Below are 144,179 nucleotides of genomic sequence, written 5' to 3'. Positions count from 1 at the left end.
CTCAAGCTTTTCATTCCACTGTAAGTCATCCTTACAATCACCAAGATCCTTTTCCGTAGTGAATACTAAAGCAAAGTATTCATTAAGTACCTCCGCTATTTCCTCCGGTTCCATACACACTTTTCCACTGTCACACTTGATTGATCCTATTCTCTCACATCTTATCCTCTTGCTCTTCACATATTTGTAGAATGCCTTGGGATTTTCCTTAATTCTGTCCACCAAGGCCTTCTCATAGCGGCTAGTGGCTCTCTTAATTTCTTTCTTAAACTCCTTCCTGTTAACCTTGTAATCTTCTAGACCTCTATCATTACCTAGTTTTTTGAACCTTACAAAAGCTCTTCTTTTCTTCTTAACTAGATTCACAACAGTCTTTGTACACCATGGTTCCTGTACCCTACCATCCTTTCCCTGTCTCATTGGAACGTACCTATGCAGAGTTCCACGCAAATATCTCAACATTTGCTACATTTCTTCTGTACGTTTCCATGAGAACATCCGTTTTATGCTTCCAAGTCCCTGCTTGATAGTCTCATATTTCCCCTTACTCCAATTAAATGCTTTCCTAACTTGCCTTTTCCTATCCCTCTCCAATGTTATGGTAAAGGAGATAGAATTGTGATCACTATCTCCAAAATGCTCTCCCACTGAGAGATCTGACACCTGACCAGGTTCATTTCCCAATATCAGATCAAGTACAACCTCGCCTCTGGAGGCTTATCTACATATTGTGTCAAGAAACCTTCCTGAACACACCTAACAAACTCCATCCCATCTAAACCCCTTGCTCTAGGGAGATGCCAATTGATACTTGGGAAATTAAAATCTCCCACCATGACAACCCTGTTTTTATTACACCTTTCCAGAATCTGTCTCCCTATCTGCTCCTCAATGTCCCTGTTACTATTGGGTGGTCTACAAAAAACACCCAGTAAAGTTAGTGACCCCTTCCTGTTCCTAACTTCCACCCTCAGAAACTCCATAAACAATCCCTCCATAACTTCCTCCTTTTCTGCAGACGTGACACTAGCTCTGATCAACAGTGCCATGCCCCCACCTCTTTTGCCTCCCTCCCTATCCTTTCTGAAACATCTAAAGCCTGACACTCTAAGTAACCATTCCTGTCCCTGAGCCATCCAAGTCTCTGTAATGGCCACAACATCATAGCTCCAAATACTGATCCATGCTCTAAGCTCATCCGCTTCGTTCATAATACTCTTTGCATTAAAATAGACACATCTCAAACCATCGGTCTGAGTGCGTCCTTTTTCTATCATCTGCCTATCCTCCCTCTCGCACTGTCTCCAAGCTTTCACTATTTGTGAGCCGACCGCCGCTTCCTCCATCTCTTCAGTTTGGTTCCCACCGCCCCAGCAGTTCTAGTTTAAACTCTCCCTAATAGCCTTTGCAAACCTCCCCGCCAGGATATTGGTCCCCCTCAGATTCAAGTGCAAACCGTCCTTTTTGTACAGGTCCCTTCTGCCCCAAAAGTAGTTCCAACGATCCAGAAATCTGAATCCCTGCCTTCTGCTCCAATCCCTCAGCCATGCATTTATCCTCCATCTCATTCTATTCCTATATTCACTGTCTCATGGCACAGGCAGTAATGCTGAGATTGCTACCTTTGTAGTCCTGCTTCTCAACTTCCTTCCTAACTCCCTGTGGTCTGTTTTCCGAAACACCTCCCTTTTCCTACCTATGTCATTGATACCAATATGTACCAGGACTTCAGGCTGTCATCCTTCCCACTTCAGGATATCGTGGCCACAATCAGAAACATCCCAGACCCTGGCACCTGGGAGGCAAACTACCATCTGTGTTTCTTTCCTGCATCCACAGAATCACCTGTCTGACTCCCTAACTGTAGAGTCCCCTATCACTGCTGCCATGTTCTTCCTTTCCCTACCCTTCTGAGCCACAGGGCCGGACTCTGTGCCAGAGGCGCAACTACTGTTGCTTCCCCCAGGTAAGCCGTCCCCCCCAACCGTACTCAAACAGGAGTACTTATTGTTAAGGGGGACAGCCACTGGGGAACTCTCTAGTATCTGCCTCTTGCCCTTCCCTCTCCTGACTGTTAGCCACTTATCTAAATATAATTCCTCTAATCGTACGCAGTGTACTGTCTGTTACTTTGTGGCACTAATTTGTAACAGGGTCGCAAATTACACAGCATCCACACAAACTGGGGTTTGGAATGGAATTGCACCTCAATCTCACAAGTTTGGCGAGGCCGGAGATTGTTTTCCCTGGACTTACACAGCTGAGGAAGCCAGGGTGTTTCCAGCCATAAAGTACCAGGCATTCTTGAAATAAAGGAGCACACAAAGATGGCAAAACAAGCTCAGAATGTGATTACATTCAACTACTGACGTGCATTGTTTGATTACAATAATCTAGTTCATATTACAAGTTATAATATGAGAATGTAATGAATGTATATTGCAATGTATAAATAACTTTATTCAAGTATCTATTTTTGCCATTCCTCAACCCAAAAATATTTTTTTTCACTTATTACTCTTTCAAAATTATATGGCTCAAAATAGCTTCATATTTGACTTTGACTAAGTAAGCTGGATTCAGAACATTTTAAATATTGAACAGTGAAGTAGAATTTTTTTTAAGTCATGAGCTAATTCCATGGGATATCATGCAATGATTCAAAGGTCATGTTATTATATTAGGGAAAGTGCTTGAATGGAAAAATGTAGAACCGAGAGTTATACATCTCCATCAAAAGGGGTCAGAAGGAAATTTTAAAACATTTCTCCAGAGATGGTAAACTAAGTGTTTTTTTTTATTGTTGTTTACCAGTTTGTGTGTTGACTCATAAATGAAGCTGTTTTTACAGCATACAAGTCTGCTAAAAGATCTTATACCGCTCTCATCCCATGAAGTAAACACATTTACTTTAGACTGGCTTCAACTGTGCTAAAGGTGATGATGATTTTTATCAGTTATGTCAGTATTGTTAGACAAAAAACAGCACCTAAATTATTGCACCCTCCCTCTTTTTTTTCCTGCTCAGCACCCTCCTAGAAAATAATGATTCATGCTAAGAGTTGGTTACAAGTCAGGGGGAGGTAGTTATAACCACAATCAATTCTTGCTTCATTAGCACACGCAAAGACGCAGGGTAGATTAGGGATCTTGGAAAATGCTAACCCAAGATCACTGATCTGTCTTGTCACTTGCTAACAAAAATGAAAGTCAACCTAGTGCTGAACAGCAGTTCGATCATCCTGATGATTTCTTTCCCGCATGTGCAGTCTTGCGGAAAAAGGGTCATTTTATTTTCTAAGTCATATGACTTGAACACACTTCCTCTTAATCCTCACTGTTGACATTTGGTTTTGAGTCCCCTCACTTTCACTTTAGATACAAACAAATACAGAAATCAGAAACGGGGTAGCCACTCAGCCAGCTCTGCCATTAATAAAACCATGTCTGATGTGATTGTGACCCCTGCCCACCAGAACTTCTCACCCTTCTTTATCAAGAATCTATCTATCTCTGTCTTAGAATTACACAAAACTCAGCTTACACTGCTCTTTGAAAAAGCGAGTTCCAAAGTTTTGCAAATCTCTGAGAGAAAATTTGCCTTATTTCCGTCTTTAAATACATGGTTGGCCCCTTATTTATGATTGTATCCCCACTATTCCTTGATGATTGTATGAACAGATGAATTATTTTAAGAAATTCACCTAGTCAGCCCCCACCCGATAAAAGAAAAAATCTCTCCAACTTCTACTATCTCCAGATTACTCCAAATCTTTTGATTCATTTATGTTTCTCTCATTCTTCTAAGTACCACTGATCTTTGCTCAAAAAGGTAATCTAAATATTCCAAATATTAGTTTAATAAATACTTCTCTCAACCACTACTAATACATTAATATTCTTACTTACAGAAAGATACATGTACTCTACATCGCATTCCACATATAATATCATACTGTTAGGGAGTATTCTGGAATTATGTGAATATAGCAGATATTAATTCAAACAAGAACCAGGCATTAGTCCTTATTGTAAATGTGAACACGTTCAGGAAGTTTGTACTTAGCCTTCAGTTTTTTTTGTAAATTGCAAGCATTATACTACATTTGCAAATCTTTTCACCGCTACTTAACTATATATATCTTGTTACAGCTTCCTTATGTCCTCTTGACAAGTTACTTTCCTACTGCTCGTTGTGTCAGCAAGTTTAGCAACCACATTTTTGGTGCCGTCATCATTTACACAGATTGTTAGATGTTGAGGAACAGCGCCAGTCCCTGGGCCACAGCACTCATCACATCGAAACAGAAAACTGTTTCCTGTAAGCCAGCCAGTCGTCTACCTGCACAAGTAGGAGCAGTCTGCTATGAAAACAGGTGAAAGCTATGTTCTGACCAACGTAACGCTAACGGCGTTGTGCCTAGAAACAGGGTTTACTGCCTATCATCTTATATTTTTTGTGCAGTTTGCCACAAAATCTGTTTTATGCAGATTAGATCATGCTTACATTCTTATAGTAATGATTTCATGACAGAATCAGAATCAGAATCAATTTAATATCACCAGCATATGTTGTGAAATTTGGTGTCTTTCAACAGCAGTACATTCAAATACATTGTAATAGAAAACTATAAGTTACAATAAGAAGTATATACTAAAAAATAAATTAAATAAGTAATGGAAAAAGAGAATGGGAATAAAATACTGAGGAAGTGTTCATGGTTTCATTGTCCATTCAGGAATCTGATGGCAGAGGAAAGAAGCTGATCCTAAAACAATGAGTGCGTGTCTTCATGCTCCTGCATCTTCTCCTTGATGGCAACAATGAGAAGAGGGGCTGTCCGGGGTGATGGTGGTCCTTAATGATGGATCCTGGGGAGTCTAGTGCACATGATGGAGCTGGCTAAATTCACAGCATTCAGCAGTTTTGTTCTGACCCTATGCATTGGGCCCTCCATAACAGCCGGTGATTCAACCAGTTTGAATGCTGTCCGTGGTACACCTGTAGAATTTTGCAAGTGTTTTTGGTGACGCACCAATTCTCCTCAAACTCCTAATGAAATATAAACGTACTTTCTATGTTATTGTATCAATATGTTGGGCCTAGGATGAATCCTCAGATATGTTGACACTATGGAATTTGAAACTGCTCACCCTTTGTGCATCAATCCCTTGAGGATTGATGTGTGTTCCCCTGAATTACCCTTCCTGAGGTCCACAATCAATACCTTGGTCTTACTGATGTTGAGGGCAAGATTGTTCCTGTGATGCCACTCAACCAGATGATCTATCTTGCTCCTGTATGCCTCCTCATCACCAGCTGAAATTCTGCCAACAGTACTGTTATAGATGCTGATGGAGCTGTGCCTAGCCACACAGTTGTGGGTGCAGAAAGACTAGAGCAGTGAGCTAAACATACACCCTTGAGGTGCACCGGTGTTGATTGTCAGCGATGGGGAGATGTTATTTCCGATCCACACAGACTGTGTTCTAGCAGTCAAGCATCCAGTTGCAGAGGGAGGTTCAGACGCCCAGACTTTAGAGCTTTTTGATTAGAACTGAGGGAATGATTGTGTTGGAACACTGAGCTGTAATCAGCAAACAGCAGCCTGACGTGTATTACTATTGCCCATGTGATCTAAGGCTGAGCAGGAAGCCAGTGAGATCGCATCCGCTGTGCACCTATTGTGATGATAGGCAAATTATAGCAGGTCCAGGCCCCTTGCTTAGGCAAGAGGTTCTAGCCATGAGCAACCTCTCAAAGCACTTCTTCAGAGAAGATGTGATTGCCATTGGCTGATCGTTGTTAAGCCAGCTCACCGTGCTTTTCTTGGGCACTGGTATTATTGTCACCTTTTTGAAATAGGTGGGAACCTTCGACTGCTGCAAATGCCTTTGAAGAATCCTATCAGTTGGTTGGTGTTGTGTATTTAATATTTCAGTTTTATTTGGTAATATTGTAAATATATTGTTCAATTAAACATTATTTGCTATTTACATAATACTTTTGTGGGTTATATGTAAAAGTTCGTGAATGGCATTCATCATCACACCACTGCATCATATGCACACACCTCAAATGAAACCAAGTCATATTTTACTGGGCTCCCTTTTTTTTCTTGCAATTAGTTTTATGTTTTGGAGTTACCAAACACAACAGAGGTGATGAGAAAATGCTAAACAAACCTGAGATGACTACCTACCTGTTGAGGCACAGCAAGATGAGTGATTTTTTAAAATGCACAGCAAGACATTTGAGTTTTTAAAAATCGCAGTACTTTTTCTTTCTTCACAAGAGTAGAACTTTGTTTGAGTTTTTTAAAAAGGACAGAAAATGGACAAATTCAGGGGTTTATAAACATATCAACCCTAACCCTAACCCTAGTGCATGAGTACTGGCTTATAATAATCATAAATAAATAGAAAGAGCTGAAATGGCTGGCATTTGATTGCACAAAAGATAACTCGATATTGGGGAGTGACCAAATTGAGCAGTATTTTGAAGCAAAAGAAATGGCCAATGAAAAGTAAGTGCCAATTTTGCTGAGTGCATTGGGTTCAAAGGCATACAGTCTGCATGGATGTTTCAATCGTCCAACCAAATCAGTCAAATTAAGCTTTGCTAATATTGTGAAAATAATGCAGGACTGTTCTGAACCAATCCATTGCTGATTGCACAAACTTTAAGTTTCATAAGCGGAATAAAAAGGAAGGGGAGCTCATTTCAGTGTATATGGCCGAATTGAAGAGATTCTCTGATCATTGTCAGTTCAGTGACGGGCTTAATGATGTACTAAAAAATAATTTAGTTTGTGGAATCTTCCCAGAATGCTTGCAGAAATGGCTCCTAACTGAAACACAACTTACAACAATTTTAATTGCTCTTTTAAATGTATCAATGGAAACAACAAAGAGAGACACAAATGACTTACATATTGAAAGACAATACTTACAGAAAATGCAATGAAGTAGGGTGCCTAGAAAGAGCATTCAGACAGACAAAGTAAATGGACTACACAGGGAAGAGAAAAAGATAAAAAGTGAAGTCGCAGCTTCAAAAGACCATTAATCTGCATAATATTGATGAGAAAAATCTGATAATGATGCGAGTAACACAGAACCGGGCAGCCTTGAGATTTGCAATTGTGAAAACTAACAAGCAATCTGGTTTACATCGGAAGTGACGGAAAATTAATTAAAATGGAATTGGACACTGGGTTGGACATCTCAGTCATTTCACAAAATGACATTTCAAAGATAGTGAACTGAGCCTGCAGGCATCCAACTAAGAACTTATACTGGAGAAAAGATAACTTATGTCGGAAAACATTTGTAAGAGTGAGATTCAATAACCAACAAGTCACATTGGCCTTGAATGTGGATAAAAACAGGAGGGCCATCATTATGGGGACGTGAATGGTGAGACAACTACAACTTTTATTCGAAATCCATCCACTATTTGCATACCACATCCTTGGTAATAAAATCAACTAAAAGTAAATTAAGAAAGGTACTGGATGATGCCACTGCAGTGTTTAAGGACAACATTGGAAAACTCATTGGAAAACTCCAACATAGCAATGATAAAATAATGTTAACTAAAAATGCTTCACCCAAGTTTTACAAAGCCCATCCGGTTCCTTATACTGTTCCTGATAAGGTAGCCAGTGAGTTAGATTGCATGAAGGCTGAAGGAATTCTTTCCAAGTTTGAGTGGAGCCCATGGGCAATGCCAGTGGTCCCAGCAGCCAAGAAGAATGGGTCTGTTGGGATCTACGGTGATTTTAAGGTTACCATGAACCCAATAGTGAAAGCAGAGCAAGATAGTAAACCAGGATAGTAAATTTCTTCACAATCTTTTTGGGAGGGGAACCCTTCAACAAAGTGCACCTAGTTGAGGCCTACCTGCAGATAGAGTTGGAAGAAGAGTCCAAAGTGTTTCTCATCAAGAAACACTCACAAAGGGCTTTATTGCTGTAATAGAATTATTTCTGCAGTCAACTTCTACAGCCTGAGAACCTGAGGTTGCTTCATAGCCACAAGTCTCATCTGCCAAGCAGAGTGAGCCCCCTTGTCAGGAAGGACATTATCATTATCCCAGAGTAAGAAATCCTCCACATCAATTAAATCTTTAGGCCTGAATTAAAATCCACTATGCTGTGAATATCTATATGGTAGTTATATAGCATACAGCAAATATGTGTGTATGTATTTATATAAAAGTATGTATATATGCAAAAGTATGTGAATAGCATATGTCATCACACCACTACATCATACATGCGCCTCGCTTATAGTAAAAATTAAACTAAGACCTGTTCTCCTCGGCTCCCATCTTTTTCTTGCAATTAGCTTTATGTTTTGTAGTTACCTATCATAAGAGTTGGCACAGGTTTTCAGAGCCCTACCAGATATATATGATCAGGACCTGACATCTTGCAAGGGTTCATCCTTTTGAAAGATGTTCTGACATTGGCCTCTGAGACAAAGATCACAGGGTCATTGGATACTGCAGGGATTCACATAGATGTAGTTTTATTCTCCTTTTCAAAGTATGTATAAAAAGCATTGAACTCAGCAGACTACGAATCTCCTGGTTCGCCCATGGCTTTTGATTTGGGTATGTTCAGTAGGTTCTCATCCTCACAGGTATTAATGGAGTCGGTGACAACTGTGGCATACTCATTCAGACTCTAATATGAATTCCTGAACATTGTCCAGTTCAGTGACTCAAAGCAGTTCCATAGGTGCTCCTTCTCCTCCCTTGAACTTCGGTTAAGGTGGCATTACCGAACATGTGCAACAGCTTCTGGTAGTCTAAGGAATCGGACTCAAAACGTCAATAAAAATACCTTTACTGAGGTAAATTAGAAACATCAAGATCCTGTCCCGAGCCTTTGTGGCTCATCAGGCCAGTGCTTCTGCCGGTTTCTGTGGCGTGAAGCGACTGAAAGTACGAGACTACCCCCCACCCCGGATAGGATGCCAGTCTATCGCAAGATTGACCCCCAGCATTTTTTTTGCTGGTACCCATTTTTCAGCTGGGTAGACTGGAGCATTGTGTGGTTAAGTGCTTGCTCAAGGACACACACACTGCCTTGGCTGGGCTCGAACTCATGACTTTCAGGTCGCTAGTCGAACTTGGCCATGTGCCACACAATATTAGAAACATAGAAAACCAACAGCACAATACAGGCCCTTCAGCCCACAAAGCTGTGCTGAACATGTCCTTACCTTAAAAATTACCTAGGGTTACTCATAACCCTCTATTTTTCTAAGTTCCACGTACCCATCCAGGAGTCTCCTAAAAGACCCTATTGTATCCGCTTCCACCGCCGCCACTGGCAGTCCATTCCACACACTCACCACTCTCTGCGTAAAAATACTTACCCCTGACATCTCCTCTGTACCTACTTCCAAGCACCTTAAAACTGTGCCCTCTTGTGCTAGCCATTTCAGCCCCGGGAAAAGCCTCAACTGGCCCTTGGTTGGGTGCTTGGTTGGATTGCTCTGGGTGTGGGCTGGGTGGTGACATCTGGGCCCAAAGCAAGTCGCTGGGTAGCGTGATCTATGCCCCGAGTCCTTTGCAGTAGCCAGGTCCGAGTGCAAGGTGTTTAGACAATTTAAATGCCACCCCAGATCGGAAGCGAGATTTGATTTCACGCACTCTCTGTGATCTTCACTCCTCTTTTCGGGGCATGGAGCCTTTTGCTGTTCTGTTGTTAGATGAAGTTACACGCCGGCCCTGATAAACTGAAAAGACAGTGTGTTGGTCAGGCGAGAGCTGATTTCACTCATTCACCACGATGGTCATCTCCACGGCGCTGACGCCATGAAGATTGCACCGGCTGCTGTGCTCCATGCCACCTAATATGATGAACTGAGAAGTGAGGCTTTGGGCCTCCTCCGGCTGTTCCGGGGTTCAGATCTGGGGACTCAATGTTGGCTCAGAATGCTGTTGTTGTTCACTTAAAATTGAAAAAGAATGATATTCAGTTTTTTTCTTTCTCTTGCACATTGGGTGTTGGTCTTTGATTTTTATTTTTATTCTTTTTTTATTTGGGATCTTTTGGGTTTCTTGTTCTGTGGCTATCTGTGAGCAAGCAAATCTCAAGGTTGTATAATTTATACATTCTTTGATAATAAACGTACTTGGATCTTAAGTACCTTCTTGGTCTTCACCACTGGTACTGTGATCTTGAGTCTTTGCCTATAGTAGAAGTATAGCTTGGTGATTGGACTTTACAAATTGTGCACAATTAAGCATTCTTGTTGATAGTGTAACAGTGGTCAAGAGTGTTGGCTCCTCTGGTTCCACAGGTGATATGTTGGTGTTAGTTATTCAGAGACTTCTTCAAGCTGGCCTGGTTGAATATGGAAAATATCAGGGTGCTCAGCTTCATGTCTGCCTGTTAGGTTACTCAGCTCCTCTCATGTTGTCCTGTATTTGCAGTGAATGATGAAGCCATCGAGCTACAGTACTGCATCTGAAATGGCAGGTGTCAGCCATGTTTTTGTGAGACAAAGTACACAATAGTGCCTGATGTGTCAATCTTGCTCTGAGGTCTTCAGTTGTATTTTCCAGAAACTGTAGTATAGCAGGATAGTCGGGAATAGACGTCTAAAGCCTCCAGATTTCAATTGAGCTTGTCGTCTGGGATGGTGTCCCCACTTCCACTTTCTTAAAGGGGATATGCACTTGTGACTCAAGCCTGTCATCCGAGGTTCATCAGTTTCTCTGGTCATTGACCCAGGGAGGCGCCTAAGCATAACCAAGGATGATTGACCCAAACACGTCAGATATTTTCCCAGAATCATTAAAGAAACAAATTAGTAACTGTGCTGATGCAAAGAAAATTAGTAGAATCATAGGTATCAAAGAACTTTGCTGAAGATGCATAGGGGTGTAGATCAGATGGAAAGATAGGTAGAGCAATGATAGTTGGAACTTAATCCAGTCAAGAGTGAGGTGTGAGGCATTTGGCAGGACATATACTATAAATGGCAGGGACCTTTGAAGTACTGATCTGCAGAGACATCTTGGGTGCATATTCAAAGTTCCCTGAAAATGGCAACACTGTTGGATGGTATAGTGGAAAAAGGATCTGACATGCTCGATTTGATAAGTTAAAATGGGATACAATAAGAATTGAGGCATCATGTTGCAATTGTACAAAATATTTGCAAGGCTGCACTTGCAGTACTGGGCATGGCTCCGGTTGCCACATTCCAGGAAGGATGTGGTAGCAATAAGAAGAGTGCTGACAAGTTTCACCAGGATGTTTGACTGGAATGGAGGGCATTAGTTACAAGGAGAATTTGAATAAGCCTGATTTGTTCTCATGGGAGTCAGGGAGGCTGAGCAGTGGAATTATTGAGGTTTATAAGATTAGGAGTGGCACAGATAGGTTAGATATTCAGAACATTTTTTTCCCTACAGTAGAAGATTCTAAATCTAGAGATCATTTCTTTATAGTGCGAGGGGAAAATCTTGAAGAAAAATCAGAGGGGCAGGTTTCTCAGAAAGCAAGTGGGTGGCTATCTAGAATGAGCTGCCAAAGGGGTGGTAGCAGCAGATAGAATTACAACATTTCAGAGGCATTTCAACAGACAGTTGGTTGGAAAAGGAGAGATACTATATGGGCCTAATGCATGCAGATAGGATTGGCATAGATTGGTATCATCGCCAGCAGGAAGGAGTTGGACTGAAGGGCACATATCTGGACTGAACAGCTCCATGACTCCATAAACCTAAATGGTCTGTGCAGGCCACAAGCCGTGTGCCTCATGGGCATCACAGACAATGATCTCAGCATCTCCACATTCTACTTTCAAGAAAAAAAATGAAACTTGCAGCATGATAGCAAGTGGAATTTAACAAGTGTGAGATGTTGCACTTTGGAAGGTTTAACCAAGACTTACACAGTGAATGGATAGGGTACTGAGCTGCACAGAAGAACAACAGGATGTGGGAATACAGATCCAAAATTCTTAGAAGCTGGTGTCACAGGTAGATAGGGTCATAAAAAGCTTTATAGCAAATTGCCTATTGAGTACAGAGTTGGGATGTTATGTTGAAGTTAGTTAAGCTATTGGTGAGGCCAAATTTGAAATACTGTGTGCAGTTCTGGTCACCTACCAACAGGAAAGATATCAATAAGCTTGAAAGAGTGCAGAAAAAAAAAATCGAAGATATTACTGGGACTTGAGGACCTGAGGCACAGGGAAAGGTTGAATAGGTTTGGACTTTATTCCTCAGAGTGCTGTAGAATGAAGGATAATCTTATAGGGGTGTACAGAATTATGAGGGTGCCTGATAGTTATTTTTTCAAATTTTTTTATTGATTTAAAAGAATAAGAATAAATACAAATCAGAGGAGAGGTTATCTCAAATACGCATTTCAATAATAGTGCAAACAAAGAAAGGAATATACACTGTCAAAATCATATATAGTATTAAGCTAATAAAAAAGAGAAAAAAAGAACCACATCTCCTCTTAATTAATTCATTCATTTAAAAAAAGACTCAAAATTTCTGTTATTGAGAGAAAAAAACCCACTAAACTAACCTAAACACGAAAAAAGGGCAGTGGACTGGGCAGTCCATTTTGAGGATACAGTTAATAAAAAAGGAAAAATCCTTCTGGTCGAACCTAAAACTTCACGGAGAAGAAAAAAAATTAACTGAAAAACTAAAAAGAATTAGATCATATGAAAATATTGAATAAAAGGTCGCCAAGTTTGCTCAAGTTTAAAAGATGTATCAAACGTCGGACTAATTTTCTCCAAAGTTAAACACGACATAATGGGGGAGAGCCAGAAAAAAAGGACTGATAGGTTCAATACACATAGGCTTTTCCCCTAAAATTGGATGAGAGGAGAACTAGAGGACATAGGTTTAGGGTGAAAGGTGAAGTATTTAAGAGAAGCCTGAGGGAAAACTTCTTCACTCAGAGGATGGTGTGAGTGCAGAATGAGCTGCCAGCAGGAATGGTAAGTCCTTAGGATAGAATTCACTCTGCAGTTTGAGAGGGAGGAGGTAAAGTCAGATATTACAGTGCAATAAAGGGAATTACAGAAGCACAAGAGAGATGCGGGCCAAAAATGATTGGAATGGGACACTAGCAGGGATGACGACAGTAAAGTAATGGCTGGAGTTTGTGGAAGTAATTCGGAAGGCACAAGATAGTTGTATACCAAAGATGACGTATTCTAAAGGGAGGATTACACAACCATGACTGAGGCAACATATAATCAAAAAAAAAAATTAGTGGGAATCTGTAGGATTGGGAAGCTTTTCAAAGTCAACAGAGGACAACTAAACAAGCTATAAGGAGAAAAAAAAGATGAAATATGTAGGTAAGCTAGCCAATAATATAAAAGGAGGATGCCAGATGTTTTTTTCCAGATACATAAAGAATAAAGGAGAGACAAGAGGACAAGAGTGGATATCAGACTGCTGGAAGATGGTGCTGGACAGGTAGTAATGGGACAGGGAAATGGTGGATGAACAGAATAAGCATTTTGGATCAGACTTCACTGTCAAAAACACTAGCAGAATGCCGGAAATCGAGAGTGTTAGGGGCAGAAGTGAGTGTCATTGCTATTACTAAGGAGAAATACTACAAATCCTGAGATTCATTTTCGTTTGGACGATCACAATAAATACAAAAAAAAACAAAACAGAAACATTGAAAGACCACACCAAACAGGGCAGACAACAACAAATATGCAAAAAAAACAACAAACTGTACAAATATAACAAGAAAGAGGAAAAGAAGGAATAATGACAGTAATAAATAATAAGCAATTAATATCAAGAACACAAAGTGAAGAGTCCAGTTCAGTGATAGTAATCCCCTGTGGTGCGGGCCCTAAGTCTCCTGAACCTTCTTCCTGATGGCAGCAGTGAAAAAAGACCATGGCCCGGTTGGTGGGGGTCCTTGATGATGGATGCTGCTTCCCTGCAGCAACGCTCCATACAAGTGTGCTCATTGGTGGGGAGAGCTTCATTCATAATGGACTGGGTCATTTCAACTACTTTTTGGAGGTTTTTCCATACAAGCATTGGTGTTTCCAACCAGGCCATGATGCAACCTGAAATGAGTCTGTAAGTCACAGAATTAGTTCAAAGTAATGGTAACTATAGCTATGACTGCTGGTTCAGGGTGATATCTGTTCCCGAACCTGGTGATGTGGGTCCAAAGGCTTCTGTACCTTTGATTCTTTGCACCTTTGGAGAGAGTAACAGAATTAGCATTTCGGGTCAATGAACTGTCAACAGAAGATAATATTTAAATCAACTGAAAAGAGGCTTTTCTTTAGGAAGTACACCAGATGTTACCTGAGGTAGTAATTTACTAAAGCTATTGACATCAGAAAACACTTCTTTCAACTTTATTTAAATAGGATTCTAAATTCAAGCAAACTTTGTCAGTGTTGCATTCTGCAAGCTTGTTAATGCTCTAACCTTGTTCTCAATAGACAATAGACAATAGGTGCAGAAGTAGACCATTCAGCCCTTCGAGCCTGCACCGCCATTTTGAGATCATGGCTGATCAATTACTATCAATACCCGGTTCCTGCCTTGTCCCCATATCCCTTGATTCCCCTATCCATAAGATACCTATCTAGCTCCTTCTTTAAAGCATCCAGAGAATTGGCCTCCACTACCTTCCGAGGCAGTGCATTCCAGACCCCCACAACTCTCTGGGAGAAGAAGTTTCTCCTTAACTCTGTCCTAAATTACCTACCCCTTATTCTCAAACCATGCCCTCTGGTACTGGACTCTCCCAGCATCTGGAACATATTTCCTGCCTCTATCTTGTCCAATCCCTTAATAATCTTATATGTTTCAATCAGATCCCCTCTCAATTTCCTTAATTCTAGCGTGTACAAGCCCAGTCTCTCTAACCTCTCTGCGTAAGACAGTCCAGACATCCCAGGAATTAACTTTGTGAATCTACGCTGCACTTCCTCTACAGCCAAGATGTCCTTCCTTAACCCTGGAGACCAAAACTGTACACAATACTCCAGGTGTGGTCTCACCAGGGCTCTGTACAAATGCAAGAGGATTTCCTTGCTCTTGTACTCAATTCCCTTTGTAATAAAGGCCAACATTCCATTAACCTTCTTCACTGCCTGCTGCACTTGCTCATTCACCTTCAGTGACTGATGAACAAGGACTCTGAGATCTCTTTGTATTTCTCCCTTACCCAACTCTACACCGTTCAGATAATAATCTGTCTTCCTGTTCTTACTCCCAAAGTGGATAACCTCACACTTATTCACATTAAACGCCATCTGCCAAGTATCTGCCCACTCACCCAGCCTATCCAAGTCACCCTGAATTCTCCTAACATCCTCATCACATGTCACACTGCCACCCAGCTTAGTATCATCAGCAAATTTGCTGATGTTACTTTCTATGCCTTCATCCAAATTGTTAACATAAATGGTAAACAGCTGTGGTCCCAATACTGAGCCCTGTGGCACCCCACTAGTCACCACCTGCCATTCCGAGAAACACCCATTCACCGCTACCCTTTGCTTTCTATCTGCCAACCAGTTTTCTATCCATGTCAATGCCTTCCCCCCGATGCCCTGAGCTTTGATTTTACCCACCAATCTTCTATGTGGGACCTTATCAAATGCCTTCTGAAAATCGAGGTACACTACATCCACTGGATCTCCCCCGTCTAACTTCCTGGTTACATCCTCGAAAAGCTCCAACAGATTAGTCAAGCAATCTGTTCTCGGAGTCTCATTTGTGATCAAGTTTGGTGCTTAGTTCCTAAGTTTCAGTTCTTGCCTGGACACAACACAACACCATGTGTACCTTACTATGGCTACAGCTGACACTCAGTTTTCCAAGTGGAAGAGACTGCCAGGACCTCAATATATTGTCTGTGGAACAAGGGAGAAGGTAAGCTACTTTTTAAAAAGAATTAATTTGCTACAATTTACAAATTTGTATTATTTTGAAGTGGATTTATTTTTAATTGACTTTTTTTGGCCCTTTCAGGAAATTGATTACATGGCCCTTTTTTGGCATTGTAATGTCCTGTTAAGCAGGAAGGGTAGTGACACTAATGGAAGAGAGGTGGCTGGGTTTTATTTCTGGACCTTATATGTTTAGTAGGACCCATACAATTGCTGCCACTCGTTTCTCAAACAGACAGATAGGAAACAATCAGGGTTAAATAGAGGCAAGGAAATATCAGAAGACTGGGATGGTCAGTTGGAAAATTGATAATCAAAGGATGGAGGTAGTAGGAAGTTTCCTGGAACTGAGGAGAAAGATTTGAAGCAAGGGAGAGAGAAAAGCAACAGGGTGAAGGCCAGAAAGACCGGTGTCTGAGGTGCTGTAGGGGAATGCTGATGTTGCTTGGTAATGTTGGAGAAAAAAATTAGGAAGATCAGAGGATATCGACAGAGACATCAAAGGATACTGGAGTCTTGATAGGAGCGTATAAAGGAGCGAAGAGAAGTTTGGAAAGATAGGATTTGTGGACCATGGCCTGGGGAGTAGAATGTGGAGGAGGGATCCAAATTTTTGGCAGCTGCAGTAAATGAAATACCAGTAGGTAGGGTGATGAAAGGAGTAGCCTAAAGGTAAGATGATGAAACAATCGAAGTATGGAGGTACTTCATGTCCGGCTCAACGTGATGTTCTGAGAAGATCTTTACCAGCTGAATTCAGCTGTCCTCAAGCCCTGTCACTATTGAGAACATAAACAGTTAAGTCATGTAGCCTCATTAAAAGTTTTAAATGAGCGGCTAACTCCTGGGACCCTGCAACACCGATTTAAATTGGAGGTGAGCAGAATTGAGGCAAAATAGATTTGTGTTTGAAATAGTTAATCTGATAACTTCCAAACCAAACAAATCCAGCCGGTAAGTTTCCACCAATTCAGAAAGATGACAAATATTTCAGCCGCAAGCAGTGCTAAAAATAACCAAAGAATAAAGGGTTTTTAATGTTTTCAAGCAGCTATATGTAAACCCAAACAAAAGAAAATCATACCAGACAGTGATGCTGGAAATTGAAGTAATACACACAAAATGCTGGAGGAACTCAGCAGGCCGGGCAGCATCTATGAAAAAGAGTAAACAATCAACATTTTAGGACAAGACCCTTCATCAGGATGAAAAAACAGAGATTAGAAGTCAGAGTATGTCTACCGTTTACTCTTTTCCATAGATGTTGTTTGGCCAGCTGAGTTCCTCCAGCATTTTGTGTGTATTACCTAGCCATATGTAAAGACCTTTGCAGAGCATTCAGAGAATGAGAAGCCAAAAGTACGTTGCAGCTACATTCACGCTGGGAATGCACAAGGAACTCAGGGTAAATCAATTAGAGCATATCTAATACCTCCCTGTGAAACAATTAGTCTTCCTTGCTGAGTTGGGTCTGTTTGAATCAACCAATGTCATGTCTGTATAATACTATATAAGGAATAATTTTAAATATAAAGAACAATAATTAGAAATAAATATTGTCATATATTCATTTTTTGGTCCATAAGCCAGTAAAATACCTATATTTTCAGTTTCTGTAATTTCAGAATCAGAATTAGAATCAGGTTTAATTTTAATCAGGTGAAATTTGTTAGCAGCAGCAGTACAATGCACTAAGTGATAAATACAGGAAAATAAATAAACAAATTACAGAAAGTATATATGTGTATATTAAATGATTATATTGAAGATAGTAGTGCAAAAACAGAAATAAAGAAAAAGTGAGGTCGTGTTCATGAGTTCATGTCCATTATGAATCGTGGCAGATGGGAAGAAGCTGTTCTTGAATCGCTGAGTGTGTGCCTTCAGGCTTCTGTACCTCCTACCTGACGGTAACAATGAGACGAGGGCATGTTCTGGGTGAGGGGAGTCCTTAATAATGGACGCTGCCTTCCTGAGGCACTGCTCCTTGAAGATGACTAATTTTACAACTTTCTGTAGCTTCTTTCGATCATGTGCAGTAGCCCACCTGCAAACAACCCCCCCCCCCCCCCCCCCACCACCACCACCATACCAGGAGGTGATGCAGCCTGTCAGAACGCTCTCCACAGGTCACCTGTAGGAGTTTTTGAGTGTTTTAGGTGACAGACCAAATCTCCTCAAACCCCTAATGAAATATAGCCGCTGTCTTGCCTCCTTTATAGGTGCATTGATATGTTGGGACCAGGTTGGATCCACAGAGATCTCGACACCCAGGAACATGAAACTGCTCACTCTCTCCACTTCTGATCCCTCTATGAGGATTGGTTTGTGTTCCCTTGTCCTACCCTTTCTGAAGTCCACAATCAGCTCTTCGGTCTTACTGACGTTGAGTGCCAGGTTGTTGCTGCAACACCACTCCACTAGCTGGTATATCTCGCTCCTGTACGCTTCATTTCCAACTGAGATTTTGCCAACAATGGTGGTATCGTCAGCAAGTTTATAGATGGCATTTGAGCGAAGCCTAGCCACACGATCTTTAGATTAAATTCAGAGTAAGCCCCCTGAAATAAAAAAAATGACATTCTGTCATTAAATAATTTTCTTTGTCTTTGTATTTGTCTTAGTTATTACCACACTTTGTCTCTTCTAGCTGTCTGTCAACTTGGTAACAAATCCTGTTCCATTATGCAGGCCAACAGCACCCTCTATATTCACCAGCTTGAATTTCTTGAACAGATGTAGCCTTTTCATTATTTATCAATGTTGGCACTGTTTTGTGAATTCCCAGCACTCACATTTGCCTCATAAGACTCCACCAAAAGAGCACAAATAAACTAGGCTACAGCACTAGTGTGATGCAGAGCTGGCTCCATCAAAAATGGCAATGATTTCAAAGTTGCAGAGTAGAAAAATAGACAAAAAAGCCTCACACACATAAGGCCTTTGTATCTGTGAAAAATAGAAGAATTATTTATATATGTTTAGCTTTATTTAGACAATATCAATTTAGTAGAAAAACTAAATACAACCCTGAATTAATATTCGGATAGAAGAGGCTTTGTTTAATTGGCTTCAAAGTACAAAGCATCATTTTGTATGTTAAAACAGGTTTAAAGCACATCTGTTTTTCCCAGAAAAAGAGATGAAGTGCAGCAAATGTGATAATTTAGAAAGCTCTAAACTAATCATTAACATCGTTTGCAAGAGGAAAAAGATGATTTAATATCAGTCCATTGCCATTCAGAAATGCATTTGTTTATTATAAACAATGATGCATTTGGAACAATGTCATACAGTATGTCGATAAACAAATCATTAAATACTCCTATGTGTAAAGGTTAAAAAGAGAGGTTCTATATGTTTACTGATTATCAGATCTATAATTAAAGGCAATAAAGATTACTTGGATTTGAAATGGATATTGTCCTTACAGCATACAATAAGTAGTTACAGGAATCACCCTTGGTATTAGTCTCAGATAGCCATGGATTTTCATGTATTCTTGATTCAATTGGAATTTGATATCATTCATCATGGCAAGTACTAATTAACTAGCTGTTGAAATGGAATAGTTCTTACATACAGTTTATACAGTTTAACTATTTCAACCTTGGTCCATTTTCAAAGGAGGCATATCAAACTAATAATAATGAGCTAATATGTAAATTTATGGCTAATACGTGTAATTTACAACAAGGCAAAATCACAGGCCCAGATTTTGCTTACATGTGCCCACAACTGATGACCATTCCTGACACAATTTACCTGATCGTGATACAGAGGTCTGCTTAAAGTGCCCTAGAGTCCCAAAACCAGATCCTGAGCACTGGGAAAGTAGGACAGACTCCTGTAGGAGTGCAATGCTGGGCCAGACACAGTGGAAAATCCCGAACCCTGAAAATGTATTGACAACAGGAAAAAAGATTCAGAAGTCTCAAATGTTCATTTATTATCGAAGTATGTATCCATATACAACTTTGAGACTCACCTTCTCCAGATAACCACAAAAAAAAGAAAGAACACGAAAGTCATTCAGAGAAAAACATCAAACTCCTGAACCAACACAAAAAAAGAATGGTTTCCTGATCATCAACCCCAAAAAGGAGTTAGGGGTTAAACATTTCTCAAAGGCTCTAAAGAATGTATTTGAGGTGAACTACATATACCTGTCTGGACACGCCCCCCCGCTGACCGCTCCTGTGGCTCCTCCCACAGACCCCTGTATAAAGGCACTGCTCCTCCCTCAGTCTCCAGGATGTTGTGTGATGGTCTCTTGCTGCTGACGGTGCTTTCTTCCAGCTAATAAAAGCCTATCTCGACTCACGTCTCCGAGAGTTATTGATGGTGCATCAGTATTAAAAATAAAAGTTATTTTAAGAGTTATATAAAATGTAAAGCAAAGTAGATTTAAGTACAAATAATGTTAAACATTGAACAAAACAAATAATTAAAACGAAAGAGCTGATCTTCTTCTTTGCAGCCCTATAATCCACACTGAAACCAATGGGATCAAGGATCCTTTGCCTGGGCCATCCTATCAGAACATCTAAGAGACAATGCCACTGTGTAAATTTTGGAGAGTATCAGTAAGAACTCCACCATTGGTGGTGAGGGTGTGGGGAATCTCAACAACAGAACAGATCTCCCCACCTCAACAACACAAACAAAATGTTAGAGGAACTCCGCGGGCCAGGCAGCATCTGTGGAAAGGAGTAAACAGTTGACATTTTGAGCCAAGACCCTGAGTCCTGCTGTACGGTCTTGGCCCAAAACATCAACTATTTACTCTTTTCCATCAATGCTGCCTGGACTGCTGCGTTCCTGCAGCATTTTGTGTGTGCTGCTTGGATTTCCAGCTTCTGCGAATTTTCTCATGTTTGTGATACCTCCCATCTCATGGCTTAAATTTACAACTTCCACTAACTCCAAAAATGGGCAACACTCTTTCAGTCAAGACTGAATCATTTTAGCCCTGATGTTGGCACTGATAAGCCTGTGACCTCAAACAGCCATTGGAGGACAGATGTTCAAACTAGCCATTTGGATGCATTGTTCATGTGACATTACTGACATTCTACAAGGGGATTCAGCTCACTGAAGTTAAGCCTTCTCCATTTAATATTTTAAGACAATATTGAGTCTTGTTTTTTTCCCTACTTTGAATTTCATGCTAGCTTTCTTCCAAATGCCTCCCGCTGTGAATATTGGAATTTCTTTCCCTAGAGCAACCTACAGCATTGCTTCCTGGTTTCTTGGGTTGGAATTGCAGGTTCTGTGGTGTACTTTACAGAAATTCATTCACATTTTTCCAACACCAGTCTGAAATCCCCATTACCACTATACTGTAGTTCTTGTAATTTTCTCAGATTTGCAAACTTATTCCAAGATTTAACCATTTCATTATGTTCTTTTGCAATGATTAATGTTACTGTCTGAACCATATTTTCCTTTCCATACTTTTATAGAATTATTGAATAACCGTAGCCAGGAGAGGTGCCCTATCCTCACTTTCTTTCAGCTCAAACATTATTACTGCCCATCCCATCTGCAATTTGGGCAGCTCACCCATCTTACTTACCCTCTTATGATATGCATTTCAAAACTACTGTACCTTAGAAGGCCTTACATCTGTCTTGTCAGATCCTGAGTGTTTAAGAACCTATCTTTACTTTAAGGCTTTTGGTTTCTTCTAGTCTTTGATGTAGCCTCTTACCAGTTTTACCATTTTCACTCTAGCACCTATCTGCCTGCCAAATGAATTCAAATAATTTTCTACAACAAGTTCACTTTCCTGAAAGGATAAAATATAGATGAGCACATTATTTCCAATGGAATGAATATAATCTATTTCACCAAAGGACGAAGTTGTGCTGAATGTAATGGGTAAATGTGAATAACAACAGGGCATAAACTGGAAACTTAAAGTCCCACACCACCAGGTACACCAACAACTACTTTCCTACAACCATTAGGTTCTTGAACTTACCTGCATTACTCAAACCGTACCTTCACAAAAAAACACTACAAACACCTTGTCTTAGATTGTATCTTTCTTGTTTTTTGCACAAAGGTTTTGTATTTGAACAGTCATTCTTTTTTTTCCTCTCTTTTCACTGTGTAGTATAAGTTCAAGTATCATCTATAGTCCCTGTGTTATCTGTACCTACATGTCTGAGGTGCTGCTGCAAGCAAGCTTTCATTGTACTGTGGTCCCTCACTGTGCTTGTGCACATGCAAATAAACTCGACTTGACGTGACTTGAGAATTAGGAATTTTTTAAGGCAGATGGAAAATAAAATGTAAAAAAGTTCAGTGTAACTCAGTTTACCTCACATTAGTTTTTTTTTGTCTCCACCAACCTGCTCCAGGGAAGCAATTTGTACATTTAAATACTTTAATGAAACAATAGCCTATAATTTTATTTATGTTTCAGACAACATTGAGTGGCAAGGGCAGGAGTATTGTAAGTGCTTCTCTTCAGTTAAACAAACGAACCTGTACACGGGAGATTCTGCAGATGCTGGAAATCCAGAGCAACACACACAAAACGCAGGAGGAACTCAGCATATCAGGCAAGGGTTTCCAGTCTGGGGTCCACAGAGCCCTTGGTTAATGGTAGGGGTCCATGGCATTAAAACTTTTGAGAACCTCTGTTCTATGAAGACAAATAAACAGTTGAAGATCTCACCTGAGACCCTTATCAGCAACCTTTCTAATATAGCAACCTTTCTAATATCTGAGCACGCCGTACATCCACCCAGGCCACCACTTCTCTGTGGCCTGCCTGTTCACTAACCAAACTTCTTCAGTCTCTGCAAGACCTTGTCTCATCTCCATTCCCTCTGCAGCCTTGTCATCTCTGTCATCAACTTATCTCTAACCTCCTGCGATACTCTTCCGTTTCCCCGACCAACCCACAGTATATGTAACTATCCGTTCTGTCCAGATGCATCCCAGCTTTGTGTGGAAACTGCTCTACCCAGGTTGTGAACACAGCCCAATCTACAATGAAAACCAGGCTCTTCTCCATTAGCTCTCACTACAATTCTTGCCACTTTAGGAAAGCCCCACCCAGCCGTTGTCTCTTCTGCCTTTCAACAAGCGAGAGATACAAAACATGTACCACTGGTTTCAACACCAGTTACTATCCTGTTTTTATAAGACTCATGAACAGAACACTTGATGAACTTTGGATCTCACGGTCTACTTCATTATGACTCTTACACCTGATCTATCCACCAGCACCGAACTTTCGCTGCGTCTGTAACACCATATTCTGCACTCTGTTATTGCCTTTCCTTTAGTGCTCGTGTTTGGAACAACCTGTCTGAATAGTGTGCAATTTTCACCGTACATGTGACATTCATCACTAATGACCAATTATCTAGTTATGTTTGTCTTGATACTTCTAGGCCATATATGTCAAACTCAAGGCCCGCGGGCCAAATCCGGCCCGCGGTGGAATTATCTTTGGCCCGCGAGATAATATCTAATTACTATTAAAGCTGGCCCCAGTAATCAAAGTGCCTATGGCGTATGATATGGCTAATGCTGAGTTTATTCAGGTACCAGGTTTTCAGGGTTTTTTAGTGTTTATTCGGTAGTCTTGCTCGGCAGTCTTCTTCATAAGAAACGGAATTTGTAAAGTGAAACACTTTGTAGTTATAGCAGAGACTGAGACACATGAGAGCAGGCTGAAAAAACGGAGGCAACGAAAGCTGCGTTCGCACGCGTCCGACTGATCCGGCCCGCATGAAGCTGCATTTTGCTCAATCCGGCCCGTGACCTAAAATGAGTTTGACACCCCTGCTCTAGGCCAAATAGTACAAACATACCTTTTCATGGCCAGCAACCACTTTGGTACTATGACTCACCAGGGAGTCAGCCTGAAAAACAGGCTATCTTCTTGGAAGGAGATAGAGTCCTGCTTACAAACAGCAAGGCCACGGTATTCTATGGCAAAAAGATGCTGGTTTGGCTCATAGTGCCTGCTCCACTTCTTTGAAAGAAAAGTCCCCCAACCATTCTGATACATCCTGAAGAACACTTCAGGATCTGAATTAATATTGTACATTGCCTCACCACCTTTATGGACAATATATTCCAGGGCGTAACTCACAGCATGAAAAAAAATCCTTCTTATCTCTGGCTCCTCTATCAGATGGAAATTTTTTCTTTATTTATTTTCCCAAGATTACTAATACCTCTACTAAAGTTCCCTGCAACCTCAAAGCTCCGAGGAGAAAAAGTGCAAATTTCTCTACTCTTTCCACAGTACGCGGGGCACCGATCCCAGGTATCATTGATAGTGAATCTCTTCTGTGTTTTCCCCAAGCTCCTGACATTCTTCCTAAATTCATAATTGTGGTGAACTACATATACCTGTCTGGACTGCTCCTGTGGCTCCTCCCACAGACCCCTGTATAAAGGCGATTGAGGCCTGATGCCCGGCCTCATTCTCCAGGATGTAGTGTTGTTCATTCTTCCAGTCAATAAAAGCCGATACCTCGCTTCTTACGTCTCAGAGTGAGTTATTGATGGTGCATCAATAATACTCCACGCTGAGTTCAACCATTGATGTAGAAAGATCTTGCAATGTTTATTTGCTTCTGTACTCACTGCTTCCATTCGTAAAATCAAGGATCACACGTGTTTTAAATTAAACAGCATTATCAACTTGACTAGCCACATATAAAATATGCAGATGTGAACCACACATCTTTGCTCATCCAATGCGACTAAATTCTGAAAAAAGGGCTTCAACCTGAAACATCGACTGTTTATTTCCCTCTCTAGATGCTATCTGACCTGCTAAGTTCCTCCAGCATTTTGTGTTCGTTGCAAAGAGATGTTTATGATGAGCACCTGTTGACTTGAATCTGAAGGGAAGTGGAAGCAGTTTGTATCAGTCCTGAAGAGGGGCCTCGGCCCGAAATGTTGACTGTTTACTGTTTGCCATAGAAACTGCCTGATCTGCTGAGTTCCTCCAGCATTTCGTGTGTGTTGCTTTAGATTTCCAGCATCTGCAGGCTTTCTTATGTATATATATTTAACAAGCCTGGTCAAATAGAAATCCAATTAAGTGCCAGTTATAAACCAAGTGGTCTGAAAGGAAAAACTGTAAAAAGACAGAGTCATGAATGCAACACAGTACCTATACAATCTAAGGTGGGAACAGTGAATTAGGAGAATGAGTGCTGAGGTAACATTTGCACAATTAGCGGGTTGGCTAAGTATAGTTGGTTAAGTATAATTAATGTTAGAATTGACCATAATGCACCATTGATAATATTAAAAAATACAAATCTTTCTGCATGCCTTTCTCACCTACCCTACACAGCCTCTCCACACAGTAACATACAACATTGTCAATCATTAATTTTTTTTAAATTTTTGATTTCTTTTAACATTTTTATTTACTGTAAAACAGTTGCAAGGAACATTTTGGATTTGCCAGCTGTGCAAGGTATTTGTTTTTGATGTTTGTTCAGTTTATATTTATTTTACGCTTCTTTGGGTGATCACACTTTTGTGCCCATGTTAGAATCTCTTTGATATGGTTGGCTAACTCGTTCCAGGGTTCTAGATAAGTACATAAGACACACAGTCAGACAATCCCAATTTAGCAACAGCTGGGGTGCAAAGCTGTTGCTACAAAAGAGAAATAGCTCAAGTATGTTGTTATTGAATGATCTCTTCCAGAATGAGCACATATGTACCTTGGACGAAGACAAAATTCAACACTGCACAATAGTTACAACTTATTGCCTTGAAAAGATTCAGATGTGAGGAACGTCCTCTGGTGTACTAAAAGCTACTACACAAATGTAAGCTAGCAAAAGTCAGTCCCTAAGGGAAAAGTTTGGTTATTTAGATAGATAGATAGATAGATAGATAGATAGATAGATAGATAGATAGATAGATAGATAGATAGATACCTTATTCATCCCCATGGGGAAATTCAACTTTTTTCCAATGTCCCATACACTTGTTGTAGCAAAACTAATTACATACAATACTTAACTCAGTAAAAAAATATGATATGCATCTAAATCACCATCTCAAAAAGCATTAATAATAGCTTTAAAAAGTTCTTAAGTCCTGGTGGTAGAATTGTAAAGCCTAATGGCATTGGGGAGTATTGACCTCTTCATCCTGTCTGAGGAGCATTGCATCGATAGTAACCTGTCGCTGAAACTGCTTCTCTGTCTCTGGATGGTGCTATGTAGAGGATGTTCAGAGTTATCCATAATTGACCGTAGCCTACTCAGCGCCCTTCGCTCAGCTACCGATGTTAAACTCTCCAGTACTTTGCCCACGACAGAGCCCGCCTTCCTTACCAGCTTATTAAGACGTGAGGCGTCCCTCTTCTTAATGCTTCCTCCCCAACATGCCACCACAAAGAAGAGGGCGCTCTCCACAACTGACCTATAGAACATCTTCAGCATCTCACTACAGACATTGAATGACGCCAACCTGATTTATACACATCAGCTGAACTTATATGCTCTACTAATTTTGTGACTCATTCATCAGTTTAAAATCATAATTCTAAATGCAACACTAATTTGCATTCTTCTGTCCAATTTAGCAGGATCGTTACTGATGCACCATCAATAACTCACGCTGAGACTTAGGAAACGAGATATCGGCTTTTATTGACTGGAAGAATAAACAGCACTACATCCTGGGGAAAATGAGGGAGAGCAGCAGCCCACAGTCGCCTTTATACAGGGGTCTGTGGGAGGAGCCACAGGAGCAGTCAGCAGGGTCTGTGGGAGGAGCCACAGGAGCAGTCAGACAGGTATATCTAGTTCACCACAGTTACCGAACAATTCAATGTGCTAATTGAAATATTGTATCACGAATCTTTGGTTCTGTGGTGAACTACATATACCTGTCTGGACACGCCCCTCTGCTGACTGCTCCTGTGGCTCCTCCCACAGACCCCCGTATAAAGGTAATTGAGGTCTGAGCCCAGCCTCTCTGTCTCCAGGAGGTAGTATGGTGGTCAATCACTGCTTCTTCCTTCTTCCAGTCAATAAAAGCCAATATCTCGCCTTTACGTCTCAGAGAGAGTTATTGATGGTGCATCAGGTTCAATCATTAATGGCTGGCTTGTGCCTGGAAACTCAGCATTAGACATTCAAACCATTGTTTGGGGAGGATCCCAGCCTTTATTTGCCTTGAACAATGAAGGACATGTCTCATATTCACACAACTACAGTGGAAGGCATTTGCTCATTTTTAAAGCTGGGTGAGCAACACACGTGCAAAGGTGGGCCTAAGTCCTCCTGGTCCTCTAACAGCCTTTGATTAAAGTTTTCAAACCCTGCTTCAATGAGCGACAAACTGAGACTGATACTTCTCAAAATAGCACAAAGAAAATTCTGTGCTTAAAAGTTTAATCCATTTTTATTTTTCTCCCTGACTGCTGCTTAACAGTGTCAGACTTCCACATAACAAAAGCTAGACTAGGAGAGAACAGCATAATTTTCCAATCTTTCTTTAAAAATTTACTGACGGAAATGCCTAAAAAAACATCATTAATGTAGGTACGCAAAGTTCCAGTGTCACAATTACAAGGATGCAACAGCCTTTTAAATTATGATAGAAACACTGACATTGTGGAAAAGCTAATAAAGAGGTAAAAAAATGCAAAAGAAAAAATAAGAAAGAGTCTGTTTTTCATAATACTAATTTCAGAAAATGTAATAAGCACCAAATGCTTTTGGTCACTTGTTAATATTTAGTAGTGCATCGTCATTATATGCACAACAGTTCCCCGGGGATGTTTCAAGTTCAGCATGTGAAAATTAGTGTTTAATAGTGATACCAAGTAAACACCCGAATTTATCAAACTGTTCTCATTATTAAGCATCACACACATCTTTAAGAAAGTATTTCTTTCAACAGTATTTCCGTTGCATATACTAAGTTCAATATATGCCATTTTGGAGACTGATTACTTCTTCTCCTTTTTATGGCTTCCATGATACGCTGCAGTTAAAGCTCTCAAAATGCTATGAAATGGCGGATTGTGCTGAAAGCCAGGAAATGAAACCCGAGCCAGTGCAGTTGAAAGGTTAGACCCAAAACACGGATTTTAGAGAAGTGTGCCGGAATTCAACTTCTTTGGAATGGAGTTACATTGTTTTATCTGTTACTCTACTATTATAGTATAGTTTCATGTTATATTAGCTGTCAACTTATTGATTAAAAAATAATTCAGTTTGTTTACTGCATAAAAGCTGGGAAAATTAAAATAAATCAGCAAGATGTAATTTGCAGAGTTGATTCAAACAACAAAATAGAATTATAATTTAACCAGGATAAAAAAAATTTTTAAAAATGAGGTTTGACTATTTAAATACATTATTAATATTAATTGAAATATAGAATCCTACACTAGATTAAATTTTATTATGAATTCTTTATTTAATTTGGAACAAATCTGCAACATTGTCCTGTACAGAAGTACCCCACTTAGAGCTGATTCTCAACAGCGCTCTTGGTTCTAAGTCAAAGCACACACAGGTAAAAAGCCAACCTGAAGCTTCCATGCCAATGAGGAGCAGAGGAGGGGGAGGAAAAGTGCCCATTACAGGTTCCGAGTACAGCAGCTATGTCAGTAATAACAGGAGCACTTGGTCGTCATGTGGAGGGAGAACATCACATCCTAAACTACCTATCCAGCTGGTCAAGTACTACTTACTCTACGTCTGGCAGTTTTGATAATTGCAGCTAACACAAGATCTGGAATGGAATGTCGTCATCCATGACCACGAGGGACTGCCTAAAATGAATGCTCTTTTCTATTTCCTCTGTTTACACATACTCCCACTTACTGCCTGCTACTCTGCTGGTATTTGGGGCAATAATGAAGGTCCTCCCTTTGTGGTGGTGTTCAGGGCTTCTGCCATCGTGTCAGCAGCTTCTTCTCGGTTTTCACTACTGCCAGTTGCTGCCACGTGATTGATATTTGCATTAACGATATACATGCATTAACAAGCAAGTGTACAGGTGTATCTAATAAAGTGGCCAGTCTTAGATTAATCTTTTGAATATTACACTGCTTACATATCATGTCACTTACACTCAGTGGCCGCTAACTGAGTTTGACCGTACAATGATTGTTGGTGCCAGATAGGGTGGTTTGAGTATCTCAGAAACTACAGATCTCCTGGGATTTTCACACAGGACAATATCTAGAGTTTACAGAGATTGGTGCAAAAAACAAAAACAAAATCCAGTTAGTGGCAGATAAAAGCCAAATGAAATGCAGTTAGCATCGAAATAGAAATGCAAAGAATGGTGTTATTTACAAAATAACTACAAATAAAAAGTAAGTGCTACAGCACACAAATATAAAAGTACTGAGACAGTACAATATGGGTGCAATACTGCTTAGCGCTGTGATGTGAGGTTCAGCAGTGTCACAGCCTTGGAAGAAGTCCTTCCTGTGCCTGCTGGTACGGGAGTGGAGGCTCCTGTAGCGCCTACTGGATGGGAGGAGAGTCAAAAGTCCATGGTTAGGGTGAGATGCATCCTTGATAATATTTTTCGTCCTGCCCAGGCAGCGTTTATGGCAGATGTTCTCAATGGTGGGCAATTGAATGCCAATAATCCACTGGGCAGTTTTCACCACACACTGGAGTGCTTTGCGGTCCGACACAGGGCAATTGCCATACCACACTGAGATGCAGTTGGTGAGTATGCTCTCAGTGGTACAGCGGTAAAAGTCCATCAGTATTCTGGGACAGAGGTGAGCTTTCTTGATGCTCTGCAGGAAATAAAGGCGCAGTTGTGCCTTTTTGATCAGGATGGAGGAGTTCAGGGACCAGGTGAGATCTCGGAAATGTGGACACCAAGGAATTTGAAGCTTGATACACACTCCACTACAGCTCCGTTGATGTAGATGGGGACGAGATTGTGGCTCCTAGCATGCCTGAAGTCCACAATGATCTCCTTGGTCTTCTGGGTGTTAAGGGCCTGGTTCTTGTCGGCACCCCGTGCGGCCAGCTATATATACAGCTGTGGTAACTAACCTTGTCTCCCTTCAAAAACAAATGTTTTTGTACATAATAGTGCAGAGCTACAAATAAAGCTTCAAAATTTTCTCATATGAGTCAAAAGGCATTTAACACTTGCAGAATTTCCTAATTATTTAAGCATTTAGTGTTCTTGCAAACATTTGTAACCCTCCCTTCTTAAATCTAAATTTTCCACTTGCTTTAAGAAGACTACTATCAGCCCAGAACCAAAAACAAAACGAGGTGCCATGCCTTAATGTCTACCACCCAGTGGCTCTGACATTCACCATCATGAAGGTTTTTAAGAGGTGGAGACTGGTCACTGCATGCATTACCTCCAGCTTCCCAAACAACCTTGACCCACTGCAATTCACTTACCACTGAAATAAGTCTACAGTGGATGTCTTCTCCCTGGCCCTACACTCATCTCTGAACCTCTGGATAGTAAAGACACCTACATTAGACTATTGATAATTGCCTGTACAATTCCACTTTCAATACTACAATTCCAAGGAAATTTACCACCAAACTCCAAGACCTGGGAGTAAACACATCCCTCTGCAACTGAATCCTCATCTTCCTGACCAAAACATTATAATCAGTAGGGATTGGCAACAACACCTCCACTATTATTCTAATTAGTCATGAAAGCAACCTCAATGTCAGTAAAACAAAGGAAGTGGTCATTGACTTCAGGAAGGGAGGTGGTGCACAAGCTCTGGTCAATATCAACGGTGTTAAGCTTGACACCTTCAGTTTCTATGATTGAACATCATGAATAGCCTGCCCTGGTCCAACCACATAGACATCACAAATATGAAGGCTCACCAATGCCTCAAAGAAATTTGGTATGTCTCCAGTGACCTTAACCCAGTGTGATTGATGCACCATAGAATGCATCCTATTTGGATGCATCACAGCCAAGTATAGCAACTGCTCTGTCTCCGACCACAAGGAACTACTTACAGATGTGGACACAGTTCAGTGCCTCATGGAAACTATCCTTCCTTCCATAGACTCTGCCTAAACTTCTCACCGCTTCAGTAAAGCAGCCAGCATTATCAAAGACCCCACCCACCACAGAGATTCTCTCTTCTCCCCTCTCCCACTAGGCAGAAGATACAAAAGCCTGAAAGCATGTACCACAAGGCTCAAGGACAGCTTCCACACTGCTGGTATAAGACTATTCAATCGTTTCCAATACAGTAATATAGACCTCACATCTACTTCGATGGGATCTTGTGCCTTTTTGTCTACCTGCAATGCTCTTCCTTTGCAGCTGTAGCACTCTATTCTGGATTCTGGTTTTTTTTTTTTAACTTGTGCTACCCAATAGACAGTGTGCAAGACTGTAGACCTTGTCAGTGAAGTATACAAGAGGATGAATCATGCACTCAATATTGACAAGATACAGGACATCTACCAAACTTCCCATGCTGCACCACACTGCCCTCAGCCAACAAGCCTCATTTGCCGTACATCGAGAGCTATCTCACAATGAAGATAGACATTGATGGAGAAATTCATCATGATCTTCAACCTGCCACATAGAGCTTTTGATTGATAGAGGAAAGGAGTATAAAAATCAAGGCCGCAGACCAGGTACAAAGCTCATGGTTTACCAGCAGCAATGATCCCTACCCTCATATATGGAGACATGGACTACCTACATCACTGGAAAAATACCCAATGCCACTCCACAAAATCCCCCAAATCCTTTGCAAGGAGATGTGAATCTCAGTATTACCCCCTCTCCCCAACAAACCAGCCCACACAGCACCCCAATGCCAACATTCCAATATGAAGGTCCAACATACACTCATTCAATTATGTTGGGCAGGAGATTTTTACATGCAAATCTGACAAAATATTCCCAAAGTCCTGATGAAAGGCCTTAGCCCAAAACATTGACCGTTTATTCTCCTTCATGGACGCTGCATGATTTGCTGAGTTCCTTCAGCATTTTGTGTGTGTTGCTCAAGATTTTCAGCAGAATCTCTTTTGTGTATTCCCAAATTAAATTCTCTCTATCATAAGAAAAGATTATCAGGCAGAACGGGATGCTTACTCAAGGAATGCAATATCCCATTGAAGGGAATTTCTGGCCAATGACAACTTAAGGTGGGAAAGGAGTATTTGGGATTGTATTGAGAGTCACAAGGCATTGCACTGGATGCACACAGGGCTGTGCCTTCAATCTCAGCCCGATGTACAGGATAATTGGAGGGGCTAAATTGTTACCCATCCACTAATAGGGCCATAAATAGTCATATCATCATCTAATGAACTATCAATCATTGTTTTTGTTTTAATCTAGGTAATATACAACATATCTAAAGACTAGAGAGATTCTCATTAGAACCCACTAGGCCAGTTTTGATTGAGTAAAGGAACATTACATCTACGGATTTGGGCTCAGTACAGCATTTTAATCCACAACAGTTAGAAATAACTAGTAGACATGGAAACATCTATGGCCAAAGTCAATTCAAAGTGAAGAAGGAACAGAATTATTGTTTCAGGTAAGTAACCCCACATCAAAATTGTAGTCAGTCTATGCAGGCAATGTCGCAAAACTTGTTATAAGGTGAATAATTTTACTGGGATCGGTTAGGAGAGAATGTTGTGCTACAGGTTCCCTGCCTAACGTTTATTACTGCTACAGCAACATTAACATCTGCCTGAATCTGACTTCAGTTTAAATTTCGTAATTGAACTAATGAGTGTACTTCTGGCAGTGTATGGCACACTCAACAGCACATTGGAGTCAACTTGAAACAGAATTTGAACATAAAACTTTCCGTCAATCAAAAGAATCTAAGAACATGGTGAAGTTACATTTCCTAGTATATCATACAAAGAAAGGTTCATTGGGTGATAGCCCTATCAAGCAACATAACATTCAGATCAATTGCACACAAAATAACTTGATAACCAATTGCTATAAGTAGACAATTCTAAAATGTCATCATTCTTTCATCTCTACCTTAAAATGAAAAAAATATTTTGAAACTGTGTCTGATAATTCTAGATATGTTCATCAGGGGAAACATCTTCTCAGCATCCACCATGTCAATCCCCTCAGATTATTATCACTTTTAATAAAATGACTCTTCATCATTTATGCTCCACTGAATATTAGCCCAACCTGACACCCCTTCTTCATATGTCAAGCCCTTCATTCCAAGAATCTGAATTGCCTCCAAAATAACAACATCCTTCCTTAAATATGAAGACCAAAACTGTATACAGAACAGACATCATGGTCTATCTAGTGCCCTATAGATGACATTAAACTTTTTCTATGATTATCTTCCTCACTCTCCCAATAACTGCCAATGTTCTATTTGCCTGTTCTGTGTTATTTTTATGTTTTACGTACTAGAACCTCAGATCACTTTGTACCACAAAATGTAATAGACTGACTTCATCAAACTAATACTTTGCTTTCTCATTCTTGTTTCCAAAGTGGATAACCTCGTATCCTCTTGCATAATAATCCAGTTGTTAACTCCTTTACTACTCACTTAATTTATGTGCTTACAGTATACCCCTTTGCAGTCTCTTTGAGTCCAGCCCAAAACTTTCTAACCTACCTTTCAATAACCCATCAATCATAAAATTGGCTTGGTATCTCCACAAGTCATCAATATAGACAATAAATATTTGAGACCATTTGGCCCTCAAATGATTATTGATAATCAATCCAAAAATGTGATTTAACCATTTTCCTATCCAAGCCAAAAGATTTATATCCTGAACAATGTAACACCATTCTCCATCTCCATCATCCAATTGCCATTTAATGCAAAACTTGATCCAAAACAACCTTGCAACTTGAAGCAGCTTTAAGACTGCAAACTATGTAGTCCAAAGATTAACCTTAGAAGTCTCAGAATTTATAATTCTAATGTGTGCAATGAGTTGTACTTTGTATGTGTTGGAATAATTTTCTTTCTTGTCCTCATATGAATCTAGTGTAGTTCTCTCAGACAGCATTGTTTTAACAAGTGTCTTGTTATAAGCAATATTGAGGCCATTATGAGTTTTTTTTTATGAAATTCACAGAAAATGGGCAACAGATTCAGCTGCCTCACACTTGTCAGTGACACAAAGACCAAAGTTTTAAGTTTTTCTATTTTCGGTTAAGTTTCCTTTCAGACTTTTACCATTTCACACATATTCTCCAGACAAAGGAATAATCAGGAGTTACTGAATATTTAGAGTCTCATTGGTTGATCACTAACTCCAGGAAAAACTGTGCTAGGTGGATTGAGAAAAGAGGAAGTTATGTTCTGCCAACTGCTAAAATAGTATTTTTTCTGGCAATTATTATTTTTAAAGTAACCATAATTTGATCAATTACCTTCCTAATGGTCTCCTCTTGGTGATCATAAAACCAAGGAGTCATCAGTATGCACGGCGAAACAACATAGAGATAAATTATTTGCTGAGGATTAGTTTATGTGCCACCAAAAAATTGTCCAAAGCACCATCACAGCTTTGATTGGAGCATAAATGGAAAACTAGGTTGCTGGAGAAGAAGGAACAATAAGCCCGAGAAAAGGATTTGATCAAAATTGGAACAAAGGAACCCTAGAAAATATGAGACCAATGAGAATTAGAGGGGGCTACTGAATGGCTGTCGTCACATTTGATGTCGAGGACTGTGGTTGTCGGAACCCAATTAGTACATGGTCAGGATAACACCACTGTGGTCATTTGTTAAAGCATCCCTTCAATGAATATTCCTAGACTTCAGAGATATGCTTTGATTGGGTTAGTCTGGAGTAGGGCTGTATGTTAGCAATTCAACAGTGCTCAGTTCCATTCACAGCTCCTCTAATAGTGGAGGTTTTGTGCTGGTCTAGCACATTGGTACAGTGGTGTAACAATTAGTATCGCTGCTTCACAACTCTAGGGATCTGGGTTGATCCAGAACTCATGTGCTGCCCATATGTGAAGTTTGCATGTTCTCCCTGTGACCATCTGAGTGTTTCAATTTCTGCACATAACCCAAAGGTGTTTCAATAAATAAATTGCATATTGTAAATCAACTCTTAATGAAAGTGATTGCCAGTTTAAAAAAAAGAAAAGGAGTGTTGATGGGTATGTGAGAGAGTAAGTTGCAGAGTTTCAGGGAACAGAAGAGTGGGAATGACAGTTATAGGATAACTGTTGGAAGCTGGCATGAACCCAATGGCCTGAAATGTTTCCTTCAGTGTACTAACAAGTAACTGATAAGATCCAAATTCGGCTGACAACAGAAACACCACAAAATAGCAATATTCAACAATAAATTGCCAACACTATTACCAGGCTTTCCTGTTGAAGGAGACACCATTCAATAGAAGCCGAACTGAACTAGCCTTTGCTAGGTAAGATAGAAAATGCCGGAGATACACAACCAGAGAGGGAAACAAAATTAATTTCTCAGATTAATGAACATCAGAACCCGGAAAAGTTAGAAATCAAACATGCTTCAATTTAAAGAGAAGAAGGGGGGGTGAAGAGAAAAAAAGGAATGTCTACTGTAGGGCGGAAACCAACGTAGTGGTGATGCCAGTTAAGAAAGGGAGGTGAATGCATGTTAACCACAGTTGAGCTGTTAAGACAAGATGTGAGTCGGAGATGACTGATAAAACAAGAGACGGAACAACATTTTAAGATATAAAGTACTGTGGGTGCTGGGAATCTGAAATAAAAAAAGAATGTTGACAATATTCAATGGATCAAGCACAATCCCTGCTGAGATGAAAACAGACTTCTCATTACAGGGACAGGCCTGTTTTGATATAAACTGGTTAGCTGAATTCAAAGTCAGTACATTTCCAAGACCTGTAATATATCGAGTTAGAAGATAAGATGCTGTTTCTCAAGTATACATTGGGCTTCATTGGAACTGCTTAAGAGCAATAGCTGAGTGACCTGTCATAGATAGCTCCCTTTCATCCCCTCACATCTAGCCAGCTACACATACCACCCCTGCCCCCACCTATCTATATGATTAACATCACATGGAAACTGGCTGAATGGTTTTCCTAAGTGTCCTAATAAGTAAATGATAAGATCCAAGTCTGGATGGGTCAATGCAGACTCAACAAAAAAAATTCAACATCATCCAGGACAGAGGACAAATATGGGAGTCTGGAACCAAAAAGAAGAATGCTGGAAGAACCTGGCAGCTCAAGAGGAACCTGTGAAGACCAAAGACACTTTAGGGTGAGATTCTACATCAGGGCCAAGAGGGAAGAGGCAGGATCATCAATATTTAGCAATATGGGCGGGTGGAAAAGAGGCTGGTGGCAATAGGTGGAACCAGATCGTGTGGTGATGATGGGCAGATGAAATTGGGAAGGGGGGGTGGTGATGGAGGAGGTAAAAGCTAGTTGGATAGTTGAGTTTGTATGGGAGGAGGGTTAGCTGAAAATGGAAGAAAATCCCTGGTGAGGTGAGGTGGTGAAGGGATGGGCGTTAGTTCTGCTAAGATTGAAGTGGAAACTGCCAAGTATTGGGACAGAAGAGGAAACTACAGTGTTTTTATTCACTTCTTCCATTTCTACCCACTCAACAAGCCCATCTCAACCTCCCTCCCACTTGATTGGCTGAAATCTGGAACACTCTGTCATCTGCTATGAGCAAGGAAGCCAGGCCAACTTTCCTATCAGGCTGAAATAGGTCAGTAACAGTTCAGGCCAAGAAAGACCTGAGTTAAACATTGACTCTGTACTTGAATTTACTTGATTATGAAATGCAATTGTTTAAATCTGCTTTATAAGTATTTTAACAGTGATATATTTCTGGAACTGTAGTTATGCTGGTACAACACAGATTGCAGAATTCCACATGCAAATATAAGCAAAGAGCTTTCCTTTTCTGACCATAGTTACCCCAGATTTTGAGTTGATGCAAAGTCAATGAACTCTTTTCTGCAGGAAAAAGACAAAGTTCAAGAGCAGGAGTCTGATTTTAAACATAACTGAAAGTTTATTTATATTGTTTTTTTTAAGTTACTTTGCCCTGAAAGTTGTTTCATTTTAACTGATAACAACTTACATTTTAGGTTTGTGATCTTGTCAAGAAAATATGGAAAATCTTGCAGCAGAGCAAAAAATTGTGTAAGAAGCATATTATTCATACATGATTTTGTGTACAGCTTACCCATCAGGGAAACAGAACACAAGCCTCCTCTAACCCTATTTTCAGTGTCTTAGTTGGTTTCTGCTGACAAGATTAGACTATTCAGTCATTCTAACCAGATATGCATATATTTTATCATCGCATGCTATAGTTTTTTCCTAACTTTCAATTCCCCATTTCCACAACAAATTCTTCCCATTTGCTCACTTTAAATACATATATGGCTTTGTTCCTTGATTTAAAGTGCTCAGTTTAATGTAAATTACATCAATATATCCATCATTGTATCAATTAATTTCTTATAAATAAGGTGCTAAGTATCGGTAAATCTAACTACGGTAGCTTTGTCAATTATTTATCTGATTGATTTTGTCCACAGAACTTATACGTGGAAACAAAATTCAAAGTCCAGTTTCTCATAATATCATGGGCTTTAGCAGTTATGAGTGAAATCTGTTTCAAAGAATCCTGCTTCCAAACTTCTCAATATTTTGTGATTGACATGTCTGTAATGCTTCATGAAACATATCACTCTTCCTTTAACAGTAATCATCCCCCTCCCCATCCTGTTTGATGCATTTTTATATTTTCAGAACAATAATATCAGTAGCATATACTCCTGTGCCTCAGGGCTGCAATTCAAAAATCAAAACAGCTGTTTGCAGAAAGGAATTCTACACAATCACAAATTCTTAATAAGGTCACCCCTAAAGAGTCTCCAAAGTTGTTTCAGTAGAAGGGATGTGCCTAGAAATACAAGAACATGTTTTGTAGTATGCTGCCTTATCATGCTGAGTGACAAGAACATTATAATTGCAAATGTTATCAATAAAGTGCGTTTTGGGGAAATGTGATTAGCGCATTACTATTGGATAAATAAGTTCTTTGTTGATAATTACCACCACTAATTTATCTATACAACTATCCACAGATTTTGGAGGGCCCAGCCTTTCTTGAGAACTGTCTTACAGTAACAAGTTGGATAAACACATTTCTGGGCAGTGAACCATCTGAGTAGGCTGTGGTGGAATTTGTGTGGTTAGTAAAAGTACACATGTCCTTACATGTACTGTCTGCTCAGTGAAAAATGAAAGCAACTATTTTTTTTAATTGTCAAACTGCAAATAATACATAGCTTCATAGAGTCTGACATCGATCGTTATGGTTTATTCATGTAAGCCACATTTTTGACGAAGAGGGCACATATTTTGAAACAGAATATAGTACTGTACTTATAATACAATTACCATTCATATACAACATACTTAGCTTCAGTGTCAATCTGATTTTGTAACCATATTTTTAAAGTCACACCCCTTGCTGTGTTCAGCTCAATTGACCTTTCTGGTTAAATTCACAAGAAGGAAGTGTTTCACTTAAACAGTTTTATAACAAATACCTACTGATCCAGAGTATTAACTACTGGTCTAGAGTATGAACTTTATATGTATGCATTTATTAATAGTCCATCTGAGCAGTACAAATCTTCCCAGTTTAAAATCATGGTGTATATGAGAATGCTCTCGGCACTCTCCAAATCCAAACATTCAAATCTTTAGGCCTTCTTTGAAGAAATGGAAGGGTGTGATGCTGATTTTAACACCTTGTCTAAGCTTATCCTCTGCGTAGCTCTGTTGCTCACCCAGCTCTGCAGGGTTATTACCTAATGTGTTTGAATAAAATTACCCCACTCAATATCTGTTTTGTAACTCCTTGAAATATATAGTTAAGCAAAACTTCTGATCACCATGAGGGTCAGTGAGAAAGTACAATTAGGAATAGGAGATTTAACGGTATAGCACAGATATATCAACGTGTTTGTCACCAGTTCATACATCCCTTTCATCCCTTTCATCCCAAGCGCGTATAAAATGAATTAGAAAGATCTACTAAGCTTAAACTAATTATGTTGGTTATGCAATGGAAAATAGCTAATGTTAGATACCTGGTAATGTTAAAAAATGAAAATTTGGGAATGACTTTGTATTTGAAGATTTAGTAGTCAGACTACAGAAGCTGGTGGACAGTGATTACAGCTGTCAATATGATTTTGATTCACTTGAATATGTGTCAAAGTGCAGGGAGATTATGCTAGAACTGCATGCAACACCAATAAGAGCACAGCATGAATACAGTGCACTGCAATTCAGGAAAGATATGATTGTGCTGGAGAGACTCCCAAAGACATTTTGAAGGATGTAGCCAGGATTGGGAAATTCTAGCTACGGGAAAAACTTAGATTATATGAGTGGTGTTTTTATTCGGAACAGGGGAAGTGAGGGAATTGATGTGTTTATACTTATGATGTGGTTCCTTAAGGTTGTTATAGGCAGGGGTGGTAATGGGGACAAGCTCCCACTACCTATTAAATACTCCTAATGGCATGTGCCTCAAATAGCCTCTGACAACCAAGTCCAGCTCCTGGCCTTCACATGAGGCTTAGTGACTAAACCCACTGAACTGTTTCTGCTGACAGGAGAAGGGGGCAAAGGCAGGTTACTGTTGCCTTAAGACCAGTTGCTTCGGTCAGATGGTGCTCATCAGCCACGGTTGGCAGCTCTTCTAAGAGAAGGAAAACTCTGATCTCAAACCTCCACTGCCTTGCGGCTATACCTACTCATGGGAGTAAACACCGAGGGAAAAATCCGGAGCTGGAGTCCCTAGGGTAGTCCTGTGTTGAGTTCCACGCTGACAAACAACTCAGCAACATTGCTGGTACCAGACTGTAGCAGTCTCTGCCATTCATTTGGGTTCATCAGAAGAGCAGGTGCTTGTTACATGGGCAACAGCCTGCTCTTCATATTGTACTGCCCAGGCTTGCATACCTAGACAGATAGGATGCGACATCCACAGTCGACCCTGACCAATGGAGGCCTCACTCACTCTCAGTTATGAGGCATATAGGCACAGGAAACAAGAGCAATCAATTTTTCCTAGCAGAGGGGTCAGAAAGTAAAGGGTGTACATTTAAAGTAATTGGCAGAAGAAATAAGGAACAGTGAGCAGGAACATTTTATTTCATTTTTAATTAGTCAATACAGCACAGAATAGGCCCTTCCTGCCCTTCAACCCCTGACAAACCTAATTCCAATCACGGAACAATTTACAATGACCAAATAACCTAGCCGGAACTCTTTAGACTCTGGGAGGAAACTGGAGTGCCCTCAGAAAACCCCTTGCATTCCACGGGAAGGCCGTATGTACAGAACGGTGCTGAAATTGAACTCTGAACTCTGGAACGCCTTGAGCTGTAATAGTGTCGCGCTAACCACTACGGTACGGTGGCACCCTCTCTTTTTCACTGAGAGAAGTCTATTTTATAAGACCATAAGATATAGAAGTAGAATTAGGCCATTCGGCCCGTCGAGTCTGTTCCACCATTTCATCATAGCTGATCCATTTTCCCTCTCAGCCCCATTCTCATGCCTTTTCCCCATATCCCTTCATGCCCCGACCAATCAAGAACCTATCTGCCTTAAATATACCTAATGACTTGGCCTCCACAGGCACCCGTCACAACAAGTTCCACAGATTCACCACTCTCTGGCTAAAGAAGTTCCTCCTCATCTCCTTTCTAAAAGGATGGCCCTCTATTCTGAGGCTGTGTCCTCCAGTCTTAAACTCCTCCACTAAAAGAAACATCCTCTCCGCATCCACTCAATCGAAGCCTTTCAACATTCGATAGATTTCAATGAAGTTACCCCTTCTTCTGAATTCCAGTGAGTAGTGGCCCAGAGGCATCAAACACTCCTCATATGACAAGCCTTTCAATCCAGGAATCATTTTTGTGAACCTTCTTTGAACCCTCTCCAATGTCAGCACATACTTTCTATGATAAAGGGCCCTAACCTGCTCACAATACTCCCAGTGAGGCCTCACCAGTGCTTTACAAAGCCTCGACATTACATCCTTGCTTTTATATTCTAGTCTTCTCAAAATGAATGCTAATATTGTATTTGCCTTCTTCACCACAGACCTGCAAATTAACCTTCAGGAAATCCTGCACGAAGACTCCCAAGACCCTTTGCACATCAGATTTTTGAATTTTCACCCCATTTAGAAAATTGTCTGCATTTCTATTTCTCTACCAAAGTGCATGACCATACACTTTCTAACACGGTCTAAGTCGTTCTCTTGCTTCTCAACTTCCTCAAAACTACCTGCCCTTCCACCTATCTTCATGTAGTCACAAACTTTGCCACAAAGTCATCAATTCCATCATCCAAATCATTGACACAAAACGTAAAAAGAAGTGGTCCCTACACAGACCTCTGTGGAACACCACTAGTCACCAGCAGCCACCAGAAAAGGCTCCCTTTATTCCCACTCTTTCCCTCCTGCCAATCAGCCAATGCTCTATCCGTGTCAGTATCTTTCCTGTAATACCATGGGCTCTTAACTTGTTAAGCAGCCTTGGTGTAGCACCTTGTCAAAGGCTTTCTGAAAATCCAAGTACACATCATCCATCAATTCTCCTTTGTCTATCCTACTTGTTACTTCTTCAAAGGATTCCAATAGATTTGTCAGGCAAGATTTTCCCTTGAGGAAACCATGCTGACTATGACCTATTTTATCATGTGCCTCCAGGTACCCCAAAACCACATGCTTAATAGTCCACTCCAACATCTTCCCAATCACTGAGGTCAGACTAACTGTCCAATAATTTCCTTTCTTCTTCCTCTCCCTTCTTGAAGAGTGCAGTGACATTTGCAACTGTCTATTCTTCCAGACCCATTCCAGAATCTAGTAATTCTTGAAAAATCATTACTAATGCCTCCACAATCTCTTCAGCCACCTTTTTCAGAACCCTGGGGTGTACACCATCTGGTCCAGGTGACTTATCTACCTTCAGACCTTTCAGCTTCCCAAGAATTTTCTTCCTAGTAATGGCAACCTCACACACTTCTGCCCTGATACTCTCGAACTTTTGGCATACTGCCAGTGTCCTCCACAGTGACGACTGTTTGCAAAATGCTTATTCAGTTCATTTGCCATTTCCTGGACTCCATTACTACCTCACCAGCATCATTTTCCAGTGGCCCATATCTACTCTAACTTCTCTTTATATTTTATATTCAAGACAGTCTTTTTGAAATACTGTAGTTGAAAGAACGTTGATTATCACAACTGTATTATGGATAAAAATACATTTCCTTAACTTTTTTTTGAGGTACCATAACTGAAAACATAAATGAATGACTAACTTATTTGTTAACTAATATTTCAATAAGTATGTTTTAATAAGTAATAAGTAAATGGGCTATCTTTCCCCACAAAATAGACACCTCAATTGAAATTATGAATTTGTTGACTAGTGACACAGTTGGGCATCAGGTAGTGCTGCTGCCTCATAGCTTCAATGCAAACTTCCAGTGCTGCTAGCGTACTGTTGGCACCTGTGAGAGCTTCGCTTGGTTGCACTGGTTTTCTCACACCTGCTAAAGATGTGTGAGTTGTTAGATTTATTGGCTACTATGAAATGTATCCTAATGTAGGTAGGTGTTAGGTGGATCAGAGAAAATGATTAACATTAGGATTACTTACAGGGAAATGAGTGGGGAATGGTACCACAGTAAAGAGAATGCTCTAAGAGCCAGTATAGACTCAAAGGGCCAAATAGCCCCTTAGAAAAATCAGGAAATGCTAAATGTAAGGGCTGAAATTTTCTAAAAAAATTTGGAATCAAATTAAAAGAAAAAGGAAAACATCTGAAAGTCCACAAGGGGCTAACACCAATGTTTAAATACACTATTAAGGGTGGTACAGAATTATAATCCAGTGACCAGGAAGTTCATTGCGTCAATCTTTCTTCTGAGTTGTTTGAAGATTTCAGGTTAGCAATGGCATAAGTTTTGTGATCTCATGGATGAGGAGGATGATGTGTGAGTACAAAAAAAATTACTGAAAATATATAACATGCAAAATTATAATCCCATGTCAGGCTGCATATTCACCTCAATTATTCACAAAGTATAATTTACTGCTTTTAGTAGCAGTCTTTGTCCTAAAATGACAACACCCTTGAATGTTTATGTCATCAGCTCCTTTCCAGGCAGCCTAAACTGATTCCAGCCATACAAATCAACATACAGTAAATAAGAAGAGAATGTTTTCTGTCTTCAGCTTAGCTTCCAACACCTATGGCATCTGCTGAGTAATATGAACATGTAGTGGGCTTTCACAAAATTTCCCTAGGAACAAGGTGCTTTTAATGGAGCTTGGGATGCATTGACAAACCTGAATAAAAACTTCCTCAGTTTGATCAACAGACTCCATTAATGTTTAACCTGTAAGTGGTGCCAGCTGAGAACATTCCTTTCTCTTCAACTGCATGAGAATTCATCTCAGCTAGAAAACTGGCACAGCCCTTTTGAATTCTGACAATCACATAAATCATTGTTGATCTTCAATATTGTGTGATACAAATTGATTAGGGGTTCTAGAAATGTCCTCTGAAGCAAAGGAGGAAATTGTTAGAAATATTCATGGGCTCGACACATTATATGTGGAGACAGAAAGAGAGTTAACATTTCAGATTAATGTTTCATCAGAATACCATTTTGAAGCTCTGGTTGATGTGTCCTCAATGACAGCCAAGGACCTGTCTTTTCACTTTATTGGTTACTGAGAGATGAAAGGCTCCAGCAAACTGGTACTGGCTGGCAAAGAAAGTAAGAACTTTTCCATATTTTACTGTGTCCTCTAGGAACATTGACTCTATGAGCCATAACCTATAATATTTGTCTAAAAAACATCTGCAAGTATTTTACATTTGCATTCACATTTATCTACTAAAGCTTCCCAAGTGGACTTCTTGGCTTGATAGAAGATTCATTCTTTTATGACAGGTATTCATGATATCAACCATCAATATTGTTATATTGACAAAGATTATGACAAGTTCACTTAATAGCCGCTTATCTTAAGTTAATGATTTCAAGTCCTCGAGAGATGGAGAGATGAAGATAACAAGAGAGAATTGTCAGAAATCAGGAGGCAGTACTTGAGAAAAGTGGTGGGAGTGGATAATAACAATGTATCTACAGATACAATTCAGGCAATAAAGAAAGAAATACTGGAAATTTAAAATATATGACTGGAATAGCTACTTAACGCTGGAGTCTGGAAGGCTATAGCATGCCAAGTAAAAAGATGATGTGTTGTCCCTAAATGTTTATGTTTAGCTTTCCTTGGACAGTGTACAGGCCCAGAGTTAGAGTGGAAAGGAGAATTGAAGTAGTAAGCAAACAAGATCACCTTTGCATTGAACAATTGCTCTGCAAAGTGTCCATTGATCTTCCTTGGTTTCCCCAGTACACAGACTACATTGTGAGCATCAAGTACAAATTAATTGCCACTTTACCCAGAGGGGAAGTGGTAAAAGGATGGATATTGTACCTCCTACTTTTGTATCATAAGATACCCAGAGAAACCAGATGGAAAAATGAACCAGATGCTCACAGCCTCTGCAGGACGGTGAAATGGGAGCTAAGAGAAAGCAAGTACACCGTTAGACCTAAAATGGTCAACTATAACTTTAAAAGCACTGTAGGTGTTGGAAATCTGAAACAAAATAGAAAATTCTATAAATGCTCCGCAAAATAGACAGCATCTGTGGAAAAACAAAATTAATACTTTAGGTTCAAGGCCCTTTGTCAGAACTGGCCATTAAATTACAGCTGTTCATGTGAGGCTCAAAAGTACAGAAAGACATGGAACGGTGTTAATAAGGAATTGGCAGGTAGAGTAACAACATTCAAAAGACACTGGCAGACGAGATGCCTGTAAAAGAAAGGATTAGAAGGACTTGAGACAAATGCAAACAAATTGTACCAGCTTATATAGGCATCACAGCTTATATGAATGAGTTGGGCTAAAGGGCCAGATTCCATGCTATATTACTTCATAAATTTTTATTTAGAGTTGTATTTCCAACATTTGGATGAGAATGTAATTGGCAAAGTTAGTAAATTTACAGAGTGCACCAAATTGGACATATATTGGACAGTGAAGAAGGTTATCTAGGATTACAACAGGATCTACATCAAGTAGGAAAGAGTGCCAAGGAATGGCATTTTGAATTTAACTCAGACAAGTGCAAAGTATTTCATTTTGGGAAGTTAAACCAGGGCAGGACTGAAATGGAAGGACCTGGAGACTTGTAGAACAGAGACGCCTAAGAGTACAAGTACATAATTCCCTGAAAGTGGAAACACAGGTAAAAAGAGGGCAAAGAAGATGCTTGACACGGTTGCCTTTGTCAGTCAGTGCAATTGAGTACAATAGCTGAGACATCCTGTTACAGATGTATAAGATGCTGGTAAGACTGCATTGAGAAAATTGTGTGCTAAAGGAAAGATGTCATTAAACAAGAAAGCGTGCAGCAAAGATTCAAGTGGATGTTGCCAGAATTGGACAACTTGAATTATAAGACTGAGTCTATTTCCCTCTGAGTGAAGGAGGCTACGAGGTAACTTTATAAAGGTATATAAAATCATGAGAGGCTTAGATAAATGAATGGTCACTGTCTTTTTTCTCAGTCAAGAGGAGGTTAAAACTAGACAGCACAGGTTTAAGGTAACTTAGGGAAGATACAAAAGAAATATAAGGGGCATATTTTTCACACAGAGGCTGGTGGGTATATGGAATAAGCTGTCAGAGGAAATGGTAAAGGTGGGACAAATACAACATCTGAAGGCCATTTTGGACAGACACATGGTGAGGAATGGCCAAATGTGGGCAAATGGATTTAGCTCAGATAGGCACCGTGGTCAGCATGGACAATATGGGAGGAGGAAACACCTGTTTCCATGCTGTAAAACTCGCTGACTCTAGGTACCTATAGGGTTACTTTAAAAAACAGAGGATAATGCTATATTAATGGGGTCAGAAGATGGGGTGGTTTAAGCAATGTTCTGTACAAATAATAAATCCCGGCCCCAAATCAATAGGCTTGTTTCCATGCAGTACATTCTGTGTAATGATGAGGTCTCCTTAAGAAGACTCTACTAACTCCCCTTCTTACCCCACAGTTGTGGACATCTTTGTGAAGCTAACTGGATATAATTAGTACCAATTCTGTTTTCTGGGAAATCAGACAATTAAAATTATCTTTACGATTTAATAGTACAAGTTGAAATGTTTCTGGTTTTATTTTGATTTAAAGAGCTTGAAATCAGAACAGTGATAAACAGTAATATGAGACAACAACTTATTTTAAAACAGCACAACTAAAAAAAATTACATTTATATGCCAATATAGCAAAGGCTGATAGCAACCCAAAACAAATAAACCCTTTGTGTTAGAATGGTTAATTATAATTAAACAAAACTGTAAACTCTGGAAATATGAAACAGAAAATGCTGTAAATGCTCTGCAGATCAAGTAGCATTTATGAAAAAGAAAAATAGAATTATGATAAACACCAGAAAGTCTGCAGATGCTGCAGATGCAAACACACACAAAATGCTGGAGGAACTCAGCGTTTGTGGAAATTAATACATAATCGATGTTTCAGGCTGAGACCCTTCTTCAGGACTGAGAAGGAAGGGGGAAGATGCCAAAATAAAAAAAGCTGGGGAAGGGGAAGGAGGGTGGCAGGAAGGTGATAAGTGAAGCCAGGTTGGTGGGAAAGGTGAAGGGCAGGGGAAGAAGGAATCTGATAGGAGAGGAAAGTAGGCCATAGGAGAAAGGGAAGGAGGAGGGGACCCAGGGAAGAATTAATATTTCAGGTGGAAGTGCCTTGGTCAGAACTGGTCATTAACACTCTGGTATTCATGTGAGCATCAGCTGCACAAGACTTGGAATTGAGAGAAAAAACAAACTCAGTGAGTCAGGCAACATCCTGATGGAGGATCTCAATCTAAAATGTCGACTGTCCTTTTCCATCTACAAATACTGTCTGACCTACTTAGTTCCTTCAGCAGTTAGTACTTTGCTTCAGATTTACGCATCTGCAGTCCCTTGTGAGTGTCCAAGTTTTAAGAAGGGATTCTGATTTAGAGTTGCACTTACAATGAAGCTCAGTGTAAGCTTGAGGAATAACACCTTAACCTAATTGATGGCCATCAATTGTAACATTAATTCAGTCTTTCCTCCTAACCAGCATTCTCCTTTATTCTGGATTTCAACTTTTCTGTGCTCCGTATCTCACAGTTCGGACGATTTACCCTCTATTAGAGGCGGAGCATTTTTGCTTCAAGATCCTTTCAGTCTCCGCCCCAATAGACACTCCGTGTTCATGCTACACCTCTCCCCCCCCCCCCCCCCCTTAACTGGTTTACTCATTCTACCAGTTCTTATTTAATCTCATCAATCTAAACAATTAGTGATGTTTCTCTCTCCACATATGCTATCTAACCTACAGATAATTCCAGTCAGCGTTTTATGTGGCGCTTTTTTTTTGCATTTTAAATCCTCTTTCATTATTTGGAGAGCAATATTTAGCCCTTGCGAACACTAAGGAAGCTACTTGCGGTTAAGAACCACGTTCACCTCAGTAACTGTTGATAATAAAATCAAATACGCTTAAGTTTCACTGGGGAAAATGTTTTTTTCCATGCTTCCAGTACAAGGAAGCGAATTCCAAATGTTCCTGATAGATGAAATATAAACACCAATCTTCGTTCAACTGGCAGGGATGGCTGAAATATCAATCCTTGCATTTCGATTACAAGTTCCATTTTATAGCAAATCCGGTGTCATCTGCCACAATTGATTTTGGTGATGCAAACTCTAAAGATGGGAGGGGATAGAAGTGTTTTCACTGACTTTCTTACAACGCGCAACCGAGAACAGCACAATGTGACACCGGTTTAAAAAATACTGTACCGTTGTAGGTCTTGCTGCTTGTACATTCGACCATTAAAAAATCAGCAGTGGGAGTTGTTACATTTGTAGGATTTTAAGGAGAGCAAGGGGATTCGGTAATGGATATGCTATATTCAGTGTTAATACTTGATTGATATTGTGAATTCAAGTGATCGCCTTCATCTCTTACTGCATTGGTTAATGTCTTCCTTTACTTGATTAAATTACCTCAGTGTGCCTTTAATGGTGTTGGCTGCCTGGATGCATTATATATTGATACCCAAGAGACAAAGATGCAATAACCGGAAGGTTTTACATTATTGATCGTAAGTAAGTGTGTTTTGCAGGAGAAACCGTGAGTGGTTTCCGCCGCTGCATTCAAATTATAACTTTATAGTTGTTAAAATTATTGCGAGGTTATATAGTTTTAATAGGTTACTATAATTAATTTTATCAATTACCAAGTACGCCAAAACATATGTATCATTTTAACCTTTTGCTTGACTATATCAGATTGCATTGGAAGTACAGAATTGTCGAGAAGCATCTGTAAATGTTTATAACACGTTGCTTTGCAATTTATTCAATTCTGTTTCAAAGTCGGTCAGGGAAGCTGAAAAAAAGCTGTTTCCCCCTACAATTTTGTTTTTAAATCGCCTTTCAGCCTCTTACACTTAGGACTTTGGATTCTAAAAAAACAACAAATGTGATCACATGCTTAAACCTTCTAGAAGGTTCTCTGAAACCGCCAGCTCACCCAGGCAGGAAACGCAGAGCTTCCCTCTGCCTGCTGTTTACGCAGAAACCTTCCAACAGTAACACTAGCGGCAGCGGCGCGGAGTCGGACCGGACCGGACCATTGCAAAGGGACGCTGCAGGCAGAGCCGCACATCAATACTTTAATAAACTGCAGCCGCCTCATAAAGAACAAAAACACTGAGATTTGCACTCGTATTTCTTTATGGCCAATAAACGCAAGGAAATGGTGATAGGGTGAAAACAAGCTTTAACTTGCGAAGAAACAGCGCTTTGTTCTGGCTGCTAATTTCCACCATTATTTATTGATGAGGACAACAATCTCCACATCTGCAGCTGGGGACATTGTTCTTGTTTCAAACACGGACAAAAAGCTCCCCCCCCCCACCCCCACCCCCACCCCCACCCCCACGTACACCCGCCTGCGGCGCAAAAAAAACACCACCCATGGAGAAAAGCCGCATTATCCCAAACATCAGCAGAAGCCATTTTGCAGGCTGTCTGTCTGCTGGGGGAGGATAAAGTGAAATTCGAGACCCCTGCAAGCACTCAGCACTGCGGGCTGCCGAGCACCTCCAGTGCCTGAAGTCAGATCATTTCAAAATATGGATCTGCAATCATGAGAATTAGTTTAACAAAGGTCAGATTGAAGTGCTTGTACTCAAAAGTTTTTTAAAAAAAAAACTGATGGTTAGAAATACATTTAATTGAAAATGTTTAAACCCTGGCGGTCAATTCCGCCACTGCAACTTCCCCACCCGGCTTCATGCAAAAAAACAAAGCATTTTACTATCCACTATCGCGACAAACCACACATTATTATGTCTCTTATGTAAGTCCGCAACACTTGAGTTTACGCCGAAATTACATCATAGTACCTAACCAAAATAAATTAATATATTAAATAGAAAAAAAAATATATAGGCTTTTCTTTCGAGCTTCGCCTGTTTGGGCGTGCGGGGACCAGCTACAGACACTGCAACCATTATCCAATACAGACACGAGGGCGGGACCTTGGTGATTCACTGCTATCGCCAGCACATTTATCTCCTCTGAACATCTTGCTGCAACAATAGCAGTTTTACACAGCGAAGACTGGATGGTAACCACGCACTCCCCAGGGACGAGTTCTGCTTCCCCTCACCCACGAAGGGCAGCCGTTTAGTCAAAAAAAAACTGCATGTAAAATCACGCAGTTACCTTGATTGTGCAAATAATTCACCAGCCCATGAAGACGGTAACATAAGCATCACCGCCCTCGTTACTCGTTTTGTGCAAAGTGCCAAGTGTAGTCGGTTAACGCCCTGCTTTGTTTGAATACTGTTCTTGTGTCTCCTTTGTACGGACATAAATTTGTCTCGGCTGAACACAAACAGGTCATTGTGTTGGAGCCTTTACGGAGCAAATGATGGGGCTTTTTCGTGCCCAATATATTCAGCAGATTCTAGTTTAATTATTCAGCAAATGGCAACTTTTGCACACAGCAACAGAAACATCTCGAGTGCGGCGTGTTGGCACGGAGACATAAATAGCTGCTAAATCAGTAGGGTGGACTGTCATGGTAACGGATTTCGGGCTTGATGTCACGGATAGTTTCCATAGCAATGAGCCTGGATTTCATGTCGCAGCATGAGGTCAATGTTTCCATGGAGATGGGTTGGGTGTGTGCTGGTCCGACCCTTTAATGATGGTCTGCATTCTGTAAAGGGGAGGAGGGAGAAGGGTGCATGAATTGATGTTTATTTCGTAAATCCAGATGCCGACTGCTTTGTGTTAAATTAGCTTTTTGTGGGGGAGGCAGTACTGGTTAGGATTTTGACATGAGCAACATATTAGTGAAGATTCAACAGCTGCACTTAATTCTTTTTCCTCTAGTCAAGCCGCGAAGTGATTTTTTTCAAAAGCTAATGATCAGACCCGCAAACGAGAATGCAAGATGGGAACAGGCTGACTATTTCATAGGATATTCTGACGTTAGGCGCAGTAATAATTTGGGAGCTTAGTATATATATATTCAAATGATATTCAAAAGCTCTTAACAGCTTTGAACAAATATTCGGTAGTTTCCGATTGTATTAGGTCTATATTTTCGACTGTAAACAATACCGGGAAAAAGCAAAGATGGTTGGTTCTTTGTTGTGCTGATCGGAGCGCCGAGTATGTTGAAAACTGCCTGCATCTGCTGCCACCTGGTGCTTCAGACACCCACATACATCACAGGCGGCGACTGACTTCATTAAAATTGTACTAATTGCAATTTTAACTGCAGAAAAAAAATCTGCCTTTGTAATATTCACACGACGAATGATCAGATACATAGGGTCATCGCAGAAAGGTCATTATTTTTAAAGTGTTTCAAAACGCAGAAATTTGAACCTAGCAATAAGATAAACAGAATCATACAATGATTTTTTAATCAAACAAATAATGCAAAAAGATATGCAGAAAGAATAATAGTTACTGACTCTCCGAAATAGCTCCGGACAAGGTGGCTGTAAATGCTGCATTCTTTAATTAATGGGGCGAGGCTGGAAATTCCAGACCCAGCACTGAGGAAGGAACAGTAATGTATTCTGAGACAGATGGTTGACGACTTGCTGGGGAATTTGTAATTGTTGGTGTTTCCTGCTCCTACTGCCCCTGTGATATTGGTAGGTAGTCAAGATCATGGATTTGGGAAATAGTATTATAGAAGTCTCAGCGAGTCTGTTATGCACCTTCTAAATTTACATGAAAGTAAACAAACATATTCAGATGCTGAAAATGTAAAGCAAAAAGAAAAATAATAGATCAAGACTCGTTTTGAAGAGAGAAACAAAGTTAAATTTCAGGTTGGAGAAACCAAATTCTGATGAATAATAACTGACCTGATACCCTGACTCTGTTTCTCCTCCCACAAATGCAGTCTGACCTGATGAGCATTTCCACTGTTTTCTGTGTTTGTTCTAAATTTACACATTGCTTCAGCAATGGGATGCAATGGAGGAAGTAATGGTCGAACCGGTAAATAGGGTCAATGTCAGCAAGACCAAGGAGCTGATTATGGACTTCGGGAGAAGGAAACCAGAGGTCCATGAGCTGAGTCCTCATTGGAGGATCAGAGGTGGAGAGGGTCAGCAACTTTAAATTCCTCTGTTGTTATTCCAGAGGACCTGTTCTGGGCCCAGTGTGTAAGTGCAATTACGAAGAAAGCACAGTAGGGCCTCCACTTCCTTAGGAGCTTGCAAAGTTTCAGCATGACATCTGGGACTGTAACAGACTTCTATAGATGTGTAGTGAAGTGTATATTTACTGGCTGCATCACAGCCTGGCATGGAAACAGCAATGCCCCTGAATGGAAAATCCTTCAAAAAGTAGTGGATAAGGGTCAGTCCATCACAGTTAAAGCTCTCTCCACCACTGAGCACATCTACATGAAACACTGTTGTAGAAAAGCAACATCCATCATCAGGGACCCCATCACCTAGGACCTGCTCTCTTCTTGCTGCTGCCATCAGGAATTAGGTACAGAAGCCTCAGAACTCACTTCACCAGGTTCAGGAACAGTTACTACCCCTCAACCATCAGGCTGTTGAATCAAAATAAATAACTTCACTTGCCCCATCATTGTCCCTGAATCTATGGATTCACTTTCAAGGATTCTGAATATCACGTTCTCAATATCTATTGCTTATTTATTGATTGAACACTCAGGTTGGTGTGATCTTTCATTAATTCTGTATGGTTATTATTCTATGGATTTATTGAGTATGCCCACAATACAATGAATCCCAGGGTTGTATATGGTGACATATATGTACTTTGATTTTATGGACATTAATAAAATTTACTTTGATTTTGAAAATAGCAGACACTAACCAGTTGATGTGCTGCAGGGTTCAAGAAGTAACTCACATGTTGTCAAGTACTCAGCTTCTAGTCTGCTCTGATAGACACAACTTACCTGTAGCTGGCCTAGTTAAGTCTTTTAGCCATTGTTTCCTCATGATCTGTCACAATTCTGCCTTAAGTTAGTTGTTTCTATTGCACCTTTTTCAACTCTTATCAGATTGCTAGTAAATGAAAGTGAAACAAACAGCAGATGTTGGAAATCTTTTTAAAAAAACTGAAAATTCTACAAACATTCAGTAGATCACACAGCATCCGTGGAAAAGTAAACGGTTAAATGTTTTTAATCTGGTACCTTTTGTTAGAACTGATGACACTGATGAAGTGTCTGAACCTGAAACATTAACCATCTCTTTGTCCATAGACACTCTGCTTGACCTGCTGAGTGTTTCCAGCATTTTCTATTTTTGTTTCTGATTAAATTGGTCTTGCCACAAATTAAAATTTTTACATTTAATCTCATTTGGCCTCTTTCCCTGGATAAATCTAATTGAATTAATATTACTGCCCTCACAATGGTAACCCACTGCCCCTTTCCACCTGCACAGGTCCAGTTCCTAAAAGAGTCCAATACTACTTGACTTTTTTCGGGCTGATACGAAACTGATCACATGATGCATCTTGAGAATTCAGCTACGTCAGTGTCCTTTATTTTAACTGCGTTACAAATTTTGTGAAGGTAATTGAATCTTCAGTTTCATTTTCCTTGCTGGATCAAATCTTTCTCCCTGTCCATTTGCTCAGAATTGTTATACACAGTACTACCCCCAACACACTTGTCTGTATTTGCTTCGTTCAATTTCTCCTTTCTCCATCATGTGATGGATAGAGATATAATAATCTAGGCCTCTTTTCTCTAGACTTTACCAACATGAAAGGTGACCTAATTGAACAGTACACAACTCTTTGGGAACTCATCGGGGGAGATGAGGGAAGATGTTTCCTTTAACTAAGGAATCTAGATCAAGGACTTGCAGTATCAAAATAATGGCTATATTATTGAGAACTGAGATGAATTTTTTTTCACTCAGAGAGGGCAAGTCTTAACAATTCTCACACATGGTAGGCTGTCACACACAGGATATGTGTGGAAACAACGGCTTTGAGGATTGGGCAGGAAAATATTGTTGAGGTAGAAGAAAAGTCATGAATTTGAGAAATAGAAAAGCTGGCTCATAGAGCCGAATGCCATGTTGCTACTCCCACTTACATTGGTATTCCTGAGATCAGTGATAAGTCTGAGGCACAACAGAGATTTTGACAATGCATTGAAGAGGTCTGTTCCAGAAATGTCCTGCAAGCCAGAAAGTCTTTGCTGTTTGTTAAGGTTGTGGATGAGTTTATCATTACTAAAAACACATCCTTGGCAATTAAAAACTTAAAAAATATCAGTTAAGAATTAAAATTGAAGTAAGTAATTATGTAGCTATTTTAAAAATGAAAATAAGGATAAATGGCATAAAAACTAAAGAACGAGACAAAATTGCATTGATAACCCTATTCAGTCAAGCTTTGTGTCCATTCTGCTTTCTCTGTTGGAAATAGATTCCAAAGAGGTGGTTGTGAAAATAAGCCAAAGTCATGTTCTTGCAGGTCCTTGCTCAGCTCTCTAGATTACGTCCATAGGAAATGTAAGGAAAGTGGCAGATTCTCTTTCCAATAGATTCAAAGAAGTTTCAGAGAGAAGTGCCAGACCTCAAAGTTGAATGGTCATAATCAGGATCTGAACATATAGCAAAATAAAGTTAAATAACTTGACCAGAGTACCAAGTCAGATAGGCTGCACCTCATCAGGGAAAGGACCAATACAGTATCATTATGAGGAACATTTGCTGATACTATCAAATATAAATTAGGCAATGGTGCAAGGCAATGATAAAGATAATTGTAACCAAAGTATATGAGGAAGGGATAAAGCATGCAAGCACACAAGTGTTCCAGCAAATAGAGGTAGGGTAAGGAAGATTGAGGCAAAGGATAATGGTCCATAATTGCTGTTATGATCAGAATGCATTTACTACAAATACTGGAGCTGGGATGCGTAACATACCAATTCCCATGGTTATTTTGACTATACCTCTTCCAACTTGTATCCTGTAAAATGCTATTCCCTTTTCTCAGTTCCTTTGACTCTGCCACATCCGTCTCCAGAACGTGGCTTTCCTTTCCAGCACATCAGAGATGTCCTCCTTCTTTGAAGAATGGAGTTCCCCTTCCTCCACCATTGATGCTGCCCTCACCTGCATCTCCTCCATTTCACAAATATCCACACTAACCCCATCTTCCCACTACCTTAACAGTGATAGTTCCTCTTGTCCTTACCTCCCACCCCATGAGCCTTTGAAGCCAACACATTATTCTCCGCAACTTCCACCATCTCCAAAGGCGTCTGACCACCAAACATTGCTTTACCTCCTACCCCCTGCCCCCACTTCCTGGAGGGATCGCTCCCTCCATGATTCCCTTGTCCATTCATCCCTCCCTGCTAATCCCCCACCTGGCATTTATCTCTGCAAGCAGCCAAAGTGTGACACCTGCTTTAGATGATCTGAGCAATGGGATCGACATGCACGAAACTGCGCACCCTGATGCCTTCACCATTGTTTTGGGAGGTTTTAGCAAGACCAGTCTGAAAAAAAATCACTAAGCAACTACCATCAACAGATCATTTGCAATACCAGAGGAAACACCACACTGGACCATTGTTTCTCCACCATCAAGTCTGATCACCTGGCTGTACTTCTACTCTGAATATAGGCAGAGACTGAATACTGCAGCACCGGTAGTGAGGACCAAGAAGGTATGGACAGGGGAAGCACAGGAGCACCTACAGGACTGCTTTGAATCGGTATGTATTCAGGGATTCATCTTTGAATCTGGGTGAGTATGCTGCAGTTGTTACCGACTTCATTAAAACCTGTGTGGATGAGTGTGTGCCTACAAAGACTTACTGTACATTCCCAAACCAAAAGCTGTGGATGAACCAGGAGGTACACTATCTGCTGAAGGATAGATCTGTGGCATTCAAATCTGGCAACCCGGGCCTGTACCAGAAAACCAGGTATGGTTTGTAGAGGGCTATTTCAAGGGCGAAGAGACAATTTTGAACAATATCAGATGCATGGCAACTCTGGCAAGGTCTGCAAGACATTACTTCCTACAAAGCGAAACTCAGTAGCATGAATGGTAGTGATGCTTCGCTACCAGATGAACTCAATGCCTTCGATGCACGCTTTGAAAGGGAGAACTCATCTACAGTGTGAAGATCCCTTCTGTACCTGATGACCTTGTGACCTCTGTCTCAGAGGCCGATGTTAGACTGTCTTTAAAGAGAGTGAATCCTCGCAAGGCAGAAGGTCCTGATGGAGTACCTGGTAAGGCTCTGAAAACCAGTGCCAACCAACTAGTGGGAGTATTCAAGGACATCTTCAACCTCTCACTGCTACGGGCAGAAGTTCCCACTTGCTTTAAAAAAGTAACAATTACACCAAAGTCAAAGAAGAATAATGTGGGCTGCCTAAGCGACTATTGCCCGGTAGCAATCACATCGACAGTGATGAGATGCGTTGAGAGGTTGGTTATGACTAGACTGAACTCCTGCCTCAGCAAGTACCCATTGCAATTTGCCTATCGTCACAATAGGTCAATGGCAGATGTAATCTCAATGGCTCTCCACATGGCTTTAGACCACCTGGACAACACAAACACCTACATCAGGATGCTGTTCATTGACTATAGCTCAGCATTTAATACCATCGTTCCCAGAATCCTAATTGAGAAGTTGCAGAACCTGGGCCTCTGTACCTTCCTCTGTAACTGGATCCTCAGCTTCCTAACTGGAAGACCACAGTGTGTGCGGATTGGTGATAACATATCCTCTTCGCTAACAATCAACACTGGCGCACCTCAGGAGTGTGTGCTTAGCCCACCGCTCTACTCTCTCTATACACACGACTGTGTGGCTAGGCATAGCTCAAATACCATCTATAAAATTGCTAACGATACAATCACTGTTGGTTGAATCTCAGGTGGTGATGAAAGGGCGTACAGGAGTGAGATATGCCAACTAGTGGAATGGTGCCGCAGCAACAACCTGGCACCCAACATCAGTAAGACGAAAGAGCTGATTGTGGACTTCAGGAAGGGTAAGACGAAGGAACACATACCAATTCTCATAGACGGATCAGAAGTGGAGAGAGTGAGCAGCTTCAAGTTCCTGGGTGTCAAGATCTCTGAGGATCTAACCTGGTCTCCACATATTGATATCGTCATAAAGAAGGCAAGACAGCGGCTATACTTTATTAGGATTTTGAAGCGATTTGGCATGTCAACAAATACGCTCAAAAACTTCTATAGTTGTACCTTGGAGAGCATTCTGACAGGCTGCATCACTGTCTGGTATGGAAGGGCTACTGCACAGGACCAAAAGAAGCTGCAGAAGGTTGTAAATCTAGTCAGCTCCATCTTGGGTACTAGCCTACAAAGTACCCAGGACATCTTTAGGGAGCAGTGTCTCAGAAAGGCAGCGTCCATTATTAAAGACCTCCATCACCCAGGGCATGCCCTTTTCTCATTGTTACCATCAGATAGGAGATACAGAAGTCTGAAAGCACACAGTCAGTGATTTAGGAACAGCTTCTTCCCCTCTGTCATCCAATTCCTTAATGGACTTTGAAGCTTTGGACACTACCTCACTTTTTTAATATACAGTATTTCTGTTTTTGCACATTTTTTAATAATCTATTCAATATACGTAATTGATTTATTTGTTTATTATGTTTTATTTATTATTTTTTTCTCTCTCTGCTAGACTAGGTATTGTATTAGTCTGCTGTTGCTAAGTTAACAGATCTCCCGTCATATGCAGGTGATAATAAACCTGATTCAGATTCAGATTCATCTCTTTCCTCACCTCCATTCAGGGCCCAAACACTCCGCCCAGCTGAGACAAGACTTCACCTGTGAATCTGCTCTAGTCATCTATTGTGTCTGGTGCTCCTGATGCGGACTCCTCTACATTGGTGAGACCTGTCATTAGTCGGGGACAGCTTCGTCAAGCAGCTCCGCTCCATCTGTGAAAAGCACAACTTCCCGGTGGCCAAACATTAATTCCCATTCCCACATGTCTGTTCACTGCGTCCACTTGTGCCACGATGAGGCCGTCCTCGAGGTTCAAAAGTTCATTTATTATCAAAGTACACAATTCTGAGCTGCTTCTTCTCTGGATAGCCATGAAACCAAGAAAGAGAAGAACGGCAACATGATAATCCACCCCCAAATCCCTCCTCACCGCACAAAAAAACAAACAAAAATGGAAGAGGCACATTGACCCCCCCCCCCAAAATCCCCTTCCCCGCACACAAAAAAGAGAAAGATTGGGTGAAGAACACAGAATAGAAAAAAACCTTAAGACTGAAACAAAGTCAACAGTCCAAGTCCACATCCAAAACTCTGAAAACTTGGGCAACGTTCTCCCTCTCAGTAGCAGAGCGATCTCACCCGTGATAAAAAGGCAGTCTTCTCTCTCGGCAGCAGGGCGATCTCACCTGTGATAAAAAGGCTGTCTTCCCTCTCTGTAGCAGAGCGATCTCACCTGTGATAAAAAGGCAGTCTTCTCTCTCGGTAGCAGGGCGATCTCACCTGTGATAAAAAGGCTGTCTTCCCTCTCCGTAGCAGAGCGATCTCACCTGTGATAAAAAGGCAGTTTCCCCTCTCCGGCAGCAGAGTGATCTCACCTGTGATAAAAAGGCAGTCTTCTCTCTCGGTAGCAGAGCGATCTCACCTGTGATAAAAAGGCAGTCTTCTCTCTCAGTAGCAGAGCGATCTCACCTGTGATAAAAAGGCTGTCTTCTCTCTCAGTAGCAGAGCGATCTCACCTGTGATAAAAAGGCTGTCTTCTCTCTCAGTAGCAGAGCGATCTCACCTGTGATAAAAAGGCAGTCTTCTCTCTCGGTAGCAGAGCGATCTCACCTGTGATAAAAAGGCAGTCTTCTCTCTCAGTAGCAGAGCGATCTCACCTGTGATAAAAAGGCTGTCTTCTCTCTCAGTAGCAGAGCGATCTCACCTGTGATAAAAAGGCAGTCTTCTCTCTCGGTAGCAGAGCGATCTCACCTGTGATAAAAAAGCAGTCTTCTCTCTCGGTAGCAGGGCGATCTCACCTGTGATAAAAAGGCAGTCTTCTCTCTCTGTAGCAGAGCGATCTCACCTGTGATAAAAAGGCAGTCTTTTCTCTCGGTAGCAGAGCGATCTCACCTGTGATAAAAAGGCAGTCTTCTCTCTCGGTAGCAGGGCGATCCCCCAACGATAAAAAGATGGAGGAACAACACTTCATATTCCGTCTGGGTACCTTACAACCTGATGGCATGAATATCAATTTCTCCATCCAGTAATAAAATATTTATTTTCTCCTTCCCTCCTCTTCTATTCCCCATATTGGCCTCTTACCTCTTCTCATCTGCCTATCACGTCTCCAGTCCTTTACCTTTCCTACCCAGCTGGCTTCACCTTTTACCTTCGAGCTGTCTTCCTTCCCCTCCCCCCACCTTTTTGTTCAGGTGTCTTCCCCCTTCCTTTCTTTTTTTTTGTAATTTTTTTTTAATTGAAGTTCATCATCAAACAAACATTTCCATAAGATGTATTTCGGACATTGTACATATATGTCACAAATCTGCACATAGTATTTATCTGAGGTATACACTTATAGAAAAGAGTGGAGAGAAGAAACAAGCAAAAGGAAAAATCTATGTACAAGTAGGGAGTGATCGTTTTTTACAACATATTCATTGATTTGTGAGAATAAAATCAGGCCTATGAGGCATTATGTAGTTAAACCATTTTTCCCAGTATGAGTCAAATTGTTCCAGCTTATGATTAACAGATGCTGTTATCAACTCCATTTTGTAAATATCCATTGTAATTTCCGTCCATGCATCTAAAGTTGGGCTCTCATGTGATAACCATTTCCTAGTAAGAGTCTTTTTTACCAGCCACCAGCAGTATATTCATTAAACATTTATCTCTTTTCAACCATTCTTGAGGTATACACCCAAAATATATGGTCTTACTCTCTAAGGGTATTTCACATTTAAAGATATCTTGTAGGGCATTGTGTATCCCACTCCAATAGTCTTTAATAACAGGGTAGTCCCAAAAAAATATAATAATGATTTGCATTTTGATTTCCACAATTTCTCCAGTAAACAGGGAGGTTACTATCATAATGGGATTTCTGAGAGGGTGTAATAAAATATCTTATCAAGTTTTTCCATCCAAACTCCCTCCATTTCTGTGAACTGGTACACTTCCATTGATACCTCCATATTATTGTCCATTCTTCCTCAGATATAATTATCCCTCCTTCCTTCTCCCATTTTGCTTTAATGTATGAGGTCGAATGTGTTTTAAGATTTGACAACTCCTTATACATGCTTGAAATAATTCTACTACCATTATCTGAATTACATGCTTTTCTAAATAGCTCTATCAAGCATGTACTTGCCTTGGTTACATTTTTAAGCGTCTTATTAACATATTGTTGCATCTGTAAATACCAATAAAAATCTTGTTTTTCTAATAAGTGTTTCTCTTTAAGCATTTCAAAACTGAACAGTGTTTCTTCTTTCATCATGTTGCAAAGAACTGTTATTCCTTTAGCTGTCCAGTCCTTAAATCTAGCATCCAGTTTATTTGGTGTAAAATCCGAGTCATATGCACACCATTTAAGAATTGCAATATCTTCCTCTAGATTATATTCTTTTATAGTAGTTTTCCATATTTTAAGAGTCAATTTCACCCATGAGTTATCAATAGTATTTATGTACCTTTGCAGGTTGTTATCAGCCAAAATTGCGTGTATGGGGATGGGAAGTACCCACTCAATGTTTTTTACATTGAGCGTCATATGATGGGTTGAACCAACATATCACAGCTCTCAACTGTGCTGCAAAATAATAATCTCTAAGAGAAGGTAGGCCCCATCCCCCCTTTTCCTTTGCTAATTGCGAAGTTTTGAGATGAACTCTAGGCCTTTTACCCTGCCAAATATACCTTGATAACATCTTGTTCCATTCATTGAATTGATTTTGATTAATCTCTATTGGTAGGGTCTGAAAGAGATATAGCAGTCTGGGCAGTATATTCATTCTCATAGACTCAATCCTTGAACTGTGACTGAAAAAAGGAATCAGATTCCATCTTGCCATATCTTCCTTAATTTTTTATATAAAGGCTGATAATTACATTCTGATAATTTTGCCAAATCTTTTAGCATAATGATGCCCAAATATTTGAAAGACTCTGTTTGCCATGCCCAGGGATATCTACTTTCAATTTCTCTGGGTGGGCTATAGTTATATGAAAGTAATTGGGTTTTATCTATGTTGATCTTGTATCCTGATAATTGACCATATTGTTCAAAGGATTGCATCAATTTAGGTAAGGAGTATGTTGGTTGCTCCAGATAGATCAAAATGTCATCCGCATAACAAGCCAATTTATGCTCTGTCCCTTTAATAGTAATTCCCCTGATATCTTCATTTTGTCTGATGTATTGAGCTAATGGTTCCAGATATAATGTGAAGAGTAGCGATGACCATGCAGAACCCTGTCTCGTGCCCCTTTCTAGGGTAAGACTATTTGATAAATATCCATTGATTTTAATCCTAGCAGTAGGGTTATCATATAGTGTCTATATAGTTTTAATAATTGTCTTGGAAACCAAATCTATGTAAAACTCTGTAAAGAAAATTCCAATTAACCGAATCAAATGCCTTTACAGCGTCCACACTTAACACTATTGCTTCGATTTTATTTTTTTGTATATGATCCATAATGTGAAGTGTCCTTCGTATATTGTCTTGTGTTTGGCGTCGTCGTATAAAACCTGTCTGATCGTTATGTATCAGTATGGGTAGAAACTCCTCTAATCGTTTGGCCATGATGGAGGTAAATAATCTATAATCTACATTGAGAACGGATATTGGTCTAAATGACCCGCATTCCATTTTATCCTTGCCTTCTTTCGGTATAGCTGAGATTAACGCTTCCTTCCAACTGGGTGGCATTTGTGCCTTTTTTAGAGCCCAGTTCAGTGTGGGGAGTAAAACAGGAATCAACTCATTTTTAAATTCTTTGTACCACTCTGCCGTATACCCATCTAATCCCAGTGACTTGCTTAATTTAGGCCTACTAATTGCAGCTTTTAATTCAACTTCAGTTATGTCAGCAGTCATCGTTCTATTTTGTTCTTAGCTTAAAGTGGGTAACTCTAGAGAATTCAAGAAGGTGTCAATTTGGGTTATGCTTCCCCCTGGAACTTTGGAATATAGAGTTTTGTAAAACACTTCAAAAGCTTCTTGAATTTCACTTAGCTTATTTTTTTTATCATTTTCATTCTTGGGTCCCTAATTCTATGAATTGTATTTTCTGCTATCTTTTTTCAGTTTCCACACCAGTATTTTCATAGATTTTGATCCACTTTCATAATGTCTCTGATCCAGAAACATTAAATTTTCCCTGATTTCTTACATAGCCAAACTATTAATTTCATTCCTTATTTTTTAAATTTCCCCTAATATATCCTGTGCCAAATTCGATTTGTGTTTTTTTCTCTAGTTCCTTCAGCCTATTTTGTAATTCCTCTAATGTTTTATTCCTTATTTTTTTCTTATATGAAAATATCGCTATAATTTTCCCTCTTAAGACAGCCTCCAGAGTATCCCATAAAATGGAAGGTGAAAACTCTCCATTATCATTAAATTCTAAGTAGAGACCAATTTCTTTTTTAATTTGTTCCTTAAAGTATGGAACATTGAGTAGACTTGAATTTAGTTTCCAAATAGTATTCTTTGGTTGTAGGTCAAAATCAACAGATAAATATATAGGGGCATGGTCACTTACATCTATTGTCCCAATTCCACAGGTGTTTATTTTGTCTTTGTCTTTTCCAAATGTTATGAAATAGTCTATTCTTGTATATACAGAATGGGGAGCAGAATAATGAGTGTAATCCCTTCTGTTGGGGATCCCGCTTCCTTTCCAATTCAGAAGAAGGGTCTTGGCGTGAAATGTCAATTATTTATTCATTTCCACAGACACTGCCTGACTTGCTGAGTTCCTCCAGCATTTTGTGTGTGCTGCTTGGGACCCTTACTGTTTGCTAGATATGTTGGAGCAATTTGGGTGTCAATGAAGGAGGTACAGTTAGTAAGTTTGCAGATGGTACAAAGTTGGTGATAGTGTTGATAGCAGGTTAGCCCTTGGCTAGAGAATGATAATGCTGAGTTTGTAAGATGAGCAGAGCAATGGTAAATGACATTTAATCCTGAAAAACTGTGAGCTGAAACAATTTGGAAGGACCGGTTGGTTAGGATATACTGTACATACAATGAAGGGTGTACTCTGGGACGTTCTGAAGAACGGAAGCACCTTGATGTACATGTTCAAAAATCCCCAAAGGCAACAACACAGCAAGTTAAGAAGTCATATGGGATTTTTTTTGTCATCAACTGGGGGAAATAATGTAATAGCAACAAAATTAAGTTAGAGCGATATAAAACATAAGTTAGACAACTTCTGGAGTTCTGTATACCACTGTGGTTGCCAACTTTCAGGAGGGTGTGACTGCACTGGAGGGTGTAGAATAGATTTACCAAGATGTTATATGGTATAGAGTATTTCAACAATGAGGAGAGACTGGGTAAGCTAGCTTTGTTTTCCCTAAAGGCTGAAAGACTGAATAAGGATCTGATTGAGATAAAGGAAATAGCTAAAGCAAAGAACATATTAGAACATAGAACAGTACAGCACAGGAACTAGCCCTTCAGCCCACAATTAAATTAGTAATCAAATGGTCAACTAAACTAATCCCTTCTGCCTACAGAATGTCCATATCCTTCCCTTTTCTTAACATTCATGTGCCTATTTAAACATCTCTTAAAACTCGCTGATGTATCTCCCTGTAACACCACCCCAGGAACTGCACTCCAGGCATTCACCAATCTTTGTGGAAAAGACTTGCCACTCACATCTTCTTTGAAGTTCCCCTCCCCCCCATACCTTAAATGCATTCCCACTAGTATTAGACATTTCAACCCTGGTAAAATGATACGATCTGTCTGCTCGATTTATGCCTCTCATAATCTTATAGACCTGTATCAGATCTGCCCTCAGCCTTTGCCACTCCAGGGAGAACAACCCAAGCTTGTCCAACCTCTCATTATGGCACATGTCCTCTAATCCAGTCAACATCCCAGTAAACCTCTTCTGTGCCATCTCCCAAGCATCAACATCCTTCCTATAATGGGGCAACCAGAACTCTATGCAATGCCCCAGATGCTGCCTAACTAGAGTTTTATAAAGCTGCAACACAACTTCCTGATCTTTGAACTCAATGCCTCAACTAATAAAGGCAAGAATGCCATATGCCTTCTTAACCACCCTATCAACCTGTGTAGATACTTTCAAGGAACTTGGACCCTAAGATCCCTCTGTTCATCAACTCTGTTAAGGGCCTTGTGTACAATTGTGACATTTGACCTACCAAGGTGTAATACTTCACATTTGTCTGGGTAAGCATCTGGCCCAGACAGGGAACCTGTGCTAATCAACCAGCTGGAGTATTCACTGATACCTGTAGCCTCTCACTTCAGCAGTGTGACGTACCCACCTGCTCCAAGCAGGTTTTAACTATACTGGTGGCCAAAACGTGTAGCAACTTGCCTCAATGATTATTGTCCAGAAACACTTACACTCATTGTGAAGAAGTATTTTGAGAGGTTGGTAATGAAACATCAACTCCTGAGTGACTACCATCACAACAGGTCCGCAGCAAATGCCATTACATTGGCTCTTCACTCAACCCTGAAACATCTGGGCAATGAAGGTGCATACATCAGGATGCTCTTCATTAGCTACAGCTCAGCATTCAATACTATCACCCTCTCGAAACTAATCAATAAGCTTCAAGACCTAGGCCTCAGTACCTCCTTGTGCAACTGGATCCTCAATTTCCTCACTTGCAAACCCCGGTCAGTTTGGATTGGCAACAACACCTCATCCAAAGTCATCATCAGCACAGGTGCACCACAAGGCCGTCTGCTGAGCCACCTGCTAAACTCGCTTTATAGTTATGACTGTGAAGCTAAGCACAGCTCCAATGCCATATTTAATTCTGCTGAACTGAAAATCTGGCTGAGTGGTGCCATAACAGCAACATCTCACTCAATGTCAGCAAGACCAAGGAGCTGATTATTGACTTTCAGGAGGAGGAAACCAGAGGTCCATGAGCCAGTCCTCATTGGAGAATCAAAGGTGGAGAGGGTCAGCAACTTTAAATTCCTAAATGTTATAATTTCAGAAGATCTATCCTGGCTCAAGCACAGAAGTGCCATTACAAAGAAAGCATGGCAGCTCTAGTTTATTAGAAGTTTGTGAAGATTCTGTATGTCATCTAAAACGTTGACAAACTTCTATATTTGTATAGTGGAGAGTATATTGACTGCATCATAGCCTGGTATGGAAACACCAATATCCTTGAACACAAAAGCTTACAAAGAGTAGTGGATACTGTCCAGTCCATCATGGACAAAGCTATCCCCACCATTGAGTACATCTACAAGGAGCACTATCACAGGAAAACAACATCCATCATCAAGGACCTCCACCATCCTGGCGATGCTTTCTTCTCACAGTTGCAATCAGGAAGGAGGTATGGGAGCAGCCAGATCTAGACCATCAGGTCCAGGAACAGTTATTATTGCTCAACCATCAGGCTCTTGAACCAGAGGGGATAACTTCACTCACCCAACACTGAACTCTTCCCATGGACTCACTTTAAAGGACTTTTCATCTCATGCTCTTGATAGTTGTTGCTTATTTGTTGTTATTATTATCATTTTGTTTGTTTTTCTTTCTTTTCATATTTGCACAGTTTGTTGGCTTTAGCACATTGGTTGTTTGCCCATCTCGTGTGCGTTTTACATTGATTCTATTGTGTTGGTATTTACTGTGAATGCCCGCAAAAATGAATCTCAGGGTTGTATATGGTTACATGTATGTATTGTGGTAATACATTTACTTTGACCTTTGAAGCTCCATCTGTCATTTCTCCACCCTTATCTGCAACTGTTATATATCCTGCAATATTCTTTGCCAATCTTAAACACTATCCAAAACACCACCAATATTTGTATATTCTGCTGACTTACTACCCCACCCATCTACATTTTCATCCAGGTCATTTATATACATCACAAACAGCAGAGGTCCCATTACTGATCCCTGTGGATGAGCATCAAGCACAGACCTTTAGGTAGAATGAGTTCCTTCAACCACTACCCTCTGCCTTCTACGGTCAAGCCAGTTTTGAATCCAAATGGCCAATTCACCATGAATCCCATGCATCTTAATCATCTGGATGAGCCTCCCATGAGTTACCTTGTCAAATACCTCATGAAAATCCAGATAGATAAACATCAACAGCTCTACCTTCTAATCACCCTCATCAACTCATCAAAAAACGCATCCAAATTAGTAAGACACGACTTGCCCACACAAAGCCAAGCTGGCGCTGTCTAATCAGGCCATGGTTTTCCAAATCCTATCTCTAACAATTCTCTCCAAAAACTTCCCTTCCACTGATATCCGACTCATCAGTCTATTGATTCCAGGATTATTCCTGGTTTCCTTCTTGAAAAATGGAACATTAGCTACTCACCAGTGCTCTAGGACCTCACCTGTGGCTAGAGAGGACAAAAAGATATTGGTCAAGGCCCCAGCAATTTCTTCCTTTGCCTCTCTCAGTAACCTGAGATAGTCCCATCAGGCACTGGGAACTGGGCTCTTTACCTCAAAATGGCATCAATATGCTCAGCACTGATCCCACTATCCTCCAATCCTTCTCCTTGGTAAATACAGATATAAAGTACTGTTCTGTTTAAGGTCCTCACCCACATCCTCCACATCTAAACAAATGCTCCCCCTGTATCCCTGAGTGGTTGTACCTTCTCCATAGATATCCTTTTGCTCTTGATCTTGATATAAGTATAGAATGCTTTGGAATTCTCTTTAATCCTACTACCAAGGACTTTTCATGGCTCCTCCTGATTAACCTAATTCCCTTCTTGAGTTCTTTTCTGGCTTCTTTATAATCCTCAAATGCTCTGATTGATTATAGTTTCCTTAGCTTTACATACTTTTTTCTTCTTGACTAAATTTATCACCTCTCTTGACATATTTTTACATTGCCATCTTTGTCCTTCCTTCTGATATTTTTCCTGTACTCTGTGCATTTGGTCTTTAAAGCACCATCCACGTGCTGGATGTGGACTTGCCCAAAAACAGCTGTTCCCAATTAACTCTCCCTAGTTCCTATGTAATGTTTTCGAAATTTGCCCAGCTCCAATTTAATACTCTCCCACAAGGTCCATACTTATCCTTATCAGTAGCTTTCTTAAAACTTAAGGAGTTGTGGTCACTGCTCTCACACTGAAATGTTGGTCACCAGGCCAGGCTCATTACCCAACAGCAAGTTCAAGACAATCCCTCCTCTTATTGGACTATCCACATAAATCCTCCTGGATGCACCTAACAAAGTCTGCCCCATCTAAATGACTTGCACTAAAAAGATCTGTTTATTTCAGGGAAGCTGAAGTCTCCCTTGATAACAACTCAATTGCTTCTACACCTTTCCTTAATCTGCCTACATATCTGTTCCTCAATATCCTGGTGGCTATTGCAGAGTCTGTAGTACAATCCCATCCGAGTGATTTCACCCTTCCTATTTTTGAGACATATCTATATAGATTCCGTGGATAAGCCCTCCATTATGCCCGAGTGCAGCTGTGATTAGTAGAGCAAGTCCGCCCCCCTCACCTTTCTACTTCCCTCTCTATATCTTTTCTAATGCATCAAAATCCTGGGACAATAAGCATCTACTCCTATTCCTCTCTCAACCAAGCCTCTGCAATGGCCACAACATTATAGTTCCATGTACTGAGTCATGCTCTAAATTAATTACATTTATCCATAATACCCCTAGCATTAAAACATACACAGTTAAAACTATTTATCTCATTATCTATATTATTTTGCTCCTGCCTGTTTTACTGGCCTTGGAATTTACTTCCTCTTCATCCCTCCACTTTCTGAGGGGGTGCTCTGGTTCCCAACCCCTGCCAAACTAGTTTAATCCCTTCCGGTTCCGTTCCAGTTTAGGTGCAACTCATCCCTCTTGTACAGGTCACCCTTGCTGCAGAAGAAGTTTTAATAGTCCAAGAGCCTGAAACTTGGCCCCATGCACCAGTTCCCCAGCCATTTATTTATCTGCACAATCATCCTAATCCTGCCCTGACCAACATGTGGCTCTGGGAGTAATCCAGGGATTATAACCTTGGAGGTCCACCTTCAGCCACTTTCCTAATTTTCTGCTGAGGACCTCTTCTCCCTTTCTACCCATTTCGCTGGTGCCAATGTGCACCATGACCTCTGGTTGCTTACCCTCCCCTTTGTGAATATTCTGCAGCCACTTGAGACACCCTAGCACCTGGGAGACAGCACACCATCCTGGCTTCTCTTTTATAGTCACAGAATTTCCTGCCATCCTCCTAGCTATTGAATCTTCTATCACTATCACTCTGCCTGATTTTACGTTTCTCTGCTGAGCCTCAATGTTGGCCATAGTGCCACTGGCCTAGTTGTTGTTGCTGTGCCCCAATAGGTCATTCTCCTCTAGCAGTAACTGATGAAGGTGGGTGTGGTGTATATGGATTTTAGTAAGGCATTTGATGTTTCCCATGGAAGGCTCATTCAGAAAGCCAGGAGGGATGGGATCCAGGAGAACTTGGCCACATTGATTCAGAATTGGCTTCCTCATAGAAGGCATAGGCTGTTAGTAGGTGAGTGCATTCTGCATTGAGATCCACAACTAGGAGTGTTCTGCAGGATCTTTCCTGGGACCCCTGCTGTTTCTGATTTCTTTTGTAAGTGACTTGAATGTGAAAGTGGAAGGGTTGGTTAGTAAATTTACATATGACATGAAAGTTGGTGGATTGTGGATAGTGTGGAAAGTTGTCATTGGTTACATTGGGATATTGAGAAGATGCTGAGCTGAGTGAAGAGTCAGCAGATGGAGTTCAACCTGGAAAGGTGTGAAATGATACACTTTGGAAGGTGGAACTTAATGGCAGAGTACAAAGTTAATGGCAGAATTCTTAGCAGTGTGAGGGAACAGAGGGATCTTGGGCTCCACATTCATAGATTCCTCAAAGTTGCCACCCAAGATCATAGGGTAGTTAAGAAGGCAGAAGATGGGTTGGCCTTTGTTAGTTGGAGGATTGAGTTCAAGAGCCACAAGGTAATTTTTGCAGTTTAATAAAACTCTGGTTTGACAATACTTGGAGGATTTTGTTCATTTCTTGTGGCTCATTATAGGAAGGATGTGGAAGCTTTGGGGAGAACACAGAGCACACTTGCCAGGATGTTACCTGGATTAGAGAATACATCTTACGTGGAAAGGCTGAGTAAGCTAGGGCTTTTCTCTTTGGAACGAAGGAGAATGAGAAGATACTTAATAGAAATGTATAAGCTGATACAGGGCATAGATTGAGTGGACAGCCAGTGTCTTTTTGCCAGGGTGAGAGGATATTATTTTAACATGATTGAAGGAAAGTATAGGAAGGTGTCAGAGATAACCTTTTTACAGAGCAGTATGTGCCTGGGGTGCTGGTAGAGGCAGATATTTTAGAGTTTAAGAGATCCTTAGATACAGTAAGCATGTGGATGAAAGAAAAATACAGGGCTATATGGGAGAGGTTAGATTGATCTTGGGAGTAATTTAAAAGGAACACAGTAGGCTAAAGGGCCTGTACTATTTTGTTTTGTTCTTTATTCTAAAAGTGAATAACTATCAGAAGTATCTAAAACAAAAAAAAGTATAGTAGCAGGACACCAAGAGAGGAGGCATTCATTTTTTTTTAACCAAGAGTGTGGCTAGAATAAGATGGAGGCAGGTATTTTCACAACATTTAGATGAGCACTTGGACCACCTTAGCATGGAAGATTGTGAGTACAGTACTGGAAAAAGGGATTAGTATAGAAGGGTACATGATGGTAGGCATGGACAAGTTTTTTTTCTCTCTTGTATGCCTCCGACTTTGTGTTTAGTTGTTGTCTGGATGCACACAGCTTTTGTAATAAGATAGATAAGCTGACAGCACAAGTAGAAGTAAATGGATATGACTAATGGCCACTACTGAGACTTAGTTGCAAGGTGACCAAGGCTGGAAAATGATTACTCAGGATGTATGGCACTCAGGAGTATTGGCAGAAAGAAAAAAGCACTGGGGTAGGTCTGTTAATAAAGGAAAATAAGTTCATGCAGTGAACACAGGATAGTTTATTAGAGAAATAAATTGAAAAGCCAGAGTACAGGCTATTTTTGATCTGGCATTGTGTTGTGAGACAATTAATGATTTCATTGCACAGTCTCCTCCTGGAAAACATGATTACAACATTGTTATAAAAAGTAGCCAAAGTAAACATTAGTGCTTAGGAGAATGAGACTGGGGAATTAATAATGGAAAATAGACAGAAAATAACGGCAATCCTAAGTAATTATTTTGGATAGGCTTTCATCGTAGCAAACACTGAAAACTTCCCAATATTAAGAGATGTTTAAGTACTGTAGAGAAGAAGGAACTTAAAACAATCTCTACGACTAGAGCAAAACTAATTGGCAGACAACTGGGGTTAAAAGCCAACAAGTCACCTGGACCTGATGGCCAGCATCCTCAGGTTTGAAGGAAGTGGCTATAGTGAAAGAGGATGTATTGATTGTGATCTACCAGAATTTGGTGGATTCTGGAGAAGACTTGGAAGAAAGCAGGAAACAATCAGCTGATTAGCCTAACACCTGTCAATGAGAAAATGCTAGAATCCATTTTTAGCAACATATTTAGAAAATCATAAGACACTCAAGTAGAGTCTTTAATAGTTTATTAAATCTTTCAGGATAGTTCTATCCTTTGATTTTCAGTAATGTCAGGAACCTATTATAAATGGATTTTAAGTCCTGGAATTCCCACCCAATAACACCATGCAGGTCCTTTCACTGAAAGGACTGTAGTGCTTCAAAAGTTTGGAACAGGTAATAATTACACCTTGTCAGTAATGTTAATAGTGACAAATGAATTAAAGAACGAAGGAACTGTGCTGATATTGCTCTGGAAAAGCACAGGGAGCAATAATTACAACATGAAAATCTGCAAAAGATTGTTTTACCTTTGGGATACCTAGATATTTCACACAGATACTAGCAACTATTTGTTTTTTGTAATAAGCAAAATATATGTAACAACAGGTAATTAACATACGAAATCAATAAATATGATTCAATGATAACAAGTGCACATTTTTAAGGAAATATCTCAGTATTTTAATAATTCATCATTCTGTTTTTTGGCTAAAATCAATGATTTTGGTGATAAATTAACATTTTACATCTTGGTAAACTAAGATTTCTGCAACACATTTGTAGTTGAATCCTAAAGCCCCATGGTGACAATGAGAGGTTCCTTGAAAATATAATTAAGTGCCTCTGGAATATGTCATAGCTCTTCCACCAACAAAAGTAAACATTCATAATAGATCAATTCCAATTCCATGATTCCTTTGTTTATATTTTGTTTTTATGTTTTCTTGAAAAGCTGGAGACCATTTCATTTGGCCCATTGAGTGTCTGCTGGTTTTCAGAGCATTCCATCATTTTCATTTCCCATTATTTTACTGTAATTTCTGCTAGACAGTCATCAATTCCCCTCATTTGTTCCTGCCCCTACCTACACAGAAGATCATTTACTGTAACCAATTAACCTACCAACCAATGCAGCTTAAGTACGTATATGACAATCACAGGAAGAACGTGTGGATTTCATTCAGACAACACTCTAGGTTAGGATCAAACCCTTTTGCAGAAGCTGTGAGGCAGCAGCACTAACTACTGTGCCACACTCCAAAGTAATGTAGTTTCTGTACAACTATATTTCTGATATTCTGTAACCAAACAAATGAAGAGTCAGCAGATGGAGTTCAACCTGGAAAGGTGTGAAATGATACACTTTGGAAGGTGGAACTTAATGGCAGAGTACAAAGTTAATGGCAGAATTCTTAGCAGTGTGAGGGAACAGAGGGATCTTGGGCTCCACATTCATAGATATAAGCAGAAAATTACCTTGTGGCTCTTGAACTCAATCCTCCAACTAACAAAGGCCAACCCATCTTCTGCCTTCTTAACTACCCTATGATCTTGGGTGGCAACTTTGAGGAATTTTGTCACTAAGTTGAAAAGTTGCAACAAGAATCCACAAACATTATTTATAGATCTTAAAAAATCTCAAGAAAAAAATAAAATCCCCTGAAGAATTCTCTTTATTCTAAGATATTTTTGACATCTTTCAATGATGGATCAACATTAGAATTATCAAAACATCAAAGTTCAGTAAGAACATAAAAAGGATAAATCTTTTTTCAAGTCTGAAGATTAGAATGCCCTAAATATATCTTTTCGCCTTCTTCACTGAAAAAGTAACTTGAAACTTGCATACTAGTCAAATTATCTTCAGGATCAAAAAGTTATGTTAAACTAGATACTATGGGGAGGCCCACAATAATCTCAAGGCAACAATGCTCTGAGGCAACCAAAGCTGAAGGAGACTTGTGTGATTGAATATGTGATTAACATATTCGTTGCATAAGGTGGGTTTGAGACAGATGGAGGGAAAAGGGCATTGAACTCAAGGTTGGAGAGAGAAGGAGATTCAAGGACATTAAAGGAAAGACAACAGTAAGGGGAAAAAGCATTGAGAGAAGAGACATTTGGATCAATGTATTAATGAAACAGAGATTAAGGTTGAGGACTACGTCCTCATCAGCTGATTCTTCTCCTTCCATATATCCAGGAAGGATCAGAAGATCGCCTGTCTCAAGACCACGACCCCTGCTGCCTCCCGCTCAGAGATCAACTTAATCAGGTGACTCCAGATGGCAGATTCCACCATCTCCAACTCTGACTCTGCAGCTTTGGACGCCTTCAGACCACAGCCCCACTGCTTCCTGCTTGGACCTTGATTTGATCAGACGGCCCCAGACCATGGACCCTCTTTCTCCAACTCCGGTTCTGATAGCCATGGACATTTCTAGACTGTGGATGGCACATCACCAACTTCAACTCCAATGACCTTGGATGCCTTCAAACTGTGAATTATGGTGCCTCTAGTTTCAACTCGACGTAGATTGGGGGATCGCTTTGTCGAGCACTTCAGCTGCATCTGTAAAAAGCAGAAGTTTCCAGCGGCCAGCCATTCCAATTCGTATCCTTTCCCATTCCAACATGTCGGTAAATGCCCTCGACTTCTGCCATGATGAAGAGCAATACCTCATACTCCATCTAAGTAGCTTCCAACCTGATGGCATGAACATTGATTTCTCCTTCCGATAATTTTTTCCTGTTACGTTTTGTAACTTCAAAACATTAAATTAATGCAAAGGAATATACAGGGTCCCCCCTCCTTTCCCTCTTCTTATATTTCCCCACTATAGCTTCTTACCTCTTCTACTCACTTGCATATCACTTCTCCTTGGTGTCCCTCCTCTTTCCCTTTCTCCCATGGTCCACTCTCATCTCCTATCAGATTCCTTCTTTTCTAGACCCTTGCCTTTTCCACTTATCAACTTTCAGCTTCTTACTTCATTCCTCCTGTTCCCCACCCACCTGAATTCACCTATCCCCTTCTAGTTTGTCTTTCTTCCTCTCCCCCTACCTTCTTATTCTGGCATCTTCCCCTTTCCTTTTGTGTCCTGAAGAAGGGTCTCAGCCCAAAACATTGACTATTTATTCCTTTTCTCTAGCATTTTGTTTGTGTTGGTAAGATAGAGGACATCAAGGTTCAAACAAGTCATCAGGTTGTGAGAGAACAGATGAGTCATCATAGGTCTGAATGACATTGACAGCACGAACTGGCTTGAAGTGAACAATAGTGAAAAAGAATCTATCTACCCAAGGACTGATGCCTTGAACTCCCCTAGTAATTGAGCAGATAATACTTGTCTCCTGATTCTCCTTTTAATAAAGCAGAGGTCAGACTCAGCTCTATGGTTAAGGCTTTTTTTTCTTAATCCATGGTTCATCTAAATGATGTTTATGCAGGGTACATCAAAATGACATCTCTGGTGACTTTTAAAAGTATGTGTTTGGTGAACAAGAAATAAATCTCTGTAAGTGTATGACCCATGTTCAAAGAACATGGGAATATGTCATAGCTCTTCCACCAACAAAAGTAAACATTCATAATAGATCAATTCCAATTCCATGATTCCTTTGTTTATATTTTGTTTTTATGTTTTCTTGAAAAGCTGGAGACCATTTCATTTGGCCCATTGAGTGTCTGCTGGTTTTCAGAGCATTCCATCATTTTCATTTCCCATTATTTTACTGTAATTTCTGCTAGACAGTCATCAATTCCCCTCATTTGTTCCTGCCCCTACCTACACAGAAGATCATTTACTGTAACCAATTAACCTACCAACCAATGCAGCTTAAGTACGTATATGACAATCACAGGAAGAACGTGTGGATTTCATTCAGACAACACTCTAGGTTAGGATCAAACCCTTTTGCAGAAGCTGTGAGGCAGCAGCACTAACTACTGTGCCACACTCCAAAGTAATGTAGTTTCTGTACAACTATATTTCTGATATTCTGTAACCAAACAAATTAAATTGCCAAGAACCTTAACACTCTTACCATCATGTGCAGATGTCAGACAGATGTATTGTCTGTGATGTTGTTCTCAAAATATGGGAAATTGAAACTCAATAATAATGGACGCAAAAATCAAAATAACAGAGTTAAATAAAATGTTGCAAAATATAATATTCAGGAACTCCAATGAGTGTTTGTAAAGGCAGAGTCTATAGTTTGCTCTTATTGGGAAAGAATAACATGTACAGATTTAAAAATACATCACAAACAAGAGAAACCCATTTGTGTGGCTTTCAGCATATTTTACAAATCCTCAAAACTACATCCCTGTGCAACTCATGGAGAATCTGGAAACTATAACATTTATCTGGGGATGTCTAGTACAGTTTCATTAACTGTAAGGAGGAGTGAGTTCTTATACCAGTGCAGAATATGCTTCTTTGATACTGTAATAGGGAGGTTCCTAGCAATGGGACACAGAAGTTTCATGATCTGCCCTTGGACTTGAAGGCAGGTAAAGTTATGTCTGCAGGAAGAGTCTAACACTCCTGCAATGGATAACAGTTTGATACCAGTGGACTGGGACTTTGCTTCCATGCATGCTCAGAAATCTTTATTCGCCACTATTTCCATATTTTTCCCCATCTCTGATTCCTTCTTGACTTTCACAAGATGTTGCTGTTGCAGACAGTTTCAGTGCTGTTGACACTTTTCCTGTGTTTGCCCATTATACTCAGCATAAAGAATCCAGTGGCAAAGGTATGGACCAGGTAAAATATGGCAGCAAATTAATGTAGTGAAGGTACAACCATTCATTGTGGGTTGGAAACCTCTACACAGACTCAAGCATCTGCAAGATTGGAAATACAGTATAGGAATGATGCAGTGAAGTGGAACATTGGGCAGCATCAAGACACCAATCAGGCTCATTTTTAAAATAATAGTGACCTCTTGTGGTACTTCAGCTTATCCACAACTGAGCAAGCAGAATAAAACATAATCACAGGTACAAGATATTCCTGGGCTTCATCTGACCAGTTAACTCCACAGCTAAAGTCCCAAAGTGTGAACCAGGAAACTGTCCTTGTATCACTTAGGCGATGATTCTAAAAAAAATTCTTTCTTTTCAATTAGACTTTACAGCAGTCCATTGTGTAACTGCATCATGAAGGGATATTGTTTTTACCAGGAACCTATTTTCAAATGGCCAGAATTTCCTGCAAATAACAACTTGCATTTTTAAACTTGTAGTTGTAACTTAAGATTTTAGACAGATAATAAAATGTTTGCATTGCCTGATAAAACCATGGAAGAGAGTTGAGTGTGTGATTGTGTTTTAATTTACAGCATTTAAAAAATACAACTGTGTTGGGAAAAATGGGTCAGAATAATCAACTCTCTCAACATTTCATGTGTTGTGTATTTATTTAATATATTTATTGCTAAACTGTGCATGTGAATCTAGTCTTGAGCATTTCAGAAAGCTATTTACTAAATATACCTTGTTGCCCACCCTGCCTGTTGCAGTAAGAGTCTTTCACAGTATTTGTGATGGTATACATCGCCTAACTTAACTTCTGTAAACTTTTATAATTCTACATCAAAACATATTTTAAAAAAATACAAGCCATGGATTCAAATTCTTGAGATCAAAACCCTTTTGATGTTTTCAAGGTATTGTGCTAAATAAAAAAACATTAACATTTTCATTGCTTATTGACAGTATTGTGGTAAGAAACAACTTAATCTGAGATTTTCAAAACAACTTGGGTGGTTCTTCAGTCACAACATTACTTTTGGTACAGAAATGCCTGACACATTTCCATAATGCCCGTTTGTTATATTGAAAGATTAAGGAGCTACATCTCATTGAAAATCTTATTGGGATGCTTTCTGGGCCATTTTATTCACTGCACGGAAATAACACCTTAGTTCCCTGCACAGAAAGAATCCCCAGAAATAACCCTGTATTCCATAGCACATCACAGAACTCAGGATTTCTGTAAAGGTCAAAGACTACAAGATAAATTTGTATATTTAGAAACGTGGAATATTCAGAAGTATGTGGAACACAGATCAGCTGACAATGTTGCTTTCATTCTCAGAGTTGATCTACAGATATCAGGTTTTTGAGCTTCAGGTCCATGTGCAGTATCTCTGCTTGTCTGTTTGTTCACTGGTACCATGGGACAGAATATTTGAACAGCTAGTCAGAGCAGATATGATGTTATTCTGAGAAAGGCAGTATGTGTATCCTGTTGGACCACTGCCCTTCCATTAGACTGTAGATCATTGTTCTCATGTAGATGCATAAAAACAAAACACAGCAACTCGTGATTTTTTTTCCATGTGGATCTCCAGCATTCACAAGGCACAGGCACCATAATTACACCATTTTGACTACCAGTGGATGTCCTACAAATCGATGAGACAGACTACTGATGTGAACCTCTGATTGTATATCCACAGTTAACCCCATGCTCCATGATACACCAGAGTTCTTCCTCAGCACCATAAGGTTAGAATACATGGGATCTGGGTCGAAATAGCAAATAAGATACGAAGTTGGCTTGGTGGTAGAAGGCGGTAATTTAGGGTTGCTTTTCAGATCGGAGACACAGAGATTGCTGCCAGGATGGTTCATCATATATTAATTATTTGGATGAGAATATTTGTAGATATCACCCCAAAATTAGTGGTATAGTGAACAACCAGGAAGATTGCCTAAGGTTTCAACAGGATTTTGATCAACTGAAAAAGTTTTCAAATGAATGGCTGAAGGAATTTACCTTGGACAAGTTCAGTCCTGAAGAAGAGTCTCAGCCAGAAATGTCAACTGTTTATTCTTTCCTATAGCTGCTGCCTGACCTGCTGAGCTTCCCCAGCATTTGGTGTGTATTACAAATTGATGTTATTTGTAAAAGTAAACTAAGTTAGGACACAACTGCCATTCACTATGTATGTTTTTGAACAAGTACATAGTTCCATGTAAATGGGAACACAGTGGACAGAGTGATTTAAAAAAAAAAGGCATCTCGCATGCTCGGCTTCATCAGCCAAGGTATTGAGACCTCATGTTACAGTTGTACAGTTTGCTTAGCTAGCTCCATCAATGGATATTAATCTTCCTGCTATCGAGGACATCTTCAAAGAAGGATGCCTCAAGGTGGTATCCATCATAAAGGACCTTCACCATCCAGGACTTCTCATTAGTACCATCATGGAGGAGGTACAGGTACATCTTAGGAACAGCTTCTTCCTCTCCAACATCAGATTTCAAATGGTCCATGGACCCATGAACACTAGCTATTTTGCTCTTTTTGCACTATTTTATATTATTGTAACATAGTAATTATTTTTCATGTTGCACTGTACTGCTGCCACAAAGCAACTAATTTAACAACATGTCAGTGATAATAAACCTGATTCTGATCATGGGTTAGGCTATACTTGGGAGTGCTGTGTTCAGTTCTGGTCACTGTACTATAAGAAGAATGTGACTATGCTAGTGAAGGTGCAGAAAAGAACCACAGGAGTATTGCCTAGAGTGAAGACCAAGAGGTACCTTATATAGTTTTATCAAATTATGAGGTGTAGATGGTCATATTTGTTTTAGAGGGTAGAGGAGTCCAAAACTGGAGAGCATAGTTTCCAGATTTAAAGGGGACTGAGGGGGTACATTTTCTACAAACGGTGGTGAATACATAGAAAAAAGTGACCAGAGGAGGAAGGCAGAAACAAGTACAATCACAACATTTAAAAAATATTTGGACAGGTGATAGATAAGAAATAATTAAAGCAGAGGTTCCAAAAGGTTCGGAATCCCTGGATTATAGGGACATGGAGCAACTATAATAGGCATCATGGTTCTTGTGGATAAGGTGAGTGGAAGGGCCTTGGATCTGCTGTACAGTTCTATGACTCCATAAGTCAAGGGTCTGCAAAGCTCACAACCTCTGGGCTCCACTTTTGCCTACAAGCACTAATGACAAGGATCTCAGCACCTCTACATTCTGCACCTGTTAAAGGTCCCAAGCCCATAGCTTGCAGAGGCTTAGGATCACTTGTGAGATTAGGTGATAGAGACAACTCAACAGGCCAGACCATCCTGCAGGCTTACAGCAATGTCTGTACGTGATTGGCATAGTCAAGTGGGGCCAAAGAGCCCAATTCCATATAATTCTGTCCTCTACCATTCAAATTAGAAGGTGGCCAACCTAGAATGCAACAGTGTCTAACATTTCACATGCAGACAGCACATTTCTGTAAAAGAATGAAGCCATTGATGGCTGACTTTTAATTAAGAGTCAAGCTCATCCTCCAGAAATACCCTGAGTTATCCCTTTATATGTAAAGCATTCTTTCACCATGTGCTATATTCAATTCAATATTTGCATTTGGTTATATGGAGTGTCTTTGCACACTTCCGAGTTTGTCGTATAAAAAGCCCTAGAGGACATAGGTTTAAGGTGAGGGGGGAAGATTTAACAGAAATTTGAGTGGCAATTTATTTTACTTTTTCTAGACAGGGGGTGGTGTCTCTATGGAATGAGCTGCCAAAGGCAGTAATTGAGATGGGTACAATGACAACTTAAAGAAAATACACAGGTACATAGATTGGATATACAGTATTTAGAAGGTTATGAGAGTTTTCATTTGGGCAGACTAAATAACTTGTAAAAGGGAGGAGGATAGACTGAGCATGTGCTGGTAAAGGTGAGCAACAGCAGATGAATTACAACACTGCAAATTATTAGTTTGTTGAGCCTATGTGAGAGCCAGCTAGGCATATGAGCTAGAACAAAGCACATAACTGGCATAATGTTAACCAGAATAGATTAATCACTGGTGATGTTAATTCATTAAGTGCTGGATGTTCAGATATGCAAGATGGAAAAATGGAAGGTGGGAGAATGCAGGTTTGGAAAGGCAGTAGGAAAGGATAGGGAGCATTGGACTCAACAAATCACTGCGAAAGATGGAATGAAGAAACAAAAACAGTAAATCATTCAGCTCCTCAAGCCTCTTCTATTGTGAAATTCAATTATTGCAGACCTATTTTATATGCTTAAGTTGACAGATTTTGATAAATACATTCTTCCAAAATTGTAAGAACTTCTGGTACCTCTAACCCATATACATTTCACATACTTCCTTGTTGGATATTTTATTCCCTTTCTTCTATCTGCCAGATATTAATCTCAGATCACAGCCAAAATATCAAGTTTTATTCACACTTAAATTGCCCTTTCTAGAGTGGTTGTTTAGATATCTCAGTAATCACTGAAGTTTAAACAGAATTATTGCAATAGGATATTCAAACTTATGATTTAAATCAGTGACACTCCAGAATGATAATTGGACAAAATTCCCCACTCTTCAGTCATCTATTCCACCAATGCTTCACATCTTCTTTCAACAGCAACATTTCTTCTTTGTAGCCAATTTGACATACTGCTTGTGATTTCTTTCTCTCTTGCATCTCAGACCGTGTGCACTCATCTTCGACACAGGTAAATTAAAACCTCCAGAATAACTGGGAACTCTTCAGCCTGGTATGCAAGAGAGAGAGCATTTTCCATTCACCAGTTTCATATCTTTCTGTATCTGTGGATAATTATCTAATGTTACTGCTACATTTCCCTCTTCCCTTGACAGCTGTGAGGCCGGAAATCAAGTAATGCCAATAGAAACTCTTCTTGCCCTGGATTTATGGTTTCCAGATCCTCTCACATTATGTACATTCCACAAAGTGCTGGTTTCCATTATCTTGATATATCAAGTTGATTCAGAAATTAAGAGCTGAATGTCATTCACATGCCAGCTAAAATCATTGTTGCTCTTGTGTCATCTCACATCAACAGTTTCAAACATGCAATTTCTGCTTAAATCATTCAAAACATATACAGTATGCTGTAAATTCAAATAGGAAAATAGTTTCAAAGCAAAGTCACAGCCAGCCATCAATAACTCACATTTAATCTATAAATATCATTCAAACCATTAAAATGGATAGTTACAAATAAACCTGTACCCTGAGAGACAGCTCTTTATAAGACAAGCTGGGTGCACAACACATTCCCCTCCAGCAAACAAAAAGGTCCTAGTCAGAGATCTCCAGTGTACGATAATAATAAACATTTAATTCCAACTGATTATCTTCTCTTTTTTGTTCCTGCTGCTCAAGAAGCAAACAAGAAATCAAATGAAGTGTGGATTCATTGACTCAACAATGAATTTGTTGTTGGAGTGGAAAACAGTTTCTCTGTCTAGATAGTTGTCCTAGGCAGAGTCAGCATGCTGAAAGGAACTTCTGCCCACTGCTCATGGACAGCAATCCATCCCAAATTTGTCTAAATATATCTTAATGTTAAACATACAACACCCAAGTTCTATTAAGAGTACAAAACCATAACATGCAGGAGGAAATTGCAATAAGAGCATGTTCAATAAAATAGTTTATACATGTTCCTCTGAAAGCTTGTAATTAGTAAGTATCTTAAATGTTATTTGTCCAAATTAGGTGCAGACACTGTATAGTCATCACCAATGCGTGGCCTTCATTTTGGATGATGAAGGGCAAGTTGAGGAAATTTTGTTAGAGACCTAAAATAATAAATGCATCAAATTAAATTTTACAATTTCTATTCCACTGCAATTTGACAACTGATTTGGTGAGGAATTACAAAGGAAAAATTCTCAAACAGGAAATCACAGCTGGTCAGACTATTGAAAAAAGAGAGGATACAAGAGGAACAAAAGCTTGTTTACATATTGAATTACAGTACAGTAGATGATTTTCTGATGAGATTAGCATTCCTGGAAAAAATATTTAATGCTTTGTTAATTTTGGTCTTCAAGATGAAATTGCAGGGAAGAGTAACAATTAGATTACTAACAAAATGCATTGGTTCACAGCAGTTAACTTTCTGTTGGATGAGTGATCAATCCTACCTCCCAGTGACATAATATACATAACTTTATATTGTATCTCTAACAGTACAGCAACATTATCCCAAGAAAATCCTTAGATTAAAAAAAAGATTTACTTAAAATCATTATTTAAAGCTAACTTGTTTAATATTGTAACTTAGCAAACAAATTATAAACTGAAAACATGTTATAAAATATTACTGCACCAATATATACAGTACAAACTACATTTGACTGTAAAATACAGAAGCAACAGCCTTTATTTCATTCAGACTGAAATGTTGCTCAGACCTCTCATTATAACTCTATATAACATACAAGGAGTATTTTACACTTTGTTACAATGATATATCACAATTGTCAATGAAAGAAACTAATTAACATGGACTAACTGCTAAATAAACTTGAAGTGCAACTACATATAATACAAATATGGAAGCAAAGCAGTGTATACAGATTCAAAGCAAGTAGCAATTAAAATAATGTACAACATTGGTCTCAAGAAAATACAGTACTGTCACTGCTCATTCTTCTTTTACAAGAGTCTTTTTTTTTTTGCTCTGAGTCTTGCTCACTTCAATCTTCTAAATCATTTCTGAGGAACCTAATTTGCCAGTTGCCATCCAGATTCAGCTGATCCATTGGTCACGAGGCTGAAAAGTGTCTCATCCATCTGCCATCAGCAAGACATTTCATACTAAACTGCAGACAATTCACTTCAAACATAGAAAAGTCTGACTTTGGAAGTACTTACAAGGAGGTCATCATCATAGAATTTGGTTTCTATGACTACATTACCACTGCAGGTAAAAGAAAGGGAAAGTAATAAGCTTCAACAAATCACATGGAATAACATGATTATTAATACCTAGTAATTCTCACAACACCTGTGGAGAAGGAAACAGTTCATGTTCTAGTAAATAACCTTGTATTGATCCTGATAACAGAGATAAACAGATTTTAAAAGCAGATAGAGTGAGAAAAGGAGGGATCAAAAGGGAAAGTCTGAAAGGATGGAAATTCAGACAACTTAAATGATATAACAGATAATAGGTGCTGTTAACACAGAATAATGATCCAAAATTATAAAATGAATGTTGAGGGAGTATTTGAAATTTTTGGATTTAAATGTGGAATCTGGAAAACCACATTTAATTTGTTGAAGGATGAGTAACTTCCATGAGCAAGTTAGAAAAGATTAGGACTATTAGACTGAGTGATCAGAATGGGAGGGGTCCAGTGGATTAAATAACATAAGTAGTCACCTAATATAAAATTTCTTCTTTCCAAAAGGTAGAAAGAGCAGTGATATAAAATTAAAAAGGACAAGTATATTGCCACATTGTGTAGGGAAATGTGTTTGAGCTCTGGTTTGTAGGTAGGGCAGGTACTGGATTTCCAATCATCGCACTGGAAAGCATCAAAAGAAGGGGTCTGGGTATTGGTAGTATGGGAATGCAAGTGGAAAGAATGGTCACTTCAAAACTGTGAAAGGAGAGAAGAAAAAATGTATCCAGCAGTGATATCACATTGGGAGTATTTCAAATTACAAAAGGCAATTTCATTAAATTGAATTTAATTTGAATTTAATTGGTGGGATGGAGAGCAAGAACAAGGCTATATCTTATCCTGGTCCAAGAGGTGGGAAGAAGGGCAGGAAATGGAAAAGACATGTTTAAAGTTTCTGTCAATTACGATTGGGAAGAATCAATAGTTGAACAAAAATGACAGCATATTATAAGTACTGGTATGGAAGGGAGATAGTTATAACAGATGAAGGAACTAGAAGAATAGAATAGAGTCCTTTCTGTAAGCACAGCAGGAACTTAAGTCAGAATTTTGGAGTCAGTAGTTACTATCTTATTTCTAAAATGCAGATAGATTTAGAAATTACTCATGAAGAAGAGAAAAGGATGGAAAAGATTCAGAGACAGCAGAAGATGAACTGACATGGTGATCACTGGACTGGAGAAAGGAGATCATGGGAACCTCAGAAGGAACAAAGAAAAACTTTCCAAATAAACCATGGATCTACCACAAAAATCCTTTGAAAGGAGGCAAAAGTGGATTGGTATAGTCATGGGATAATGACATTGGAGTCTTTGGAGTTATGACCACTAAAAGCAATAAATTCAATGACTGGCTTGAAATAATGACATCATGTTGACAAAGCAGCAATCGTGGTGCCCTTGTCCACAGCATCAATGACAGATTTAGGATTGCTATTTACAAGTTACAACTATTAGTAATGACATAAATAAATGTGAAAGCATATGGTATCATGTGAGGGTTGAAGCCCAGTATTTTTAAGACAATGAATTGGACAACATTCTTTAGAATCCATTGTTTCTCATGAAACTGAGAAAGTGAATTAGAAAACTAACCAGTTTTTTTCCCAGTGGAATTTGAACCAGGTGCTCACTGACAGAATTGACCCTAACGTTGGTGTCATGTCCCTATCATATTTCATGAGAACAAAGACATCAACATGTACATAGGATCGTAAAGTTATAACCCATGTTATCCAGTTAAGCAAGCAGCAAATCACACAGCAGCTCAGACATTTTATACAATTTAAAGGATCCTTGCTGGGCCATTGTTTTACTTGCACTTGCAAATTTTATGAAACACAATTTAGCATTAGAGTGAAACATCATCCTTTTAGTCAACAAATTTCATGCTTTAGATTCCATATACTGTTGAGTGCCAAACACTTTATTATCCCAATAGCTTGAATATTTTATCTAGAATTTCAGCACCAATGGACATTAGAAAATGCTAATTTAAACTCATTTTTAACACAAAGTTGAAAATGTACATGATTAATTATCCACTGTAATTGGTATTTAATCTTGAGTTGTGGCAAGTACTAAAAAGAACACATTTAATTAAAATAATAAACAAGTACACTAACTGATCAGCAAATTGTTAAAGAGTACAAGAATTTTTCTTGACTGGACTGCAGGAGTGTGTAATCTTCAACAGCACTACCATAAAACCAAAAGAAAGTGAGCGAGTGAGTGAGAAACCAAAATGACAAGCTCTACTGGAGCTATATCTAAATAACTGTTTGAAAATGGTTCTAAACAATTCCAATTTGTTTCACAGGTATCAGTAACTGAAGATTTATGCTGGCCTTCAAATTTTGCCATCGATTGGTGTCAGAATTCAAGGTGTTCCTGATCTAAAAGAATCAGAGAGAATGCAATTTTCTGATACCACCTTGGAAAAGACATTGCTGCTATGAAAGGGAAGAATTTCGTAAGGTGATACAATTGTTGAATCTTCCTAATAGAAACCTTTATCATCAATATCATTGTTATTCAAAACAAGAACTTGAGGGCAATTTTTGCTAGATGAGTAAACAATATGCTCAATTCATGTGCAAAATAACCAAAGAAAATAGTTTAAAAACAGAACCTCAGTGTTCCATAAATTCTAGGTACAGCTGGTGGAATACCCAACTCAATGCAGAACAAACCTACAATGAACTGCGTCAGATATAATAAACCTATTTTCAATAACCACTTCACCTTGCATTACAGAATTTATGTTTTTGCTTTGATAACTTGATCTGCACTAGAATCCTTCCATCTTTCACATGCTCTGTCAACTATCATTGGACAAGATTTGATTGATTCAATATGCTGCAATTCTGCCAAATCAATTTTTACATTTAAGCTCTCCAACAGCAGCTTACATTTGATTCCATTCCATCAAAAAAATCAGATTTCATAACTCAAAAACTTAAAAAGAGTTCTATAGGGATAACATCACCCTACAATAGGGGGAAATACTTGCAAAGGGCCAACATCCTGTAATTTGCACCTTTAACTATGAGTGTACTATTTGGTCTCTGGAAGTCTATACATCTCAAATAATGTCGAAATTCATTTATCGATGTATTTGCACCTACTCAAGAGTTTGGTTAACCCATCCCATCAGAGAGGCCCAGATAATCATACCCTAACATTACTGCTCCTTAAAATATAAAATGTGCAAGCTTCCACTACACATCTTCAGTTATTCTACTCGGAAAGTTGTTACACCTGACACAAAACCTGATCTTATTTTTAGCTAAACTTGATCTATTGAAGGAGTGGGTAAGCTATGAAAACCTGTGACCCTCACAACAGGAAAGTAATCATCTTTGTCAGAATCTCAGCACATCTCAGCTCCAGCACGTGATTAGGAAAGCTAAAAGGGCCAATGAAATATCCTTTGCTAGTAAGATCAAGGCCAATCCCAAGGCATTTTATACTTGCCTTTAAGAGAAAAAAAATGAAAGCTTGCAACATGATAGCAGGTGGAATTTAATGCAGGCAAGTGTAAGACATTGCACTTTGGAAGGTTAAACGAAGGTAGGACTTAGACAGTGAATTGTTAGGGCACTGAGCTGCACAGAAGAATAAAAGGATATAAGAATACAGATCGATAATTCCTAGAAAGCTGTGTAAGAGGTAGATAGGGTCATAAAGAGCTTTTTTGCAAATTGGCCTATTGAATACAGGAGTTGGGATGTTATGTTGAAGTTGAAAGATGCTGGCGAAGTCAAATTTGGAATACTGTGTGCAGTTCTGGTTAACTACCTACAAGAAAGATATCAATACGCTTGAAAGAGAGCAGAGAAGATTTACAAGGATATTGCTGTGACTGGAGGACCTGAGGTATAGGGAAAGGTTAGGACTTTATTCCCTGGAATGTAGTAGAATGAGGGGAGATCTTATAGAGGTGTACAAAATTATGAGGAGAACTGATAAGCTAAATACATGCAGGGGTTGGGCGAGACAAGAACTAGAGACCATAGGTTTAGGGTGAAAGGTAAAATATTTAAGAGGAACCCAAGGGGAAACTTCTTCACTCAGAGGGTGGAATAGGCTGCCAGCAGGAATGGCAAGTTCTTAAGAGGCAGAAACCATAATATGATAGAATTCATCCTGCAGTTTGAGAGGGAAAAGATAAAGTCAAATGTATCAGTATTACAGAAGAGTAAAAGGAATTACAGAGGCATGAGAGAGGAGCTGGCCAAAGTTGACTGGAAGAGGACATTAGCAGGGATGACGGCAGAAAAGCAATGGCAGGAGTTTCTGGAAGCAATTGGGAAGGTACAGGTTAGATACATCTCAAAATGAAGAAATATTCTAAAGTGAGGACGACGTACCCAGGGCTTGACGAGGGAAATTAAAGACAGCATAGAAGCAAAAGAGAAGGCATATAATAATTAGTGGGAAGGTAAGACGATCAGGAAGTTTTCAAAACCAACAGAAGGCAAATAAAAAAGCCACAAGGAGAGAAAAGACAAAATATGAAGGGTAAGCTAACCAAAGCAGATACCAATTTTTTTCCCCCAGATACATAAAAAAAGTAAAAGAGGTGAGAGTGGATATCAGAGTGCTGGAAAGTGACAATGGAGAGTTAGTAATGGAGGACAAAGAAATGGCGGACAAACTGATTAAGTATTTTGCGTTAGTCTTCACTGTGGAAGACACCAGCAGACACTATACCCCACAGTTCTGAAAGAGGTGGCTAAAGAGTTTGAGAAAGCATTTGTAATCTTTCAAGAATCACTAGACTCTAGTATGGTTCCGAAGGACTGAGAAATTGCAAATGTCACTCTGATCTTTCAGGGAGGAAAACAGAAGAAAGGAAATTATAGGCAAACAGCCTGACTTCAGTGGTTGGGAAAATGTTAGAATAAAGGATAAGGTTTCAGGGTACTTCGAGGCATGATAAAATAGGCAAAAGTCAGCATAGTTTCCTTAAGGGGAAATCTTGTCTGACAAGATAGAGTGGATGCGGAGAGTGTTTCCTATGGTGGTAGAATCCAAGACCAGAGGATATAGCCTGAGAATAGAGGAGTGTCCCTTTCGATGAGTAATTTCTTTAGCCAGAGCGTGGGGAATCTGTGGAATTCTTTGCCAAGTCTTCATGTATATTCAAGGTAGTGGCTGATAGATTCTTGATTGGTCAGGGCATGAAGCGATACAGGGAAAAGGCAGGAGATTGGGGCTGAGAGGAAAATTGGATCAACCATGGTGAAATGGCAGAGCAGACTTGATGGGCCAAATGACCCAATTCTGCTCCCATATCTTCTGATCCTAGACTCTCCCACCACAGGAAATATACACTCCACATCCAATCTATCAAGGCCCTTCACCATTCGATAGGTTTCAATCAGGTCACTCCTCATTCTTCTGAATTCTAGTGTTCACAGGCCCAGAACCATCAAACACTCTTCATATGACAAGCTATTCAATCCTGGAAGCATTTTCGTGAATATCCTTTGAACCCTCTCTTATGTCAGCACATCTTTTCTTAGATAAAGGGCCCAAAGCTGCTACAATACTCCAAGTGAATCCTCACCAGTGCTTTATAAAGCCTCAAAGCTACATCCTGGCTTTTATATTTTAGTCCTCTTGAAATGAATGTGAACATCACATTTGCCTTCCTCACCACAGGATCAAACTGCAAATTAACCTTTAAGGAATCCTACACAAGGACTCCCAAGTTTTGAATTTTCTCCATTTAGAGAAATATCAACCCTTGTATTTCTCCTACCAAAGTGCATTACGAACACTTCCTGACACTGTATTCCATCTGACACTTCTTTGCCCAGTCTCCTAGTCTTTGATTCCTTCTGTAGCCTCTCTATGTCCTCAACTTCCCCTCCACCTATCTTCGTTATCATCCACAGACTTTGCAACAAAGCCATCTATTCCATCATTGACATACAAGGTAAAAAGCTGTCCGAACACAGACCTCTGTGGAATACCAGTAGCCACCGGCAACCAACCAGAAAAGACTCCCTTTATTCCCACTCTTTGCTTCTTGCTAATCAGCCAATGCTCTATCCACGCAATACCACAGGCTCTTAACTTATTAAATAGCCTCATGTGTGGCACCTTGTCAAAGGCATTCTGAAAATCTAACTATACATCAACCAATTCTCCTTTGTCTATCCTGCTTTTTATTTTTTCCAAAGTATTCTAACAGATTGTCAGGCAATATTTTCCCTTGAGGAAACCATACTGACCACAACCTATTTTATCATGTGCCTCCAAGTAGCCTGAAAATGCATCCTTCACAATCAACTCCAACAATCTTCCCAATTACTGAGGTCAGACCAACTAGCCTATAGTCTCCGTTCTTCTGTCTCTCGCCCTTCTTAAAGAGTGGAGTGACATCTAAAGTTTTCCCCATCTTCCAGAACCATTTCATAATTCTTGAAAGATCATCATTAAAGCCTCCACAATATCTTCAGACACCTCTTTCAGAATCCTGGGGTGTACACTATCTGATCCAGGTAACATCAGACTTTTCAGTTTCCCAAGAACCTTCACCCAATTTCACACACTTGTAACCCCTGACACTTTGGAACTTCCAGCATTTAGTTAATGTCTTGCACAGTGAAGACTGATGTAAAATACTTTTCAGTTTGTCCACCATTTCCTTGTCCCCGATTACTATCTCTCTAGCATCGTTTTCGATAGCCACCTTATGTATCTGATGAAACTTTTGGCATTGTGTTAAAAATTACTGGCTAGCGTACTTCTGTATTCCATCTTCACCTTCTTAATGACTTTTTAGTTGCCCTCTGTTGGTTTTTAAAAGCCTCCCAATTCTGTAACTCCCCACTAATTTTTGCTCTATTATATAACCCTGTCTTTGTCTCATATGTTGGCTTTGTCTTCTCTTGTTCGCCCTAGCTGTGTCATCTTTCTTTTAAAATACTTCTTCCTCATTGGGATGTACATAGCTTGTGCCTTCCGAACTGCTTCCAGAAAATTCAGCCATTGCTGCTCTCCTGTCATCCCTGCTGGTGTTCTTGTCTAATCAATTTAGGTCAACTCATCTTCATGCATCTGTAATTCTATTTACTGTACTATAATACTGATACATCTGACTTTAGATTCTCCTCAAATTTAAGGACGAATTTGATCATATTATAATCACTTGGTTCCCCCCCCCCCCCCCCAAGAGTTCATTTACCTTAAGCTCTCTAATTAATTCCAGTTCTTTGCACAATGCCCAATCCAGAATAGCTGATCCCCTACTGGGCTCAACTATGAGCTGCTCTAAAAATAATCTTTAAAAAATCAGCCATAATGGAATGACAGAGCAGACTCAATGGGCTGAATGGTATAAATTCTGCTCCTATTTTTTATGGTCAAGGGGGTAGTTGGGTTCCATTACAACACTTAAGACTCAATGGAAGTTTGGATAGGTACATGGGTAGGAGTGTATGGAGGGCTATCGTACAGGTGCGGGTCAATATAACTAGGTAGATAAACTGTTTGGCATGAACCAGATTGGACAAAAGGCCTGTTGCCGTGCTGTAATACTCTATGACTCGATAAAAAGCCATAACCTTGGATAGTAGTACAAGTCCATTCAAGGATAAAGAAGAGAATTTGTGCTTAGAGTAAATGTCAGAGGTACTAAATGAGTACTGTGTCAATATTTACCAAGGAGAAGGAATTAGAGGATAGTGCAAGTAGTGAGGTATGCTAATATGCTGGGCTATTTTGAAATGAAGGAAGATGAGATTAAGGAAAAGCTCAAAGTAGATAAGTCCCCAGGGCTTGATGACATACATCCCAGAATATTGAAAGAAGTGAGGAGATTGCTAGGGCTTTGACAAGGATCTTTGTGTTTTCGCCAGTAAAAAGGCAAGGTCCTAGTCTCCTGAGAAAAGCAAATTTGTACTTTTGCTCAAGGAGAGAAATAACATAGAATATAGAAATCTACAGCACGTTACAGGCTCTTCAGCCCACAAGGTTGCGCCAACCTTGTAACCTACTCTAGAAATTGCCTAGAATTTCCCTAGTGCATAGCCTTCTATTTCTCTAAACTCCATGTACCTATCTAAGAGTCTCTGAAAAGACCCTATTGAATCTGCCTCTACCACCTTCGTTGGAAGTGCATTCCACACATCCACCACTCTGTGTGATAAACTTACCTCTGACATCCCCTCAGTACCTATTTCCAAGCACCTTAAAACTATGCCCTTCACAATCTGGAATATGAAATAGGCATATTCCAGGTAATTATAGGCCAGTGATAGCAAAGCTATCAGAGTATACATGGAATGGGATGTATGCACATTTGGAAAGATATAGCCTGCTCAGGGACAGTCAGCATGTCTTTGTGCAGAGAAATTCATACCTTACAAATTGGATTGATTTTTTTGACTTAACAAAGGAGCTTGCTGAGAGTGAGGCAGAAGGCATTAGCAAGGCAGTTGATAAGGTTGATATAGAGGAAAAGATGCATGGGATCCAGAGTAAATAGCAAGTTTAGAAATGATTCAGAAATGACTTAGAACAGAGTAGGGGTGGTAGTCTGTTATTCTGGCTGGAGGTCTGTGACCAATCGTGTTGCACAAAGAATAGTGTTGTATTGTAGATGGGTGAATTAGCAAGTTTGTGATGACACCAAGATGGGGAAATTGTGGGCAGTGTAAAGTACTATCTAGGAATATAATGGGATATAGATCAATTACAGATATAGGCAAAGAAGTGGCAGATGGAATTCAATCTGGGCAAGTATGAAGTGCTGCACTTTGAGACGTCTAAGGAAATGATAGGCCTCTGAAGTAGCATTGAAGTAGAGAGGGACACTGGGTTCCAGGCCCATAGTTCACTACAACAGCTACACAAGTGGATAAGGCATGCCTGCCTTCAATTGGCAGTGGTGTTGAATGCAAGAATAAGGAGGTTATGCTGTAGCTACATAGAAATTTAGTCAAACCACACTTGGAGTATTGTGTGCACATCTGGTTGCTGCATTGTAGGAAGGATGTGTAGACTGTGGAGAGGGTATGAGCTATGTATATGGAACAAATTTACCATGATATTGCCAGGATTAGAGGGCATGAGCTATAAGGTTGGACAAATAGGAGTTGTTTTCCCTAAAGCTGAGGAGAGATTTGATATCAGTCTTTTAAATTATGAGAAGCATATAGGGTAGACTGTAGGAATCTTTTCCTCAGGGTAGAATTGTCAATCATCAGAAGATATACTTTTAAAATTAAAGGGGGGGGGGTGGAGTTTAAGATGTCATGAAAGGCAAGATTTTTTTTCAGATGCATTTTTTGCTAGGTGCATGGAATAGGCTTCTAGGCATAGTAGTGAAAGCAGGCAGTTTAGTGAAGTTCAAAAGGCTTTAGGGAGAGACATGAATATGAAGAGAATGGAGCATTTATGGATGATACACAGGAGGAAGATATTTGATATATTTGGCATTGATCAACTCACATTGTGGGCTGAATGGCCTTTCCAGTGCTGTACTACTATATGGATACGTACTGATGGCACTTTGACATTTTGTTGGACCTTTTTTAGAATGGCTTCAAAGAACTGACTTAGAAGAACCAAAGTAAGAATACCTATAACTAATGGATATTAGTATATTATTAGATTTAATTCTAGAGAAAAATTAAATTTGATACATTAATGGGTTATATACAGAACCAGTTCACTGGAACTGTGGGATAGCGGCTCCAAGAGCTGCATGACTGGGCTGTCCCCAGTTGCACAATTATGCTACCTAGGTCTTTGGGCTGGAGAAGCCATGTCATTGGCCCCTGGCTGCTCTCTTATATGCACTGGGATTGAGTACATGTGAAAGTATTTGTTGGTACAACTTCCATCCAAAGTGTCTATAACCAGAGGACATAGATTAAACTATAGGAGAGTTAGAGGGGATTAAAGAATGAAAGGGTTAATGTATGAGGAACATTTGATGGCTCTGGGCCTATACTTATTAGAGTTTAGAAGTAGGAGTGGATCTCACTGAAACCTATTGAATATTGAAAGGGCTAGATAGAGTCAACATGCTTCCTATAATGGGGGAGTCTTCAACTTGAGGAAACAGCCTCTGAATACGAGGGCATCCCTTTAAAACAGAGGAGAGAAGCAGGAATTTCTTTAGCCCGGGGCGGGGGTGTGGAATGAATCTGTGGAATTCATTGCCAGGTCAAGGACTATATTTAATGTGAAGGTTGGTAGGTTCTTGACTAGTAAGAGCAAAGTGTATGGAGAGAATGCAGAAGAATGGGACTGAAAGGGATAATAAATCAGCCATGATTAATGGCAGAGCAGACAATGGGTCGAATGGCCTAATTCTACTCCTACGCTTTGTACTTACAGTATGTGTGTGTGTCAGAATAATATTTTCCTCAGTTTTAAAACTTGAGGTCACAATTCAACCCTCCCTTTTTAAGAGCAGAATGTTGTACACCCTTGCCTGACAGATCACAATCTCACATTTCTGCTATTAGCCTTAGAAATCTTTACAGTGAACTCCATATGCTTCCACATTCTTTTAAAAATAAGAAAGCTTTAATCATATAACATTGAGTCATTGAGTACAGAAACAGGCCCTTCAGACAGACAGACATACTTTATTGATCCCGAGGGAAACTGGGTTTCGTTACAGTCGCACCAACCAAGTATAGTGTAGACAATATAGCCCACCATCTACACAGTGCTCAATCACCCATCTACATTAATCTTACACCAATTCCATTGTTTTTCTCACATCTCCGTCAACTTCCTTCTGAATCTTAAGCCATTAAACTTCCTGCCACCCATTAGAGACAATTTACAGTAGCCAATTAACCTATCAACCAGTATGTCTTTGGTTTTGTGAGGAAACCAGTGTATTTAGAGTTAACCCATGCAGTCACAAAGAAAACATACAAAGTGTGCACAGCAGCAGTACCAATCACGCTCTGTGCCACAATTCAAGTACTCCAACCAAGATTCAAGACAGCAAAGTTTACTTTCGATCCTAACCTTGTGCTTTATTATCGTATCATTAATCTCAGTAGCAATGCTGGGAGGAAAAGATACAGAACTCCAAACAAAAAATAACTGTTATACATTTCCTGGTGAGGTATTAAATGCATTGTCTTATGAATAGATCACTTATCTAGTTCGATGATGAAAGGAAAGCAGGATTAAAAGTGATACTTATCCTAAAGAAAGAACAAACACAGACTCAAGGTTAAAGACTCAGGAAACTTTGGAAAGACACAATTATAAAGTGTAATCTCAAGAAACTGTTCCTGTAAATAGCATTTTAAAGCTTTGCAACAACACTAATGACAGAAACAGAAACTCCTTAATAATTGCCAATTGGAGCGGTTGAGTTATGTATTTAAAAAGAAAATGTTATCTGATTTGGTTGTTCAGATACAATCTTACATTTCATGAGTGATAAGTTCTTACATCTTTGGTTTTATTTTCTTATTTAGATAATCCAGTTATTGCAGACTTAAATTTAAGAGGTGACAGAAGACAAAAAGACACCTTCTTAAAGCATTGTGCTTCTCTAACCAATCCTGTCTTTCCAAACAAGACAAATGACAATTTCTTATACCAAATACACTACCTATTTAAAGCATTCACCCTCCAACCCCCCCCCCCCCGGAAGTTTTCATGTTTTATTGTTTTACAATATTGAATTACAATGGATTGAATTTGGCTTCTTTGAGACTGATCAACAGAAAAAGATTCTTTCATGTCAAAGTGAAAACAACTTCTACAAATTGGTTTAAATTTATTACAATCATTAAACACAAAATAATTGATTGCTTAAGTATTCACCCCTTTCAAGTCAATATTTAGTAGATGCACCTTTGGCAGCAATTACAGTCTTGAGTCTGTGTGGATAGGTCTCTGTAAGATTTGCATATTTGGACACTGCAATTTTTACCCATTCTTCTTTACAAAACTGCTCAAGCTCTGTCAGATTGAATGGTAGTCATGAGTGAACAGCCCTTTTCAAGTCCAGCTACAAATTCTCAATTGGATTGAGGTCTGGACTCTGACTTGTCCACTGCAGGACATTAACTTTGTTGTTTTTAAGCCATTCCTGTGTAGCTTAGACCTTTGCTTGGGGTCATTGTCTTGCTGGTAAACAAATCTTCTCCCAAGTCGCAGTTCTCTTGCAGACTATCAGGTTTTCCTCCAGAATTTCCCTGGAATTTGCTGCATTCATTTTACCCTCTACCTACACAAGCCTTCCAGGGCCTGCTGCAGTGAAGCATCTCCCCTCAGCATATTGCAGCCACCCCCATGCTTCACAGTAGGGATGGTGTGTTTTTGATTATGTGTGGTGTTTGGCCTATGCCAAATGTAGTATGCATTTAGTCTGATTACCAAAAAGCTCAATTTTGGTTTCATTGGACCATAGAACCTCCTTCTAGCTGACTTCAGAGTTTCCCCACATGCCTTCTGGCAAACTCTAGCCAAGATTTTATGTGAGTTTTACCCCCAACAATAACCACCTCTTTGCCACTCTCCCACAAAGTTGCAACTGGTGAAGCACCCGGGCAACAATTGTTGTATGCGCAGTCTCTCCCATCTCAGCCACTAAAGTTTGTAAGTCTTCTAGAGTTGTCATGGGTCTCTTGGTGGCCGCCCTTCTTAGATAGATAGAGATAGATAGATAGATAGATACTTTATTCATCCCCATGGGGAAATTCAACTTTTTTCCAATGTCCCATACACTTGTTGTAGCAAAACTAATTACATACAATACTTAACTCAGTAAAGAATATGATATGCATCTAAATCACTATCTCAAAAAGCATTAATAATAGCTTTTAAAAAATTCTTAAGTCCTGGCGGTAGAATTGTAAAGCCTAATGGCATTGGGGAGTATTGACCTCTTCATCCTGTCTGAGGAGCATTGCATCGATAGTAACCTGTCGCTGAAACTGCTTCTCTGTCTCTGGATGGTGCTATGTAGAGGATGTTCAGAGTTATCCATAATTGACCGTAGCCTACTCAGCGCCCTTCGCTCAGCTACCGATGTTAAACTCTCCAGTACTTTGCCCATGACAGAGCCCGCCTTCCTTACCAGCTTATTAAGACGTGAGGCGTCCCTCTTCTTAATGCTTCCTCCCCAACACGCCACCACAAAGAAGAGGGCGCTCTCCACAACTGACCTATAGAACATCTTCAGCATCTCACTACAGACATTGAATGACGCCAACCTTCTTAGGAAGTACAGTCGACTCTGTGCCTTCCTGCACAAGGCATCTGTGTTGGCAGTCCAGTCTAGCTTCTCGTCTAACTGTCCTCCCAGATACTTGTAGGTCTTAACCTGCTCCACACATTCTCCATTAATAATCACTGGCTCCATATGAGGCCTAGATCTCCTAAAGTCCACCACCATCTCCTTGGTCTTGGTGATATTGAGACGCAGGTAGTTTGAGTTGCACCATATCACAAAGTCCTGTATCAGTTTCCTATACTCCTCCTCCTGTCCATTCCTGACACACCCCACTATGGCCGTGTCATCAGCGAACTTCTGCACATGGCAGGACTCCGAGTTATATTGGAAGTCAATTCTTGCACAGTCAATTAGCTTTTGAGCATGGCATTCTCTATACAGATTTACAGAGGTGCTATATTCTTTTCATTTCTTGATGATTAACTGCACTCCAAAGGATATTCAGCGACTTGGATGTATTTTTTCCCCAGAGTTGCTTGGAATGTACTTTTGTCTTCATGGTGTAGTTTTTGCCAGGATACTGACTCACCAGCAGATGGACCTTCCAGATACAGGTGTTTTTTTTAAAAACTACAATCAATTGAAACAGCTTGACTGCACACAGATGATCTCCATTTATCTAATTATGTGACTTCTAAAACCAATTGGGTGCACCAGTGATTTGTTGTGTCATATTAAAGGAGGTGAATAGTTATGCAATCACTTATTTTTTGAATTACATTTGTAATTTAGATCACTTTAGAGATCCCAACATATCGATGTAGTTATAAAGAAGACAAGACAGCAGCTACATTTATTAGGAGTTTGAAGAGACTTGGCACGTCAACGAATACACTCAAAATCATCTATAGTTGTACTGTAGAGAGCATTTTGACAGGCTGCATCCCTGTCTGATATGGAGGGGCTACTGCACAGGACCGAAAGAAGCTGTAGAAGGTTGCAAATCTAGTCAGCTCCATCTTGGGTACTAGCCTACAAAGTACCCAGGACATCTTTAGGAAGCTGTGTCTCAGAAAGGCAATGTCCATTATTAAGGACCCCCAGCACCCAGGGCATGCCCTTTTCTCACTGTTACCATCAGGTAGGAGGTGTGGAGGCCTGAGGGCACACACTCAGCAATTCAGGAACAGCTTCTTCCCCTCTGCTATCCGATTCTTAAATGGACATTGAATCTTTGGACACTATCTCACCTTTTAAAAAAAATGCAGTACCTGTTTTGCAACTTTTTTTAAATCTATTCCAAATGCGTAATTGATTTACTTGTTTATTTTTTTCCTCTGCTAGATTATGTATTGCATTGAACTGCTGCTGCTAAGTTAACAAATTTGACAAAAAACCTGATTCTGATTTCATTTACACAAAAGAGTCACTTTCTGTTGATCAGTGTCAAAAAAGCCTAATTAAATCCACTGTGTTTCAATGTTGTAAAATAATAAAACATGAAAACTTCTGAGGGGGGGGGAAGGGTGAATACTTTTCTAGGGTCTATATATACTTTCCTTTGAGAACAAAAGCTCATGTGATTCAAATACAAATCTAACAGAATGGAATAAGGATAATTTCAAGTTTGTCACTGACACTGGGAACAATATGAAACTGCAATTACTACAATAGTTCAGTGCAGATTTAGCAGAGGAATTAAATGTGAAATTACCCATAAGCTGAAAAGAACCTATCCCAAATGAAATGAAATTTCAAAAGAAATCTTGGAGAATAGGTGTACAGTAGGAATAATGAGATAGATCCCTCAATGAAAACAAAAATTGGAAACTTTCAATAGGTCAAACACCATTGACAGAGAAAGTATGTGTTAGTCAGTACTGACAAGAGGGCGATGACCTAAAATACAAGCTGTTTTTGTCTCCACAGATTCCTCATGACTACTTAATATTGCTAGTGTTAAGAGTCATAAAAAAGTTATAGAACAATACAGCACAGAAACAGGCCTTTTGGTTAATCTAGCCCATGTCAAAATATTATTCTGCCCAATCCAAAATTTCTTTTAAATGTTAAAATCAAACTCACATCCACTACTTCCACTAGCAGCTTGCTCCACACCCTCACCAGTCTCAAGGGTGAAGTTTCCCTTCATGTTCCCCTTAAACATGTCATTTTTCAAAGGGTTCTAAGGTTCATTTATTATCAAAGCACGTATCCATATACAACTCTGAAATTCGTCGTCTCCAGATAGCCACAAAACAAAGAAAACATTAAAGTCGTTCAGAGAGAAACATCAAAACCACCCCCTGCAAAAAAAACAGCAACAGGATCATCAACCCCCAAAACCCCTCCCTTCACACAAGAAACACTGACCCCCCCAAAAAAAACAATCCCTCTCCCACTCAAAAAAGGCTAACAGAACACAACATCAACCCCTCGCACAACAGAAAAGGAACAGATGATTAAAAAAAATATAAAAAAAATCATGAGACTGAAAAAGACCAGTCCATAAATGCAATAGTCCTATCCATAAATGCAGAACCACAATACCATCTTCCGATATCACTGACATTTACCAAAAGAGGGGCATCACATGAGGCAGAGAGGCATACCCACCTGGCACGAGCCACACAGTGTTAGGCCAACCACAGATTCCTTCTCCAGCAGCAATCAAAAGGAAGACAGTCGGTACTTGCCTTCTGCATTCGTCACATCTTCCTCAACGCTTTAATCAGCAAAATGGAGTCGAACAGCCCAAAACGTCGACTGTTTACTGTTTTCTGTAATAGCTGCCTGGCCTGCTGAGTATTTTGTGTGTGTTGCTCGATCATACTCAATCCATTACCTCTAGTTACAGTCTCACCCAAACTCAGTGGAAAAAGCCTGCTTGCATTTACTCTATCTGTATTCCTCAATTTTGTATACAAAATTCTCTCTTTTCAGATTTTCAATATTTAAATAATTCACAGTTGGCATGGTTGTGAAGGATCTCTTTCTGTGCTACATCTTCCTAAGATTTTATGAAAAGTGGATTAAAACTCTAGAAAACTGACGTAAGTTTACTATTGTGAGCACAAATCATAAAATAGATGCAGGTGAACATGAAGGGTAATTAATGAATATTTATTTGTTAATTTTGTATTTACTTATCTGTAGCAAAGAGCTATCAAGAATTTGAAAAAGGAAATTTGAAATTTGAAATATTGGAGCCCAACAACAAAAATGAGAGGAATCAAGTCCAACAGTAGATAATCCAATTTTTAGTTCTATGACAATAACAAAATAAACACAGCAAGACATAATACAGGCTACTTACGTTAAAACATTAGCTGGCATCATTTGAGATTCTGGTGCTGCTTCTATTAATGATTGCCAAGTGTTCGTTGAATTAGGAATGACAAAACCAAATTCGAAAAACCATTCTAGTTTGAAAAAACAATTTCAAACAAGTTACCTACAACAAATATTATTTTCATTATAATATTTAAATAAATTTTACAAGATAACTTCTGGCATTTCATATGGTCAGAGTATATTAAGTATGATTCAGTCCCTGATGTTATATGTGAACTAACAATAAAATCCCATCTTATTGCTTGCAGAATAAGGCATTCCGTCAATAATCTTCCAACCAACACAACTGAAAAAAAGTTAACTAGCACCATAACATAAAAGCCAGGACCTACAGGCTCCGGGACAGCTTCTTCCACCAAGCCATCAGACTGATTAATTCATGCTGATACAACTATATTTCTATGTTATATTGACTGTCCTGTTGTACATACCATTATAAATTTCTATATATATTGTACATTGCACACTTGGAGATGTAAAGCAAGGATTTTTACTCATGTATACAAAGGATGTAAATAATAAAGTAAATTCAATTCAGTTCAAATCAAGGAGTACTGTCATAGGAAAGCAGCAACCATTATCAAGGACGCCCACTATCCAGGTTCAGGAACAGTTATTTACCCCTCAACCATCAGCCTCTTGAACCAGAGGGGACAACTTCAGTCACCCCAACACCGAACTGTTCCCACAACCTATGGATTCACTTTAAAGAACTCTTCAACTCTTGTTTGTGATATTTATTGCTTTTTTCCCCCCTTTTTGTATTTGAGCAGTTTGTTGTCTTTTGGGTATATCTTATGTTGGGTTTTTCATTGATTCTACTGTGTTTCTTTGTATTCAAAATGAAATGTCTTCAAGAAAAAGAATCTCAGAGTAGCATATGGTGACATATATGCTTTGATTATAAATCTACGTACTTTGAAGTGTGTGAAAGAAAAGGCATTAACTCCAGGAAATTTTTTAAAAAACCTCTTTCCCACAAAGATTTAAGCTCAATGGAAGGTATCTCAGCTTGAACCTTTGTGACGACAATGATTGCCAGTTTTATTTATGAAAACTAGAAGACAAAGAACCCACAAAGTTATCCAGTACAGAACTGGGCCCTTTGGCTCACCACATTCATGACAACTTTTTTGCCCATATACACTAATCCTATTTGCCTGCATTAGGGCTGTATCCTCCTGTGCCTTACGTTGATTTCCCCTGACAAAGCCATGCTGACTATCCCCGATCATCCCCAACTTTTCAAATGTACAACTAGTTCTTGTCCTTGGGATTTTCATACAAACGAAACAGCAATCCATTACTGTTCCAATCCACAGGCAGTTTTATGACAAAAGTCCAACTGAAGAAAGCACATAGGATACCTTAAACTCCAGGATATTTTTGCTATGGAAGGTGACTAGTATTTGAAGCTGTTATTGCACTTTCGTGCACAATTGAGAAGGTGGAGCGAAGTTAAGATGGCTCTATTTCCATCTTTAATATCTTTATGTTTCCCTTTCAGGGTTCTTTTGAAGACCCTGACCTGGAGTTACATGCTGACTTTGGTTCTTTGCGGGAATGGGACCCGTTCTTGGGGTTTCAGGACTGGCCGTTGTTCAGTACACTAAGGATTCGGCCTGAGAGTCTGGTTTGGATTTGGAAGCCCAAGATCTCAAGGCTCTGGAGACGGGTGGATCGAGGGTTGGTGTCACAGCAAGAGACCTAAGTGTCATTGGCGGAGTCAGAAAATCTACTGCTGTGTGTTCAAAGACCCGCGATCTTTGAGATTTTTGGGAACAGAGCTTGGAAAAAGCGAAGTAATGGACTTTTAACATTGTAAACCAGCTAGTTGTTTGTTAGGTCTCCCCGCTCACTGGGAAAAACGGAGACAACTCCTTCTTCCTTAATAGGGAGAGAGAGCACCTAGGGTATGTCGAATGCCATGTGAAACCTGAAGTCTTTGGGGTAACTGCAAGTCTGTCTTTTCTACTGCTTTGCTCACGCTTGAGTGCTTGGCGGTGGGTGCTGATGCTATCTTTTTTGCTGGTGGGGGGAGGACAGATCGTTGCTCGCTGCCGCTTAAGTATGGGAGGGAGGGGAGAGGGGGGACATTGGGTTCTTACATTAACTGTTCTTCATCCTTTGGGGGCACTCCTGTTTTTCATAGATGTTTGCAAAAAAAAAAGCATTTCACGATGTATATTGTATACATTTCTCCGACATTAAATTGGACCTTTGAAACTTTGAATTGTTGAGATTTCCTTCCCTCAGAAGGATTGTTGAAACCACGATGGTTTAATTCTTCCACTCAACACTCTTGCCATGAAAAGCAAACTCTAGAGGTTTTGACAAATATTTCTTGTACTGGGAAAGTTAAAGTCAAGAGCAGACACAATAAACCACTGGATCTAAATGCACCATCTAAGGTTTAAAGATTTCGAGCATTGTAATATAGCTATTTTTTTGAATTTTAGCTCTATGATATTGTAATGTGAATGGCCATAGCCAAGAAGTGCAAAGTGAAGCAGAACCACACGTGAAATATCAGCTCAGCAGACTAAAAATAAATAGCAAAAGGCATCAAGTCAAGCCCTTCTTCCACAGCAGCACACTACTAAAAGTGAATATGTTGCATACTGAGAGAACATTATTCTCACTGTGCAAGTGCAAGACAAAAGTAGAATGTATAACATCAAGCTTAACAAATTGTTGAAAATTTGTACACCAAATCTGATTTTCTAAACAAGGTGAAGCCACCTCTAGGAAAATAAATGGATGAGTAAAGAATCATTATTCAAGTATATTTATATTCTTTATCATTGACATACAAGATTTTCAGTTCCAGAGGAAAGTTCCAATTGAATTTTCTAAATTTGCGAAGTACCATCTTTTGTTTGCTGTTAGTCTAAAAATTATACCCAAATCTTATTATTTTTCTCTCTGTTCCCACTTAGTTCTGACACAAAATGTTATCTTACATATATTGCCTCCATAGATGCTGCTTCACTTGCTGATTTGCTCCAGTCTAGTTTTTACTTCTTATATTTATTACATGAATTGAGTATTTGCATATTTATTAGTGCAGAGCATTATTAACATATTACAGTGAAATTATAAATGAGAAATTCACCTTCTAAGCACTGTCCTTTGAAGAAAACTTTTTGTTCTAGCCTGAATTTTTCCATCTGTTCAGATGAAGAAAAATTTAATTCTCTGGAAACAGCTTTACACTTAAGGATTTTTTTCGGAACCCGAGCTGCATAGAAATCAAAACAAAAGACTTTAGTTCATAATCATATAAATTTCCAATTCAGAATTACTTACTAGCTGTATAAACAATGAGTTGACACATAGTGGGTGATTAAAGGAGGCAAACATAAATCAAATTACATGTAAAATGTGTAATTAAGATACATGTTTAAATTTAAAAGGAGAAAAGAATGCAAAATTTCCTCCAGTAACTTGAATTTCTAATGACTTCATATTTTTTAACAAGTAAGGACAATCCAAATGTTTTTGATCAAAATCAACCATTTGTTTTTATGTTTCATAAGGAATAAAAGGACCAGGTTTGCTCTCAAAAGGGAAAAGTTCAACAATATTGTGCATAGAGTTTTAATGTATTCTAGTTTACTCTCATTTTATTTTTATATAATTTAAAATAAGCAGAAAGACTTAACTATTCAAAACATGCTGTCTTTCGTGGACAAAATCTTTAAAACACAACTCTACATAACGTTTTTGAAATGCAAGGGGTTCAAGGAATATAGATTTTATTTTTAAAAATCAGTAAAGCGGGCAGTTAAATAAACCACAAAAAACTGTTAAGGGATTGAATTAATCACTAAATGAAAAGAACTGAAAAATGTTATCCTAGTGTAGTTGTTCCTTTCCATGTCTTGTGACACAATGGGCAGCAACCTTGCTGTTTCTTTAGCATTTGTTTGTTTTTTTCAAAAACGAGGCCAAGTTGCTAGCCTGACACTCAACCCAGCATGGCTAGAATGCCTTTCAAGGAGCTGGCCGGATTCAAACCTGGGACCACTTGCCTCAAAGTTCAGTGTTGATGCCACTACACTGCCAGCCAGCATCCTAGTGTATAAAACCTGGAAAAGGCTAGTTAGAAAATACTGCACAATTCAATTCTTTCTATTATACAAAATATATAGAAGCTCTAGAAAAGGTACATTTTTTCTTATAAAATTTATATCAGAACTGAGAAGCCATAACAATCAGGAAAATCTGAACAAGCTGATGTTCTTTTCACCTCAAGGCAGATTACTGAAGTGTAATCATTTAGAGACAGAGTTTTAAGATGATGGATGAAGAAGGATAGTTGAAATCATATCTGGTGTCATTAACACACGGCAGTCACTTTTAAAGTCTATAAAGAATTTAGGATTAACTGATCTTTTCACAGCATGGAGGTAAATGTCCAAACTCCTGTGCAAACATGCTGGGCTGAATGGTAAACTGGTGTTCCCAGTTTGAAACTGATAAACCTGTAACTCACTGCAAGTAACCATAAACTGCAAATTGTTTCATGTGATATTTCTTGCATCTATAATATCTATTATAACTCCACTCCACCGATAGTCTGTAGGAGAGTCCATATCAGAGTTAATCAATCTTTGTTTGAATAAATTTCCAGCCATGTTTTCATAAATCCACAACCTTCTTTCTCAGTTTTCACAGTTTAAATATTATACTTTTTAGTAATATTCAATATTTCTGCCAACTTTTTAAGTGGAAGCTTAAATATCGAGTCATTTTTACAAGTCAATATTCTTGACATTAGAACAGCACATAGTGCATTAAAGTGTGACTCAATCATGACTTTTCAACAACTTATTCTATTCTTTGTTACTGTTTAGAATTCAATTAATTTTGTTGATTTTTATTGTGCATGAGTTGGACATTTAAATAAGGCTACCAATATTACCATTTCCCTCAATATTTTCAAACTATTTCAACATAGAATAGAGATAGATAGACAAGGACTGCAAGGGCACTGGATTTGAATTTGTTTTCATTTGTATTAAATTGCTCTTCACAATACAGCAGTGAGGAAAGTACAACGGTCAGATACGAGTACGGAAAGAGACAGTAAAAGTATTTGAGCCTAGAGAAGAGTGGACAGTAGACGTGAAAAAACTGAGCAGCAACTGCTGAAGCTCTCCTTTGAAGAATAATATCCAAATTAACCAAATGAAAATAATCCAAATTATTTCAACTGGATAAAATTCATTCAATACTAAAACAGTAATTATGCTCTGGGGAAAAAAAATCAGAAATGATAATGAAGAATTTGTTTGGGTATTTGGGTGGGAGGCAGTGTTCGTGGGGTAGTAACAGACAAAATAAAAATGCTATTAAACAAAAATTGACTGCTTTCTTAAATTTCAACCTTCCTCAAGAGCAGGGCTTACCAAACTGGGGTACACAGACCCCTCAGTTAATTGTAGGGGTCATTGGCATAAAAAAGGGTGGGAACCCCTGCTCTAGATACGACTGGTTAGCAGCCACATGTCTATCTCTAAGAAAAATCCAATTCACCCATTTCTGCATTTGATTCCGATTTTAACATTAAATCCACTCACTTTTAGGACTAAAATTGCCCAGGTTGCTCACTCAAGATTGATTCAATCAATATTAGTAATCAATAAGAGAAAGCTAATGCTAGAAAAATAACTATATATAGCATCAACTAATTGTTTTATAGTTTTCTAGAGTATATGGAAGACAATAGACAGAAAACTTCTAAAGAAATGTTAAATTAAACCTAGGAAAAACTGTTTTTACCACAAATGGACTTCAAAATTGAACTTGGGAAAGGTTAACTTGATGGTGTTGTTGAATCATTGTTTACCACGATTAAGAATGAGTAACAAATCTTGCTCTGGGTCTTCTGCGAGATCTAAATTTCAATCCAAAAAAATGTTTTTATCTATATCTTTACCTATATATTCTAACACATTACTGAGGATAACTCATTGCAACTTTATAGAATCGAATAAAATACCTTCATGTTCCACTCCTGGTAATGAGAGATCTTCTGTGCCTTGCCACAAAACTTTTCCTGTCTCGGCATCACGGAGGTTCATCCAATTACTGAAGAATGAGTTTGTTAAGTAAATACAAGCCGGGCACATCAAGAATTTAATACTTCTTGAACATCATAACCAGTTAATGCTAGACTGCTTATGATACAATATAATATTCCCATACTTCCAAATTAGCTTTACTACTATACAAAAACTAACCTCGAATTGCAGAAAACCACATGAAAATGTCAAGTCATACATCTTTGTATTTGTGTTAACAGCTTGACATTTTAGCACACCTCAGACAGAATATAGCCCATGTCCCCACAGAAATGAAATAATTTCACTTCAGAATGTAAATGGTTCAAATGAAAATAATCAGAACCTGCATTTTATCTGCAATGAATTGCGACTACAAGGAAACAATGGTAAACATTAGATATTCTGTTTGCCATGATACTTGTTTTGGAAAATCTTGCCATATTCTCACATTTTGGGAAACAAAAAGACTAATAATTTTTTTTAAATTACTTCCAGATCGAGGTTATCTATTGCTTATCAATTGTAATATTTGCATTGAAAAGTATTCTTTTAATGATGGCTCAGTAACATTAAAAATAGATACTTAAAAATAAGCAGCAAGTCTTAAAACCCACTCACTAAGTAACAATTATGTGGCTTTAGAAGGGGGAAATTGGGAAGACAATATTCCTGCCATGACATCACTGTCAAAGCCGACTGCAAGTTAAAGATTTATTTTAATTAAAATGATGAAAACATTTGCTAAATGGGTACTATATTATTCAGAAAAATCTGTTTGGAAGCCGAGATTGAGCCTTTTCATTTTTCAGGATATTGATGTCACTGGCAAGGCCGGAGTTTAATGCCCAGCTCTAAATGCTCTCAAGAAAATGGTACTGTGCCATCTTAAACTTCTGCGCCCTAGCTACAATGGGTAGAGCATTTCAGGATTTAGACATTACAACAAAGAAGGAACAATGATAGATGTCCAAGTCGGGATGGTACGCAACACAAGATGGAGGTCTTCCTTTCCACTTGCTAACCATGGCCATAAGGGGGGTTTGCAATAATTTTGAGTTTGATCATTCTCACTATTTAAACAGGCAAGTGATGAAGCATACAAGTACAAGTTACAGGGACAGAGTTCATTTCCACCTTTAACATATAAATAAAAATACTGGCTTCTTTCTAGGGACCAATGCTGGTTCTTCCTTCACAACTTTCCATAATTAGTCTTGTAAATACTTTACAGCTAGCTGGCCCAGACTGCTGAAACCCATGCTGAGCTGGTCCAACTTCAGTGGAGTCATCATGAACCACAGTCTAAAAATGCCAATGCTGTAAGCACAAATAAGGCAAGCCTCTAGTAGGATGCCCACAATTACAGTGGTAAATAGTTCAGTATTTCTCAGTTCTGTAATGTCTCAATTGTCTGCATAGTGGAGTGGGGGAATTCATAGCCTTTCCTTAAAGATTATGGTCTTGTTGTAGAAAAGCTGAAAGAATTACTTGCAAATAATGATGAATCCTCAATCATAAGTGGTCAAACTCATGGCAGCAACATTACAGAATTTGATGTTGCTGAATTTCTTTTCAAAGGTTTCTATCAATTTGACAAGAGTAATCTTCCCAAGTAGGATTAGGCTATCTGAACATTTGCTTAATGATCACAATCGAACTTGCTTTTCAGATGACTGAGGGACTTTCTGGCTTGAAACTACCGCTAACATTTCTCTGGGAAGTTAGGTACCAGAGGATGTTTCTTTTCACCCATCAACATTCATGGCTTTAGAGCTCAAAGTGCAAGGGAATAATGACAATTTAATCTGCTTCCTAAACAAAAGACATTTGTTTGGGTGACGTGCTGGTGAAACACAGAGCTTCATACAAAGGAAAAGTGATTCATGGCAAAGGCACTGATTGTCTGGTTAATGATCTTTAAGAATGGTTCTGGGGAGAAAAAAATTATGTTTGATTTGAATGGAACAGTGGAGACCAAAAATAGAAATCAAAGTGGGAATGACATGGAGAATTAAATTGAAAGGCAACATAAAACTTAGTCACACTCACAAACTAATCAAAAGTGGCAACTTAATATGAATCTGGTCTCTCCAATGTAGAGACCGTACTGTGCGTTGTATACAACATTGGAAGATATGCAGGTGGATCACTGTCTCACCTGAAAGTGATTAGGCTCCTGAATGCTGGAAAGGAAAGTAGTTAAAGGCTAGATGTTGCACCTGCTATGTTTTTTTTTATGGGAAAAGACATGAGAATGCAAGTCCCAGAGGTAGCACTTCCTCAGCTTTCAATTCTAAAGAGAAGGGGAAGGGAAGACACTCCATCTTGGAGAAGGTAGAAATAATAACAGAATAATTCATTGAATATGGAGGCCAAGCACCCGGGCAGCAGAAGTTGAAACATAGCTAAAACGATATGCTGACCTAATGATACTGCTACATACTGCAAAAGATGCAGTGAATTCATTGAATTATAGACTGGTATGGTATGGAAACAGACGCTTCAGTCCACCATTAACCACAAAGCCTTCATCTATTCAAACCCCATTTTTCCTTCCACATTGGTCACATAGGTATAGTTGGGTGGCAAAGGCTCATTGCTGTATCTCTAAACAATTTTTTTTAAAATCCCCACCAACTTACTTCCAATGTTCCTGCAATTCACTTATTATAGCAGTCGACTAACATACAAGCATGAGGGAGGAAATTGGATCATCCAGTGAAAAGCCATTCAGCCATAAAGAGAACATACAAACTCCACACATTCAAAACCCAAAGTCAGGATTAAAATTGGGTGACTGGAGCTGTGGAAAAGTAGTGGATATTCATTTTACATTTATTCCATATTTAGTACAAATTCCCACTATTTACTGCACTAAAAATGAGAGAAATCCAACCACAGGTATACAGTGTAATTTTAAGATCCCATCTTGAGTAATTCCGATACTATTTAGCTCCTGAAGTACTTGAGGGAAAGAGTTCTACCCTCCTGTGTCTCCTCTGGTAAGAACATGAGCTGGAGACAGGGGAAAAAAATCTTTTTGATTGAAATGTACTTAAGCGTCTTTGGATTTCTTTTACCTTGCTTAGCAGATAGTTTCTATTTATAGGCAAACTATATCTGTTCAGCCCTGCTCAGGATTCTGGTAGAAGATAATAAGGAAATTGAACAGAAGACTTAAAAACAGGATTTACCCAAAATAGACAACTGAAACTTTAATTTATAGGAACAAAAACTAAATGGCAATTCACAAACATGGAAAACAAAAGTTTTCCACAATCATATTTTGAATGCAACACAAAAGCTGAAAACGTTAAAAATGACAAAGAAAATCCTGAAAATGTGCAGCACATCACCCACCCTATAAAGTGAACTGTGCATTGCGTCTGGTATATGTATATGTTTTTCATCAGAAATGGAAAAACCACTAAGCATCTTTCAACCTTTAGTAATATTGAATGGTGTACATTCAAGATTGCATAACCTCCCGTCTCCTCTCCATTCTGGTCTGACTAACACATAATCCTATTTCACCTTAAGATTTCAGTCTGTAAGTCTGTATTTCTGACATGCAAAGGAGATTGAGAAGCCGTTTTAACTTGCATTATAAAAATACTTCAATGGCAATCGTAAGATGAACAACAGTGATTAGAAAGTAGATAAAGGACTGCATAAAGAGAAGTTGAAATTTAAAATCCTCACGATGTGTTCTATTTTATAAACCAATGCAAAATTAATACCCTTGAAAATACTAAATACCTAGAGCAGTTATTATTATCAAAATTATTCTGGAATATAAGACAACCTACCAGGAGACTTTAGATTTAAACTGAAACTGTACAGAAAATGTAGCACAAGTACTGCTTTGATTTCACAAACATTAGTTTCTGACATTTTCTGGTACTCACTGTCTCCAGCAGCTGCTGGCGGTTCAGTGGTCATCTGGACAGATCCTGTAAAAAAGTTCACAATATTACATCAACTCAATGGAAAATCACTGACTATATCTCTTCCATAAATTTATAACTTGATTAAACGTAAAAACAGACTTTTAACCATTTCTCACCATTTTAAGATTTACTGATTTTGATCAGGCAAGATTAACTGAACATGACGATGAATATTTCCTTGCAATTATGTTAAAATATTATAATGCACAAGTAAGAAAGCATATAAATTTCAGGAAGTTTGGATTCCATTTCCATTCTAGGGACAAGAGTACTGAACACAAGATTCCTTTGATATCCTGGAGAAATATTTCTGTTTCAATAAAAGCCAGAGAACAGATCCCATCATAGAAGCATAGAACACTACAGCAAAGAAACAGCCCCTTTGGCCCATCCATTCCAACCACCACCACCTCTGCTAGCAGCTCGTTCTACACTAACACCACACTGCATGAAGAAGGTCACCCTAGAAACATAGAAAACCTACAGCACAATACAGGCCCTTCAGCCCACAAAGCTGTGCCGACATGTCCCTATCTTAGAAATTACAAGGGTTACTCAGAGCCCTCTATTTTTCTAAGCTCCGTGTACCTATCCAAAAGTCTCTTAAAAGACAGTACTGTATCCACCTCTACCATTGTTGCCGGCAGCCCATTCCACGCACTCACTCTCTGCATAAAAAACTTACCCCTGACATCTCCTCTGTACCTACTCCCAAGCACCTTAAACCTGTGCCCTCTTGTGGCAGCCACTTCAACCCTGGGAAAAAGCCTCTGACTATCCACACAATCAATGCCTCTCATCATCTTATACACCTCTATCAGCCTCCATCACTCCAAAGAGAAAAGGCCGAGTTCACTCAACCTGTTTTCATTAGGCATGCTCCCCAATCCAGGCAACATCCTTGTAAATCTCCACGGCACCCTTTCTATGGTTTCCACATCCTTCCTGCAGTGAGGCGGCCAGAACTGAGCACAGTACTCCAAGTGGGGCCTGACCAGGGTCCTATACAGCTGCAACATTGCCTCTCGGCTCCTAAATTCAATTCCACAATTGATGAAGGCCAATATACAGTATGCCTTCTTAACCACAGAGTCAACTTGCATAGCTGCTTTGAGCACCCTATGGCTCGGACCACAAGATCCCTCTGATCCTCCGCACTTACCATTAATACTATATTCTGCCATCATAGTTGACCTATGAAAATGAACCACTTCACACTTATCTGGGTTGACTTCCATCCGCCATTTTTCAGCCCAGTTTTGCATCCTATCAATGTCCCACTGTAACCTCTGACAGCCCTTCACACTATCCACAACACCCCCAACCTTTGTGTCATCAGCAAACTTACTACCCATCCCTCCACTTCCTCATTCAGGTCAGTTATAAAAATCACAAAGAGTAAGGGTCCCAGGACAGATCCCTGAGGCACACCACTGGTCACTGACCTCCATGTAGAATATGACCTGTCTACAACCACTCTTTGCCTTCTGTGGGCAAGCCAATTCTGAATCCACAAAGCAATGTCCCCTTGGATCCCAAGCCTCCTTACTTTCTCAATAAGCCTTGCATGGGGTACCTTATCAAATGCCTTATTGAAATCCATATACACTACAGCTCTACCTTCATCAATGTCATTTCCTCAAAAAATTCAATCAGGCTTGTAAAGCACTACTTGCCCTTGACAAAGCCATGCTGACGATTCCTAATCATATTATACCTCTCCAAATGTTCATAAATCCTGCCTGTCAGGATCTTCTCCATCAACTTACCAACCACTGAAGTAAGACTCACACCGGTCTATAATTTCCTGGGCTATCTCTACTCTCTTTCTTGAATACGAGAACATCCGCAACCCTCCAATCCTCCAGAACCTCTTCCGTCCCCATTGATGAAGCAAAGAGGCTCAGCAATCTCCTCCCTCGCCTCCCACAGTAGCCTGGGGTACATCTCATCCGGTTTCAGAGACTTATCCAACTTGATGCTTTCCAAAAGCTCCAGCACATCCTCTTTCTTAATATTTACATACTCAAGCTTTTCAGTCCGCTGCAAGTCACCACTACAATCACCAAGATCCTTTTCCATAGTGAATACTGAAGTATTCATTAAGTACCTCCGCTATTTCCTCCGGTTCCATACACACTTTCCCCACTGTCACACTTGATAGGTCCTATCCTTTCACGACTTATCCTCTTGCTCTTCACATACTTGTAGAATGCCTTGGGTTTTTCCTTAATCCTGCCCGCCAAGGCCTTCTCATGGCCCCTTCTGGCTCTCCTAATTTCCTTCTTAAGCGCCTACCTGTTAGCCTTATAATCTTCTAGATATCTAACATTACCTAGCTCTCTGAATCTTTCATAAGCATTTCACCTTTTACTCTCATCAGCCATTACCTTTAGTTCTAATCTTACCCAACCCTCAGTGCATTTATTCTATCTATACCCCTCATGATTTTGTATACCACCATCAAATCTCCCCTCGTTCTCCTGTGCCCCAGGGAATAAAGCCCTAACCTAATCAACAATTCCAATTAACTCAGGTTATCAAGTCCCACCAATATGCTTGTAAATTTTCTCATTACTCTTTCAATTTTATTGATTTTTTTTGTAGGTAGGTAATTTGGTCTCACTAACATCTTATACAACTGCAACATAACATCCCAACTCCTATACTCAACACACTGATTTATTAAGGTCAATGTGCCAAAAGTTCTCTTTATGACCCTATCTACCTGTGACACTATTTCAAAGAATAATGGATCTGTAATTCCCAAATACGTCTGGTTCTTCCGCACTCCTCAATCCCCTACTCTGGTTCATCTTCCAAAAGTGCACCACCTTACATTTGACTGCATTAAATTCCATCTGCCATTTTATCAGTTCATATTTCCAGCTGTCCGGATCTCACTGCAAGCTTTGATAGCCTTCCTCATTGTCCACTATGCTCCTAATCTTGGTGTCAGCTACAAATTTGCTGATCCAGTTTACCACATTATCAGTAATCTGGCTATAAGACATAGGTCTTGGGAGCCATTCAGCCCATCAAGTCTACTCCATCATGGCTGATCCTAGATTCCACTCAATCCCATACACGTGCCTTCTTGCCATATCCTTTGATGCCCTGATCGTTCAGGAAATGATCACCTTCCACCTCGAATATACTCACAGACTTGGCCTCCACCGCAGTCTGTGGCACAGAATTCCAGATTCACTACTCTGGCTAAATAAATCCCTCCTTACCTCTGTTCTAAAAGGTCATCCCTCAATTTTGAGGCTGTGCCCTCTAGTTCTGGATGCCCCCAGCACAGGAAACATCCTCTCCACATCCATCCCATCTAGTCCTTTCAACATTCAATAGGTTTCAATGAGACCCCCATGCGTTCTTCTAAATTCCAGTGAGTACAGGCCCAAAGCTGCCAAACACACCTCATCCCTGGAATCATTCTCATGAACCTCCTCTGGATTCTCTCCAATGACAACAAATCCTTTCTGAGAAATGGGACCCAAAACCATTGACAATACTCCCAGTGCAGCCTGAATAGTGTCTTATAAAGGCTCAGCATTATCTCCTCGCTTTTATCTTCTATTCCTCTTGAAATAAATGCCAACATTGCATTTGCCTTCTTTACCACAGACTCAACCTGTAAATTAACCTTCTAGGGGTCTTGCACAATGACTCCCAAGCCCCTCTGCACCTCTGATGTTTTAATTTTCTCCCCATTTAGATAATAGTCCACACTATTGTTCCTTTTTACAAAAATGCAGTATCATTCATTTCTCAACACTATATTCCATCTGCCACTGTTTTGTCCATTCTTCCAATTTGTCCAAGGCCTGCCACAAACACATTGCTTCCTCAGCACTACCTACCCCTCCACCTATCTTCGTATCATCTGCAAACTTTGCCACAAAGCTATCAATTCCATTATCCAAATAATTGACCAAGAATGTGAAAAGTAGTGGTCCCAATACTGACCCCTGAGGAACATCACTAGTCACCAGCAGCCAACCAGAAAAGGCCACTTTTATTCCCAGAAGCTGCCTCCTACCTGTCAGCCATTCCTCTATCCATGTCTACATCTTTCCTGAAATGCCTTAGAATTTTATCTTGTTAAGCAGCCTCATGTATGGCACCTAATGAAATGCCTTCTGAAAATCCAAGTAAATGAAATCCACTCCCTCTCTTTTGTCCACCCAGCTTGTTACTTCCTTAAAGAACTAACAGATTTGTCAGGCAAGATTTTCCCTTGCAGAAACGATACTGACTTTGACTTATTTCACCGCTAGTCTCCAAGTACCCCGAACCTCATCCTTAATAATAGACTCCCAACACTTTCCCAACCACTGAGGTTAGGCTAACTGGCCTACAATTTCCTTTCTTTTACCTTCCTCCATTCTTTAAGAATGGAGCAACATTTGCAATCTCCAGTCCTCCCAGACCATGCCAGAATCGTGTGATTCTTGAAAGATCATGACCAATGCATCAGTCATCTCTTCAGCAACCTCTCTCAGGGCTCTGGGAAGTCGTCCATCTGGTCCAGGTGACTTATCCACCTTAAGACCTTAGAGTTTGCCTAGTTTTTTTTTCCTTTGTAATAGCAATGGCACTCACTCCTGCTTCCTAACACTCACAGATCTCTGGCACACTGCTGGTGTCTTCCACTGTGAAGACAGATGAAAAGTACCCATCAAGTTCATCTACCATTTCTTTGTCCCCCATTACTACCTCACCAGCATCATTTTCCTGTGATCCAATATCAACTTCACCTCCCTTTTACTTTTTATATAACTGAAAAAACTTTTGGTATCTTGCTTTATATTATTGGCTAGTCTGCCCTCATATTTCATCTTTTACCTTCTAATAGCTTTTTTTAAATTGCCTGAAACATCATAAATTAATCTGATAAGGAATGAGTGAGGGATTTTGGAACACAGGCAGCTTCAGTGATCAAGAATGGTTGATATGGAAGACCCCACTTTGGTCATGTGGAGATCACATCAGGACCCACGCGGAATGCCTGGCTAACGTGAATTCTTTTTCCCAGGTATTACCTTTTCCCTTCTTTAGCTGTTGAGTTACACTAGTGGAGTTACATATTCAGTTGTGTAATGCACGTGCTTGTGAACTGAGCCAATAAATGTACCTGCCAGTAAATAGAGCCTTTCTGCACCTAACTGATCATTATTGTTGACAGTAATCCTTGTAACAAGGCCTTCAAAAGCAAAATGCTGGGAGTACAGAATTTGTATGTTCTTGGCAAAGTAAAATGCAGGAATAACAGTTTTAGAGATCCTTCATTTTGAGAGATATTGAGGCCCTGGTTAAGAAGGTGGCAACGATGCAAAGCAGGTTGGGGCAGATAAGGTACTTGAGGACTACAAGACTTCCAACAGAACACTCAAGGAGGAAATCATGAGGGCTAAAAAGCATGAGGTTGCTCTAGCAACAAGGTGAAGGAAAATCCTTGGGCCTTCTACAGATATTTAAGTGCAAAAGGATAGGGAGACAACTGATCCTCTGGAAGATCAAAGCAGTAATTAGTGGAGCCAAAAGACATAGCAGAGATTTTAAATTGGTTTTTTGCATCTGTATTTACTCAGGAGTTAAACACAGAGTCTATATAATTGAGGCAAAACAGCAGTAACGTTATGGTCTCTATACAGATGACAGAGAAGAGAGGATTTGCTGTCCTGTGAAAAATTAGGGTGGATAAATCCCTGGGCTTGATAAGATGTTCCCTGTGGGAGGCTAGTGCAGAATTTGCAGGGGTCCTCACAAAGATAAACAAAACACCCTTATACACTTGTGATGCGTTGGAGGATTGAAGGATTGCTAATGTTGTTCTATTGTTTTAAAAATGTTCTAAGAGTAAGCCAGGAAATTATTGACTAATGAGCCCAACATCAGTAGAGGGAAAGATGTTGCAAGATATTCTAAGGGACCATAAAAATAAGTATTTGGTTTGACATGGACTGATTAGGGATAATCAACAAAGCTTTGTGCATGGCAGGTCATGTCTAACCAATCTTACAAGTTTGAGAGAGTTACCAGGAAAGTTCAAGCCAAGGCTTGATGTTATCTTTGTGGACATTAGAAGGCCTTAGACAAGGTCCCACATGGAAAGTTGGTCAAGAAGGTTTAGTTGCTTGGCATTCAGGATGACATACAAATTGGATTAACACTGGAGTCCTATCCGCCAATTGGTCCGTCATGTGAAATCACGATGTCATGGGCTTTCGGATCACATACACTCAGCATGATGCTGGCATTTTTTTTCAAGTTGAAACATTCAATGTAAATATTTCAGGACTACTGTGAATCACAGTATTGCTCAGCTTTTCCAATTATTCTCATTGTTCCAATGCGAGTATGTATTCTAAAAGAGTTAGTGTCACAGATTTAATCTTTGTCCAGTGCAGCCAAATAGGTCTATTTGACTTGTAGTCACCCAGAAACAATGAATAAGTTCACATGCACAGAATTTGTAGGCCAAACATTAAGTGATAGATGGACAAGCCTGCAAAAATCGAACAATCCTGATATCGACAAACAAGGGACCCAGCACTGATCCCCACAGCACACCACTAATTACAGGCCTCCAATCAGAGAGATAACCATCTACTACCATTATCTGGCTTCACCTGCTAAGCCAATGTAGAGTCCAATTTACTACCTCATCTTGAATGCCAAGTGACTGAACGTTCCTAGTGCCAGCCTCCTATGTGGGACTTTGACTACATGGACCTTAGCAAAGCCTTTGACAACATCCAATTCATCAAGTTTCCTGATAACCTTTAAGAAAAATCTATAAGATTGGTTAGACATAACCTAAGTAAAAAGCCATGGTGACCATCCTTAATTAGGTGCTGTCTATCAAAATACTTGTATATCCTATCCCTTAAAATACCTTCCAATAATTTGCACATTACTGACGTCAGGCTTACTGGTCTACAATATCAAGTTTACGCTTAGAGTCTTTCCTGAACAGAATAACATTAGCTATCCTCCAATCCACCAGCACCTCACCCATTGCTAAGGATGTTTTAAATAACTCTGCCAAGGCCCCTCTAATTTCTACACTAACCTCCCACAAAGTCTGAGCGGACACCTTGTTAGGCCCTGGGAACTTACCCACTCATTGGTCTCTAGACAGCAAGCACCTCCTCTTCTGTAATCCGATGTGATCCATGACCTCACTATTTTTTTTGCCTCAGATCTATAAATTGTATCTGTTTCCCAAAGGCTAGAGATGCAAAAAAAATCTTTGTGCTCTAAGCACAGATGACCATGATGGTCTTCAAGTAGAATTTTGTCCTTTGCTATCCTTTTGCTCTTTTTATATCTGTAGAAGGCCTTGGAATTCTCCTTCACCTTGTCTGTCAGAGCAACCTCATTGCTTCTTTTAACCCTCCAGATTTTCCTCTTAAGTCACTAATCTTTCAATTTCATTAGCTGTTTGGGAAATCAATTTGTACACAAAGAATGGCTATGGTACTTGTCTGCAACAATGATTGCATTCCAATATCAATAATTGATTAACAAGCTTTTTGTGATTCCCTGAGGACATAAAAGCAATATTAAATTACTACAGAGGAGACACAAGAAACTGCAGATGCTGGAATCTGCAAAAATCAGCAATCTACTGGAGCAGTATTTGTGTGGGGAAAGGAATCGTCTAATCAGTCCTCAATTCTATACCCATCATTTCCCTCAATCTATTCTGTACATTCATATAATATCATTCTTGGTTCAAAGCTACTTTGAACTTTATATTCATATAATATCAATTTTAGAATTGTGCCCTATAGGTAACTTAGGCTCTTCTCATTCTTCCCAACAAACTATAATTCACATTTCACAGTACTGAATTTCAGCTGTCCCTTGCCCTCCCATTCCATCTGCCCATTTTGAAATCTATTAGTAATGTCAAAAATAAACAATGCCTCCAGGCTTTGTCATCTGCAAATTTCACAACCGTGCCTACACAGAGCCCAAATCACTAAAAGCCAACATAAAGCACAGCAGTTCTAATGCCAACTCAAGGAGAATGTAACACACAATTCTCTCAAGTCTCAAAAATAACCTCTCTCTGCTTCTTGTTTCATAGGCATTTTTCCATCCATGATGCCAGAGTCCTTTACATTCAATGGCCTTCATTCTTCATGACAAGCCTATTATTTCTAAGTTAGTTAGGCATGATTTGCCTTTTTACAAATCCATTCTGGCTTTCTCCAATTAATTCACATTTGTCCAAATGACAGTTAATTCTGTCATTATTGCTTCTAGAACTGTCACCAACAGAGGTTAAATCGACTCATCAGTAATCATTTTAAAGTTCAAAGTAGATTTTTTAATCAAAGTACAAATATCACCATAAACAATGCTGAGATTCATTTTGTTGTGGCAAATAAACAGTTCAATTCCCTCTAAATCCACATGTGTTTGGAAAAATCATAGCCTGATACAACTTAGAGGCTATACAACACAGCCTCTACAAACTTCCTCCCTAACGGTCTTCAGTTTAAGTGTAGGTAACCTCTCTAGTACCTTCTCTGGGTACAGAATATTACTGGCATCTTCCTTTTTTTGAGACTTGGTCAGCATCTCATCACTCTTCACCCAGGAAGAACAGTACTCATTTGTACTTCAGCTACCCTCTCTGCCTCCTTAAGAAAATTACTGATTTAGTTTCTCGTCTTCTAACATCCTTTTCCCAATTGGATTCCCTTTTATGCTTACTGTTCTCTTACTTCCTGTACATCAACCAGTGGGATATTCCAGAGTGGGGGTCTAAGGCTTCTGCATTTCAATTGAACCTGCAGGGCGGCCCACTTTCCATACTTCTGATTTTTTTTTAGAAAAAAGGGGAACTACATTCACAACCCGAGTCTGTGGACCAGACTGTCGATTTTGAGGATTATGAGATTTTTCCAACCATCTTAAAACTACGTTGCTCACTGCAGTACCCATGGCTGTGACTGGATTTCAGCTGAAGTAGTCCTAAGCAGGAATACGGTGGATACCAGTTAATTGGACCATTAGTTAATTGGGACAACTCTTACAGAACAAATATTAATCAAGAAAATAACCGGGACTCCTTTTATTTAGGACACCGTGCCACTTAATTAGGACAAGAGGATTTTGCCAAACAGTTTCTAGCTAACCATCAGTCACGTACACGTAAAAACAAGCTGGAGGAACTCAGCAGATTAGGCAGCATCCGTGGAAACAAGCAGTCAACGTTTCAGGCCAAGACCCTTCGTCAGGACTTCGTTGAGTCCTGACGAAGGGTCTCGGCCTGAAACGCTGACTGCTCATCTCCACGGATGCTGCCTGACCTGCTGAGTTCCTCCAGTTTGTTTGTACGTGTTGCTTTGACCACAACATCTGCAGTGTACTTTGAGTTATTAGTCACGTACATTTGTATGGAAATTGGACACTACATAGTACATAGAGCAAACAGTTTTTAAATAGCATTAGTTGTAAGTCCATAGCGGGGGTATTCTCTTCTGCCACCTGCGTGGGATGACGAGTCTATCGGGACCCTGAGGACTTGTGGAAACTGTGTGGTGGTTCCTTTCAAACTTATAGTCTTTTAAGATCTTTGGACTATTTTTACTGTGCCCATGGTCTGTTTTTTTAAAAATCAATTATGGTGTTGTATGCACTGTTGTAACTATATGTTAACTATAACTATATTTAACTATGTGATTTTGTGTAGGTCTTGGAACTTTAGTTTTTGGTTTGTTGGGTGGTAGAGTTGGTCTCCTGACTTGGTGTGTCTGGGTAGTCTTGTTTTGTCTGGTGGGTTTGGAGCTCCTTTCCGAAAAACGCGCTAAGATGGTAGCACAATATTAATACGCAGCAGCCTCTCTGGACTCTGGATTTGGGGGATTACCAAACGTTATGTGGATTTTCTGGTGTAGTCTGTTTTGTCATGTGCTTTTGTGATATCATTCTGAGGAACGTTGTCTCATTTCTTTTTAAACTGCATTGCATTTGTGGTTTCTAAATAACAATAAACTGAAACTGAACTGAAGTGCTTTCAAGAAGCATGATTTTTGACACTGATAATTGATGAGAAATAAGCAGCAAGTCAATTCCAAACTTTTCTACTCACTAATAATTTCAAACATTCAGGCTTCAAGATGCCAGGAACGGCTAGGAGTGAAAATGAAACTGTTTAATGACTTCAAGTTAGGAACTATGAATAATTTGAAGGTATCAACAATAATCTTGAATGTTACAATGAAAATAAATATTTGGAGGATGCAATCGTCAAAAGCATTATATGAAGGCAGTTCATTACCTGCACTTGGTACAGTACAGAAGTGCTGATTATGTTCATTTACAGTCAACCAAAGGATATGGCAGCATACACAGAATGAATTCCTCCATCAATAACTATTAGGAACTAATACAGTTTTTAGTACTGTAATAGTATTAGTTGTGTTCTAATTTGATCTGTATTTTACTTAAATACATAATTTGTCACAGTTAAATGGTAATTTGTCATTTTTATACCCTTTTAACTATTTCCATCAAACTTTGACTAATTGGGGCAGCAACTTAATCAGGCCAAAATGTATTGGCTCCAATATGCCCCAATTAACCAGAATCCACTGTATTTTATGATTCCCAAAGCATTGCCACTTATCAGCGCCATCTTACTAGGTGATTTTTTGCATTACTTAATTTTTTAAATATATATTTCTTATTACAATTCAAATACTTAAATTATGTATTGCAATGTACTGCCACTGCAAAACAATAAATTTCACAACCTATGCCAGTGATAATAAACTGGATTCTGATTCCACTTTCTATTTTTGCTACCACTCTGAACTAGTTGTCATCACAACCTTCTACCTTCCGTTAGATTTCTGCAAAATATATATGACTTCAGTTCTTATCTACACAATCTAAATACCGTGCAGTATGTGCACACATTTCAGACTTAAGACTTTTAATTCAACTACTTAATTATGAATAATCCAATTTAAATTGGTCAAAACTCTTGATTAAAAAAAAAGCTACATGCAGATCTGAAAATTAAACACTGGTGAGGGATTGAAATTAGCTGCTGAATCACTTCTTTGCTGCACGTTTTTCTGCATCTCCAGCAAAAATTTTAAGTTGATCTATATGATAGCCAGAGAGGTACAGATCTTACATTGTAGTACAGATAAGAAAGATCATTTTCATTTAAAAAGCAGAGCACATAACTTGCAGCAGGAAACAGAGACAGGAACTTTGGTATATATTCCAAATGCTTAGATGAAAGAAATCTCAATTGATTGTTTGCCTGCTGTGTGCATACATCTACTGATGCTTCTGGACACATCATCAGTTATGTTCCTGGAATCATCGGGTGTTTCGGGTCTTTCAACATCATACACCCTTCTCCAGGTGACCCAGCCCCCAGCTTGTGTCCAGATGGCTAGCTACACATGACTCCATGACCCCCTCTCTTGAGCCACAGCCACCTTGAGGCCCTCTCTGCCGCATCGGTGGTACTGCGGATGGCTCTCCTCTTCCTCTCTCCCTCGATGCCCAAACTGCTGTAGGCTCTGGCTAAGGAACAGGCTGTGAATCCCCTACAACCAACTTCCACTGGGAGACACCTCGCTCTCCATCCAGCCTGCTAGTCACTGACCAGTTCTGCATACTTAGATAGCTTCCTTTCAAAGGCCTCTTCCAAGTGATCTTCCCATGGGACTGTCAGCTCCAGCATCACCACCTGCTTTGTAGACTCAGACACAAGGACAATGTCTGGTCGCAGGGTGGTGGCTGCGATATGGTCGGGGAACCTCAGCTGCCTTTCGAGGTCCACCAACAGTTGCCAGTCTCTTGCAGAGGTCAGGATACCTGCTGATGTTCCTGATATTTGATGCACAATGTGCCAAATTGCAGAGGAACAAGATCTGATTATTACTTTATGCATCCCAATTAGATCCCCCAAAAAATGTTTAAACTATATATTTAGCAAAACAATTTAAGTCATTGTTACTTGGACAAAGGAGCAGAAACTGAGGTAAAATCTGGTGGGGTAGAAGGGAGTGCAAAGCTTTTTTTTGGGGGGGGGAGAATTTAGAGCATATAAAAGGCTAGACATGGGATTTTGAAAGTAAGACTGTATAGGCAACATTTATCCTCAAAAGAAATTTCAGGAGAGGGATGTTGCTTCTCAGGAGAAATGTGAAGAACAGTGATCATAGACGAGACTTATGAGTCAAGTGGGTTCCCACTTTCACTGTCAGAGAAAGTAGGTGCAGGCAACAGTAAAGTTATATACTAGAGCAAGTAATTTCAACAGCTAATCAGTGCACACATTTGGTAAGCAACAGGCTGTCTATAACTGAAGCAGGAGAGTAGGAAAGTAGGAAACTAGAGGAATTCTGCACAATTCGGTTAGGTATTTTGGGATAGTAAGGGTGAGCAGATCTATGGGAAGGTGAGAAATAAAAGGGAGGAAATGTCTTTAGTAAAGAAAAACAGATAAACCACTTCAGGGAAATCTAAAATACTATCAGCAAGTAATGTGTAGTTACCAAGACTGGGAACAGAATAACCTCAACAGTATAATTTAAAGAAATATTTATATTCTTGCCAGTCTCAGTTTTGGCTACATCCACATGAAAGCTAAAATTCTCCGTTTAGTTTTGACTTAGTAGAACTAAATGGAACATCTCAGTTATTGTAGCTTTAGTTTAGACTCAACACACACTATCCTGCCATAAACCACAATGAATCATCATGCACACTTTTATAGCTATAAGAGAGGAATATCCTGCTCCAGGAAACCAAATAACCCAACTCCGCGCCCATTTCCCTTCAGCCACCCAAATTCCGTTGTTTAACTTGGTTTAGAGAGGAGCAGTAGGAAAGACTATTATCTTAGTACAAGAAAATACGCAATGCAAATTTTAAAGAGTTGGTGCAGGTTACTCAATTGAAATCTAGAAGTTTGAGAACATGCAGACCACAGACACGTCAAAAGCAGAGGTGCAGTCCCTCCCCCATTACCACCGATGTAATATTAGCAAAAGTTTAATCATTTTTAAAATCTCAAAGGACATCTGAGTAAACAATTCTAAACTCTGCACATGTGTTTCACAAGGTACTGTGAATTCCATTATCAAAAAAAAAGCTAAATTTACAAAAACAGAAGGCCTGCTATCAGATTGCTTAGTTTACTTTCAGTAGAATAACTAAATTCTCACTTACACACTAGTCTCTGATAGAAGATGCTGAATTTTTCAGATAACGAGATAACAAAATGACAGTGCACTGGAAGTCCAAACTTTTGATTTCATAAGTTCCAAGAATGTGCAAACTGGATAGAGTTATCCAGGTTTAAAAGGCTCAAATGCCAGAGCTCATAGGCTAAAAGTACAAGTAAGCCAATCCAGCTGCATGATAGGATCCATCTTTGCTTCATTGATCAACTTAGCCTGAACTGTCACCTCAGGCTCAGTTACTATACATGCTTACAATTAAGTCCTGTCAAAGATTCAGTTACCATATATTACCTATTACGGCATTGCTATCAAAGTTGTTGTCTTTGTGATGAGATACTCCCAATTCAGCTAATATATTACAGCATTTTTTCAACCTCAGAATTCAAAACTTAATCTATTAGGAATTAAATGCAAATTTTATCTACCTCACAATTGCTATAGGTTAATTCATTAGCCACAAAGTGTTTTAAAGCATCTTGTGGATGTGAGTGCTTACATAAATGCACCTTTGTTCCTTCTCTTATGATACAAATCAAAGTGAGTTCTGCCCAGACGTTACTTTCAAATTAGATTTGCTGCAGTTTAATCAATAGAAATATGGAAGTTCAAAAACATGCAGACAACACACATAAAAATCAGAGATGCAGCCTCACCTCAAATCAGTACAGATCCTCTACTGATGCACTATTTAGTAGAAGTTTAATCTTTTAAAAAAAAATCAAAGAGAGCATCAAAACAATTATAAATTCTGCATTCACTAAGTAGAATAAATTCTGTTCATTGGGTGAGTAGCAAAGAAAACTATGGTTACAGAAACAGGAAGCCTTCCCTCAGATTATATATCATACTTGAAGTAGAATAATTAAATTCTCACTTCTGCACAAGACTTTGATGGTAGAACTCAAAAGTGTTTTCATATGGATAAATATTATGATGTTTCAAAGCAAATGATAGTCAAAGAAATATTTTGAAGTGTAGGGACCATTTAAATGGACAGCATATGGCAGTCAAAGTTCACAGCAAGCTGCTTTAAAAACATAACCTGTAGCAGCTGCAGCAAAGGTCAAACAGCCCTACAAGCCAATTCAACTATTCAATAAGAACATAGTTGATTCAATTATTGACCTCAATTCCATTTTCCTGCAAATCATTAAAGCCCTTGAATCTCTTGCAGTTCTAAAATGTACCTCAAACATGAACATACTTAATGACTCAGCATTTTCAACTCTCAAGCGTTGTTCTGAGAAAGAATTGTCTTCATTTCATCTTAAGCAATATTCTGAGATAATACCCATGAATTTAAGGGGAAGCATCTTCTCACCACGCAATACAAAGAGATGAGTGATCCCACAGCTAAAGGATCTGTTGAAACCTCTATAGCCCAGACATATTTATCACAAACGGTGAACAATTAAACAATTATCCAGAGAAAGAACATTCCCAAAACACCAGTGCACAGCATGAGTGTTACAGACAACAATAAGACATTCATATGATGTTCAGCTAAAGTGCAAATCATCACTGCTTCCTCCCAAGATCCAAGGCTGAGTGTCCTTTAGACCAATTTATTTGTTTTTCACTTATCTGGGATGTCCCCATGACCAGGACAGGAACAAATTGATTGTAAACAGTCAACCAAAATTAGACTAAGTCCACTTTTGTTCTGCAAAAATGGGTAGTACCTACCCTGCTAAGAGCAAAGAACTGAAAGTGAACTTATCAAGAAAGAGGCAGTCGGTTCCTGGTGGAGGGGGCATACCAAAAAACTCAAAGACTCTGTACTTATAATCACACTCAACTCTACTGAGTATTGGGTCCACCTTGTTACTATGCCTGATCATTAAGAGGGCAAATGAAAAAGCTACAAGGTTTTAAGGATAGGTGGTATTACTACTAATATTTAAAAACTTAAAAGAAACTTTAGGCACAAACGTATATCCTCATCTTCCATACCTAGGGACATCCAGGATGTGTTAGGCAGCCTCAGATCTGCTGTCATTGTGATTATCTTCAAGAAAGAACCAATTCTATTGCGAAAACCAGAGTCGTGTCCTTGGAAAAATTCCCACCTCTGGGAAAAACCACCTCAAGGGTTCTTTTTCACTGCTTCTTCCCTGTTTCAGTATGGATTCTGTCACTACAGATATAAGAAGTCCCCTGGACCAGATAGACTACACCCAAAGGTTCTAAACAAGATAACTGAAGATTGTGGAAGCATTAGCAATGATCTTTCAAGAATCACTAGATCCTAGAATGGTTCTGGAGGATAGGAAAATTGCATATGTCAACCCACTCTAAGAAGGGAGGATGGCAGAAGAAAGGAAATTATAGGCCAGTTAGTTGGACTTCAACAATTGGGAAGATGTTAGAGTTCATTATTAAGGATGAGGTTTCGGTGTACTTGGAGGCACATGATAAAATAGGCTGTTAGCATAGTTTCCTTAAGGGCAAACCTTGCCTGATAAATCTGTTGGAATTCTTTGAGGATACACAAAGAAGAGTCAGTGGATATTGTTTGTTTGGATTTTCAGAAGGCTTTTGACAAAATGCCGTACATGAGGCTGCTAAACAAGATAAGAGCCCATGGTATTATAGGAAAGATACTAGCATGGATAGAAAATTGGCTGACTGGCAAGAGGCAAAGAGTAGGAACAAAGGGGGCCTTTTCTGGGTGACTCACAGTGATTAATGATGATCCGCAGGGGTCAGTGTTGGGACCACTTCTTTTCATGTTATATGTCAATGATTTAGATGAACAACACAAAAATAGGTGGCGGGGCAGTGAGCGTTGAGGAAGTAGGGAGTCTGCAGAAAGACTCAGATTAGGAAAATGGACAAAGAAGTGGTAGATGGAATACAATCTAGGAAAGAGTATAGTCATGCTCTTTGGTAGAAAGAATAAAGGCATGGACTATATTCTAAACAGAGAAAAAAAAATCAAATATCAGAGTTGCAAAGTGACTTGGGAGTCCTTTTGCAGGATTCGCTAAAGATCAGCTTACAGTCATAAGGAAGGCAAATGAAACAATAGCTTTCAATACAAGAGGACTAGGATATATGAGCAAGGATGTAATATTGAGGCTCTATAAGGCTTTGGTCAAACTGCACTTGGGAGTATTGTGAGCAGTTTTTGGTCCAAGAGATGGGCTGACATTGGAGAAGGTCTAGAGGAAGTTCATGAGAATGCTTACAGGAATGAAAGGGTTAACTTATAAGGAGCATTTGATGGCTTTGGGCCTGTACTCACTGCCATTTAGAAGAATATGGGGGGGGGGGGGGGGAAGAAATCTCATTGAAACTTATCAAATACTGAAAAGCCTAGATATGTGGAGAGGATATTTCCTACAGTGGGTGATTCAAGGACCAGAGGACACAACCTCAGAATAGAGGGACATCAATTCAGATCAGAGATGAGGAGGAATTTCTTTCACCAGAGGGTAGTGAATCTGTGGAATTCATTGCCACAGACAGCTGTGAAGATCAAATTATCGGGTATATTTAAAGCAGAGGATAAAAAGTTCTTTATTAGTCAGGGCAGCAATGGTTACGGGAGAAGGCAGGAGAATGGGGTTGACACAGTTGATGAATCAGCCATTATGAAATGGCAGAGCAAACTGGATGAACCAAATAGTCTAATTCTGCTCCTATATCTTATGATTAAATCTTTACAGCCCTGAGAATGTTCACCAGGCATAGACAACAGATTGGCGATTATAGGGATCAATCCAAAAAAATAGCCCTCAATCGTCAGTTCCACAAGAAATGCTGGGAGAAAAATCAACCACCATTTATGCCCCTTTTATAAGCTCACAAAAGCCTTCGACTCTATTAAGTGAGATGAATACTAAGCACCCTCCTCAAATTTGATTACACACAGAAATTCATCTCCATTTTTTAAAAAACTTTTTTTATTGTTTTCAAGTAATTACAGAATAAAAGTGTATGAAAAAGAAAATGTATATTACCCATCCCCCCTCCCCCCTAACATCCCTATAGAAAAAAAAAAGAAAGAAAAAAAAAAGAAAGAAAGAATGCCTGGATATTGGAAGATCCCCACATGCTCCATGGAGTTCGTAATAACTTTAGTATATATATTTATTTCTTTCCCCAAGTAACCAATTATTTCATCTTTGGAGCACCTATATATTTAATCCTATCTTTTGTAAATAAGGGCGCCAAATTTTCAAAAATGTTTCATATTTATCTCTTAAATTATAAGTAATTTTTTCAAATGGAATACAGCCATAAATTTCTTTCTTCCAACGATCTATACTTAAATATGTATCCGATTTCCAAGTAACTGCAATAGCCTTTTTGGCTACTGCCAATGCAATTTTTATAAATTCTTAAGCCTGGTACATAATGGCTTGCAAGCCACGATCTTAATGAACAGGTCTACAAAAGAGCTAATCTCACTGCAAGACTGATGTCAACCAAAGATTAACAGGCAGCAGCAAGGTAAACATAGGACACATTTCATGAAAAAGGAGAACTGTCCGACTGTCTTGACAGAATCCCGGGTATACGATTCACTCGAAATGGATAAAGAGGATAGGGGATAACATCAGAAACCCAGAGTCCATTTACTAAAAGCACACAAATGCAATGCAAGGGATAGAACTAGTACATTACTCACCCAATCTATCAAGCACTTACTGCTTCACATGTGACATAATTTGCCGGTTCCACAATGACCTCATCAACCACCCTGGAACCCACATACTGGAATGGAAGTTATAACCAATCCTGCCAAAAGAGGCTGCCAAAGGTAAACTAACATAAATATTTGGATAACTTCCAAAAGTGTGAGTGTTCTGATCTCCCCACCATAAAAGGGTGCCATGGAAGAGTTGCAAAGGAGAGGACCTGGCTTAAAAAAAACATATCCTTCCCCATAAAAACTTTGTAAAGCATCACTTAGAAGATGCTGTAAAGATGCGGAAGAAAGTCTTGTGGTCAGATGAGACTAAAGTGGAACTTTTTTGGCCCCAACACTAAGCAGTACCTGTGGCATAAATCTAATACTACATAGCAGCCAGGTAACACCATCCCTACAGTAAAGTATGGTGGAGGTAGCATCGTGTTATGGGGATGCTACAGCAGCAGGGCCTAGAAATCTGGTCAGGATTGATGGAAATATGAACACTACTATACAAACGAGAGATCCCTGGATAAAAACCTGCTAGCCTCTGTCAGAAAGCTTAATCTGGGGAGGAAGTTCATCTTTCAGTCGGAAAACAACCCAAAGCACATGGCCAGAGCAACTACGGAGGCCTTCAAATGAAGAAAATTGACATCCTTGAGTGTCCAGTCAAGAGTCCTGAACTTAACCCAATAGAACATCTATGACAAGACCTCAAGATTGCTGTCCACTGCCACTCCCCAACTAACCTGGCACAACTTGAGCAATTCTGCAAGGAGGATTGGGTAAATCTTGCTTCATCACATTGTGAAAAGCTAATACTTATCCAAAAATACTACTGGCTGTAATGGCTACGAGAAGTCATTCAACTAAGTACTGAGCAAAGGGGGATGAATACTTTTGAACTACTGACATTTCAGTTTTTGAATTTTTAGTTTTACATGCTTTCTACTTTTTCCTGTTTTTGGGCTCTACTGTGAAGTTAGGAGTATGTGATTCATAAATAAAATTTTCAGTTAAATAATAAAACTCTCTGGTTGTAAAACTCATTTATGTAAACAGAGGGTTGAGGGCTGAATACTTCTTCAAGGCACTGGACATCAATTGTACTACAGCAAATGGAAAGTGATACATCCAATTGCAGATCCTTGGAAGAATAATTATTGTGAAAGCTTCAAACATACCCTTTGAGGGACAATTTATATTCATTGAATTCTGAGCAAAATCTCAGTGATCATCAGTATTAACAGGTAAACCACACATCTTTTGAAATAAATGCAAATATCAGGAAGCTGTTATACAAGAAGGCATTCGTCTCGAGAAATATCGACAAATATTGACAAATATTTCACTCAGAATTCACATTACAGAAAGGTTCTAGTGTAAAAAGGTCATTTTGAATCCAAACTAGCTCAGTTGTCGAAGTATAACACAGTGATGCAGGGATCAGCTTATAAACACTATATAAACATTATGAAGTTTATATATGAGTTCCACAACCTTGCCCTCTCCCCACAAGTCTGCAAATTCTTTCCTTTCAGATACCTATATAAGCTTCCTTCTGAATGCTACATACGAATTTACCTCCATTGCTAGCCAGTGGTATATTCCAGATCTAACTACTTGCTGTGTAAAACAAGTTTTTAAATCATGTCATTTCTGCATCATTAGCCAAAAAGTCTCATCCTATGTCCCCTAGTTTTTGACTTCTTATCAAAGGGACAGTTTCTCTCTATATAATGGATAAAAGGAGATTCCAGTTAATTGGGCCATTAGTTAATCGGGGCAACCACTTATCTGGGATAAAACTTGAACAAAAAATAAATTGAAAATGTAGACAGGATTCACTTTGTTTGAGACACTCTGCTGCTTAATTGGGGCAGGAGACTGTTGCTGATTAGTTTCTGACTAGCGTCAGATGTATGCACATATGTGGCTATTGGACACTAATTAGTGCAAATAGTTTTTAAAACAGCATCAGTTATTTTTGTTACTGAAATATAGCAAGAAATATGCAGCAAGACAATTAAGAATTATTTTGCTTACTGTGGTTTCAAGCATTGAGGCTTGGAGATGCCAGAAATGTCCGGGAGTGAAAACGAAATGACTTCACCACATCAGGAATGAAAGCCTGGGATAGGGACATATCTGAATTGGGACAAGACTTAGACTGGGATGTGATTTAGGATAATGCTGCCGGTGCTTTGAAAAACCCAAATCATCAGTACGTACACTTGAAATTTTGTCAGAGCATTTCTAACACCAAGAATTAGACATCAAATGGGACTAGTTCCTGACCCATATTGCTCATTTTGCCCCCACGGAACCGTTGGCTCTTTTATACATGTTGTATGGGAACGCCCAGGGTTTTTGGTTTGTGCAGGAAGGTTATCAGTACTCTTACAGAACTAACAGGGGTACAATTACCAATGGACCCCGCTGTACATCTTCCAAATGATGATTCCCACCTTTCCCTTACGGAAAAAACACGCAAAATCTGGCTGGCAGGCCTGACTGCAGCTAAGAAGGTTGTAGTCCAGCGTTGGAAACCTCCCCATGATATTTCAAGTACTAAATGGCTTCGGAGCTTTTTGGACATTTCTTACTTGGAATTATCAGCAAGAGTAAATGATGCACGACCAAACACAATCTTAATGTGGACAAATTTGATACCCAACTTAAAAGATCTTCTCTTAAAATAAGAATGCTCTGAGTGTGTATGCACTACTATTCAGTTGGTTGGTGGAGGGGAGGGGGAGAGGGGGGTGGGGATGAGGGTTGTGGGGGTGGCTGGGTTAAACAGTCAAAATGTAATTGGCAACTGGCTGTATTGAATGTAAGTTGTTGGTGTTGCAATAAAAATTGATGATAAAAAATGAAATGACTTCACCACTTTTACAAGTTAGGAACTATGAAGAACTTAAAGCTATAATCATCCTGAATGTTACGATGACAATTGAAGATTTGAAGTATGCCATCGTCAATAGTATTGTATGAAAGCAGTCTATTATCTGCATTAGTTGTCTGTGCAGATATTGTTCATTTAGAGTCAAAGGAATGTGACAGATGAACTCCATCAATAACTATTAGGAATTAACACAGTTTTATAGTACAGTAGTAGTATTGAGTTTTCTAATTTGTTCCATATTGCATTTCAATACACAATTTGTTAGTCAGTTAAATGGTATTTTTTTCTTTTTTTAAAAAATGTTTTTAATTACTTCCATGAAACTTTGGCTAATTGTGGCAGCCACTTAACTGAGCCAAACTGTACTGGTTCTCAATGTGTCCCTATTAACTACAATCAACTGTATATCCTTCATCATTTTATGTAATGAAACTAGATCTCCTCACAACCTTTTCTGTCCTAGGGCACCAAACCGGACCTTTCCCACTCTTTCCAGTTACTTCCCTCATCACGGGAATGACTGGTAAATCATATCTGCACTTTAAACGTCTTTCCTAATGTATGACATTCAGGACTGCTAGTTGTTAACCTACTTTATCATGATTCTCCTGCATATATATTCTTTCCCTCGTTAAAAAAATCAGAATTTTGCATAAATTGTTATCCACTTTATCAACCTGTTACACACTTTCAGCAAACTATGTACACATTCTCTCAAATCCATCAATATGCATACCATACCATAATTGTGCCCTTTGGTTCACATGGCATCTTAACATTCTCTCCTACTAAAATGTAACATTTCCGGACTTCTCTGCATCAAATTTAATATGCCATGATCTTCACTTTCAATCTATCTGTCTACCCATATCTCATTGAACCTCATCATAATTTACCATGCTTACATTTTTGCATCACTTGAAAGTTTAAAAATTATGCCCTAAAACCCTTACAAATTACTAATAATCATTAAGAAAAGCGATTCCGGTACCATCTCCCAGTGAAATCTACTTCACACACCTTCCGATCTGAAAAACCAACTTAGCCCACTTTCTATCCTACTACAGCCCCTTTCATTGCACAGCCTTCAATATTAAAGCTTATTATTAGGAATCTTATTGAATCCCTTTGGGAAATCCATATATACTGCCTATAAAAAGCATTCACCTCCCTCGGTAATTTTCATGTAATATTGTTTTAAAACATTGAATCACAGTGGACTTAATTTGGCATTTTTTACACTGAACAATAGAAAAACACTTTCATGTCAAAGTGAAAACACATCTCTACAAAGTGATCTAAATTAATTACAAATATAAAAAACGATTGATTGCAGAAGTATTCACCCCCTACAAGTCAGTATTTAGCAGATGCACCTTTGGCAGCAATTACAGCCTTGAGTCTGTGTGGATAGGTCTCTATCAGATTTGCACATCAGGACACTGCAATTTTTACCCATTCTTTACAAAACTGCCCAAGCTCCGTCAGATTGCATGGGGATCGTGAGTGAACAGCCCTTTTCAAGTCCAGCCACAAATTTTCAATTGGATTGAGGTCTGAACTTTGACTTGGCCACTCCAGTACATTAACTTTGTTGTTTTCAAGTCATTCCTGTGGAGCTTTGGCTTTATGCTTGGGGTCATTGTCTTGCTGGAAAACAAATCCTCTCCCAAATTGCAGTTCTCTTGCAGACTGCATCAGGTTTTCTTCCAGGATTTCCCTGTATTTTGCTGCATTCATTTTGCCCTCTACCTTTACAAGCCTTCCAGTAGGGATGGTGTGTTTTTTGGTGATGTGCAGTGTTTAGTCCGAGGGCCAAAAAGCTCATTATACCACAGTCTCCCACATGCCTCTGGCAAACTCTAGCCAAGATTTCATTTCAGTTTTTCTCCCCCCCCAACTGTGGCTTTCACTTTGCCAGCCTCCCATAAAGTTCCAATGGGTGAAACACCCAGGCAACTGTAGTTGTTTGCACTTTCTCCCATCCCAGCCACTGAAGTTTGTAACTCTTCTAGAGCTGTCATCGGTCTTTTGGTGACCTTCCTCACTCATCCCTTTCTTGCACAGTCACTCAGTTTTTGAGAATGGCCTGCTCTAGGCAGATTCACAGCTGTGCCATATTTTGTGCTTTTCAATAACCTTTTCACAGATTGCTTGGAATGTTCTTGTCTTCATGGTGTAGTTTTTGCCAGGATACTGACGAACCAGCAGATGGGCCTTCCAGATACAGGTGTATTTTTACTATAATCAATTGAAACACCTTGAATGCACACAGGTCTCCAAAAACAGATCTCCATTTAACTAATTACGTGACTTCTAAAATTAATTGGCTGCACCAGTGATGATTTGGTGTATCATATTAAAAAAAGGGGGGGGGGGTGAATACTTATGCAATCAATTGTTTTTGTTTTATATTTGTAACTTAGATCACTTTGTAGAGATCTGTTTTCACTTTGACACAAAAGTCATTATCTGTTGATTAGTGTCAAAAAAGCCAAATTAAATCCACTGTGATTCAATGATGTAAAACAACAAAACATGAAACTTCCAAGGTCTTAAATACTTTTTATAGGCACTGTATAACTGCGTGAGTTTAAGTCAGAAAATCATTGACTTTCAAAAATTTTTTTGGCACTAATCAATCTACCAATCCTGTTCCTGATTATTTTTTTCTAGAACATCCACCTTCATAATGATTAAACCAAATGATTTGTTCTTTCTAGAATAATTTCCAAACCCTTTTGTAAAGAGGAGTTTAAGATGTGCAATTTTCTAGCGCTCTGGCACCAATACTGAACATTTGTATAATAATGGTTAAGACCCCTGCAGATTCCTGCTGTGTTTTCTTCAACAACCAAAGAAGTATCCCATCGGGACCAAAAGAAGAAACTAAATGCAAGCAACAATCTTAAGAGGCAGTGATCATAATCTCATAGAACTCACCCTACAGTTTGAGAGAAGCTAAAATCAGATGTTTCAGTAATAGAGGAGTAAAAGAAATTGCAGAGGCATGAGAGAGTAGCTGGCACAAGTTGATTGGAAGGGAATACTAGCATAAATGATAGCGAATATCAATGGCTGGAGTTTCACGGTGCAATTCAGAAGAGATATATCCCTAAAAAAGGATTCTAAAGTGAGGATGAGACAACTGTGACTGACTAGAGAAGTTACAGCAAGCCTAAAAGCAAAAGAGAGAGGATATAATATAGCAAAAATCAGCATAAAGTCAGAGAACTGGGAAGCTTTTAAAAACCAGAGACAAAAGCAGTAAAAAAAGTAGAGATGAAATATGAAGGTAAGCTAGCCAATAATATAAAAGATAACAGAAGTTTTTTCAGCTATACAAAAAGAGTGGTGATAGTCAATATTACATTGCTGGAAAATGACACTGGAGAGGTTGTTATGGGGGACAAAGAACTGGTACATGAATTAAATAAATATTTTGCATCAGTCTTCGCTATGGAAGACACCAGCAGTATGCAGAAGTTCGCAAGTATCGGGGGCAGGAGTGAGTGTAGTTGCTATTACTAAAAAAGTGCTGGGGAAGTTGAAAGGTCTGAAGGTATGCAAGTCACCCAAACTGGATGGACTACACTCCAGCATTTTGAACGAGGTAGCCAAGAGATTGTTAATGCATTAGTGGTGATCTTTCAAGAATCACTGGATTCTGGAATGATTCCGGAGAACTGGATAATTGCAAATGTCATTACACACTTTACGAAGGGAGGAGAGCAAAAGAAAGGAAATGATAGGCTAGTTAGCCTCTCTTCAGTACTTGGTAAGATGTTGGAATCCAATATTAAGGATGAGGTTTCTGGGTACTTGGAAGTGCATAATAGGCCAAAGTCAGCATGGTTTCCTTCAAGGGAAATCCATCAGAATTCTTTGAAGAAATAACAAGCAGCATAGACAAAGGAGCTATGTGAATGTTGTTGAGTTGGATTTTCAGAAAGCCTTTGACAAAGTGCCACACTAGGCTGTCAAACAAGATAAGAGCCAAAGATATTACAGGAAAGACACCAGTGTGGATAACAGTCTGGCTGACTGGCAGGAGGTAAAGAGTGGGAACAAAATGGGACTTCCCTGGTTGGCTGCTGGTGACTAGTGAAGATACAATTTATGGCTCTATGACCAAGTTTCAGACAATACAAAGATAGGTGGAGGGGCAGGCAGTGTTGAGGGTGCAGTCTGTAGTAGGACTATGACAGATTAGGAGAATGGGCAAAGTAGTAGATGAAATATAGAGTAGTGAAGGGTATTGTCATGTTCTTTGGTAGAATGAATAAAAATGTAGACTATTTTCTAGACTGACAGCAAATATAATAATCAGAGGTGCAAAAGAACGTGGGAGTCCTGGTGCAGGATTTCCTAATGATTGACTGACAGGTTGAATCAGTTGTAAAGGAGGCAAATGTAATGTTAGCATCCATTTCGAGAGGATTAGAATATAAAAACAAGGATGTAATGCTGAGGCTTTTTAAGGCACCTGTCAGTCCGTACTTGGAGAATTGTGACCAGTTTTGTATCTATTATCCAAGAAAAGATGTGATGCATTAGAGAAGGTCCAGAGGAGGTTCACAAGAATGAAAATGTTATTTATGAGGAGCATGTGATGACTCTGGGCCTGTACTCGCTGGATTTTGAAAGAATGAGGGGAGATCTTATGGAAACTTTTCAAATATTGAAAGGCCTAGATAGAGTGGCCGTGAAGAGGATGTTTCTATAGTGGGGGTGTCTTCGATCAGAGGGCACAGTTTCAGAATAGAGGGACACCCCTTAAAAATAGAGATGTGGTGGAATTTCCTTAGCTGGAGGGTGGTGAATCTGTGGAATTCACTGACACAGACAGCTGTGGAGGCCAATTCATTGTGGAGGTAGCCAGATTCCTGATTAGTAAGTACATCAAAGGTTACAGGGAGAAGGCAGCAGAATGGGGGTTAAGAGGGTTAATATGATGGAATGCCAGAGCAGACTTGACGGGCCTAATTCTGCTCCTATGCCTTATGGTTTAAGACTTAATCATTCAAAATGCATTTAGCCTTTCTAGTACTTTCTCTTAACCAATTCTTAGCCCACAGAATTTCAATTGCATCTGTAGCTAAGCCTCCAGCAATATCTTCTTTCTTGGTTAAGTATACAGTATATTTATTTAGTAATTCAACCATAGCCTCTATTCTGTGAGAAATTTCCTTTTGCTGTCTGACCAGCTGCCCTTCTCCTCTTACTTTAGTTTTTCTGGTCTCAAGCACCTACAAACTGATTCGTTGTCTTTTATTTTAGAGGGATATGAGCCAAACACAGGCAAATAGAATTAGCTCAGGATGGCAAGACAGTTGGGCCAAAGGACCTGTTTCCACAATGCATGACTGTATATACCTTTATATTAGCCTTCTCTTGCAGTCTCTTTGCACTTCATATTTTCTTTGTTACTCTCCTTAATATTCCATAATTGATTTTGTATCTTTGAGAAACTATATGGATGAGAAGGAAATTGCAGTAGCTGTGTAGAAGATAGTCAATAAACTAGCAAGGGAAAAAAATTACAAATTCTCACATATTTATACTATCAGGGTGCTGGCACAGTAGTCAGAAGAAACACACACTCAATGATTTAGAAACAGCTTCCTCCTCTCTACCATCAGCTTTCTGAATTGTCCATGAATGCTACCTTATTATTTTCTTTTTGCGCTACTATTTTCGTAGTTTTATGACATTGCTTTGTACTGCTCCCACAAAAATCACATATATAAATCAATGATAATAAATCTGATTCTGAAGTACGGTAGGTATTTTTTAAAAAATGTGATTTCTGTACCTTATTTTGGTTTGAATTACTTATTCTAACAATTTGATTACAGAAACATAATAACGGAACTCACATGAGAACAAGATAAATTGAAGTGGGATGGCCATTCATTACGTAATGGCTGATCTTTTCCACCAGCAACGGCTTTCCACTCTTGCCCCATTCCTTCATTATCTACAAAATTGCATCAATCCTCTCACTTGTAAGTACTCAGTCATGAGTAGATAAATCCAAACATTGTATAAAGAAATTTGTTGTAAACCCTGTTCTGAAAGCGACCTCTCCCTAATTATTCTGAGCTATGAACCCTGATTTCAGACACTCCTACAAGGGGCAATATCAGCTCCATATTTATCTTGTCAAGTCCTGCAAGAATTTTGCCCAATTCAGTCTTCCAAACTGAAAGGATGAGTCAATCTATTCAATATCTTTTCACATGACAGATCCACTACCCTAAAAGTCAGTATAGCGACCTACGCTGCACTGCTTCTATCACAAGAATATCCTTCCTTAGAGATACCAGCCCCATATACAATATTCCAAACGTAGTCATATCATGGTACTATATAAATGAAATAAAACATCTCCATTTGTGTGCTCAGGACCTCTTGCAAAGAAAGCCAACATACAGTTTGCCTTCCTGGTTTTTTGCTAAACCTGAAACTTTTTGATTGTGTACATGGACACCCAGGTCCCTGTGAATGCAACACCTTTCCATCTTTTACTACTTAAACATTTCTCTGCATCAGAAAGTTTTCTTACTAGTTTTACTTCACTTTTTTTTCTAAATAATTCTCTAAACTTGTCCAATCAACTAACCTGTCTACATTCCCGAAGCTGCTCTGCCATCCAGCTTTGTATCATCAGCAAACTTCAATATATTACACAAGGCCATTTCATTTGAATCATTGGTACAGATTGTGAACAGTACCTATTCCTGAAGCACCTCACTAGTCAAAACTTATTCAAACCAATTTCCTTCTGCCAGCCTTTAATCCACACCAGTACACTGTTGACAAAAATTTTGAACTCTGGTTTAATAAGCTCTGAGCACATTGTGAAATGCCTTCTGAAAATCCAAATATATATCAACAGCAACACACACAAAATGCTGGAGGAACTCAGCAAGCCAGGTAGCACTATTGAAAAGAGTGCAGTCAACGTTTTGGGCCGACTGTGATCATCAGTACTGTGATCAACTCGTTTCTTGATAACCCACCACTCTCTTAGACTTTGCTCAAAGCACGTTATAATTGTTGAAAAGGAATGCGACGTTTCTGTATTTGGCATATCATGAGAAATCTGGACTGAAGAAATTGTGTTTTTTCTGGCCAGATCTATGTATTATTACTGTTCACTAATGTAGGAGTACTCTATTAGCTGGTGTTATTCCCATACTCTAATCACACCATGACACAGTTCATGTGAATTAAGGTATGGCATTCAATCAGGTGAAGTTCCGAATCTGCTCTTTCGAATGGCCTTGACCACATTTTTCTAGACTGCAGCCCAACTGAGATATTGCTGCCCCACTTTATGTACCTGCAGACAGAGTCAGGTTTTGCCTGAGCTATAGTGACATCATACTTTTCCCTTTACTGAATGCAGTGCATGAGGTTGGACTTAAACAATAGGCAATTAACCGTGGTCATTAATCCATAATGAAAATGGCAGAAACAGACTAAATGAAAAAGTAGTGTAGGTAGTATAGTGTGGAGTATCTGAAAAATGGATTTATACCAGTACCAAGCAAGCAACAGCAGCCAATGTGGCTGTTGTGTGAAAAAGTTTTTCAGATGAAGCAATGAAACTGTCCAGGCTCCTGGCACATTTGAAGAGAATAGAGCAAATAAGAACTTGGCTTATTTTCAGTCATTTCATGAAAACTTTCAGAAAAGTAAAACACTTCAAAACAATAGCACAGCACATCACAACAAAATAATTAAGGTTTGCATGCTTCATCCAACCTTTCATTGCTAAATCTGGAAAGCCCCATACAATTGGAGAACTGATTCTGCCAACAGTAAGAAAGATTCTGAGTACTACTTTGAAGAAGCCACCAGATTCAAGGAAGAGCAAGGGAAGAAAAATCAAGTTGTAATTGGAGATAGTATAGTCAACGGAGTAAACACAAGGACTGACACTCCTGAAGGCTTCATGCCTGCCAGTTGCCCAGGTTCACAACATCTCATCAGAGCAAAAAGGGGAATTTTGATTGAGAGGGGAAAGATCCAATTATCATGGTCCATATGGGTACCAACAATGTAGGTGGAACAAGGAAAGAGGTTCTGCTGAGAAAAGATAACTAGATAAGGATTAAATTAAAGCTGAAACAAAAAGGCAATCATCTCTGGGTTGCTACCCGAGCAGTGTACAAATTAACATAGGGTCGGTAAGGTGAGAAGGTTAAATGTGAGGGTTAAAGGTTGGCATGGGAGAAGTGGATTTGAATTTGTGGGGCATTGGCACAAGTATTGGGGAAGGTGGGAGCTGTCCTGATGAAATGGACTCCACCTAAGGCACGATGGGACCGGATCCTGGTGGTTCACATAACAAGGACTAAGGACTGGGCATTAAATTAAACAGTGGGGAGGTGGGGGGAGGGGTTCAACAAATTGGAAAAGTTAAGGGAAGCAGTGTACAGGAGAGGTTACTAAGGTCTCCAGAATTAAAAATAAGACAAAGTCTGGAAGGGAATACAAATTTAACTTCAGGCAACAAGGGGACAATTTGAGAATACAGGACTGAAGATGTCATACTTGAATGCAAGCAATACATAAAACAAGGTAGGTGAGCGAACAGTGCAATTATAAGTTGGCAGGTATGACATTGTGGGCCTCAAGAGTCCTGGCTGAAAAGAAAATCAGCTGTGAAAGATAAACATCCAAGGATACACATCCTATCAAAAGACAAGAACATGGGCAGAGGGGTGTGGTGCTGGCTCTATTGGTAAAAAGTGCAATCAACTCCTTAACAAGAAGTGACATCGGATCCAAGATGCAAAATTGTTGTAGGTAGAGTTAAGAAAATGTAGGGGTAAGAAGATCCTGATGGGAGTTAAACGTAGTCCAATTAGTAGCCAGATTATGGGGAACAAATTACAACAGGATACAGGAAAGTTATGCAAGGAAGGAATTGTTAAAGTGGTCATGAGGGACTTCAATACACAGGTAGAATGGGAAAATAAGGTTGGGACAGGATCCCAGGAGAAAATATTTGTAGAATGCCCAAGAAATAACTTTTTAAAGCAGCTTATGGATGAGCCCACTAGGGAAAATGCAATTGTGGATCTGGTGTTGTGCAGTGAACCAGATTTGATTAGGAGAACTTAAGGTAAGACAACACCTAGGAAGCAGTGATAGAATTCACCCTGCTGTTTGAAAAGGAGAAACTAAAATAAAATGTATAGGTATTACTGTTGAGTAAAGCAGCTACAGAGTCCCCACAGGGGAGCTGGCCAAAGATGACTGGAAAGCAGACATCCCACCTCTCCTGGAAGTCTCACACATATTGATAGGGGCTCCCTGACACCCGCAAATGATATACAACATCCCGGAAATCAATTCTTGGGAGGGGGAGGGGGAACATCCTGATTGGTCTCTCTTTGTGCTAAGTAGACCTATCAGTTCTCTGTGGGCGGGCTTTAGTCAACCTCTCTCTCTCTTTCATTGTCCATCAGTTCAGTTTAGTGTCCTGCTGCGCCATGGCAAAGTGTTCCAAAAAAAGAAAATATAAAACGTACTTCACCCCAGACTACACTAAAGTGTACCCCTGCCTAATAGGGGTCAAAAATACTGACAGTGTTGCTCGCTGCACTGTTTGCAACAGTGACTTTTCTATTGCCCATGGTGGGTTAAATGACTGTAAAAGATATGTTGAGGTGAGTTTAACAGGTGTCATTCAATCATTAGCATAGCTAACGTTATTTAAACTAGCTGGCTAGCTGCTAAGGAGCTACACTATTGATGTCCTACGTGATGAGGCCAAACTCCCTGTAGACTTGCTTAAAGTTGTAATAGAATAAAAAAAACGACTCCATGATAATATAATGCAAGTACATATTTTAATGTCACATTTTCTGCATATACCCAACTTGGTTTACAGATTAGACAAAATCACTAAACAAAGTATTACATACACCCTTGGAGGCCAACTGGCGGGGGGCGCGGTATATGGGGTTGCGGGGAGCGGGGGTGCTACCTCCCTGAAACGAGTTTTTGCAGGGTGGGATGTCTGGGAAAGGGACCCTATCAGGATCACTGTAGAACAGAAATGGCGGAAGATGCAGGATCATTTCTTTCCAAAGCAATGACATTCTAAATGGAGGACGAGGCAAGTGTGGAAGACAATGGAAGTCAAAGACAACATAAAACCAAAAAAAGTATACAAAAATTAACAAATCATATTGCAGTCTAAAAGGGCAACTTTTTAAAAAAGTAACAACAACTACATTCTAAAAATAGGAGTTTCTCAGCATGCTGTATCTGTGACATTTCACACCTTCAGAGTACTTTACTGAGATTTCCAATCCCAGTTTCATACTGAATTACAATCACCTTCAGTTTTCATATTGAATTCTATTATCATGATCATTGCTCCTTAAAGACTCTAACTACCAGGTTATCAACTATTTTATACAATAGTAGCTTCTTCCCATACAGGCTCCACAACATACTGAATGAGAAAACTATTTAAATACAGCACAAATTTATTGTCCACACTATTACTACTTATTTGGTGTATCTAGTCTATGCAGATTGATAATAGACAATAGACAGTAGGTGCAGGAGTAGGCCATTCAGCCCTTCTAGCCAGCACCACCATTCACTGTGATCATGACTGATCATACACAATCAGTACCCCGTTCCTGCCCTCTCCCTATATCACTTGACCCCACTATCTATAAGAGCTCTATCTAACTCTGTCTTGAATGTATCCAGAGACTTGGCCTCCACTGCCTTCTGGTGCAGAGCATTCCACATATCCACCACTCTCTGGGTGAAAAAGTTTTTCCGCATCTCTGTTCTAAATGGCCTACCCCTTATTCTTAAACTGTGGCCTCTAGTTCTGGACTCACCCATCAGCGGGAACATGCTTCCTGCCTCCAGTGTGTCCAATCCCTTAATAATCTTATGTTTCAATCAGATCCCCTCTCATCCTTCTAAATTCCAGTGTATACAAGCCCAGTCGCTCCAATCTTTCAACATATGACAGTCCCGCCATTCCGGGAATTAACCTTGTGAACCTACGCTGCACTCCCTCAATAGCAAGAATGTCCTTCCTCAAGTTTGGAGACCAAAACTGCACACAATACTCCAGGTGGGGTCTCACCAGGGCCCTGTACAGCTGCAGAAGGACCTCTTTACTCCTATACTCAATTCCTTTTGTTATAAAGGCCAGCATGCCATTAGCTTTCTTCACTGCCTGCTGTACCTTACGCACCTGATTTATACTACATCCTGCATTACCATATATAAATACCTTGTCTCATTTCTTAGATCCAGCTACCCACCTCTTAATTATCTAATTTAAGTATCTTCCTTTCTAACCACAGCCTTTATCCCATCCTGTAATATCAGAGCAACTCAGCCTCATCCGCCGTTCTCCATCATGTCTGAAACCTACACATTTTGGAGTAATTAATTCCCAAAGCTGATCACTTTGCAACCACATCTCCCTAATGGCTATCAGATCATGTCCCTTAATATCTAGTGTGCTATTAATGAACCTGTCCTGTCACGAATGCTACATACAGTCAATGAAACAACTCTCAACTTTGTCTTATTACCATTTTTCTCAACTCTGATTCCAACTGGTTATACTGTACTTACACATTTATGTGCCCTGTTTTTCCATCAGACTCTGGCGATCATTACCCACTTTCTATACTGCACCAACATCTATTATTTTTCAGCTTACTAAATTTCCCCTCACTGGAAGCCCCCTGCCTCCAAACACAGTATTAAGGAAATCCACCATCTCATTACTTCAAATTTGCACTATTTACTCTGTAATTTATAGTAATGTTATGCTTTTATATTGTACTGCTGCCGCAGAATGACAAATTTCATATAAGACAATGATAATAAATCTGATTATCAAAAGCATTATCTACAGAACTGGCCAGTCAATATACTGCAAAATTGGTACCAACCCAATTCAAATGAAGCACATCCCTATGTAAGAGCTCCCACCTTCCCACACTGGCATTAGTGTCCCACTGATTGAAATGTTATCCCCACACTAATCTTTTGAGTCACAGGTTGAGTTCTCTGGTCTTATTTATCCTATAACAGTTTGGACAAGGTTCAAGCAGTAATCCAGAGATTACCACTTTTGTCCTTTCCTTCCAGTTTATAATTTGCTTCATATCTTCTGCTTAATTTAGTAAAAATGTCATTAGAACTTACAAACTAATCATGCTAGTATCTTGTCCCTTGATTTAAAATTGTAAATTTAACATAGTGAAATATTAATTTTAGGTTTAAAAGTACGGGTACCCTTTGACTGAACGTAGTTAATTTACAATCTAATCACACATGTCATACCTAACCTAAAACTGACAGAAGTTTCACGTCATAAAAATTGTTGCTAATAATTTGATTCTGATGGTTCTGAAATGGCAATTGAAGCAATGTAAAACGACCTAAATTAAGCTTTTCAAATCAGTGTGAAAAATACTTTGTATTATTCTTTGCAGCCCTGCCATTAAAACAATTTTTTTTTACAAATTTAGCTATATTGAGACTTCAGCTAAACCTTCAGCATTTTTTAATTCCAAAGGAGAATCGTCCAAATTTAACACAACTATCCCGTCGGCTTCCTCTGCTGTCGCTGTCATTGCCCTAAATCCCTCTCCTTGAAGCAGGGAGGAGATTTAGGCACAGCCTTCTCATCTCTACTCTGCGGATAGAGTCACTTTCAGCTCATTACCCACAATAGCAGTCGGACGGTTGAATCACACCTTCAGCAGGCCCGGGCCTGAATCCATGGCCTCACTTACCAGGGGAACCGCCACTTCATGGACTGAAATATTCACACAGTAAAGGATACAGCTTAAAGCCCTTCAGGATCTCTTTGGCCCTGTCTTCCTTTGAAGACATTGCAGATCTTCTGATAGTCTTCTGATAAATCAGAACAAAAGAGATTAAACGGTACAAAAGTGTAATGTCAATGTTTCTTAAAAAAAACGAACAACAAGCCGATTATCGCCACAGCAACGTTCCGCTCACTGAGATCAACCCAAACTCATCCAATGGGTAGGGGTAACGCTGGCCGCACCAACATTGACAGGCATATTAACCAATAAAACCCGCGACGCTGCTTTGCGGTAGCCCAATGATGCCGCATATTCGCATTTGTAGGCGGGATTTGGAGTGGTTAAATGCGGCTATATCTGATAGCCTCGCCACAACAGAGTTGATTGGATAATTTATCTGTCAATCATCCCTGCAACTCGGAGTTGATGGAGGTGGATTGGGCACCTATTCATGAAGGAGAGGATCGTGGACATTGGTGGGGGGTTAAATTTTCTATTGCAAAGACTCAAAATTATTTGTTTTTTCTGAAAGGAACATTGCACCCACAATTGATCTCAGTATGGCAAATCTCTTAAACAAGAGTCCGTGGTAAAGTTTCCAGGTATGTGAACGGACATAAGGCTAGCATGGAAGGTGCACGTGAATAAAATTCAAGAGAAGTGTGTAAAAAAACACTTGATGTGCTCAGGTGCTTAGCTGGGTGTGAGTAGGAGGTCACAACTTATACAGATATTGTTTAAATCAAACCTGTCTTTGTTGTGGTGCTATTAAATCATACCCAATTTTGGCATTACTGGTGGAAATAACTTTATCTACATAGATTGCAGTTGGCATTGGTTTATTGGGTTAATGTAAGAGGACATAAAATTGGCCATCCATCACTGGCAACATTATCAAAGTGTTGGGCGCACTGTGTTTGTAAGATGTTCAGTTTTAAGTGGATGGGATGTAAATGAGCACAAAGTCTTGGGTTGCTTAATATGGATTATGGTCCCAGTATACCTCTCTCTGTTAGTCCTTCATGGTTTTTCCCTTTGCCTGTGGTTGATGGGGCTTTCAGGAAAAGATGAGTAATTGTTTATCAATTGTACAAGAAGTTCAACAATATATACAAGGCAGATATTATGGATTCTTACATATCTACACAGATGGTTCAAAAGATCCAGTGACATGTTGTACAGATGTTTCTGTTCCAAAGTTTCAGGTGACTATTAGGAAAAGATTATCAGACAAAGCATCACTATTTATGTCTGAGATGGTTGCTATCATCTTAGCCTTGGAATGGTTGGAAGAAGTACACCATGATTATGTGCTTCAGTGCTCAGATTAGACATCTATGAAAATAGGTACTTCAATTTGTAGGCCAGACATTCTTCTTGAGATTGGCCAACATCTGTTGAGACTACAGGGTCTAAGCCTGTGTATACATTTCATATGTGTTCCTCCACATGTTGGAATTGAAATAAATGAGGTGACAGCCATTCTTGTCAAGCAATCGCTTAAAATTAAGGATATAAAAGTAGTGGTATTTTTGCATGAGGGGGAGATTAGAGCCATAATTAAAAAGTCTATTCAATCACTGTGGCAACAAATTTGGGATAAGGAAAAGAAAGGATGGCATTTATATAAAACTCAGACGATGGTGGGAACTCAACGTAGATGGGTATAACAGGAGAAAAGTTTATCTATTGAACATACTAGGTTGAATAATTCCCTGTTCAGAATTAATATAGATGATTTTGGCATCACTAGGGAGTGTACTTGTCAAAAAACAGTGCAGCACCTATTGTTTGATCTAGAGGTGGTTCTCTTTGAGTCACAAGGTTTTTCTTTTGAAATCTTTCAAAGTGACATGAGAGAACCAGATTTTAATAATTCGATCTGTTGCTGCAGATTCTCTTTTAAGTAGGCTTATTTAAATATGTGCTGCCATTGGTTATGTGTTGACC

The 144,179-nt window shown here is 39.4% G+C and overlaps 1 protein-coding gene and 1 long non-coding RNA gene across 3 annotated transcripts; one reads left to right on the top strand and one right to left on the bottom strand.

The window, feature by feature from the left end:
• Nucleotides 1-48,104: 48,104 nt before the first annotated feature.
• Nucleotides 48,105-98,935, top strand: LOC140725543 (uncharacterized). The gene is made up of 4 exons (XR_012098370.1): nucleotides 48,105-48,251; nucleotides 84,365-84,522; nucleotides 98,165-98,274; nucleotides 98,824-98,935. It is a non-coding gene; the product is annotated as an uncharacterized lncRNA (long non-coding RNA).
• pde6d (phosphodiesterase 6D, cGMP-specific, rod, delta) lies at nucleotides 80,281-142,459 on the bottom strand. Of its 2 annotated transcripts, XM_073041143.1 has the most exons (6): nucleotides 142,194-142,459; nucleotides 108,555-108,599; nucleotides 104,583-104,671; nucleotides 101,691-101,816; nucleotides 98,538-98,643; nucleotides 80,281-82,056 (listed from the first exon to the last, which is right to left on the bottom strand). In XM_073041143.1, exons 3-6 carry the CDS (start codon nucleotides 104,662-104,664, stop codon nucleotides 81,975-81,977), a joined length of 396 nt encoding a protein of 131 aa, XP_072897244.1. In that variant the 5' UTR covers nucleotides 104,665-104,671; nucleotides 108,555-108,599; nucleotides 142,194-142,459; the 3' UTR covers nucleotides 80,281-81,974. The 2 variants fall into 2 exon arrangements, with proteins under 2 accessions (XP_072897244.1, XP_072897243.1); XM_073041142.1 differs by lacking the exon at nucleotides 108,555-108,599 and having other exon boundaries at nucleotides 142,244-142,458.
• Between the last annotated feature and the right edge of the window lie 1,720 nt (nucleotides 142,460-144,179).

The sequence above is a fragment of the Hemitrygon akajei genome, chromosome 3, assembly GCF_048418815.1.
Source record: "Hemitrygon akajei chromosome 3, sHemAka1.3, whole genome shotgun sequence".
Taxonomy (NCBI): Eukaryota; Metazoa; Chordata; class Chondrichthyes; order Myliobatiformes; family Dasyatidae; genus Hemitrygon; species Hemitrygon akajei.
Note: the sequence above shows the minus strand (reverse complement) of the source record. Positions and strands in the feature narration are given on the sequence as shown.

Excerpts from the sequence above, each read along its gene's own strand:
- pde6d (XM_073041142.1), bottom strand. The coding sequence starts at position 142,293 with ATGTCTTCAAAGGAAGACAGGGCCAAAGAGATCCTGAAGGGCTTTAAG. Across the intron at positions 101,817-104,582 it reads ACCAGGAGTGGAACATGAAG|CTCGGGTTCCGAAAAAAATC; the intron begins GTATTTTATTCG and ends ATTTCTATGCAG. Across the intron at positions 82,057-98,537 it reads ATGCCAGCTAATGTTTTAAC|TGGTAATGTAGTCATAGAAA; the intron begins GTAAGTAGCCTG and ends TTTTACCTGCAG.